This window comes from Argentina anserina, chromosome 5 (assembly GCF_933775445.1).
Source record: "Argentina anserina chromosome 5, drPotAnse1.1, whole genome shotgun sequence".
NCBI lineage: Eukaryota > Viridiplantae > Streptophyta > Magnoliopsida > Rosales > Rosaceae > Argentina > Argentina anserina.
This window is the reverse complement of record NC_065876.1, coordinates 18,392,441-18,496,516: the sequence shown is the minus strand read 5'-3', so window position 1 is coordinate 18,496,516 and position 104,076 is coordinate 18,392,441. Positions and strand designations below refer to the sequence as shown.

The 104,076-nt window shown below is 37.4% G+C and overlaps 4 protein-coding genes, 1 long non-coding RNA gene, 4 other non-coding genes and 2 pseudogenes across 12 annotated transcripts; 8 read left to right on the top strand and 3 right to left on the bottom strand.

Annotated features, from left to right (window-relative positions):
* The first annotated feature begins 3,650 nt into the window (after positions 1-3,650).
* Positions 3,651-4,869, top strand: LOC126795666 (uncharacterized). The gene is made up of 2 exons (XM_050522459.1): positions 3,651-3,849; positions 3,953-4,869. The coding sequence occupies exons 1-2, from the start codon at positions 3,651-3,653 to the stop codon at positions 4,867-4,869; spliced, it is 1,116 nt and encodes a 371-aa protein (XP_050378416.1).
* A 31,749-nt stretch (positions 4,870-36,618) lies between these two features.
* Positions 36,619-40,725, bottom strand: LOC126796254 (stromal 70 kDa heat shock-related protein, chloroplastic-like). Its single transcript, XM_050523036.1, has 8 exons — positions 39,969-40,725; positions 39,628-39,880; positions 39,445-39,524; positions 38,652-38,794; positions 38,433-38,531; positions 38,070-38,259; positions 37,499-37,897; positions 36,619-37,343 (listed from the first exon to the last, which is right to left on the bottom strand). Exons 1-8 carry the CDS (start codon positions 40,473-40,475, stop codon positions 36,927-36,929), a joined length of 2,088 nt encoding a protein of 695 aa, XP_050378993.1. The 5' UTR covers positions 40,476-40,725; the 3' UTR covers positions 36,619-36,926.
* Positions 40,726-47,579: 6,854 nt separating this feature from the next.
* LOC126796579 (small nucleolar RNA snoR69Y) lies at positions 47,580-47,673 on the top strand. Its single transcript, XR_007672418.1, has one exon. It is a non-coding gene; the product is annotated as a small nucleolar RNA snoR69Y (small nucleolar RNA).
* Positions 47,674-47,761: 88 nt separating this feature from the next.
* Positions 47,762-47,855, top strand: LOC126796522 (small nucleolar RNA snoR69Y). Its single transcript, XR_007672368.1, has one exon. It is a non-coding gene; the product is annotated as a small nucleolar RNA snoR69Y (small nucleolar RNA).
* An 88-nt stretch (positions 47,856-47,943) lies between these two features.
* LOC126796521 (small nucleolar RNA snoR69Y) lies at positions 47,944-48,037 on the top strand. Its single transcript, XR_007672366.1, has one exon. It is a non-coding gene; the product is annotated as a small nucleolar RNA snoR69Y (small nucleolar RNA).
* An 88-nt stretch (positions 48,038-48,125) lies between these two features.
* LOC126796520 (small nucleolar RNA snoR69Y) lies at positions 48,126-48,219 on the top strand. Its single transcript, XR_007672365.1, has one exon. It is a non-coding gene; the product is annotated as a small nucleolar RNA snoR69Y (small nucleolar RNA).
* A 2,967-nt stretch (positions 48,220-51,186) lies between these two features.
* Positions 51,187-70,914, top strand: LOC126795665 (phosphatidate phosphatase PAH1-like; annotated as a pseudogene).
* Positions 58,536-63,271, top strand: LOC126794156 (uncharacterized). Its single transcript, XR_007672125.1, has 12 exons — positions 58,536-58,623; positions 58,748-58,879; positions 59,096-59,170; positions 59,333-60,115; positions 60,213-60,290; positions 60,669-60,896; positions 60,988-61,075; positions 61,598-61,676; positions 62,084-62,121; positions 62,428-62,841; positions 62,930-62,999; positions 63,258-63,271. It is a non-coding gene; the product is annotated as an uncharacterized LOC126794156 (long non-coding RNA).
* Positions 70,915-80,716: 9,802 nt separating the features above from the next.
* Positions 80,717-82,295, bottom strand: LOC126795664 (GDSL esterase/lipase At1g71250-like). The gene is made up of 4 exons (XM_050522457.1): positions 81,983-82,295; positions 81,709-81,836; positions 81,095-81,593; positions 80,717-80,937 (listed from the first exon to the last, which is right to left on the bottom strand). The coding sequence occupies exons 1-4, from the start codon at positions 82,293-82,295 to the stop codon at positions 80,717-80,719; spliced, it is 1,161 nt and encodes a 386-aa protein (XP_050378414.1).
* Positions 82,296-88,092: 5,797 nt separating this feature from the next.
* On the top strand, positions 88,093-91,834 carry LOC126795662 (uncharacterized; annotated as a pseudogene).
* Positions 91,835-92,156: 322 nt separating this feature from the next.
* LOC126793270 (shaggy-related protein kinase kappa) lies at positions 92,157-96,963 on the bottom strand. Of its 4 annotated transcripts, none has more exons than XM_050519736.1 (14): positions 96,672-96,963; positions 96,341-96,575; positions 96,118-96,210; positions 95,927-95,986; positions 95,559-95,831; positions 95,312-95,386; positions 95,047-95,103; positions 94,799-94,939; positions 94,669-94,719; positions 93,723-93,818; positions 93,485-93,568; positions 93,293-93,395; positions 92,554-92,650; positions 92,157-92,186 (listed from the first exon to the last, which is right to left on the bottom strand). In XM_050519736.1, exons 2-13 carry the CDS (start codon positions 96,476-96,478, stop codon positions 92,562-92,564), a joined length of 1,260 nt encoding a protein of 419 aa, XP_050375693.1. In that variant the 5' UTR covers positions 96,479-96,575; positions 96,672-96,963; the 3' UTR covers positions 92,157-92,186; positions 92,554-92,561. The 4 variants fall into 4 exon arrangements, with proteins under 4 accessions (XP_050375693.1, XP_050375692.1, XP_050375690.1 ...); XM_050519735.1 differs by lacking the exon at positions 92,157-92,186 and adding an exon at positions 92,329-92,447; XM_050519733.1 differs by lacking the exon at positions 92,157-92,186 and having other exon boundaries at positions 92,329-92,650; positions 96,672-96,962.
* Between the last annotated feature and the right edge of the window lie 7,113 nt (positions 96,964-104,076).

Genomic DNA, 104,076 nt, shown 5'->3' with positions numbered 1-104,076 from the left:
TGCTTTCCAGTAACTCTAGGCATCTGATGGCTTAGGTTTCAGATCCGATTTGGATGATGCCGATGTCGGCGATAGGGTTCATTCTCATGCGAAATAAGAACATGACCTCCTCGTGCGGGTGGTGAAAGGCAGTGAAATTCTACACTGTGACTCGTATAATTTCACCACAACTACTATTATGCTAAAGACAAAACTAACGCCGTTCCCAAACATCTGTTGGGCTCTTGGGGCGAAGGCTCTTTGCAGAACGCACCTTAAAACTCACCTTAATAGTGCTACTAATCCTCTGTATGATATTGACTTTCAATAGAATACTGAGTTATTGACCCTCAGTATGGTACTGAGTTATAGAGGGTTTACGCACTAGGTTAGCACTTCTAGACCCATCTCTCCTATTTCACTCAAACTTGCGAAACGTTTACTAATAAACCAACATCTTTTCAATTTTCACTTAAAAAAATGAGTTCAAATCAAATTACCTTAATCAATCTCAGGTCCATAGTCATAACACATCACTCACCCTTTCTTCGCCACCATGGACGCTGTAAACTTCATGGGTTTTCTGTCTTCATAGTCAGATTCAAAAAAGTTGATATGCGATTATGACCATTGCTTTTACTTAGACATAACTCCAGCCATCAAGTGCCACCGTCGCATCATGAACTTGTCAGGTCTAGCAGCATCCATGAATTTGCAAAGAGAAAGGGATAGAGAGATGCACATGACGTTGAGAGTGTGGCATATTTTATAATTTTATAGATTTTTAATTGTCATTTATGTCGGTGCATTTTATTAAGATTTGACCACACCATACAACCAAATACAAGAACCAAATTGAAAAGAAAATTTAGCATAATTTTCAGCTACTATCTTAGCATCCCTATAAACAAGAACAAAAGAAGAGGGATGAAGTGTGAATAATTAAATTTTATCTTAGCATCAATCTCAACACTTTGCACTTCCTTGACCACTTTTAAGAAATCAAACTTGAGAACCAAAATAATAAGACTAAACTCTGAAACCAACTGAACGACTACATGTTTTATGAACATACCCCAATATCTCCTTAGCAACCATATTCGGTGAGGTGACCTGATCAATTAGGAACAAACCCTTCTCACCACCCAAGCCTCCCAACTCCACCTTTATGAAATAAAGAATCAAAAGCATGGTAATTCACAATGTGAAAAACTGCTAGTATAGTTCTTCAACCTATGTTGTTAAAAAAACACTGAAATTTTTAATTCAGTTCTAATTAATCTCCAAACGATTTTGGTTCAATCATCTAAATTAACTACTCTAGCAAAGTTATGCACAATACCATTTGAAAATCATTTATTGGGTGACAATGAGCGCTCAAGTCACTACACTACACCAACATACATAGAAGACTTCACAACAACTTCACTCCTCCTTTTGTTGTAATCTCATTGTTAAATAGGTAACTATTTGTCCTTCTAATTGGATTATTTTTTTTCAGTTATTTCTCCATTTTAAAGAAAATAGAGTAATGCGGGTTATAATGTAGATGATGATTGTAATTAGGAGTTTAGGTTTCATATTGCACCCCATATTTGTATTCGAAAGCTTCATTCAAGTCTGACGGACAACCACACAAATTCATATATTAAAGTAGGTACCCCTACTTTCCTATCTTGGAATCTTGTCATTGCCACTTCAGTTGTGCTTATTTTTCTATATCAGCCTTTAGAGAAATCGAATTTAGTTATCTAACTCATTAGCATAGCCACACTAGGGCAATAAAGGTAGTTCCTCATCAACTTTGAAACTCAAGATGTGATTGGTTAGAAAACTAGCTAATTGAGATAAAGGACTTCAACCATTCATCCATATTCTCCTCACTAGCTCATTATTTTTCTTTGAGCATTATAAATGTTGTTTTTTCAAGAATTTCACAATTTCAACTGCGCTTTGTCTCCCTTGTTCGTTTTATCACATATTCCTGATTACTGATATTTTTTATTATATTAATTTTTATATTCATATATTTAGTTTATTAAATATATGTATGCCTAGTTCCCTAAATGATCCCTTATGTTATTATTTTGCTTATCAACAACAAGCTAGTCAGACTTTCAAATTTAAAAAAATTAGTACTATTAAGGCTTTATTCGAGAAATATCATAAACTCTTGTGGCAACACTTTGGAAGGATTGCTAGTGCCAATTGGTTAACGACGCTTTTGTGAAATTAGGGTTTACTCGGGTTAGACTGTGTGAGCCTTGTTTCAAGTTACGCTTTTATGATAACTTAAGAAAAAAAATTATATGGTTGGACTCGATTTTTATGGCCAAGAAGGGATTCTAGTCTGATTCGGGAAGGGCATGTATTCATCTACTTGGTTGGATCATTTTAAAAGCTTCCAAATGGTTGAGGCATGCTTATATTAAAAATCTATAAAGTGTCTGAGAAGGTGAATGTTATTCTGACTGTTGAGTACCTACGTATAGCTAGCTAGGTGTTTAGTAGTTGAGGGAGTAATTCTTTCTGTCGGTCTTTAGGGGTGTTGTATTTCTAGTACAGTTCGCTTAGCAAGCAATCTATTTTGACTTCTTGATTCGAAAAATAAACTTATCATGACATGAAGTTCATATTTTCTTAGTATTATTACTTAAATTTGATCCTCTTATCTTACAATTTCTGGCTACGTCACTAAATATGATAGAATTAATTTGCAATGTGGTGCACCATTTTTTCACAGAAGAAAAATATTACCATCAAATTAAAAAATTTGTTTGAAGTACAGCAAAGTAATGATACGTGATACATTAGTAATGTAGGTACATCAACATAAACTAGGAACATCCTCTAGGACTTTAACAGTAACAGAACCATGCGAAATAACTAAGTTTAGAAAAACTTAGCCATCTCAATGTCAATAAACCACAAACATGAAATCCAAAGTAACCCGAGAAATGTGTGACCACGAACCCATAGGAACCAAAACCCAATTAGCTAGGACCAACCGCCCAAGTCCAAATACAAACCCAAATATGATTGGGCCTCCAAAAGAGAGCCCATCCTATGCAGCCGACTCGATCACAAGAGCAGAGAGAACTCTCATTCTTTACTTCTAAATTTTGAAACTCAAAGTAATCATAAAAAAACAAATTATTTCAAAACCAAACTAAATGAACTAATGTGCAATTTGTTTGCACGGAATTAAAATTAATGAAAGAGAGAGATTTAGGGAAATCCATTGAAAAAACAAACTTCTATTCAAACACAACTAAACTAAACTTTGGCTCTAAACTTTTTGCTATTTTGGATTCTTTCCTCACTAATAAAAAAAGAAACAAATTTACAAGTGACTCTAATATCAATTCTCTCCTTCTCCTTCTCACTTCTTCAACTGCACCTCCTCATCCATTGATACAAGTATATAAGCCTCATCCAAGAACATACCTTCTTTTTGTTTGGCTAAATAGAGAAACGATAACCTAAGTTTAATGTAATTTGAATTACAATCAAAATCATAGTTTATGTTTTTTTTTGAGTTCATTGGTAATTGGAATTGCAGGAATTTACAAATGGGAGGTAATTTTGGAGCCCAAGAAGAAGAAGAGAGGAAGGAATTTGTATATATGTAGATTAATAGTTAATGCTGTTTGACGTTAATGAGATGAAAAATGGCATGTGAAGTTGGTGACGGGGGTGGGCGAGACAATGCATCAATTGGTTTGGAATCACCGAAGAAGAATAGGGATAGGATCAAGTTGTTGTGCAGCTATGGAGGGAAAATCCTACCGAGACCTTCCGATGGCATTTTAAAGTACATCGGCGGCGAGACTCGTGTCATTGCCTTGTCCCATGATGCAACATTTTCAGGTATGTAATTCATGCATGCATGCTTAATTTGTTTCTCTCTATATATAAAGAAAATGAAATGTACAATAATTTATGATGACGATGATGATTGATGAAATTGCAGAGTTGATGAAGAAAGTAAATGCAATAGTTGAAGGGGACATGGTGTTGAAGTACCAGTTAGTCCCAGAAGATTTGGATGCCTTAGTCTCTGTTCGAAGCGATGAAGATGTAAAGCACATGTTCGATGAATACAATAGACAAGAAAATCAGGGCATGACTCCAAGACTAAGAACTTTCTTGTTTCCATCAAAGCCAATCATGATAGAAAGCAACAATAATAGTAATAATCCCTTGGAGTTAGAGCAACGCTACATTGATGCCATCAATGGCATAGTTCGTTCATCGAAACAAGCTACACCCACAATCATAGGCAGCTCTCACTTGGCAAGCATCAGCAGCATTGGGAATTGTAGTAGCCCCATAGCCAGCTACAGCCCCCTCGCTAGCTTTTCCTCTGCTTGTTCATCGCCCAAGTCAGAATCGCCTGAACATCATTATATGGTGGTACAAGAAGCTAACCAAATATTACAGGCCAGTCGATTTTCACTTCCTCCTGTTATGCATAAGGTGCATAGCTCTCCAAGCATTTGTAGTAATCTTAATCTACAACAATACCAAAACCAAAACTTTGCTCACCGTCACCACCAGGTGGGAGGATACCAGTACCAGCAACACCAAATTGGTCATTACCAATTGTCTAGAAGCCTATCAAGAAACTCACACCCCCACAACCACAGTAGAGGTAGTGGTCTAGGCACTCCCACCCCGCCCCTTATGTCTCCGGGGGGAAGATCCGAGTCCGGGAGCGTAAGGAGCTTAATGGGTCAAAACCAGTCTCATCATAATTCGACATGCACTAGTCCAAGATACCAATACCAAAGACCAAATGCAGGAGGAGGAGGAAGTTATGGTTATTCTGATGATTCTTATACATGTAGCAGGGTCGATAGGGCTGAGAGTCTTCCAACAAGTCCATGATTGTATGTTAGCTAGCTAGGGACTCGATTTCAGATATCTTCATTTAGCACCTCTAATTTATCAACTGAATGAATATCACCAATCTTCTCTTTTCAGTTTCTACTAATTACGAGTCATATGTGTTGATACCGCCGACTGATGAATTTTGATCTTTGATAGTTGACAAGAAATAGGCAACAAGAAACATAATCATGTGTGATTTGTTTCCCAAGGGATACCATCTGAAATTAACATCATGTCTGGCATGGGCAGTCTAGCTAAGGCAAATTAACCCGTTAAATTAGAAACAATGACAAATGTAACCAAAACATCAACTTGATAAAATTAATGGATATTTAGTATCAAGAAACTAGTATCAAAATATTGTGACTTTAATCTCTTATAATTATCCACCACAACAAAGTTACTATCTTTTTGTAACACCCTAACCCAGATTAAAAGAAACTCACCTGGATTTATGATGCTATAAAGATGGTACTTGAAAAAAAGACCCGACCCACTGCATCCTCAACGATTTGGATTTGTTTACCTATGTAAATTTCCAGAGATGAGGTTGTGTAGAGGTAAGATAGGGAGATTACAGAGATAGGCACAGCTTTCTCGGTTTGTCTAAAACAAGAAGAGGAGGAGTGTGATGACTCTCGGCGGTGCAAATGGTGATGGAGGTTTTCTAAAAAGAGGAGTGATCAGTGAGTCGGTGGAAAAGTGAACAGGAAGGTTCTACCTTTCTCTCCTTCGATTCTTCATCCCTGAAGCTCATATGATCGAACCAAAAGCATGGAAGAAACTGAATGTTGCCAGTGCCACTATCGCTGCGAACACAGAATGAGTCTCGACTACAAAGTCGGTTTGGGTCTGCTCCCTTTTTCCCTTCTGTTATGAACTGTCGTATTTGGGTAAGGGACTTTGAGGTTTCAAGGAATTTGTAAGTGAAGGGATTTAGAAGTGAAGAGTTTTGAAGGTGATGAGATTTTAAAATGAAAGGATTTGGGGAATGGATTATAGAAATAACTTGTTTGGATGATAAAAGAGATTTAATCATGGAATTTGTAAACATGATTATTTTTTAACTAGTAATTATTTTCTTTTAACCAATAAATTATAAAGCATGAAAAAGTGTCTCACAAAATAATTCTAAAAATGCAACAATTGAAGTCTCCGATTTTGATTGCATCGTATTTACATTCATAATATTAAATGTCAAATGTTCTAAGAAAGATTGATAACATATCAAACACAACAACAAAAACATATAAATTCAAAAAAAATATGGCTTGACTTCAATAAAAATTCGTTTTTCTTCTCAATTGTAATCTTCTTTAATATTTGAAACTTTTTGAGATTGTTCGCAAACACTATCCATTTCCGGATTCCATTGCAAGTATTTGCCTCCATCATCTTCTTTTTTCATACAATTTTGCGTCTTATCCTTTTCTTTTCTAGCTTCCATTCTAAGAATACTGTTGAAAACAAAATGAAGAGATTATGTAAAATTCATAGTCCAAAATAAAATTGTTCTAGTAAAATTCCAAAATAAATTCATAGAACCTCCACTATTAATTAGCTTAACCTCAAAGACAAAATATGAGGCATCAACAAGAAACACCAAACTACTACAGTACCTTTATAAGGTCAAAATATGATCTCTGACCGTATATTACTATTTAATGTACATCCAGGTACTGTGATTACAGTATCAGAATGGTGAGCATAAACAAAGAACCTATCATGCCAAAAATGACTCTTTAGATTTGATGGACTTTCTCTAAATTGAGAAAGAAAAGGACTAATAACGCCCAAAATGATTTGTATATAACCTCCCTCAATGGCTAAATACCATCTCATCCAATTTTGGCTTCCGCTTAGGAAGCTGAGCTGTTACTGCTAAGAAAGCATATGTAGCTAACTAGCTATAAACCCAGAAAATAGATGCCATTAACATATGAACTTTACCAACATACGTGTGTCCTAAGGTGAAATTTACGAACATATCTCATTTATCTTCAATTTTAGAACTAGATTACAAATGAATTATAGTGTTTTTGTCGTGTTATTAAGCCATGATCACGTTTGAAGAAGTTTGTACAAAATCACATTTATATAAGCTCTTCCCTCCAGTCTCTGCCTTGCCAAAGTGAGCAGAGCTCAACATACAACAAGCTTATAACAAAACAACACATCTAATGCTCACATAAGTGGAAGTGTAACCATGATAGGTCAATAGCAATATACCCTATTCATATATCTCTAAGTGTTTATAAGATCATCCCAAATAGACATTTATCAATTTGTGTGTGTAACATTAGTGAAGGTGAGCATTTGGAAAAGAAAACAAAAACAACATGAACCATAATCTGATGTGAACTAATCCAATTTGAATCCTGAATTTAACGCTTAAGCTTGCTGAATCAATTTGTTTCGTAATCAAACACTAAAGAATATGATACCTGGTAATAAGCTAAGAAGAAAAGAATACAAAATCAAAAATTTAGGCCATTGGGCAAGAATACTTTCTTTCAAGGTTGACACACTTGTAGCAGCAGGAAAGCTTTTGGGGCCAATATCTTATCCATCACTCAACCGAAACTTGATCTCCAATTGGTCCTGCACTCTAGCCATCTTCTTCAAAATGATTCAAGATTTCTCCTTCGCCTTCTTCCAACCCCTCAATTTATTGGGGGCTTTTCCACAAGCAATCAATCAATCAATACACTAAATTCAAATTCAACGCGTTTCAAAGATTTCCAGGAATCCAAATAAGGAAACAACATAATACCAAAAAGCATAAGGAAATCAACAACACAGTCCACACCAAAACTCATGCACAAGCTAAATCATTAACAACTACAATTTAGCAGTAATTCAATCCATGAATTTAAAGAATCAAAATAAAGGCGACGACTTTCTCAACCAAAGCACAGAAGAAAACCCGACTCTGAAAGAACAAAAAACTCTTAGTGGGTCATCTCAAACGGTGTGACTCATCAGCATCCATGAAATCAGCAACCTTTTTCAAATGGGTGTGACCAGAATCCAAAACCTAAAACCCAGATTCGTATCCCATTACAAAACCCAGAACAAGTCTCAAGAACCTACAAAAAAGATCGCCCGAATTGGAGATCTCAACATGCCAAATTAAACGATAAAACCCTAGATTACAAAGAGAAACACAAGCCCATGAGTGTGGAACAAACCTAAGAATGAGCGATGCCAAGAGTAGAGAGAGCGAGAAATCGAGAGGCGAAATGGAATTTCAGAATTCCACCTTTCGAGGCAGAACTCGAAGAAGGACGTTTTCTACCTCAAAATCCCTTCTAATATTCCTTATTAAAGTCTTGGGTATTCAAAGTCCATCCCGGTTCTTTTTGCCAAACAAGGGATTTCTTCTAGTGGAATTTGAAATCCCTTCAAAATGTCATCTCCCTCTTCTAAGTCTCTTATCCAAACACAACCTAAGAGTTGTGGAATCTCTCTCTCTCTCTCTCTACTTCTCTTCTATAAATGAGTTCGATGGATAAGGGAGATTTTCCAACGAGGACTATCTAGTTGAGGACATTCTAATCAATTATTAATTAGACCTATTTTTCAGTCATTTTCATCACAACCGTTTAGATAGTAGATATATAAATGTAGATTAGATATATAAATTTTCAGCAAATTTAGTGATTGTTTAAGTTTCAACGTAGATCAAATGAGTGAACAAACCAAAATTGTTAAATATGAACCGTTTAAGTTCATAATGAGTAAATCACATTTAAAAATGTCTTAGCGATTGTAAATTTTAATGAAATTTTACAGGGATGGTCTATTCATATATATCTAAAAACTAAATGGTTCAGATATGAATACGAGATTGAAAAATAGGTGAATCAAATTGGTCTTCAATGAGTTCTCAATAAGATGGTCCTTATTAGAAAAGGCCCCCGATGGATAAATCTCAAGGAAGATAGGTGAAGTGTGATAAGGTTTCATCGTCTGTCCCTATCCCCCTTAAGCTTTTCTTATATATATATATATATATATATATATATATATAAATATATATATATATATAAGAAATAATATCAATGTTATATATTACTATAGGCACATTTCCTTAATTACAACAGTTGGTTAATTTGTAATAGATGCACCCAATTATAATGTTATCCATTACACCACATTCACGTTTCTAATATAAACCAATTTCAATTTCAATTTCATGATGTGTGTCCACTACACATATAATTAATTGCTTCATGACCTTCAATTTCACAAATATTATATACCTTTTTCTTTCTAGTATGCAAGTTCTAATATCTCGGGTGACTGAGATAAACATCCCATATATTCTCCATAAAGGAAAAGAATAAACATTGAAGCAACCCTAAATTCTGAACCATAAAATTTAGGATGCTAACACTCTAAAATCATCTCAATGTAGTTGAAATTACAGTACAACTGTTGAATATCAATTATGAGTTCAAATAATTAACTCAGTTTACAAACTATAATTTACATTGTCATAGCATGTACAAATGTAAATAAACACAACTTGCAAATTCTCTCAATCCTCACAAAAAAGAAAAAGAAAATGGCAACAAGCAGTAGACTGCTATCACGCTGCTCAATCCTTCAAATGCTGCTATGTAAGACCTGCAGCGTTATCTCCTGTACCATTAATTGGTACACCGAATTGCAAACACAACCCGGTTAGCTTTGCAGCTGGTATGAGTAAACTTTAAATAAAAATACTCAACAGATAAATAACAACAATTTATCTCTACGTATCCTGCAACAATAGCTATAAATCATAATAACAACAACCCATAACAATGCAATCAACTCAACCTCATGTCAGTACCCACAACCATCACAATGATATCACCTGCCACTTAAACACCGCAACAAACACACAAACGCAAACAATACCACCAACATTCTCATAAGTGATATATGACAAACAATTGAGCCATTCACAAGTTCTACACTTTGCCCCATGAATGATGCCCACACAAGAAACATATTCATGAGTTATGCACCTTGACCCATGAATAGATGACACACACTAGAAACTAATCATGAGTTCTGCACTTTACCACATCAATAGTTGACACTACTACTGCCACTTTGGCCACCACGAAAACAAGCAACTCCACACTCTCCACAAACTCACCACTCAACACACAACTCACAACCCACAATGCTCACGCACACCAAAAATTGAAGGAAGAAAACATATAGTGAATCCTGCATGAAAGCATAGTTCAGGAATTCACACATAAAGAAGAAAAACACAAAAGAAAGATTAGTAATTCCCGTATAAAAGCGTAGTTCAGAAATCACTTAAACACACATAGATATATAATGTATAATCCCTACATAAATTTTAGTTTCAGGGAATTACACGTAAAAAGAAGCACAAAGTAAAGTTTAGTGATTATTGCATAAAAGCTTAGTTCAGAAAATCACTAAAACACACATACAAGACTATAAAATGGGAAACCACAAACATCAAATACACTATAACTCAATGTTTAACATAGCCTCTAACCATTAACCATTGAAACCATTTTAATTAAATCTTGTTTTACTTACCCATGAACCGTAGTCGATCAAGTCCATATATTTTAAAAACAAAACATATATGAAGAACGATTTTATTAGTTAATGATCCTAGGACTATGTTATCTCACCCAATACTTCACATCCATAACCATACCAACTCACCCATACCAAACCAACTCACTCACACTTTTCCTTTGCCAACATGGCTGCCAATAAGGCAAAACAATTTGGATTCACCGCACACCACTCTACACACCACAACTCAATTAATTAATACTCAACAATATTGCCAGAAGGTACATTGATAGGAGCACAAAGTGTGACGTTCTTAATGTATATATGCCCTATTCTTATGCTTTGTTACTTCTTATTTAGTTGTTTTAGGTTCATATTTGTCATATGTAAGTTTTAAGTAGAGCTATGCCGAATTTAGATGATTTGATGATGAAATTGTGCTAAGTGTTAGAAATCCTTATTGAGCTAGGATTCCTTACTTGACTAGGACTCTACTTTCATATTTTTCACTCTTTCCTATTCCTTAATCGACGATTTCTTTTCAGGAAAGACAAATCATACGTGGAAAGAAAGAAGAGTTACCGAGATGCATTCCTAGTTGAACAAGGAAATCATATTCGAGTTGAAGAAGGAGATGAGGAGGCCGGCCTAGCTACTCCTAGTTGGACCAAGATTGTTGCCGTGCAGCCCTTATGTGATCTCCCTATTGGACTTGGTTTCCTACATCAAGTTGGAGATGGAGTACATAAATCAAATCCATAACAAAGAGGATTTCAGCTTCCCAATTGGATTCTACTTCCTTATGGGACGACAAGAAGGCTTCCTAGACTCCTATATATAGAGGCTCGGCCTCCCCATTCAGATCATCAACCTTACACACAAACACAAGCCTAGCTCTGCCGAATTCATCCTTCACCCTTCCAAGAAATCCTAAAACCGATTCCATCATTCCCCACCAATCAATAGCCTTCAAACACGCTTGTGAAGAAGGTTTCATCCATAGAAGTCTCGGCTATACTTGTGGATTGCTTGATTTATAAAGTGTAACCATGATTCAATCTTTGTTTCAATTCGGTTTTGGTTTTGTTCTTGTTCTTGGATGAGCATGCGATTTGTGTAGAGTAAACTTGTTTCGATTTTGTCTATGAGATAGTTACTTGTTTCAAATTATATAAAGATGCGATTTTAGGTTTTTAGTTCTATGATTTTAGTTTCTGCCGTGCCTTTGTAGCATGATATTTAGGTTGTTGGATTTATGACTTATGCCATGAACATGTTTATCTTTTCTATGTGATTTTCGAAATTGCATGATTGGGGGTTAAGTAAGTGACATGCTTAATGAATTCAATATGCGTGGCTTCGAAGTTGTATGGTAGGATAAGTATGTTAGATTTCGATTAAGACCGCTTGGAATGAATCGAATGTGTTAAGTGTCTATGTGTTTAGGTTACTGCTTAGAACCCTAATTGCATGATCCAACCTTAGTTATTCATGATAGTGTCTCGGCATGACTCTTAAAGGAGGACTAGAACTTGTTTTCGTTAGCTTTATATGATTTGTTTTGGTGATTGTTTATGTGTTGGTTGGTTGATCACATGTATATATTAGTCTAGGTTTTATTTACTGTTTTTATGATTCAATCCGAAACCTATATCAACTTCTTATATCTTTATGAATTCGTGTTAATTGATGTGATCCTAAGCCCTGGCTGGATCCCCGGTTTGTGAACGATACCCTTTTGCTTTATACTACTTACGATGCTTACATGGTTAAATATTGATGTCGAGTAATCGAGCAATCATCAAATGGCGCCGTTGCCGGGGATCCATAAGAGATGGATCCCTAACTTTTAATGCGAATTCATTGTGTATATTGTACATTTGTATATACTTATCTTGTTTCGTTGTACATATAGTAATGTATCTTAGGTTGTTGTTTTGGTGCTTGAGTGAATGATTGTTGTAGGTTGTAAATCAAACGGAATAGGTAAAGTCCCTTTTGTTAATATTAGCCTTAACCCTTCATGCTAGCTCTCGAGTTTGCATGAGGTTGAGGGCGGCTTTTATTAACACTTGGAGATTTTTCTAACACCCAAGTTTATTTCTAGCTGAGTAAGGGGCACGCTCTTTCATTACTCTGGTGCATGGGACTAAAATTGGATCTCAGAGAACTATTGACTAACATACATCTCGGTGATGGAGTCGATAGAGGGCTTGCCCTCCGTAGTTCAACAAATGAGTCCTACCATGTTCACTATCTCTGAATTAGCTATCCGGCCTTCTGAAACAACGATTCAAACTTGTGTCTAGACATCAATACTTAGGCCGCACGTCTACCTTGGTTTACAACTTAGAATCAATCGATCATTTAATTGTTTGAATGACTTAGGAATGTAGAAGTATGTAATTGATTGAAAGACTTTTGTGAAAATATTTTTTGAAACCAAACCTTGTATGTTTCTTGTATGATTTTTCAACGAAACCTTGTATCTTTCTTGTATGATTTTTGTATTCTTTTATGCAACGAAGAGTGAGAGAGTTCGACTCTCTCATGCCACCACAAAGAAGGCCGTGGCTTCCAATGACAAGGACGCCGTGTCCTTGTCCCAAATTGATCATGCCATGCATGATAAGGTAAGTTCTCTAACTCATGTGGATTTGTTTCAACTCATGTTCTTGCTTGTGTAGATTCCCCAATAGGTTGAAGCTACCACCGATTCTTAATGGATCCATGGAGTAAAGAAAGTGATGACAAGATCAATTCCTAGTTGGATTAGGAGAGGAGTGGCCATGACACTCCTAGTCGAGCAAGGAAGGTGTGCGTGTGTCATCAAGAAGGAGATTCCCATCCGGATTGGGATTTCCAAAGTAGAGGGAGAGATGGATTCCTAGGTGAGTTAAGAGAAGGAAGTTGCTGTGAGAAGAAGTCATAGTGGAAGTAGGAAAAGCCCATGTCGTGTGCCATGATTGAACAAGTCCCATTCGGACTTGGATACCAAGTAGGAATGGGGGAAGTTTTCCATGTGCTTGTAGGTTTCTTTCTACCTCATGGAAAAGGATTGAGACTGCTCTATATATAGAGAGCACGGGTTAAACAACATTATTCATTTTTTTTCCAACCATTCACAAGTTCATAAGAAGGAGAGGAAGACTACCACATTCGGTTCACTCAATTCACAAGAAGATTTTCAAGTGTGCAATGGAGGTGTTTGCGTTTCGTGAAGAGAACATGTTTTCCGAGAGGGACAGCCCTGCTTTTCATCCTAGGTGCATTGTGTTGCCGGCTCTTAAGCATAATCATACTCGTATGGAGGTCACATACAAAATTCTGAAGACCATGCCGCTCTTTAGAGGGTTTGAGATTGAGAAGGCCGATGTCCATATATTTCTTTTTGAGTCGAAGGTGCAACAAGTTATTCAGTCCATGGAACGACTGAATAAAGCAAGAGAATGGTTGCACTCTATTCCTGAAAATTCCATCCGATCATGGGATGAGCTTAAAGAAACATTCCTCAAGGAGTTTTTGCTCACGGCAAGAAGAGCAAGGATGAGAGAAATGATTCAAGCATGCAAACAAGAAGATGATGAGCCTTACCACAAGTACTTAAAGAGATTTCAAGAAGTAGTAGCACCGTTAGACCATGACATGAACCAACATGCGTTGACTAGTACTTTCTACCAAGGTCTGCTAAGGGATTATCAAGAGTATATTGATTCGTTTTCACCAAGAGGCTTCATGAACCTTGAGGTAGGAGATAAGATCATGCATATTGGAGTACTTGGAGAAAGAAGGGATATTTTGGTTTCGACGTCATGCTCTAGGGTGAGTGGTACTTCTCGGTTCAAGGGAGTGGAGTTGGATGGAAGGAAAGCTAGGAAGTATGGGAACTCTAGAGACCATTTGAAGCCTCTGGTTGGCATGAAAAGGAAAGGTAGACCGGCTAGAGTTAAGACTACGCCTACAAGAGCAGAGCACCACCGAGACAAGATGATCAATGAAATGCAACAATCGATTTTGGAATTGGCAAAATCGCATAGGGAGCTAAAGGATCTTGTGGAGGAGATTCGTGCTAGCTCTAAGGAAGAGAGCAAAGAACTTACAATTGAAGAGGGGGAGTCTTACAGCCGTGTCAATGAGGAAGAGGAAGAAGAAGATCCGAGTTTGAAAGAAGAAGTTGATTCGAGCTATAAGAGTAGTGATTCGGACTCGAGTGAAGATGAGGAGGATAATGGCGAGATCATATCTTCAGATGATGAGGAGAATGAACATGTCATATTATTTTAGTGGATGAAGATGAAGAAGTCTAGGCTATAGACTCTAAACTTAAGCCAATGAATGAGCCATCAATGAGTGTTTACATTTTCTTATCCCTTATCTCTTTTTAATTTTCGTTACTTATCATATTGTACATTGAGGGCAATGTAAGTTTTAAGTGTGGGGTGGGGTATACATCATTCGTTGAATTCTAATGTTTGATGCTTATGTGTTTCAATTTTGTTGTTTTGATTTTGTTTTGATTTTCGAGTTTTAGTGTCATTTTTTGGTTTTGATTTTCGAATTTTAAGTTGTTTAGTTAAGTTGTTTTGTTTTGAGTCCTAGGTATGCCTTTAACTGTCTAGGATGCGTTGATCTTTGAATTTATGGTTGATAGATGAGCATGATATTGGAATGAACTTATTGTTATTTGATGGTTAATCGATATGTAGATTTTGTACGAACATGTAGTAGATGATGATTTTGAAACTTAGGTACAGAATGAGCATGTTCCTTACTTGTTTGAATTCATGGAACCTAAGTGAGATTTGAGCCATATATATGTGCCTTTCTTTGGAGAGTTTATTCTATCGTTTCTTGGCTTTATAACCTCATTACATCTATTTTGATCAATTCATATGCCATAGAATTGCAATGAACTAGAGAATGCTAGAACTTTGTGAAACTTTCGAAGCTTTATGTCATAATATACTCTGATTTTGAAAAGGATTGTTGGATCTTTTTAGGATTTCCACCACTTAAACCAAAAAGCCGTATATCCTTATTTGAGCCCTGCTTGGGACACCTTAGTGTTAACCCCTTTGAGCCTACGTTAACCCTTTTCTTTCATTACCAATATGTTATATCCTTGCTTAGTATAGTTATATCTCGACCTTGTCTTTGAGGCTTGGTAGAGCCGATTCTTGGTGTTAATATGGAGTGATGATTTGACTCAAGTGTGGGGTTATGCAATTGAATGTATGTTATGCCGTGAAAAGAGTATGAAAAGAAAGAAAACTGTATAGAATGCCGTGAGAAAAGAAAAGAAAAGATTCATGATGCACGGTTAAGAAAAGAAAAAGTTGAATGCAAAATGAAAAGATCTCGGCATACATGTTTTTGGTGAATTTGGAGTTGTGATGTATTTGTTGAAGGCTCAATAATTTTATACTGTAGCCTTTGTTCATTTTCACAATGTTTAAAGTGAAGAATGGGTCCAACATGATGAAATTTGGCCCTTGTTTTATGGAGTATGGCGACATAAGGTGGATGTTTTGCTCTGCTAAGTCTTGAGGATGACCTTTGTGATTCCTTTTACCTTGAAAATATGGCCATGCCGAGCCTAAGCCTACCCTTTTCTAAAGATCCGCATGATTCTTAAAATGAGTAGCTCTTGATTTGTGGAGTTTGTTTCACGAGTAAGCATATGGTTTAGGTTCATTTGTGCATATGATTGGTATCTTTCATGAGGTTTTCGATTTCACTATATGTTCATAACTCTTGTGTGAAAAGGTTTTAAGCATATGCCATGTTCTTGAGAGAAAAGATTTAGAGTGCATATCCTATGTGAGTCGAATTTGAACTTGTTTTGAACATGTCGAGCTTAATTTCACCTTTGTTTCTGCCATGTCTTACTTGTTAAATGGAATCTCATGTTTATTAACCATTGAATTCATCTTATCTATTTCGATTGAGTGTTATTCTTGATGCTATGAGTTTGAAGATATCTGAGACAAAATGTTGAAGGCATTAGAATGTTGTGTCGTTAGTTTTAGTTGCTTTGTTTTCGTTTTATGTTTTGATTTTCCTTTTTAGTGTTTGCTAAGGGACTAGCAAAGTCTAAGTGTGGGGTTGTTGATAGGAGCACAAAGTGTGACGTTCTTAATGTATATATGCCCTATTCTTATGCTTTGTTACTTCTTATTTAGTTGTTTTAGGTTCATATTTGTCATATGTATGTTTTAAGTAGAGCTATGCCAAATTTAGATGATTTGATGATGAAATTGTGCTAAGTGTTAGAAATCCTTATTGAGCTAGGATTCCTTACTCGACTAGGACTCTACTTTCATATTTTTCATTCTTTCATATTCCTTAATCGACGATTTCTTTTCAGGAAACAAAAATCATATGTGGAAAGAAAGAAGAGTTGCCGAGATGCATTCCTAGTTGAACAAGGAATCATATTCGAGTTGAAGAAGGAGATGAGGAGGACGGCCTAGCTACTCCTAGTTGGACCAAGATTGTTGCCGTGCAGCCCTTAAGTGATCTCCCTATTGGACTTGGTTTCCTACATCAAGTTGGATATGGAGTACATAAATCAAATCCATAACAAAGAGGATTTCAGCTTCCCAATTGGATTCTACTTCCTTATGGGACGGCAAGAAGGCTTCCTAGACTCCTATATATAGAGGCTCGGCCTCCCCATTCAGATCATCAACCTTACACACAAACACAAGCCTAGCTCTGCCGAATTCATCCTTCACCCTTCCAAGAAATCCTAAAACCGATTCCATCATTTCCCACTAATTAATAGCCTTCAAACACGCTTGTGAAGAAGGTTTCATCCATAGAAGTCTCGGCTATACTTGTGGATTGCTTGATTTATAAAGTGTAACCATGATTCAATCTTTGTTTCAATTCGGTTTTGGTTTTGTTCTTGTTCTTGGATGAGCATGCGATTTGTGTAAACTTGTTTCGATTTTGTCTATGAGATAGTTACTTGTTTCAAATTATATAAAGATGCGATTTTAGGTTTTTAGTTCTATGATTTTAGTTTCTGCCGTGCCTTTGTAGCATGATATTTAGGTTGTTGGATTTATGACTTATGCCATGAACATGTTTATCTTTTCTATGTGATTTTCGAAATTGCATGATTGGGGGTTAAGTAAGTGACATGCTTAATGAATTCAATATGCGTGGCTTCGAAGTTGTATGGTAGGATAAGTATGTTAGATTTCGATTAAGACCGCTTGGAATGAATCGAATGTGTTAATTGTCTATGTGTTTAGGTTACTGCTTAGAACCCTAATTGCATTATCCAACCTTAGTTATTCATGATAGTGTCTCGGCATGACTCTTAAAGGAGGACTAAAACTTATTTTCGTTAGCTTTATATGATTTGTTTTGGTGATTGTTTATGTGTTGGTTGGTTGATCACATGTATATATTAGTCTAGGTTTTATTTACTCTTTTTATGATTCAATCCGAAACCTATATCAACTTCTTATATCTTTATGAATTCGTGTTAATTGATGTGATCCTAAGCCCTGGTTGGATCCTCGGTTTGTGAACGATACCCTCTTGCTTTATACTACTTACGATGCTTACATGGTTAAATATTGATGTCGAGTAATCGAGCAATCATCATACATTTTATTCCATTCCAGTCAAATAACACAAACAACCACTAAAACATACAAACAAACACAACTCCCAACAATAACACCGAGAGGTACATTTTCTTCCCCCTCGGTCAAACAAACACAAACAAACATTTCGACTATACAGTTATCCTCCACAACCTTCATTTTACTGAGAGGTACATTTTATTCCCTCTCAATCTCGTCAGCCACACAATATAATCCAACAAAAATGTACAATATCTCAAAACGATAAATAAGCATAACGTAACCATAAATATCATCAATGATAATATATATACATATCCTTTTACCAATTAGATATACATATATATATATATACCAAATTATAATCACAACCTCCAATAAACAACGACAAACATTTAAAATGAAATACGTCTAGTTACCGCCAATGGTATCTATCTTAAACGTGAGGTTTACTCAACTTATTGCTTGCTTTCACTTCTAACTCAACAAGTCGAAAACTTGCTTCCAACTCAAACACCTAAGTTGAACAAAGCTCCACTTAGTAAAATGGAACCAAAACAAACCATAAACAAACAAACACCCAAAACACCCTCCGAACCAAGACTTAACCAAAATAGTGACTTAACCACTTCTAAACACACACCCAAAATCAACCTCTCTTACACTTCAAAACTTACTACGGACACCCTCCTAACACACCAAGGCCGTGCTTCCGGCCTCTTCTACCACCATTACCCTTCGGAACCACAAGAACAACCCTCACCTAAAACAACAAAATCACATCTCACCACCAAACAACACAAAACAAACTATCCTCCAAGTCTCCTAATCTCATTTTCACTACCTAGAACACAAACAAAAAAATTGCACTGCCACATCCACTCACCTCCACCAACTAACCTAATTTCCCTATAAAACCAAGCACTCTCACTCTCCCTACACAACTAGCTTGCACAACATGATTCAAGTTCCAAATTGACCACCACTAACCCAACAACACCCACACATGTGTACACACACACAGTCGGTTAAACATCACCTTCTACCCCAAACTCCTCAAAATTCAATCCTCAACCTCACCCAATAACTTAACTGTGAGACAAAAACAAACACAACAACACTAGCTGCCGACCACCACCACAAGTCACCTTTCACTCCACCAAAACCCACACTCACGGCCTGACACCCAAAAATAACCCCAAAATATGAAACTCACTGCCTCCCTCTCTCAACTTGCAAATTAAAAGAAAGGACGGAGTTCCTTACCCCCAAGGCCATCGGAAATGGGCGGAGAGTTGTCGGAGTGCAACTGCAACTCCTCTGCCACTGTAGCAAATGCAAGGTATTTGGGTTTGAGCTCACCCTGAGCTCTAAGCTAGTGCAACTGTTCCCAAGGAAGCAATGTCCGCCCCTTGATGCTAAAACCGAACCTAGGAATCGACGGCGGCCCGAAACCCAGGTGGCAGTGGAAGATGCAGAAGCTGCAGCTCGTCGTGCGGCTTCCAGGCAACGGAGAGAGGTGTGCTACCACCCTAGGCTTGTAGACGACGACGGTGCGACTCCAAAAAGACCAGCAGCGAAGGCAGGGGCGGCGAGAGGAGGGAGATCAGAGGTGATTTTAGGAGAATATGAACAGTACCTCGACAGATATGGAATTTCTGATTTTATGAAATTGGATTTCCAAAATTGCCCTTTATACTATTTCCAAAATCAGAAACGAAACTTTCGTTGCTAAAACTTTCACATACGACATCTGATTTATGTGTGTCACATGTCTACGAACTCGTATCGACGATCTCTACAAATTTTGTGACGAAAGTTTCCTGAAACGAGTGACGGATTAAAAGTCAACTCTTGAGTCAATCAAATTTAATCGAATAACAACTTATTGGTTCCCGAAACCAATTTCTACTTCGAATAAAGGCTAATTGGATGGTGTAGAATAAAATTATAACCAAAATGTCATTTCATTAATGTTTAAGGAATTACAAGAAATGACAATAGAAATTCGGGCTATTACAAACACACCATATATTATTTAGACACCTAAAACCGGCAGGTAAATATCATTTGAAAATACATGTGGTGATGAATGGTATCAAATGGTGCAATTTGTTCGTTTTTATATTTTGGTTCATATGGAAATAGAGGAATAAGCAGTTTTTATTCTTCCTTCTTCATGCCTCTCTGTTTTGACAAAATTATTTGGGATTATGCTATAGAATGGAAAACAACAAAGTCTAAAGCTAGTGCTGCCACAATGTTTAGTTACTCTTTACTCTCTTAGAAGAAGCCTTATGTTGGTTATTGCAAATTAAATATTGATGGAACCATGTCTTCTTCTTCAGGCAAAATTGGAGCTCGTGGTGTGATTAGAGATCATAATGGTTCATGGATTGTTGGTTTTCAGTGTAATTTGGGTAATGGTTCTATGCTTGATGCTGAGGCATATTGGCCTCATATTGGCTTCCAATCATTAGATTTCCAAGTTGGAAATCGAGTCTGATTCAGCTATTGTTGTTTAACTGTTCCAAAGCTCAAACCTTGCCCTCCACCCCCTTGGTTCTTTGTTGATGGGATGCAGAAGACTCATGGATAAAATAGATGATACCAGGCTGGTGCATATTTTTAGAGAATTGAATATGACTGCTGATGTTCTAGCCAAAGCCAACATTGATCATGATTTGGGTACTACATACTTTGATGATCCTCCTGAGCATGCTGCTCAATGTGTCTTTGATGATTTATGTGTTGCTACTAGAGCTAGAAGAGTTAGCTATTCTTACGAGTCTTAGTTTTTTTTTTGTTTTTTCTTCGTGGGTCTTTTTTGACCCCGTATTTAACAAAAAAAAACTTTTGAAAATACCAAACACTGTAGGCAGTGTAGCTCTTTAAATTCTGTGAGCAACATCATTTTGAAGTGTACAAATAACTAAATGAAAGTGTACACAGTGACACTACTGTAGAAATAGTTTGGACAGTACCAGGAGCAATGAATATGCGAAACAAATTCTTTTAGGAAGGAGAAAAAAAGGTCAGGACAAAAATTAAAAACAAAAATGGTAGGTAAACAAATGCATTCAAAGAGATCACTATAGTTCCCCATAAAATTTGTCATACTAAAAGTACATATAATGTTTTTTACTTAAGATCTGATCTGGTCTACTTTTTTACAATTGGTGGTCACCAATGTTTTAAAAAAATCGCCTCAAGGCTCACCTGAAGCTTAAAAAGTTTAAGACTACTTACATAATGCTTCTGTTTTTCGGTTTGGGCACTGTGGCTTAAAAACTTACGTCTTTTACGCCTTATACTACGTAATTCAGACATTTTACTATGCCTTAGAAAAGAATCTTTTTAGGTATATTTTTATTTTTATTTCTATAATGTGTTTAATTTGATGAAAATTATCTAAAATGTTTGGATTATGAATTTCATTATATCTAAATGCAATAAATTGATAAGTTCTTATGTATATTTGTTCTTTTTATGTGTATGTAATACCCCGAATATTCGGGTTTAAATTTTTATAATTATTTTAGATTATTAAACTTGGAATTTGAGTAAAAATCTAATTTTTCGTTTTCTCGTCGACGTCAGGTGAAACGAAACCGAGCTCGGAAATTTAAATTGAAAAACTTTATATTTTATGTAACTCGAGAGTTGACTTTTATTCCGTCGCTCATCTATGGAAACTTTCTGCACGAAAATAGTAGAGCTGGTCGATACGAGTTCGTGGACACGCGGCGCACCTTAATCAGACGTCGTATGTGGAAGTTATTATCAATGGAAGTTGGGTTCCGAATTCGGAAATGTATAAAAGGAAATTTTGGGAAAAACCTAATTTCCCCAAAAGGAAACCCCCCCAGCATCTCTCTTTCTCTCTCCCTCCCCGCCGATCTCTCGCCTCCGGCCACTGTGGCCTTCACCGCCGGTTCCAAGACCACCGCACGATCGACTTCTGCAAATTCCACCGCCGATTCAGGCTTCATCGCCGGTGAGTTTCGAGCCACAAATCCTTGAATTCGAACTCTTAGATGGGTTTAGCACTAATTTGGGGCTCAAGATCGGAGGTTTTAACGTTGGAGACAAGCTTGGAGCTACCGAAGCTTTCCAGCGACTTTCCGACCAATTTCCGGCGATCTGGGTTGCAACTCAGGTACGATTGTGTCTCCCTCCTTGTGATCTACATTTTTGTTGTTGGATGTGTGTGGATTTGAGGAAGCTTGGACGGACAAGTTAGTGGTGCGCGTGGTGCCGCTTAGAGCGGCGCGTGGGGGAAAGTGGGGTGGCGGAGAGACGGTGTTAGGCCGTGGGAGTAAGCAGGTGAGAAGATGGGTGAAATTGGTGGGCAGGCACGCTCAGGCGCGGTTGTTGGAGTGGCACGCCCACTGTGGGCGGCGTGTGAGCAGTAATTTTGTGAACAGTGTTTTGACGGTAATAAATCGTCGCCTGTGATTTTACGTATTGTTTTTCTAAGCACTTTATCATGCTATTAGGTGACCGACGAAACGAGTGAGGGAAACATTTTCGGTGTCATGGAAGTTGCACGCAGGAAATAAGGTAAGTAAACCTCACAATGATCATCATCATCGAAGTAGTGTTATAATTATATTTAGTTTGAGTTGTTAACATAGTCATTACATCACTAGCTTATAAAAATTGTTCTAAAAATATGTTTTGGTTTAAATTAGGTGAACTTGATCATCCAAGGTTCATGGGTAAGTAAAATGCTATTTTAATAAATGATTTTAAAAGGTTTTAGTGATTATGGACTATGTTGAATGTGAGTAAATGTAAATTATGACAAGTCTACTATTGGTGGTGACTCATATATACGATTTCGTAAAAAGAGTGAACTGTGACATCTATATAATATAGTGGGTTGTGTATGTGTAAAAAAATGGTAAATACGATACATATATATGGGTTGCTATATTATATAATGTTATTAGTTTTATTTTCAAATGAGAGTATATTGTGGTGACTATATTTATATTGTCGTGCAAGAGTCGTTAGGTTGTGATACAATAAACATGTGTTGATTGTTATATTGTACGTGGTTTTAACATTGAGTTTTGTTAAAACGTTTTCTGGTATTCGGACGTTGTTGGCAATAATTGGAATCAAGCCTTGGCCTGGTGTCAGTTACGATCAGTTAGAGCTCTAGTCTGTATGCCGGTGTACTGCATGAGGGGTAACAAATGGGTTGCTTGAGTCTCATGAGTACCCATGTTTTGAGTGATATTGGGTAACATATGGGTTGCCCAGTGTCTGTTGATGTATTGCATGAGGGGTAACATATGAGTACCTTGGTCTCATGAGTACCCGTGTTTTTAAATGATATTGGGTAAACAGATGAGTTGCTCAATGTCTCATGAGTACACATAATTTCAAATAATAATGGAGAACCAGAGGGGTCGTCCAGTGTCTCATGAGTACGCTTATCTTTACATGTTAACATTTATTTTCTCTTGTATGCGATGTATGTTATACTGTTGGTTTACTCATACGAGCTGAAAAGCTTACCGGATTTGTGTTTACAATTCTTGTGCACATATTCAATGGTGTAGGGGATAGTTCTGCAGGTGTGGATTAGCAGATTTGGAGGACTTACTCTGAAGATTTCCGAAGTTTATTTCTTTTATTTGTGGTGAAGATTGAGTGAATTTTACATTTCCTTAGTCATAATACTTGAGGTATAAACTGGTTATGTGTTATTCAAGTCGACTGAGTCGTACTATGAACTCAGTTTCGATATATTGTTACTATAAGATGATTTCAATATATTTGAGATTGTTTTAGAGTTTTCATGGCTTCGAATTCGAATTTTATCATTCGAAATGTCGGGGTTGTGACTGTGTATAATTATATATTTTCACATTTAACTACTAATTTTTTATAACATAAGCTCAAGGCTCTGAAGAAAACGTCTTGGGTACGCCCTCATTTTTTAAAACATTGGTGGTCACCCAAGTTCTTAAGAGCTACTTATGAACTCAAGTCTTTCGCTTATCGTGGACTGGGAATGTACCTAAAAACAACAATGCCAAAGAGTTGCATAAAAAATGCGAGTGTCAGGCTTTACTCATTCAACATATATGCTCATATTCAGATGTCATAATTATCACTTTTTCATACATACAAAAATCTCAGGCATCCACATGTCAATTAGTACCTCATAAACTGTCCAAACTCTACCAATCAAATTTACAACACAACCTTAACCATAGTCCTCCATTTTGATTAAAATCAAAAACAAAAGCATCATCAACCCAGAAATATGCAGCATAACAGAAAACATTTCCAATACTAAACAGAAGAATCATTCGTCAACCAAATTATGCACACATTAAGTGACCGGACAGATATGAACAACTTTTCCTCCATCTTACAACTTCAAGCTACTTCAATCCTAGCAGCCCCTCATTAGAAGTACTGAGGATGGTATGAAGCCTAGATTCATTGTTACCATTGTTATGAAAAGCAAAACACAAATTTATTATTTAACGACAAATAGAGCTTATTCATTTCAAAAAAGAAGAATCACAATGCTTTCTTTTCAACTACCAAATGTAGCCACAGAGCACGATAGATTTCCTCAAAATAAAAATCTATTTCAAAAAAAAAGTACTAATGCAGTCTGCTTACCTTTGATAATACATGTACACTTACAGCTATATCCAAGAGTATATATCTCAAAAACATCATATGTTTTCCAGAAGCAAAAAAGGCAGTGTCCGGGAACAAATAAGGTTGAAATCACAAATATATAATGAAACCAATTGGAGTAAATCAGATATTCACATATATCGAAAAGGAAAATGAATTCTTAGATATGCCTAAATATCATCTATGAATATGCCAAGAACTCTATCGACTATTTCATAAAAGACATATGGTAGGTAAATGGAACTTCAAGGTGTTTTTTTATGTCAAGAATTTATTTATTTATTTTTATTTCAAGGTTTAAAGAACACTTTCTGTCATTTGAGATCTTATATACACATCTTTCTACATGATATATGCATAATGAGACAGTTCCATGAACCGTGAAGTAAGTTAATGAAGGGAGTTATAAGTTAGCAGCCATTTCAATAAGTCAGTATCTTGAGAATGTGCACATGTTGGCACTAAAACCACTAATGTTTCCCTGAATAGACTTCACCTAACTCAGTCCTTAATCCTGAGCCACAACTACATCAATTGCACATATATTCAAGTTTTTCGTATATCCTATCAGGTTTGGACTCTACTGGACCTTAAATATATTATGCGAAAGTAATTCAGTACACAGCCCGTGTTTATACACAGGGCATCTGGACTGTTCCAGTTGCCACATGGCAAAACAATAGATGGTCGGTTTACTTCTTTTTTTAACACCAAATCGACGGAGCTAGGGTCTGGTGAATTATTGAAATCCATGTGGCGCAATGATGATCACCCATTGAATTCAAATTTAAACAAATGTGACCCCAGCCGTTGCCTCTCACTGTTAACTATTTAGTCGATAGATTGGCCATGGCTAGCCATGTTCTGTCTTTTCATCAATTGTATTGTTTTGAAATCGACCCCTTTAATATTCGGGTGCTCATGGCACCGAAATCGGTGTACTTGAGCTCGGTCCTCGGTGGCACAAGGAGCTTCTCGACTGGGATTTTGAATTGGGTAAGGAAATCTTCGAGTACAGTTGCGATGTGGGATTTTGGTAGCGGATGGGCTCTAAGATTGAGAGGGGTGGATTTGGCCATTTGGGGGATGTGAAGAAGATGGGGTATAGCCGATAACCAATAAAACATTTACAATAATGAACAAAAGAGTCATTAGTTAACATCAACTAACCGATAACCGATCATGAACTGTAATCAATTCAAAAAAAACAAACCCTAATAGTGTTAGTTATATTAAAATTTACACAACACGAGGACAGAAGTAGATCATGGTTCTTCCATTTTACAGAGTCACTTCAATCCTAGCAGCCCCTCGTTGTAAGTATTAAGGATTTCAAAGGTACTAATAGAGAAAAAAATCTGAAAAAAATTAAGTTAATCACCGAGTAAACTATTTAAATTCTGATACGTTGTGAAGTTGGCTTCTCTATTGTGCAAGAAATATTGGAAACAACATACCACATCCAAGCAAGATAAACTCTACAGCATTGAATCAATCACTGTGGTGGCCTGTAGGGCATGCAAAGATAAAAAGCAGGGATGCACGCAGAGCTGTAGCCCCTGCTAAGTGTCGGTGTCGTTTCCTCTTCTCGGTGACGTTCTCCGTTAATCAGCTTGTGGTCGTTTTCTCTCCTCAGTGTCATTGGGTCTCATTTGCTGCATTAAATGCCGAGATTGATTATGCAGATCTTCTCTCCTCAATTCATGTTCGTTGGTCTCTCAAATTGCCTCTCCTCCCATTTTTTCTAGTTGTTTAAAGTTGTTTAGTTCTAGTGGTAGACTTTTTCTAGTAGCTATCTTATAGTAGGTAATGATGTAGTAAGCTTTTTTCTTTTTCTTGTCTATTTAGCTCTCTTGAGTTGTATTTGTTCAGATCTGAGAATACATTTGGAAATCATCCATCTTCATCTTCTTCATTCTCTCCATTCCATTACATTTTATAATTCAACATGGCATCAGAGCAGGCTTCCAATTAATTGGATCTACTTATGCTCTCCATTTTTGCTTCACCTTTGCGTAAATTTCTTGATGTTTCAGTCTAGCATATCATGACTAGAGGTGACACTAAGGGGGATTCTTCAGGTTCTGCATGTAATAACCCGAATTTTCATTTCTAATATCATGTAATTTCTCAGAAATTATTTTAATGGTGATTAGAGTAGATTCTTATTCTATTCTTTTAATTAATCGTTGTCCGAAGTGGAGTTGTTTTTTTAGAGCCAAAAGTTTGGAAAACGATGAAGTGGTCAAGGCCTAGGAGTTGACTTTTGACTCAACGCTATTTTCTTAAAACTTTCTTAACGACAGTTGTAGAACTCGTCGATACGAGTTTGGAGACATGCGATACGCCCAAATCGGAGTTTGTACGAAAAAGTTACGAATTAAAAAATAGTATAAATAGAGGATTTAAAGGGAGAAAATCAGAAAAATCTGAAGTTTCATATATTCGGGTACTGTTCACGCGATTTTTCCCCTCTTGGTTGCCAAAATTTTCTCCGGGCATATCTCCGTCCTCCGATGATGGAATTGAGTGAGACTAGTGGCGTTGGAACCGTCTCTTCATCCTCTACCTATCTGGGTTAGTTTTTGGGAGAGATTCGAGCTGTCTAAAGCCCAGAAATGAAGAAATGCTCTTATCTCGTTTTGAAGGAGTGAGGAAAACTCCCTTCTCTGGCAACTAATCAAAGTGATTCTTCTTGTGTTTTGAAGCTTGTAGGATGTATATCAACCTTCTAAAACAGTTTTATCTATTGTGAAATACAAAAGGAGAATCGACGATTTCAATTTCTAGGGTTCGTGAATAGTGCTGATTTATGTTCTTCGTAAATTGGACTATTGAGGCTTAGACTTGAACTTTGTTGTGAACTAGAAAGTTGTTAGAAATGTCATTTAAATTGTGATGGCAAATTTTGGTGATCATTGGTAGTCACGGAAAAGTGGCAGTGCTGCCACTGTCTGCGACTTGTGGTGGCGCGTCTAATTATTTTAGTAGTAATTGTTTACTCCATTGCGATGTATTCATCGATACGAGAATTTGACTATGTCATTTACACATGTTAGATTAATTCTTGAGTATGTTAGGATGTTGGTTCTCCGGTGACCTTGGTAGGTCAATGAGGGAGGTTGCCGCTTCGGCGATCTTTGGGTTTTGGGGCTAAGAGAGGAGTGTTAGGTTCAAGTTGTGTGTTATTGTTTTGGTTATTAACTAATTTATAAATGTTTCACTTAGGCTTTTGAGTTGGAAACTTGGTATTGTTGTGGTGATATTAAAGGTTTTGTAGGAGCAAAAAAAGGTGAGTAAAACTCATGTGTGCGCTAGTTACCCTTGACGGTAACTAGATATATTTACTTATGTTTGTGTTTTGTTAATATTGTATGATTAGTATATAAATGTATATATATTTGGTGAGTTATATACGTATATCTAAATGGTATTAGGATATGCATATATTTATCACTAAGTATATATTGCTCTTATGAATGTGAAATATATTGTGTATATTTAGTTGGTTTATATTGATTGTGGAGGATGTGACCGAGGAGGAATAAAATGTAGCTCTCGGTAAATTGGAGGTTTGTAGACAGATTAACTGCATTGTTGAACTGTATACATGTTGTGTGGCCAGAAGGAAAGAAAATGTACCTTCCGACATTATTGTGATTGTTGATAATTGTGTTGTAGTTGGGAGGGAAGCAAATGTACCTTCCGGTATGATTCATGTTGTTTGGCCTTGTGTGGTGTTGTTTTTCCTTTATGGCGGTCTTTTGCCAAAAGACTTTGTGTTCGTTGTTCTGCCTTTGTGGCGGCTAGATTAGCGAAAGAAAAGTAATATATGTTGTTTTGCCTTAGTGGTGGCCCAAGTGGCAAAATTGATTTAAATGTTCGGCCTTAGTAGCGTAGACAGTTTCAAAAGCATACCTTAGCCGGATGTGGGGATGACTAGGTATAGCTCTAGTCTTTATTGCCAGTTTTCTTATGGGTGTGATTCGAGAGTCGCCTTAACCCAAAAATGTCTTGCATGTGTTGCGTTGTTGTTGTGAGTGGTGTTATTCTATATGTGTTGCGTTGTTGTTGTGAGTGGTGTTGTTCTGCATGTGTTGCATGGTTATGGTAGTTTATGCATGCATTGTGAGTTGTTTTGATTGTCGAGACATTTGTTGCGTTGATGTTGTTAGGTACTTATATTAAGTTTACTCATATCAGTTGTGAAGCTAACTAGGTTTGTGTTTACAACCATGATGTACCATTATTAGTGCATGGGGTAGTACAGCAGGTACTACGCAGTAGTTGAGATAGAGGGTTTGAGCACCGTGACAGGAGAGTGATGTTTTTGCTTTCTGTTCATTTTTCCTATTTTTTGTGATGCTTGTGAGATATGAAAACAATACATCTTTACATTCGTGTAATTATGTTTATGTTTACTGTTTGTAATCCAAGTGGTTTGATAAACTTGGTAAAGATATTCAGCTGCTGTAACATAATTTCATTTATTGAAGTTATATCAGAGTGTTAGCATCCTTAAATTTAAAATTGTACTGTTCAGAATTTAGGGATGTTACACTGCATCATCTACAGCTGAAGTAAATGATACCAACACCAACCTTCGACTTACTCTTTCTCTTCTTAATGAATTCAACTACCTATCTTGGTCTAGAGAAATCGGGCATGCTCTTGGAGGAAAAAGGCTGCTTAGTTTCATTGATGACTCAGTCAACATCCCCTCCACCTCAATTAAGGAGTATGATGCATGGTTTGCTCAGGATCAGCTGCTGATGACTTGGATATTAAATTTCATGGAACCAAAGATGCGTGAGATTTTTGGTTATGTTGAGTCTTCACTCCAACTGTTGAAAGAAGTCCAAGACCTATATGGTGACTTAAACAATGTCGCACGTATCTTTGAGCTCAAGAGAGATGACTGAGCTGCAGCAAGGTAGCTCTTCTTTTGTTCAATGTCTTGGAAGGTTGAAAACTATGTGGAATGAGCTAGATCAATATCGTCCAATTACTACTTATAGAAAAATTTTGATGAAGAGAGCTAAAAAGGATTACATTTTCTTGTTACTTGCTAATCTAAGTTCTGAATTTGATGTGAAAAGCCATCTTCTCATGACATCTGAGCTTCCCTCTCAGCAAATAGTTTGTACTACTATAAAGAGAGAGGAAACAAGAAGGAAAGTGATGAGGGCTAATGTATCGGTAGTAGAGCAGAACAATGAAGCAAGGGCATTTGCTAGCTCAAGCTTAAATCCAAAAGTTAGACCTTCTAAGGGAAGAAGCCCAGATCTCAAATGTACTCACTGTGTCTCTATTGGCAGATCTGGCATTAGTCATGAGAAGAAAACATGTTGGATTTTGCACCCTTAGTTGAAGCCAAAGTTTACTAATGTTTCCAAAAGTCAGAAGGGAAAGATAAAGATTAATACCACTGCTAGAGCTAATGTGGCTGAAGAAAATGGTTTAGAAGCAATGATGAATTTTATTGCTAATCCAATCACTCTCATCAATGAATTTGCTGCTTTCTTACAACAAAAGCAAGGTGGAACTTGTGATGGAGATGTCACTACTATGCGAGGCAAGTTTGCAGGATTGATAGGAGCACGTTGTGCGACATTCTTAACATGTTTTTAACTCCATTTGTACTTTGCTTAGCCCTTATTGTTGTATTATCGAGTCATTGAGTCATAATATGCGTCTTTGGCGGTATTGGATGTACTTTTGTGCTTAAACTAGTTGAAAACACAAAGATGGTCTAGAGTCCAAGTTTGAGTAGAAATCCTTGTAGGACTAGGAAACCTTTTGGACTAGAAGTCTTCATCTTTCGACGTTTCTGTTGCATTGACGATATATTGAGAATCCTACTTGTATTAGGAATTCTTCTTAGACCAAGAAACGTATCATTTAGGGAGTCTTACTTGAACTGAAACTCTTATTCTAAAACTTTCTTAAATGAACTTTCATATTCTAGCAACTTACTCGTTCTAGTAAGTTTCCTTTTTATGAAATAGAAACTTTCATAATCTAGCTAAGCTCATCTATTACATGTGTGTCTTTTTAAGACAACAATTGTCTAGATTAGGACAAGACTATCAAACGAATTATCTTCTTCTTATTATTTTCTTTTCTTATTTTCAGAATTGAAGAGATAATTCAAGAGATAAAAGAGGAGTCATATGCCATGTATAGAAAAGGATCAGTTGAAGAGATAAACCACGGCTTGAGAGAAACAAGGGATGTCGTGCACAACAAAGAGGTAAGGCACGACAAGGCTAAGAAGAAATAAAGACTAGATGTCGTCCATGTACATTGAGAAAAAGAACGAGTCCTATGCCGAGCTTCCATTCAAAAATTAAAGGAGAGGATTTCTATTTTGTGAAGAGATAAATGGTGAATATAGGAGGAGATCAGCCGTGCACAAGGGAGACTCACACGACAACAAAGAGAGAAAAAGAAGGAAGACCAAGCCATGTGAAACTCTAGAGATAAGTATAAAGAGTTGACGTGCCATTCAAAGAAGAGATCAGCCTAGGAGATAAGAGAACAATCATGTACACCTAGAGAGAAAGAAGGAGACAAGGGTTGAACAAGTAAGAAGAAAGGATAAGCCGTGTGATCCAATTGAAGAGAGAAAATCTCAGCTGTGCCTTTATGGATGATCCAGCCCAAGCGGTGCAGCACTCATCTCCCTCCTTCCTCTATATATACACAGCATTCACAATAGAAAATGGATCACTTCTCCTTTGCATTCAAGAGCCGAACCTCTGCCAACATACCACCATAAACTTCCCTCATAAATCATATGAGCCGTCCCGCTTAATACAATCACCATCTTCACCGTTCATTGAAGCTGTACCTCTAAAGTTCCTACAACGTGTGATTCTCGCAACTCATCTCTATGGCTTTGCTTGTTTGTCTTATTCTACAATACTTTGTCTATGAAGATTGTAGTTTGTTGTTTATGTAGAAGTATTGGTTTTGTATTTGTTTTAGAATTTTCAGATTGTATTTGATATGTTTTTGAGACCATGCCAAATCTATGTTCTTATAATTATTGAAGTTTGTATTTTCTATCCTTGTGTTCTACTCTTCTTTTACATGTTTTTAGATAATTTTCAGATATGTGCATACGAATTTAGTGCTTGGATGCAGTCCCTATGATTGTGTTTGAGTGCTATATTCATCATCCATATTGACACAAATTGAATCATGCCCTAAATAGGTTCGGTTTGTGTTGATTAAAGTGAGAAATTCTGGAAATTTACATGTAACCCCATGGTGAGTGACGCCATCATGAAATATGTCTCCAACAAAGATTTGGTGCTTAAATTTAATCTTGTGTGATTTCTATCCTAAGTGTTGTTAAACTTGATTGCATGCAATTTAGGTGAGGCCCTAAGTCAACCTAAACGTCAATTGAAATATTGCATGATTAGATGATCCCCTAAGGCTCTAATTGTATTGGTGTCTATAAGTATGTAATCAGATGAATTAGAATGCATGATAGGATCAAACTTGTAATTATGTGGTGCATTGGTAAGTTTGGTTTAGTTTGTTAAAGATAAGTCGATCATGTAAATAGTAGTTTAGGTTTTATTTTAGTAGTTAATAATCAATCTTTAAACCCCCCCCCATGGGGTTATATGTAAATCTCCACAATTTCCCACTTTAATCAACACAAACCGAACCTACTTAGGGCATGATTCGATTTGTGTCAATATGGATGATGAAGATAGTACTCAACCACAATCTTAGGGACTGCATTCAAGCACTAAATTCGTGTGGACATATCTGAAAATTATCTAAAAGCACGTAAAAGAAGAGTATAACACAACGATAGAAATAGAATTCAATAATTATAACAAAATAGATTCGGCATAGTCTCAAAAACATATCAAATACAATCTGAAAATTCTAAAACAAATACAAAACTAATACTTCCACAAAAATAACAAACTACAATCTTCATAGACAAAGAATTGTAGGATAACACAAATAAACGAAGTCATGGAGATGAGTTGCGAGAATCACACGTTGTAGGAACCTTAGAGGTACGGCTGCAATAGGTGAACTCGGTGGAAATGGTGATGGTTTTGGGGTGGACGGCTGGACTGATTTGTGAGGGGAGCTTATGGTGGTATTTTGACAGAGTTTTGGCTCTTGAATGCTAAGGAGAAGTGACCATTTTTCTGTCCATAAATAAGCCTCTATATAGAGGAAAAACCCTAAGGAGGCAGGCCACAAAGTTGAAACCAAATTGGTTTACGTTTCCTAGATTTTCTCAATTCGGCTGATCTGACATTCGTGCATTGTTTTCATCATAACTCTCACTAGAAAATAGGTATTGAGGTTATTCCAATTGCATTAGAAACTAGACTTCCGTAGCTTTCTATTCATATATCACACGCTATCTGACTCATCGTGATCTATCTTGGGGAGTCCGTCAAAGGTGGATGACGTGCACTGGAAAATTCCTAATTCTGATAAGGATTAGACTTTAATTGCATATCTTATTCCTCCTTTAATTCTAATTTTTTTTGCACGAATTTCCTCCTTTATCTTCTCATTTATCTCATAGTAATTCAGCTACATTAATCCCTCCTTAAATTCCTCATAGATTATCTCTTCAATTAAATCTGAAAATAAGAAAAGAAAACAATAAAAGACAAGATAATGTACAAAATAAACTTGTCATAATCTAGACAAATGTTGTCTTAAAAAAACATACATGTAATATATAAGCTCATTTAAATTAGGAAAGTTTCAATTCCACAACAGGGAACTTGCTCGAACAAGTAAGTTACTAGAATATGAAAGTTCAATTAGGAAAGTTACGGAATAAGAGTTTTAGTTCAAGTAGAACTTTCCAAATAGGTAAGTTTCCTAGTCCAAAAAGGACTCCTAATGCAAATAGGATTCTCAACTTATCACAAATGTTACGAAAACGCCAAAATATGAAGACTCATAATCCAACTCGGTTTCCTAGTTTTCCACAAGGAATCCTACTCTAAATAGGACTCTTGACAATTTTTGCGTTTTCAACCTGTTTTAGCACAAAAATGCAACCAATGCCACCATAGACTCCTAACTCGACTCAATGACTAGATATTACAACAATAAGGGCTAAGCAAAGTATAAATAGGGGTAAAAACATGTTAAGAACGTCACATAAAAGTAATCCTATCATATTGTCACTGCTTATGTTAGGTCTTGTGATTGGTTGGCAGATGTTTTTACCAAGCTTTTACCTTCAGTTCAATTTGAGAGATTGTTGGTCAAGCTTGGCTCTCGTTTTTCTCTCACCTATGCTTGAGGGGGAGTATTGAAGTGAAGGTGTGTGGAGTTGTGTAGGGCTCAGTGTGGTGACCTACAGGGCAGGCAATGAAAGAAAGCAGGGTTGCATGCTCTCTCTGCGTGCAGCCCCTACTAAGTGTGGGTGTCGTTTCCTCTTCTTGGTATCGTTCTCAGTTAATCAGCTTGTGGTCGTTTTCTCTCCTTGGTGTCGTTGGGTCTCATCTGCTGCATTAAATGCTGGGATTGATTCTGCAAATCTTCTCTCCTCAATTCATGTTTGCTTGTCTCTCAAATTGCCTCTCCTCCCGTTTTTTCTGGTTGTTTAAAGTGATTTAGTTCTAGTGCTAGACTTTTTCCAGTAGCTATCTTATAGTAGGTAATGTAGTTAGCTTTTTTCTTTTTCTTGGTTGTTTAGCTCTCTTGAGTTGTATTTGTTCAGATCTAAGAATACATTTGGAAATCATCCATCTTCATCTTCTTCATTCTCTTTGTTCCATTACATTTCATAATTCAACAATTAGCATGTCAAGGGGTCTGTTACTAACAATCTAAATATAGAAGAGCCTAAAAAATTGTAAAGTGAGTTCAGCCTATCTATAATTAGAAAAGATTTGAACAAATCAAAGTCATGCATATAAATCATCATCTAGCCTTATGTATAAATCAACCGATTGCAATTTGCTCCAAAAACCCCTTTGTAACCTGAATGACTGAATGAGCATGAAAAAAATCAAAGCAAGTTCAACACTTTCATCATAAACCGAAAATAAAACACAGCAAGTGACAACCACTTCATATCTACCTCATCACAACGAACATGAGTACACATGTAAGATGAAACGGAAAACAAACGCAAAGAAGAGCTTGTAATTATCAAGCTAACAAGAGTGGAGCATATTTATGACTAATCTCTTGTTTAGTAAGGTTGGCCACAGTTGGTTGTTTTCCTCATGAGAGAAAGGATTGATCGAATGGACATCATAAAATCAATAACATGGTAGCATTGTCTCATTTCCAATTATAATAAAAGGAAGTGCACCACACACACACACATCATATCTTAGTACTTTGATAGTTAGCTGTGTAATTTATGAAACAACAGAAACATAACAATTAAAAGTGCATTAAGTTCATTAACTTAATGGTTAGGCCTTCAAGATCTCTTAACTTTAGTTGTTTGAATGAGGTCCACTACCTAAAGCAACCAATGAGAATAAACAAAAAATAAAATAAAATAAAAAACAATAATAAACTAATAATCAAAACCTAGAACCACCTTCATCTATAAACCATAGCCCAAGATGGCAAATTCAATTTTCAAGGATTTCTGCACTTGATATAATAGCTCTCTCTTTCTCTCTCTCTCTCTCTCTCTCTCTCTCTCTCTCTCTCTCTCTCTCTCTCTCTCTCTCTCTCTCTCTCTCTCTCTCTCTCTCTCTCTCTCTCTCTAGCGAACTTGGAGAATGAGACTGAAGCTTTACCTGTGTAAAAACCTGATCGGAGAGGAAGCGGCGATTTGGGAGAGGAAAAGTTACACCGAAATAGAAATGACAAATTCTAATTTTATGAGAGAAGAAATTGAGTGACGGCCAAGGGAGCAGAAGAGAGAGAGAGAGAGAGAGAGAGAGAGAGAGAGAGAGAGAGAGAGAGAACTAAAGAGGGAGGGCGGGGATGCATTCATATACAGACCAAGGGCAACGATGTCATAATGACAAAAAAATAGGGACGAAACCGTAAGTTCGCTATGGCATGTTGTGACTGAGATTGGTCTGTTGTATTGTTAATTTAGTTATGGTAATCATCTATTAATAAAGTCATAAGAGAAGTCAAAGAAGTGAACTACCAGAGTTTATTAATCACAACTATATGTAGGTATTCTCATGAGGGATAAAATTGTAACTTGATAAAAAAAAACCCAAAGAAAAGAAAACTTTTTATGGAATGAGTGTTTTCAGACAAGGGCAAAGAGACAAAAGAAGTTGCTGACTTGCTGCCCCACAATCTCCACAATTGAGGGGAATTGCCTACCATGATCTCATAAACAAAACGACAAAGAATGATTTTTTGTGCTGAATTCATCATATATAAGTCTACTATTGTTAGTCAACAATGAAACTGGAACTAGGCTAGTATCACTAATATGCCACCTTTTTTTGTTACAACCATTAGGGTTACGATCAATATGAAAATAATATCATGTGTTTGCATGTGGTGCCTCATATGCTTTGGGTTTATGATACATTGATACAACATATGTTTTGCGGTTTGTAATCCTTCTAGACAGTATGCCCAAGTGGTGTAACGTACAGGACTATGCAGAATATCATATTGAATATGATCTTTCAAACAAAGACTCGTACTTTATAACTTGAACCAAAAGTTTAAGCCTGCTCATTAGGAACTTTTTTTTCCCAATACATTGGCATTTTTTTGATTCTACAGAGATGTGACACTATGCAGACATAAATATGAGGTCTTGTTTGGGGTCACATAAGGATTATAAGCCAAAAGATTCGAACACTATCTCCGAGCCCTAGTAAGACTTGCCCTTCAATAAGCTGTCACCTTTTTCAAAAGTTAATTTGATACATATCCCGCTCGTTCTTATTTTGATTAGTGTCTTGACTGTGTTGTAACTCGTACGGTAGAATACTCTCTTAGACAAATTGTGTTTCGTACATGCGGCAGTGATGTACCAAAAACCTATGAAATGAGGCAAAATATGTAACACTCAACATCCCATCATTTCATGGTACTAACTAAATTTCAAGTGAAGTAACTAATAATCCTTCTATCTTCTAGCAACATCCACTCTCTTTCAAACAAAAATGAATCAACCACAACTACCCCATCTATATCCTGTCCACACCTACCACATTTGGCAAGCAGGAAAAGCAAATACGAAAACCACTAGCTGCCTAGCAAATATGCTCAGTTGGTGTCGGTGAAATCTGCATCAATAACATCCCCTTCCGTTCCGTTGCCTGATGATGATGATGATGATGATGAAGCCCCAGCTTCGGCACCTGGTGGTGTTGGCTCTGCACCAGCACCAGGGGCGCCAGGCTGGTTATATAGCGACTGTCCAAGCTGCATGACTTCCTGGTTGAGGGCAGCCATGGTATCCTTTATAGCTTGGGTTGAGCCACCAGAGATAGCTTCCTTGAGTTCTCCCAGTTTTGCCTCAACCTTTTCTTTAACTGGGGCTGGAACCTTGTCACCCAGTTCCTTCAGCTGCTTCTCAGTCTGGTAGACGACAGAATCTGCCTGGTTCCTTGTGTCAATGGCATCTCTCTTCTCCTTGTCCTCCTTAGCAAACTTCTCTGCTTCGTTAACCATTCTCTGTACCTGTAAGTTTCAAGACAATCTCCTTAAATCCAACAGTAAGATCATTATAAACAAAAAAAAAACACAAAGTTTGACACGCCAAGAGTTATGCTCCAAATTGAACTTGACAGAGCCAACCATTTTTGAACTATCTAGTTAGCTTATCATTGACACACCTCATCATTGGGCAACGTACTCGCACCGGTAATGGTGATATCCTGCTGTTTGCCGGTGCCCTTGTCAACAGCAGCAACCGAGAGAATCCCATTGGCATCAATGTCAAACTTCACTTCAATTTGAGGAACACCACGTGGTGCAGGCGGGATACCATCCAAACGGAAGCTGCCAAGAGATTTGTTATCTCTAACAAATTCTCTCTCCCCTTGAAGAACATTAATTTCCACACTCGTCTGGCCATCTGCAGCAGTTGAGAACACCTCCGACTTCGAGGTAGGTAGAGTGGTATTTCTCGGAATGATCTTTGTCATGACGCCACCAAGGGTCTCCAAACCCAGTGATAGTGGTGTCACATCCAACAATACAATGTCGCTCACATCTCCAGCTAATACACCAGCCTAGAGTCCAGTAAAATAACGTAGCACCGGTAAGGTAACCATAGTAGCAAATGAAAAGTTATGGCACGGATAAAACATACATTTGTTAAGCACTTAAACAAGTCGCTAAGATGGAAATTCTATTAGCACACGATTATAATGTTAGCAACTGTAAAGAGATATAATGACCCACCTGAACTGCAGCCCCGAGGGCAACAACTTCATCAGGATTAACCGTAACATTTGGTTCCTTTCCCGTTATCTTCCTCACAAGCTCCTGAACTGCTGGTATACGTGTGGAACCACCAACAAGTATTACCTCATCTAGGTCTTTAAAGGAGAGTTTTGCATCCCTCAGTGAATTTTCAACTGGTGTTTTCAGTCTGCAATACATAGAAGTTCAGATAAAATGTCGCACTTGAAAGGAAAGGAGGCACTGGAAAAACCTACTGCCATCAGTATCATCAAGTAGGAATAGCATGAACTAGGAACAGAGAGTGGCAATGACAAATTGCAGAGAGCAATAGTTTTATTACAAGTTCCAAACAGTTCTTACCTGTCAAGGAGATCAGAGCACAATTCCTCAAACTTGGCCCTTGTAAGTGTTGTCTCAATGTGCTTTGGCCCATCTGCAGTTGCAGTAATGAAAGGCAAGCTGAAACATAATAATTATAACCAATGAGTACGATGTCACAGATGAAACACAAACAAAGTATTGAAATTTTTGAAGTAACCAGAGAGATAAATATCAATCTTAAATAGAGCCACAAGATACCTTATGTTTGCCTGCGTTAAAGATGACAACTCCATTTTGGCTTTCTCAGCCGTCTCTGTCAGCCGCTGGAGGGCTTGTTTATCCTTTAATAGATCTATTCCTTCATCTCTTTTGAAGTCCGCAGCAAGCCAATCAACAATCCTCTGGATTTAGCAAAATCCGAATTAGATCAAAAACATCAATTCATCCAATGAGAAAATGAAAAAAACAGACTATAATGCCAAGTTTACCATGAATTGTAGTAACTTAGATGGACATAGGAATGGGATTTCTTTCAACCTAATTTATAGAAAAAGTTGAGCTTCATTTGCTTTGGTATTATCAGATTGCTTTGGTGAGCTAATTGCCCCACAATACTAAAACAGTTTCTATTTGTAGAAATAAGAAAGTATAAGTTTGGTATGTTCGGCATAAGCAAATTGCCTGACAGTAGCAATTACATGCAGCCTAAGCAATTAAGCATGCTTATTTTGTCAAAGAACTTGTAATTCCCAAACCAATAATGTGACGAGGACTCATAAGGACATGAGTTTTGGACTTCCCAGTAACCCTAACCCCCCAAAATAGTTGTTACTTGATTTGTCTAATCATTAGAACATGGCCACTTAAAGATTTCCTTACTCAATACGCAGTCTTATTACATTTGATACATTATATTTTTCTTTTAACTTCTGCTTCAAACCAAAATTGTCCAAAACCACAGCTTTAGGACTGGCAAACAGCAATGGCACGAAAATTCAATAGCAAACGGCCCCAAAAATTAAGTAGAGGGAAAGAACGCGCAACCACTCACCTTATCAAAATCATCACCACCCAAATGCGTATCTCCAGAAGTAGATAGCACTTCAAACACTCCATCACCGACCTCCAGCACTGTAACAGACGGACAAGTAGTTAGCGAAACATACAAAGAATCTAAAAACAATCTAGCAGATCATCATCCCAATTCTTCTAAACAAGGCAACAGATAGAGTACCTGAGACATCAAAAGTACCACCTCCGAGATCAAATACTAAGATAGTTTCATTGTTCTTCCTCTCAAATCCATAGGCCAAGGAAGCAGCGGTGGGTTCATTTATGATCCTCAGAACTTCCAACCCAGCAATCCGGCCGGCATCTTTTGTAGCAGTTCTTTGCGAGTCATTAAAGTAAGCAGGTACAGTGACCACAGCTTTGGAGACTTTATCATTCAAAAACTTAGAAGCGTCGTCAACAAGCTTTCTCAGAACCTAATTCAGAGATAAACATGAACAAGTGACCAAGGTAAAAACGCGACATCGATATTGAAGATAATACAAATTATAACGGTGGATATACCTGAGCGGAGATTTCCTCGGCGGCGAACTGTTTGCCAATAGCAGGACAATCCAGCTTAACATTGCCATTTTCATCCCTAACAACCCTGTACGAGACCTGCTTAGACTCCTCGTCGACCTCAGTCATCTTCCTACCGATAAACCTCTTGACGGAAAAGAACGTATTCTCCGGGTTCACAACGGCCTGCCGTTTAGCAATCTGACCGACGAGCCTGTCGCCGTTCTTTGTATACGCCACCACAGACGGCGTCGTTCTCTGTCCCTCGGCGTTCGTCACTATGGTGGGCTGCCCACCCTCCATAGCGCCCACCGCCGAGTTCGTCGTCCCCAAATCGATACCCACGACTTTCTCGTTTACTATGCGGAGGGCACCGGCGGCCCTCCGCACGGCGCCGCTGGATCTCAGGCTGACGAAGCCTCGCAGCGGCACCGCCTGCCCCAGTCTCTGTCCTAAAAACACCGTCCTCGGAGTTCCCAGGACGTTGATTTGAGCAGAGGAGCACGCCATGGCGGCTCAGATGATTCTATTAGCAACTTGCAAAGTGAAAACCCTAACCGGAGAAGAGGTAAAAGAAAAAGGAGGGAGCAGACTGTCGAGGGCTGGCTGGTTATGAACGCAGAAGAGGAGGAAAGAGTGAGCTGAGAGAAGAAGAGGAGCGAGAGGGAGGGGTGATAAAGGTTTTCGGGGGAGAGAGAGTGAGGGTTAGGTGGCGACACGTGGACAGGGTTCTGGAATGATCTATTGGCTTGGTACAGTTTGATTGACGGGTAAGGCTTTCTGGCCGTCTGATTCTGTCCGGAGTGGAACAATCGAGGTGCTTGCGGAATCATCCAGCGGAAGCTGGGCTTTTCCTTCCGGCCGGTATAGACTCGGGTGTTTATATATTTACTGGGGCATAAAGATGGGTTCGGATACTCTCTCCCGCTATTAATAAGCCCAAGTCACATATATTGTAGCGTGAGTTACTGTATTTTAATGATTATTTTCATTATTCCAGCGTTGCCCTCACTTCTTTGTACAAATTACAACACCCAGCCATGTATCCCTTCTTCTTCGCATTACGCTGAAATTAAATGATCTATGTGTCTGTTCTCTCAACTCTCTCCCACTCATTCTAGATCATTGGCAATTCGGCAGGCAATTCGGCATCATGAACTCCAGTTCATTACCATCGATGGCTGCTTCTCAAACCACCGAACAACTCGACTTCGAATCGGTAACCTTTTCTCCTGTAAATTCTTTAAATTTTGGGCTTATGACAAATTAAGTCTGAGAAATCTCTGGGAGCATTGGTGTTTTTTTAATTTGGTTATTAATATATAGCTTCTTGAGGATGGGTCAGAATATTAACTATAGAATCTTTGTGAATTTAATTAAAAAATTGAGGATTGACTCAATTGAGAGACTGTGCTTGTTGGAGAATTTGATTGAGTCTTTAGGTCAAAGATGGTTAATCAATTGCCCCTGGAGTTCATATAGCATCCGGAGCTGAGGGAAGCTCGATTGGGTCTTAAACAAGAATGTTGTTTGATTTCATCACAAATAGTGAGGGATCATGATAAGAGCACAAAGTGTGACGTTCTTAATATATATATATATATATGTCATATTCTTATGCTTTGGTAGTTTTGATGATGAAAAAATTGTGCTCAGTGTTAAAAATCTTTATTGAGTTAGGATTCCTTAATCGTCGATTTCTTTTCAGGAAAGACAAATCCTATTTGAACAAGGAGTCGTGATGTTGTGATGCATTCCTAGTGAAACAAGGAAGTCATGTCTGAGTTGGATAAAGAGAGAAGAGGTCGGCCTAGCTATTTCCTAGTTGAAGAAGGAGAAATGCCGTGCAGCCTATGTGTTTCCCAATTGGATTTGGTTTCCTACATCAAGTTGGATTTGGAGTACATGAATCAAAGTCCATATCAAAGAAGATTTCAGCTTCTCAATCTGATTTTATCTCCTATTTGGGACGGCATGAAGGCTTTATTGACTCCTATATATAGAGGTATGACCTCATTGTTATTCATCATCAACCTTGTGCACATACTAGTCAAAGCTTTACCGAATTTCATACTCACCCTTCCAAGAAATCCTAAACTCCATTCTACCATTCTTCACCATCAACCTTAGCTTCAAAGTACGCTTGTGAAAAAGTCAATTCCCTTCGAAAGCCACGGCTACACCTTGTAGGATCGCTTGATTGATAAAGTGTAACCATGATTTTCTTTTTGTTTATTTCAGTTTTGGGTTTTCTTGTTCTTGGTTGTGTATGTGTTTTGGTTATTGTAAACTTGTTTCGATTTTTTCTATGAAATAGCTACTTGATTCGATTCATTGGTTTTATGAATTTCGGTTTCTGCCGTGTACTATCTTTGAGTGATTTCGATACCTAAGTGTTATGTATACGCTTGTAGCATGATATTTAGGTTGTTGGATTAAAAACTTATGCTATGAACATGTTTATTTTTTCTATGTGATTTTCAGAATTGCATGATTGTTGGTTAATTAGGTGACATGCTTAATGAATTCAATATGCGTGGTTTTGAAGTTGCATGGTAGGATAAGTATGTTAGATTTCAATGAAGGCCGCTTTGCAAGAGTTGAATGTGTTAAGTGTCTATATGTTTAGGTTATTGCTTAGGACCCTAATTGCATGATCGAACCTTAGTTATTCACTTATTCATGATAGTGTCTCGGCATGACTCTTAAAGGAGGACTAGAATCTGATTTTCGTTAGCTTTATATGATTTGTTTTGGTGATGTATTGTGTGTTGGTTGGTTGATCACATGTATATATTAGTTTATGTTTTATTCATGTTTTTATATCAACCCAAAACTTATCTCAAATCATTTATATCTATGTGAATCTGTTGTTAAATGTTTGTGATTCTATGCCCTAGTTGGATCCCCGGTTTATGAACGATACCCTCCTGCTTTATACTACTAACGATACTTACATGGTTAAATATTGATGTCGAGTAATCGAACTGATCAAACCATCCTGGTAACTAGCTTTCTTGTTATGGTTCTTAATAGGAGCACTTTGTGCTACGTTCTTAATATTTTTTTACCTCCATTTGTACTTTGCTTAGCCCTTATTGTTGTAATATCGAGTCATTGAGTCACAATAGGAGTCTTGGACGGTTATGGATGTGTCTTTGTGCTTAAACGAGTTAAAAACGAAGAATTGGTCTAGAGTCCTAGTTTGAGTAGGAATCCTTATAGGACTAGGAAACCTAGTTGGATTAGGAGTTTTCATCTTTCTACGTTTTGGTCGCATTGGCCATATCTTGAGAGTCCTGTTTGCACTAGGAATCCTTGTTAGACTAGGAAACGTATCATTTGGGAAAGTCCTACTTAAATTCAAACTCTTATTACGAAACTTTCATGAATGAACTTTCTTGTTCTAGTAAGTTTCCTTTTTGCAAATTAGAAACTTTCCTAATCTAGCTGAGTTTATCTATTACATGTGTCTTTTTAAGATAACAATTGTCTAGATTAAGACATTATTTTCGAATGAATTATCTTTTTCTCATTAATTTCGGTTTTTATTTTCAGATAAAAGAGATAATTCATGGTAAAAGAAAGAGGCACGAATTGGAGAATTTCAAGGAGTCTTATTCCATGTTGGAAAAGAATAGAGCACGGCAAGGAGCTTGAAGATGAAGCTACTCACGTTTTCAGCCCATATTTAAGAAGAAAAAGGAGTCCAATGCTGTGCCTTATCCATTCAGCCAAGGAGAAGGAGAATCCAGCCGTGTTATCTACACATGAGAGAAATAAGGAGCCGTGAGCTACAAGAAGTCACACATACACGGATTAGAGGAAGAGAAGGACATGATTCCGTCCAAATTCATTGAGGGAAAGAAGAGAATTCAACTGTGGATTTAAGGATAGAGCCGTGTACATCTATAGATAAACAAGGAAGAGATGCCGTGCCATTCAAATCAGCAAAGGATGAGGAGTCCAGCCGTGTAACCCTAGAGGAAAAGAAGGAGATAAGAGCTGAATTAAACAAAGGAATAAGGATAGTCACACGATGCATCAATTGAAGAGAGATCCTAGCCGTGCATACATGGATCAGCCCACCAAAACCGAGCTGCCCTCCTCTCCTCCTTCCTCTATATATAGCATGGCATTCCTTCACAATTGTCATCACCATTCTCATAAAGCCAAGCCGAATCTCTGCCAAAATATATCCAGAAAATTTAAGCCACAAATTTTCATCCATCACCACCAAACCGTGCTCATCTCCATCCTCTTCCAAATCGGAATCATCTTTGCCAAATTCTAGAAGGTTTCTAATGTGTGATTCATCCATGGCTTGTAATTTTTATTTTGGTTTTCTGAAATTTTCGAATTCATTGAATGCATTATTGGATGTTATTTTCGGTTTTATATGTGAAGAACATATTTTTAGACTTATTTGGTTTTATGTTTTGATTGTATGAACTCTTGATCATGTGTGTATGTTGTGTATAATAGTTAAGGGCAGTAGGATTTTTGAATTAATTTAGGTTTCATTTCAATTAATTCCATGAATTTGTACATCTAAATCAATGCTTGGGGAAGCCAAGACCATGGTTCTCCTAAGGTTGCGATTTAATTCACCAAAGTGTTCTTTGATTGAGTATGCGCTTCGTGTTTCAATTCTTGGTACTTGTATAGGGTTGTGATAGTTCTAGGAATTTGCATACTTAATCAAAATGAGTGACGCCATGCTTGCTTACATGTCTCCAATTCGACTTAATGTGCTTATGTACTACTTTGTTGTTTAACTAGTACGCTTCGTTATGTTGAACTCTTTTTAGCATATGTTTAGGATTGAACGCTTCGTTGATTCTAAATAATTAAGAATTCTTAACGATTAGATGAACCGCTTCGGACTCTAATTAGAATTGGAATTGAAAATGGACTAGGAATAAATCAAAAATTGATGCTGCCTATATGTTGTTTTATGCGTGTCATACATGTTTCATGAGTAGAATTCGTGTTTTGTTTATGTGATGAGTGGTAGATCAATTGTATATAAGTAATTTAGGATTTATTTTAAATAGTAGTTTTAGAATCCAAATCAAATCCCCCAATAACATTATAAGTTTTGAGGCCCTTTTGATTCCCCAGACTGAACGATCCCTGCTTATTCTATACTAACGATGATGTTTTTCAGGGTATTTTATATACGTTCTAACCAACGATCTATCAGTTCTCAATTCCATCCAAGTACCAAATTCGGATTTTCTTGTGTTTTCTTTCAAGTTAAATTAATCCTTGTGTTTGCCATCAAATTACAATAATCATATTCTAATTATGTATAGGAAATTGTTACTCATCAATGTTCAATTCGAAGGGTGGTGTTAGGGAAGTAAGGGAGTAGTATGAGTTGTTAAGGGTGTTGGAAGTGGTGTAGAGAGTGAGTGAAAGCACCAAACATTTGGTTTGGGAGGCCTTAGTAGTTTTGAGATTTTGTTGAGTTGTTTAGCGTTTTGAACTCAATTGTCACTAAGTGAGATTTTGTGTCACTTAGGTACTTGGAGGTCATCGAAGTACATAAGTAAACTCTTTTAGAGTTACAAGTTGAAAAGCGGGAGTGAAAAAGGTGAGTAAACCTCACGTTTGATCTAGTTACCCTTGGCGGTAACTAGACATGTTTACTTACATATTTGTATAATTATCTTGTGGTGTGATTGTTATAAATATTCGTGTAATTACGTTTATGTTTACAATTTGTAATCCAAGTATTTCATTAAACATGGTAATAAAATTCAGCTGGTGTAACGTAATTTCATTTTTTAAAGTTATATCAGAATGTTAGTATCTATAAATTCAAAATTTTATTGGGGATGTTACACAAGTGGACACTAGCCTCATGACACACTCCGTGTGTGCTATATTTAGTTTTTCTTCTTCTAATAGATTTGTAAAAAAACAAAACTAATACATTAGTTGATAGATGTTTCTCCTTATTTACTTTAATATTTTTTTCTAAAATTGCAATCATATCTAAAAACCATTGTCAGATAGATTTTGGAGTTTAATAAATCCTGAGCAATTTAGATAATTTAAAATTTTAATCAGTCAACAACTTAATATATCAACTCTCATTCTTGCGTAGAAGATATTAGTGGTATGAAAGGATCACTCTTGAATAGATTTGGAAACTGAGAAATTTGCCCATGATATTCCTGCGCTGTCAAAAGATAATCATCAGGTTTACTAACCTAGAAAAAAAACTTCAGAATTATTGCTCGTTAATCTCCGAAACATTTATCTGCAAGAGACAATTAATTAATAATACATAGAAGAGTAGCACAGAAGCATGCGAAAATCCCCTTATGTAACCAAAAAAAAAAGCATGCGAAATATAGCGGTGCTTTTGGGAGGGAACCCCTTAAGTCATTAAAAAAAGAAAAAAGAAAAAAGAAAAAAAGAGCCGTTGTGTTGTGCGACGTTGTATAAAAGCGTGGCGTTCTCTCTCTCTCTCTAGTTTCACTTTGGAATTTCAAATTGATTTGGGGCTTCTCTCTCTCTCTCTCTCTCTGAATTGGGAATTCCCGGAGATCGATTTGTCTCCGGGTCACCCGCCGCAAGGTCCTTTTCTTCTTCTTCTTCTTCTTCTTCTTCTGTTCAATTCTTCTGTTTCGTTAACTTGATCAATTCTTCTAGGGTTTTGACTCTGTTTTTGCTTGATTTAATTTCAGATGTTGGGTTCGGAATCGGCAACTTGGAATTCGCCAGAAACGGGAAATCTGATAAGATTCATGTTCCCATTGTGTGATTTAGTTTCTACGTTTTGGGTATTTTGGTTTATTGATTCGGTTTTGTTTTTGTTGTTACAATTTGAATTAGGTTGCTGCTAATCTGTTGTGTTCTTTTGTTATTCCTCCAAATTTTTTATTCCTTTTTTCATACAAAGTGTGTAGAACTAGTCACAGCTTGCGGTATGGTTCTAACTAATTCTCGTTTTCCTTCAGCAATATGATTCATGGGGGGTTTGGGTAAGTCTCTAGTTGACTACTCGTCTGTTAGACATGGGTCATGAATTTCTGATGTTAACGAGTAGAGTTGTAAAGGATATATTGATGCTTCTGCTAGATTGATTAATTAGGATATATGTAGAAATGACATCTAAACCGAGAACAATTAATTTCTTCTTTTGTCTAGTGTTGGGTGTCTAAAACTTTTTATTATTTTGAGGTTTTTCTAGTATAGTTCGTTTTGGATACAAGGTTGAACAGAGTGGTTCCATTAATTATTGAGACATTTAGAAGAGCAAAAGGCCATACAGACATTTTTTGTAAGATGACAATTCCCGTTGTTCAATTGAAGAGGATTAGAGCATTTTAGAGGTCTATAGGGAAAAGGTAGAAAGTAAGTGGATTTTTCTTTTGGGTATTTTTTGTGCTTGAATGATCTGTTAAAATAATGAAAGTTTTCTAAATACATTAGCATTATTGATACTCTGTAATCTATAGTATATATGGAATTCATTTAAACTTAGGGAGAAGATTCAACCTTGATGTAGATGTGTCATAGAAGCCATTGCTATAGTTTTATGTTGGGAGTTTGGGGCTTGGTTGTGAGTCCACTGTATAGTATAGTCATGTTTGTTCTTGTGGTTGCAATGATGGTAATGTGTATCCCAGCTCAATATGAGACCTTTCGTGGTCTTGCAATAGACTTTGTTCACATATATCTGAGCCCAGCGTCTAATCGAAGCAGGAATATTCATCCATGTTTAGGTTTCTTGCCAATGTTTGATTGTTTCTGTTTTGTTACTGCAATAAACTTTGAGTAAATGGAGGAATGATGGTAATGTGTATCCCAGCTCAATATGAGACCTTTCGTGGTCTTGAAATAGACTTTGTTCACATATATCTGAGCCCAGCGTCTAATCGAAGCAGGAATATTCATCCATGTTTAGGTTTTTTGCCAATGTTTGATTGTTTCTGTTTTGTTACTGCAATAAACTTTGAGTAAATGGAGGAATGATGGTAATGTGTATCCCAGCTCAATATGAGACCTTTCGTGGTCTTGAAATAGACTTTGTTCACATATATCTGAGCCCAGCGTCTAATCGAAGCAGGAATATTCATCCATGTTTAGGTTTTTTGCCAATGTTTGATTGTTTCTGTTTTGTTACTGCAATAAACTTTGAGTAAATGGAGGAATGATGGTAATGTGTATCCCAGCTCAATATGAGACCTTTCGTGGTCTTGAAATAGACTTTGTTCACATATATCTGAGCCCAGCGTCTTATCGAAGCAGGAATATTCATCCATGTTTAGGTTTTTTGCCAATGTTTGATTGTTTCTGTTTTGTTACTGCAATAAACTTTGAGTATATGGAGGAAGAGCACACCAAGGTATGGATTTTCTTATAGTTAAATTTTCATTCATGGCTGTGTTGCAAGCAATGGTTGATAAGTAAGTACTCTGACTCTATCCACAGAGGAATTTCTTTCTTAGGTACTTTCTGATTCTTTCTTTCGTATTAAAATTTTTATTAATGATTTTCTTTAGTGTCGAATTAATTTCAGTTAACTAAGCAGGCGGGAGTAGTTAAGCTTTCTGGATTATATTACTGAGATATACCTGCTGCTGTAACAACTGTTGTTGGCTCAATTGGTATGCATATTAGGTTGCCTCAGATTGTGTGTGTCTATTAAATTTCTATATATTGCAAATTAGTCTCTTCAGTGATTGATTACTGCTTTTAGTTAAGACACCAGTGATTAAATAATATAGTCTGTGTGAGGTTATTTTCATATACGGTGTATTTATAATTTTGGTTTGTCATCTAGTAGGGTTGTAGTTCTTTTTCCTATTCAAACAATAGAAGTATCTATCAAGCTGAAATAGGCAGGTAGATGAAATACGTACACTGTGACTTTAGAAAGTGATTTTTTCCTTTTTTCTTTCTTTTTCCTTCTTCTTTTATTGCTACTAATTCATTTTATATTTGTATGTTTTATTAATGAGTACCTGTTGTGTGTTCTTATCTGTAGGTTGGTGCTTTCTGGTTACTTTGTGATAGCAGAGCCTTTTGGTGGGGATTGGTGGCTACCACCTACACAGAAGTGCATGTTCTTGGCAGATTTTGTTAATGTTTCAGCTATGCTTGAAGCTGCAAGGTGAGTTTTGTTAAAATTCTTTTTTTTGGTGACTCTGTTAATGTTCTTTTGGGACTGTGGATTATTTTATTTTTGATTGATAAGTTTTCGAAATTTGGCAGCATGGTATATTTTTATTTCTCTGAATTTTTCTTCTTATGTGTGTGTGTATGGTGTTCTTACCCTAAATATAAGTGTTTTAGATTGCTCTAGATGGAGTTTATTATGCTATCTGACTATAATGTTTTGTGTTTTGGTAGTTGTTAATCTAACATTGATAGATTTGCCCCTGGTATGTGTTGTTTTTGAGTTACGTCCTTGGAAATATAATCAGCTTTGGTAACTTACCTGCCAGAAACTGAAAAGGGGTTTTACTTTTTTAGGGTTGGGAGAATCTAAGGGAGTGAAGCTTCTCTTCTGGTATGTGTTGTTTTCTCCTAATATTTGTGTTTTGTGTTTGTATTGTGAGATTTTGCTGGAATTGGATTTGGTTTTGTTCATGTTTGGATCTGAGTTGATTTGTTGGTGCCTTGGAGTTTTACTCTGTTTTCTACAACTGTTGTTAGAAGTGGGAGTTTGTTTTGGATTGATTTAGTTCGAAAGTGTATTTATGTGGGTGAACTCAACTGGGTTTTGTTTAGGATCAGAATCTTCTGATTGGTGATAACAATGTTGATTCATGATAATTGGCTAAGTTGGATTTGTATAGTTTGTGTTCAATAACTCAATTCTCTTGCTTTCTTCCATCTGCCATGGTATATATGATGATTGGCTTGATTTTACGGTGTATGTGTTTTTGATATGATTGGTAACCTTGTGTGTTTTATTTTCTGTTTTCTGAATACAAGCATTGAACTTTTGCAAGTGTTTTAAAGAGGAGATATAGGTTGAAATCTTGAAGATATTCAGGATGTTCAAGCTATATCCAGCCCGGGATCTAAATGTTTTAAGGTGAAGCATGTTCTACAGATATGTATTTTGGCGGTAATGTGGAAGAAAACTGGAATGTAGGAGGAGGCAGTGGAGAAGACCAGGGAAATAAAAATGAGTAGCTAAAAGTTGAAGAGATAACGGATGATCATGTGGATTCAGGAGAAGGAGATAAAGCAACGAAAGTGACAAGGGAAATTAGTACTGAGAAGAGCACTGGGAATGAAAATGAAGAGTTCAAGGATGATGCAGATGGAAACAAATGAAGAGTGGTTCCATATTCTCTATATCTTTATTTATTGAGACAGTTAGAAGAGAAAAAGGCCAAAATTGTATTCAAACATTTTCCAGTTGTTCAGTTGAAGAGGATGGTCTATAGGGAAAGTGTAGAAAGTAAGTGGATTTTTTTTTGGGTTTTTTTTTTGTGCTTGGATGATCTGTTAAAAATATGAAAGTTTTATAAATACATTAGCTTTGTTGATACTCTGTAATCTATAGTATATATGGAATTCATTTAAACTTAGGAAGAAGATTCAACCTTTACATATGAGGATGATAGCCTTCAACTTTTGTTGATACTCTGTAATCTATAGTATATATGGAGACAACTTATGATTTGCAACCTTTCTGATCTTACTTTCACTAATTCACCCCAAACAGGTACCTTATCAAGAGACTAAGAAGGATGGAAGCTGCAGGTACGCTGTCTCTTGAACAAATGTTTTATGTGTAACTGGCCTAAAATGTTTTTCCTGTAGTTCTTGTGTTCTTTTGGATACCAAAATTAAGTATTTTCGTTTTGGATTTTTGGAATTTGGTTCTGGTGGTACATGCTAGATGAAGTTCAGGTGGAAGGCTATTGTCTTATGTTTTTAAAATTTTCGGGGAATCCTGGACGCAAGAAGAAAGGTGGTAAAGGTTCAGGGGCGGGCTAATCCCAATCAAGCAAACCAAGATCCTCCAGTTCAGATCGCAGAGTCTATTGGGTCTATCTACTGGTAGTTCCATGGATGTTGTGGGTCTGTTTAGTCGATATCTGAGGGGTTTATCAAGCCGGCGATATTGTTGTGAAAAGATAGCTGGATATTAAAGTGGAGAGAGAGAGGGAGAGAGAGAAACGGGAGTGATAGAGGAGAGAGTATGGTCTGCAATTGAAGATAAGAAGGGCGGCGATCTCATATGGCAAGAGACAAGTGAGGTTTGCTTACTTCTGCTAAGTTTCTGATTTGATCTCATGGGACTAACAATTTCTCTTAATTGTAAATTTGCTTCTTTCTCCTCTATTATCTTTTCATATTTTGGTTTCGACTTGGAATCAAATTTAAGAGAAATGATGAAGCAGTTCATCTTTTCTTCTAATTGAATTGTATTTGTGCTTTGCTTTTGGTAGTTCAGAAGACAAATGGTGCTGTCCTTCGGTGAAGTACGATAAAATCATTTACGAAGATCACAAAAGGTGACTTGCCTCAATAAATGGCAAATGTCTCTGTTCTTAATTGAACGATATCTGTGCTTTGCTATTACTGTCTTCCTTTTTTTTCATAAGATTGTAGTCAAATTGTATTCATCATGCAGCAGTATAATCAATAAAATCACAAAGCAAGTGGCTCTGTCCGTGATTGAATTGTATTTGTGCTCCTTTTATTTGTGATCATATTGTATTTGCGTAGTTGTTTGGATTTGTGCCATATGATAAAGTTAAGTACCTTGATTCTAATATTGAGCTAGCTTTCAATTGTGAAGATATCAAGTTGATGATGAATATTTTCAATTGCTAGCTTTATTGTATCAGGTTTGTCTTCGGGAAGGAAGGAAGAGACTCTGCATTTCGGGTTACAGGTATGGCTATTGTTGAATCCTTTTTACTTTTCTTTTTAAAGCTTTGCTAATAAATGACTAAATGATCGAATATATTCATTTGCTTCATATGGTTATTAGTAGTTTAATGATTCATGTTATATATAAGCCTGAGAGATCAAGAGAGAAAGGAAGTAGGTGAGGGAGGTGCGGATATTGAAGGACTGAGAGACCTTGGAAGACCAGATTGATAGATTGAATAATTAGAGTAAGTTTACTTAAAGCTTTATGTTACACTTTACAGGCATTAGTCCAGTTCATTTATCTCAAATATTTTTAGGATATCGGGATGTAATCGACTTCTCATTATTTTCAGTCTTTTATAGATTGGATTTGTGGTCTACTCTTGAGGTAAAATCCCCAAGTCAATGAATTAAGGTACATCTAAAGTATTTTTAATATCTGAAAAATTAAAGGAGGCTGAAAATGACTTGAGTCAATAGTAACTGCAGTAATACATTGATCAGGTCACTAAAAATTTTTTCTGGTAGAGGTGGAATCTAGAGTTTGAGTCACTCATAGTATTCTCAGGCAGATTCTGGCTTCATATGCTAATTTAAATGGAAGAATATCAGTATAAACTTGCAATTTTCACTAAACGATATCATTGAACAGCTAATAGCAGAAGCAATGCATGAGATTCTTGGAGACCAAGATCCTCCAGTTCGGATTGCGGAGAGTTATTGGATTTGGTTATTTGGGGCATCAAACTCCTATATATGAGATTCTTGCTTATCTTTGTTGCTTTTGGTTTACATGCGCAACTTTTTTTTTTTCAATTAGGCCAATTTAGGAGTAGAGTGCCTTCTTTGTAAGGTTCAGATCTGATAACAAAATTAGAAGCTGTCATGCTGAGCTCAAAGTACATCTTGCAAAGCTGTTAATTTTACTTACTTCCTGAAGATTAGATACATCAGTGTCATTATGCATCACTATTGTTATATTCTTTTGTAGATTTTGAATTGCTGTTTTTCTCAATTGATTTTTAATAGTGTAATTGCTTCTTCTTTTTTTCAGAAGGTATAAGTGCAAGCATCCATGACAATTAGCTTATGGGTAATCAGGTTTCCTTAGGTACGCTTTGTCCTCTGAAATTTTACTTTTATTATGTGGATTTTTTTTAATAGAAGTTATGTGGATTTTGAATTCTGAGTTTTGAATCATTTGATATTGTTTTCTTTTTGATCCATTTTTAATTCGATGAGGCAAAAGTATCACGGCACAACAAGAGTGAAGAGGGCACAGAGGCAGGCTCTAAGGAAAGAGTTTGAAGTTCTCCAGATGAAAGAGGGCGGGGGGGGGGGGGGGGGAAGGTGGATGAGTATTTTGCCCGAACACTCTCAATTGTCAACAAGATGAAGGTCCATGGAGGTGAGGACATGAATGAGGTAAAATCCTGAGATCAATGACCTCAAGATTTTATTATGTTGTGTGTTCAATAGAGGAGTCCAATGACTTGGACATGTTGACAATAGATGAACTACAAAGCAGTCTCATGGTTCATGAGCAGAGGTTGAATCGTCATAGCAGAGATATATGAGACGAACAGGCTTTGAAAGTCTCTTATGGGGAACGATTCGAAGGAGGAAACAGAGGCAGGGGATTTGCAGCTCGAGGTTGAGGAAGAGGTAGAATGAGGCAGCCTGTAAATAGAGCTACCGTGGAGTGCTTTAAATGTCACAAACTAGGACGTTTTCAATATGAATGTGGCTTCTGATGCTTCTGATGGCTTTTGTTGAAGAAGAGATGCTTCTGATGGCTTTTGTTGATGCTAACAAAGCAAAAAGAGAGGAGGTGTGGTTTCTGGATTATGGGTGCAATAATCATATGTGTGGCAATAGACAGTGGTTCTCAAATTTCAACAATGCATACATACATTTGCTAAAGCTTGGCTACAACACAAGGATGTGAGTGATGGGCAAAGGCAACATTCGGCTTCAGATTAATGGTACAACTCATGTTATTACTTATGTTTATTATGTGCTGTATTTGAAAATCAATTTATAAAGTGTAGGCCAACTTCAAGAAAGAGGTTTGGCTATACTTATACAACATGGGATGTGTAAGCTTTATCATTTAAGAAGAGGTCTGATCATGCAAACGATGTTCGAGTTCTTATTAGGGCGTTAATGCATATAGATATATGTGTTTATTTGGTTTTGGGAAACTTTGATATGCATTCTACAGTGCTTGAATGATCTATTAAAGGAATGAAAGCTTTATAAAAATACATTGGCTTTGTATCAAATGTTTGTAAAGAATTTAGTGTTTTTTACCTATACAAGAATAGGCTGAAATAGTAGTACAATACATTAGTTTCAAATAGGACCTTCTTTCAACTATTTTGCATAATTGAGTATGTGATGAAAGTAGAAAGGTTGTTCCAAACTGTCTTATAATTCTATCAGAATACTTGCTCAACTTTGCCTTCTTTGTCTATGTTATCTCCTAATACTTTAGTCATATTTTTCATGCCTGACCTGGTGAATTTATCTAATTTTCATGCCGATGGATAGTTTCCTTTGATTAGAACTAACTTAATATTTTTTTTGTTTGGGTTTCACAGACAAGAAGCAAGAGCCATTAAAGGAAAAAATTAAGGAGTGCCGCAAAAATAATAGTGTTTAGTGAGGTAGGTCGTTTCTTTTAGTTACTCCACATAATTGTGTTCAGAGAGGTAGATCGTGTTTTGACTATTTCATTCTGATAACTCGCTTAAATCCAATTCACTGTCTGCTGAGATAAATAGTAAGAAATCATTATTACCTTGTCGATAGGTTTATTTAATATTTTAATTGCTTCAAATATCGACTGTCATGAAGGAGGAGAATCTATAGGGAGTGCTTTCATTTTTGTGGAACGAGTGAGAAGAAAAGAGAATTGGGTCAACAACAAGCTGGCAGATGGGTCTGTATCCTTTTATACCCAGGCTACACACTTAGCTCTTCTGAGGTATCTCTTCCTCTGATTTTTTTATTGGTCAGATTTAATGATAATTTGATCTCCATATATTCTTATTTTCTCAAGATTTGGTTTCATTCATATATTATTTTAAAAAAATCATGTATTAATATCCTATTAGTGTTTGAGAACTGATTCAGAATGAAGAATTATCAGTAAACATCGATTAGCTACTTGAGACTAAAACAATTGAGCTTCAACCAAAAAACTCTTATGAGAGAAAAATAATTCAAAATCAAAATGAAATAATAGCTCTTATAAGTTAGAGTTCCCATCCCTTGTAAAGAACCGCTCAGCGTCACTAAGTCTTTGTCTTTGTTGGATCTCTTCCGTATTGCCGTCGAATGTAACTCTCTAACTAACTTATGTTCTGCTTTTTACATTTTACTGTACAATTATAACATATGGATTCAGGGATAAGGTTGATTTATTTTGCAGTAGTGTTTTTCTCTCTGTTATTTGATTTTAGAACTGTCCATGAGGTTGTTCATTGCCTAATTACTATATAGACTGATCTGCTTGATTTAAATCAACACAGATTGCGGGAATTCATCAATTAGGGAAATTTTAGAACCTTCAACTTTTTCTGATGCTCTATAATTTATAGTATATATAAAGACAACTTATAAATTGTAACCTTTCTGATCCTACGTTTACTCATTGATTATACCAAACATGTACCTTATAAAGAGACAAAGAAGAATGGAAGCCCCATGTATGTTTTCTCTCGAACTGTTTTTTTATGTGTAACTAGCCCTATGTAGCACCGACACTTCAAAGGCTGAAGTGTTGGAGTGTCCGACACTGCCCGACACGCCGACACGCCCCGACACGGTGTCCGACACGCCACGTGGCGTGTCAGAAAATGTTGACTTTTTGACACTGCCCGACACGTTGACCGACATGCCACCTACTGTTTCCGACATGCCACATCAGCATTTTGAAATTTTTTTTTCTTTTTTTAAAAAAACCTAAGCCCTAAGCCTTACCCCTCGATCAGTTCCCACCTCGCGACTTTCTTTCTGTTTTGCTTCAAAGCAGAGGATGACGCAAAAAAAGCCTTATCTGTGATTTTGTGGTGGGAATTGAAGTGGGTCTCTCTGGAATTCAAGAACCCAAGAAAGATTTGGTTGCTGAGAATCTGCTAGATGTGAAGAAAAAGAACATTATATATTAATATATTAAATATATATATCTAAATAGTAACAGAAGAACATTAATATATATATATATATATATATATTTACACATTAATATGTATTAAATTATATATAAATTTCCGTGTCGACGCCGTGTCGGAATCTAGGTTTTTAAGATTTGCCGTGTCGCGGTGTCACGCCGTGTCGGTGTCGCGGTGTCGGTGCTACATAGAACTGGCCTAATGCCCAGTTAAGTGTTTATCCCCAATGCACTAAATTAGTTTATCTTTTGTTTGTGATCTGGACAGTCTTATCCCCCAATCCACTAATTGTCAAGTGTTTCTGTGTAAAAATTGTGTTTCTCCATGGCCTTACTATTGGAACATCTGTAGTCAATAGCAAGTCACGATCTTTTAATAAGGGACTGACAAGGTGGTCGTTGCATGTCTATCCCGATCCTTTGTGGTTTTGCATGTGAGAGACGCATTTAGTGTCACTGTATCCTTTCCTTGTATATTACTTCAGATCAGTAATTAACTAGATTGATCAGTAGTGTCTTACACATGATGACAACTTCTTATATATGGAGATGATTTACCTGTCCTATTGCTTAACTGTCATGGAATATCTGTTGGTGCTGGAGAAGCAGGCCGTCAAGGAAGAGAAATGAAACAAGAGGAGAAATATATGTGGGAAGTAGTTGATGGTGTAAAAGAGAAGTTATTTTCTAACCGTGTTTATTTTCCAGTTTACTCTAGCTGACTGCTTATCTGCAATGAATTTTCCAACTATATGGCGATTTTAAGATGATTCTGAATATGGATATGCTTCTTGTGATCGATTTCCTGGAATCCTGATTATAATGTGATATATATGATAGAAGCATAACTCTGTTCTTATTTGCAATTAGCATTACCCCTGTGGTTTCTGATCATTATTCCAATACAAATCAGTATTGATAGTGTGTCCGCACATTCTGTCAGCAATGCATTGGCAGAAGTTGATAAGACTGAGACTGATGAAGAAAGACATGCAGCCAGAGATGAATGCAGTAAAAGTGAGTCAATAGAACCTGGAACTTCATCTCCCAGTAAAATAACACAAGTTTGTTCAAGCAATAGTAAGTACCCTCCCCTCGTTTCCATTGTCTTCTAACATTTTGGATATCTTTATTTCTGCTTGATTCTAAAATCTTATTTTAGTTTACTTATTATGCATTTTTCAATGGTTGAGATCTCACTGTGTAGGAATGAACTTTGGGCGGGTATGGGTGTGACTGCTGCTGCTGAAGCCTTTGATACCTGTCGTGTTTCTGCAGAGGATTTCAGTTCTTCTGCTACTGCAATTGTAAAAAATGAGAACCCAATCGTCAGATATAAAGGTAGATACTTTTCATGGGAGAAAGTAGCTCCTGTTGTTCTTGGAATGGCTGCATTTGGTCTAGATTTACCTTTAGAGAGCAAGGATGTAATACCTGTAGAACAAGATGACACAGAAAAAACGTCAACTCCTTCTGGACGCAGATGGAGGCTGTGGCCATTCCGAAGGGTCAAAACACTTGAGCACACCAGCAGTAATTGTTCGAATGAGGAGGAATTTGTTGATTCTGAATCCAGTTTGCATAAATCTCACGTTGAAGCAGCTCCCGAATCCCCTCAAAAGCAATTTGTAAGGACAAATATTCCCACCACTGAGTAGATAGCATCACTAAATCTCAAAGAAGGCCAAAATGTGATAACTTTCAGTTTCTCAGAGTTCTAGGAACACAACAAGTTTGTCAATATTTGGTGCTCTTTATATCCGAACAAAATCATGCAAAGTTGGAGATTCCTAACACATAACTGATGCTTATATTTACCAGGTTGATGCACATATATACCATATGGAAAGGGAATGCACATATTGTAATTTTTGATGTTGATGGAACTATTACCAAGTAAGGCTACTGTTTGCGTAATATGTCTTCAATTGTTGATGTTATTATTTTAGCTATGCTGATAGTTGTGATTTTGTTTCCCACCCAGAACCATTGGGTAAAACCATAAGATAACCTGATCCATTGCCAGAATAGTAACCCATTTGACTATTGTATGACAGCTCTTGAAATGTACAAAATCTGTTGGAGGTAAAAGGATTTAAAAGAAAAAAAAAACCATAAAGGATATAATGCTTTGCACTGATGTTAATGCTAATTCAATGCAACTTTAACATTGAAACATTTTTCCAGGTCTGATGTTTTAGGTCAGTTTATGCCATTAGTTGGAAAGGATTGGCCACAACCCAGGCTAGACTTTTTTCTGCAATTAAGGTACATTTCTTGCTCGTGTCTAATCCCTATTATATTAATGTTCTGTTGACTAAAGACCTGAAAATCTCAGTATCCAAACTGAATTTAATGGTACTGCAATGTTCTGGCAACTTTGAGCTATAAACTTGATATTCAATCGAGCTCTCGTGTTTCCTTTGTTGGACCCTTGCAAGTTGCAATTAACAGTTCTGTACATCATCATGAAATGAGCTGGTTTTCTTTCTGTAAATTGATATCTAACAATGAGGCCTGCTTCAACTACAGGAAAATAGTTATCAGCTTTTGTTTTTGAGTGCACGTGCAATTATACAGGCCTACCTAACAAGAAGCTTTTTAAATAATCTAAAACAGGTAAGCTAGAGTACTATAGAGGTTCTTGTTATTCTAATTCATCACTGATGTTTGGTTGCTTTCATATATGGTCAAAGGGCTATATAAGCTCACAGTGTTGAGATTGTTAGATGCATCACTGCAGGTTGATATTCTGTACTTGCATCACTGCAGTGGGCCTGTAACGTTACCCCTGATTCAAATCCACCTCTCCGTTAATTCCCCTGATCTAATGTTCAAGGGTGCGGCTTCCTTAATCCACCAAAGAAATTAAGAAGTAAGATTTTTTTTTCCTTTTCTTCTTCATCCTATACTTTTTGCCTCTGGTTGCCTAACAGAAGCAGTATTTTTAGTGTGTCGGGTATTTCAGTATCTTGAAGGTATTCTTTGTTTCTTTTCTTTTCTCAGTTTTCTTATGGTTATTTGGGGCATCAAACTCCTAAATATGAGATTCTTGCCATCTTGATCTTTGTTGCTTTTGGTTTACATGCAGCTTATTCTCAATTGGGCCAATTTAGGAGGAGAGTGCCTTCTTTGTGAGGGTCAGATCAAACTAGAAGCTGTCATGGTGAGCTGAAAGTACATCTTGCAAAGCCATTAATTTTACTTACGGCCTCAAGATTAGATATGTTAGTGTCATTATGCATCACTATTATTATATTCTTTTGTAGATTTTGAATTGCTGTTGTTCTCAATTTATATTTAATAGTGTAATTGTTTTTTTTTTCAGAAGGTATAAGGGCAAGCATCCAACATAATTAGCTTATGGGTGATTCAGGTTTCCTTAGGTACGTTTCGTCCTCTGAAATTTTACTTTTGTTATGTGAATTTTTTAATAGTAGTTATTTGGATTATGAATTCTGGTTTATGAGTCATTTGATATTGTTTTCTTTTTGTTCCCTTTTGGGCCATTTTATGAATAACATGTTCGATTTCTTATTAGGGCATTAATGCACGTAGATTTATGTGTTTATTTGGTTTTGGGAAACTTTGGTATGCATTCTATAGTGTTGAAGTGTGTTTATATTGTCCTCTTTTAATGTGAATTTCAAATAATCCGAGATTGAAAATGTGTGCCTGGTCTCTGATGTGCTTTTGAGTTGGGTACTTATAGGTTTGCTTTTGTTCCTGATTGGTAAATAAGTCACAGGGAGCACATTTATACTGAGGATAAATGAAAAGGGGGAAAACAATTATGCCTTTCATGAGGAGTGATTTACATTTACTATATATTAATAATATTATACATGCTATAGGTTGGTGGTTGTGTTATTGTTCACAAGGTTTTTTTTGGCGTATGTACCGTTTTGCCATTCGGCCTGATTTGGGTATTAGTTTGACGCGTGTTATTTTTTTTGTTACATGTATTGCTTTCTGTTGCCCACGTCTATTCCTTTCTCTCACTTTCTTATGAAATCCTGTCACTGGTTGGAGTTTTATGATTGCCAATTCTGTTTAATCGATATCTGAGGGGTTCATCAAGCTGGCGAGATTGTTGTGAAAAGATAGCTGGGTATGTTTTCTTACCAATTGATGCTGGGGTATGTTTTCTTACCAGAGGTCGTATTATCTTCATTTTCATCCAACAAATTAGCTGATATTGCTGTTAGGATATCATAACCAACATGTCCAGAGTACAAATATGCCTGAGCTTAATTAGAAGGAAAATGTCCGGAAGACGATTTGAGGTGAGCTATTGCAATGTCTACTTTTTTCAGCAATGCACCATCACTTAAGAGAAATTTCACAGAAGGAACACAAGGTAACTTGAGCTCTGTCCTTAATTGGCCATATTTACCTTTGAAGTTTGTTTCACACCAATAGCATGTAAAGCTTCTGTCTACCTCTCAAATTTCAAACATTCACTTGCTGTTCCATTTTTGAGCAGTGCTCTTTATCAATTGTTAAACCTCATATATTTGGATTTTAGTAATTTGATTTTCTTTCTTGCTTTGAGGTAGTGGGGAAGAATTAAGTTCTTATTAGTTTTTTGCAGTTTCTTCATCTACTTTTCATCAAGGTTATTACCAGTAGGTTGATTCAATTCATTATTATTTTTGATTCAGTGTCTTTGTGGAGTGGAGGTGTTAAATAGTATATGGATTAGAGCTGTGACAAACGAAGATGAATATGGGGCAAGTTTACTGATTCTTAATTATTGTTTTGATCCTTCCATCTTGGGTTATACGATTCAATCTTGGAATACACTGAAGTGGGTTTGTAAATGGCCGCTGAATGCGCATTATTCGGAAAAGAAACGATTTCCTCCACCAATTTTTATCTACTCATCTGATGTATGACTCGATTTCAGCTTGATTCGCATTTTTTTTTGGTTACATAAGGGATCACATTGTCGAGTTTATTTCTGATTTGATGAAATTGTAGGAGGGATTTTATGACTATATGAGAGGAGTCAGTTGTTAAAGTTGAAGTCTTGCCATCGTGATCAGTCTTCCTTCTAAAGGTTCCTCTGGTGAGAATAAAATGACCTCGGCCATGAGAATCTTTTACTCTTTAATTGCTATTGGTGAATTGCTGTTCTCCGAGTTTTTCAGATTTTAGGGGGTTCCTGTATATTCTTTATTGTATTGTTTTCGTTTCATTATTAATTTAGGTATTTATTGAAATTTATTGATCAAGAATTATCAACTGTTTGATTTCATATGCATCAGGGATGAGAAGAAGCTCAGTTAAGAAACCTACAGGCACTTATAATTCACTCTTTAGAAGTTGTAATTGCTTCTGGATGTTGATCTACTTTATTATAATATAGTTATTCTTCATACGATATAGAACTATGGCAGCCCTTTTAACTGACTATAATTTAGTTTGGACCAGTCATTGCATGTCGAGAATGAAGAATCATACAGTAACAGTAGAATTAAATGTCATTCAAAAAACCAAAGTGCTTATTTTGATCAAAGAGCCTGAAATTTTCAAGTCTTATTATCCAGAGAAGCTCTGCTTGATTAGCTCATCATTTATCTTTTTGCAGGAACTTTGGGTGACAAGGAGATATTGGAGAACGGGGTTGCTGAAAGAGATAATTAACATGCTCAGTCTCAATCGACAAGGTAGTCTATGAAAGATTATATTGATACTTCTGCTAAATTGATTTATTAGGATATGTAGAAATGACATCTGAACTGAGGCTTTTAGGATATTGGGTGTCTAAAACCTTTTATTATTTTGAGGCTTCTAGTATAGGTTGTTTTGGATACAAGGTTGAACGGAGTGGTTCTATATTCTCTGTATCAATATTTATTGACACATTTAGAATAGCAAAAGGCCAAAATTGTATTCAGACATTTTCCACTTGTTCAGTGGAAGAGGATTAGTGGTCTATAGGTCTATAGGTTTACTGACACTATCCTACGTTTGCTAATTCACACCAAACAGGTACCTTATCAAGAGACTAAGAAGGATGGAAGTCTATAGGTTTACTGACACTATCCTACGTTTGCTAATTCACACCAAACAGGTACCTTATCAAGAGACTAAGAAGGATGGAAGCTGCAGGTATGCTGTCTTTCGAACAATTTTTTAATGTGTAACTGGTTTAAAATGTTTTTCCTCTAGTTCTTGTGTTCTTCTTTTGGATAACAAAACTAGGTATTTTCATTATGGGTTTCTGGAATTTGGTTTAGGTGGTACATGTAATTTTTGATACTGGTTCTGGTGGTACATGCTAGATGAAAGTTCAGGTGGGAGGCTATTTTCATATGTTTTTAAAATTGTCAGGGAATCTTATGAGTCTTGAAGTGTTTCTGTTTTTTCTTGTTTGGGTCTTTTTTGACCCGTATGTGACAAAAAAAAAACTGTCAGGGAATCCTGGACACAAGAAGAAAGGTGGTAAAGATCTCTCCAGTTCAGATCGCAGAGAGTCTGTTGGAGTCATGGGTCTTCAGCGCTGATCAAGCTATAATGTTACAGCACATTGGGAGATTATGGAGAACTATACTAGTGGCAATTTTGGCAAGGTCTACCTATATGCTGATAGTTTCATGGATTTTGTGGGTAAGGGTGATGTTCGCATCAAACTGTCCAGTAATGTCACATGGATTCTATGTGACGTGAAACACATTCGGGGATATGCATGGAATCAACTTTTTGTGGGTTTGGTGTCTCAAGAAGGCTATGAGATGGCACTCTGTCGTGGCACTTGGAAGATTTCGAAAGGCGACTTTGCTACATGGTCATAAATTCAGTTTCTCTACAAGAGTTTTAGGAACACAACAGGTTTGTCAATATTTGGTGCTCTTTTATATCCGAACAAAATAATGCAAAGTTGAGTTCCTAACACATAACTGATGCTTATATTTACCAGGTTTATGCACATACCTAGGGAAATGGAATGCACGTATTGTAATTTTTGATGCTGATGGAACTATTACCAAGTAAGGCTACTGTTTGCGTAATATGTCTTCAATTGCTGATGATATATTTAGCTATGCTGATAGTTGTGATTTTGTTTTTCACCAAGAACCATAACCTGATCCATTGCCAGAATAGTAATCCATTGAACAATTGTATGACAGCACATGAAATGTACAAATCTGTTGGAGATAAAAGGATTTAAAAGAAAAATAAACCCATAAAGGACTAATTCAATGCAACCTTATCCTTGATACATTTTTCCAGGTCTGATGTTTTAGGTCTGTTTATGCCATTAGTTGGAAAGGATTGGAGATTTTTTTTTCTGCAATTAAGGTACATTTCTTGCTCATGGCTAATCTTGATGATATTAATGTTATGTTGAATAAAGACCTGAAAATCTTAATATCCAAACTGAATTTAATGGGACTGCAATGTTTTGGCAACTTTGAGCGTAAACTTGATTTTCTATTGAGCTCTCTTGTTTCCTTTGTTGGATCCTTGCAAGTTGCAACTTAGAGTTCTGTACATCATCATGAAATGAGCTGGTTTTCTTTCTGTAAATTGATATCTAACAATGAGGCCTGCTTTCAACTACAGGAAAATGGTTATCAGCTTTTGTTTTTGAGTGCACGTGCAATTATACAGGCCTACCTAACAAGAAGCTTTTTAAATAATCTAAAACAGGTAAGCTAGAGTACTATAGAGGTTCTTGTTATACTAATTCATCACTGATGTTTGGTTGCTTTCATATATGGTCAAAGGGCTATATAAGCTCACAGTGTTGAGATTGTTAGATGCATCACCGCAAGTTGATATTCTGTACTTGCAGGATGGAAAAGCTTTACCCAGTGGACCTGTCGTTCTGTCACCTGACCGATTATTTCCTTCATTATTTCCTGAAGATGAGCTTATCTCTTCAACTTGTTGAGAACTACTTCAGCTTGCATACACTAACTCTGAGGGTGCATAAGCGCATTAACGCAGAGGAAACCGATATTGTAAAGGACCAAAATTGGGTGCCGAGTTGGGAAATCAAAGTACTAAAAGTCACATGAAGCTACTGTATCAGAATTGAAGAAGGTAATTACATTCATCATTGATCACAAAAAGGAAGATAGTCATTTTGAAAGCCAGGAATGTATTTTACTACTCAGTTGGACAAAAAAAAATTTATTAGTTGTTTTCTCATTTATTTTGCAGGAAGATCACATTTGAATTGGCTAAGCTGGAGAAACAATGTTGTCCTCTTCTAAGGAAGACTTTGATGCTGGGGTATTTCTTACCAGAGGTCTTATTATCTCCATTTTCATCAAACAAATTATGATATTGCTATGTTATGATATCATAATTGACATGTCCAGAGTACAAATATGCCTGAGCTTAATCAGAAGGAAAATGTCCGGAAGACGATTTGAGTGAGCTATTGAAATGTCTACATTTTTCAACAATGCACCATCACTTTAGAGCAATTTCACAGAAGGAATACAAGGTAACTTGAGCTCTGTCCTTAATTGGCCATCTTTTACTCCACATTACTTATTTTTAAAATGGTCTTGATCGAGCGACAAAATTTGAAGGTTGTATCAAACCAATAGCATCTTAAGCTTCTTTGTAATAACCCGAATTTTTAGAAAACGTAACGTTACCGCAACGTATAGATCGACTTTTATTCCGTCGCTCGGTTGCAAAAACTTCCTTCACGAAAGTCGTAGAGCTCATCGATACGAATTCGTGGACACGTCATGCGTTCGAATCGGACGTCGGATGCAAAAGTTATTAACGTCGGAAGTTCGTTTCCGATTTTGGAAATAGTATAAAAGGAAGGAGAGGAGATTAAAAATCAGAAAATCAGATTTTTTCTAAAAATCTGATCGGGGTACTGTTCACCCGACCCAAAAACCTTCTCCGGCCGATTTCTCCACCATCCGACGTCGCCTCGTGTCGTGCCACCTATCAAACTGACGGGCTCGACGAGCTCCATCTTTTGGGCTACGCCTTGCACTCCGGCGACAACCACACACGGCGTAGAAACCGCCGGAAGTTACTGCTGTGGCGGCGCCGCCTCCTCCGGCCACCATAGCTCGAGATTTTTGGGGGGTTTTGCTTGTCTCAGTCCCAGCAACATTCCCACAAAAGGAATCGAGCCAAATCGAAGTGTAAGTACCCGAATCAAAATTTCAATTTCTAGGGTTTGTGAATAGTGCCGAATTTATGTTTTTTGTTGTTTGGACTGTTTAGGCTCGGATTTAGACCTTGGTGTCAACTAGAAAGTTGTTGGAAATGTTGTTTAGGTTGTGGTGGTGAAATTTGGTGATGATTGGTGGCGGCCGGTGAACAGTAACGCCGAATGAATAGTTACTGTGAATAGTAACTCCGCATGAATAGTGTTCTGTAAACAGTACTGTGAATAACTGTGACTAGTGACCTGTAACAGTAACTGTGAACAGTGCGTGGTAAACAGTACTATGAACAGTGTTTTGGTAAAACAGTTACTGTGAACAGTGGTTTAGTAAAAACAGTGATTAGTGAACATAAACAGTGTTCCGTGAACAATGTTTTATGAACAACATTTAGCTGTGCTGAACTCGTCACCTGATATTTTAAGTATCATTTTCTAAGCATTTATCGTGCTATTAGGTGACTGACGAAACGAGTGAGGAAATTACTTTCAGGGTCGTGGATGTTGCACGCAGGAAAGAATGTGAGTAAAATCTCACTTATTTACGAATCTACCCTTGCGGTGATTCCAAGATTTTTGCAAGAGTTTTTAATATTGAATTACGACACGTATACAATATAGTGGATTACGTATATATCGTATAAATGGTAATAAGTACATATATATATAGTTTACTATATTATATACTGTTATGAATTCATTGGAATTTGTCATTTCGAATGACGAGAATTAAATGTTGAGCATGTGATGTGATTTTTGTACAATATGAGGTGTGATTATTGTACGTGGTTTTAACATGAGTTTGTTAAAATGTTTTGTCTTCGGACGAGTTTTGTCTTCGGACGAGTTTTTGTCTTCGGACGTGTTTATGAAATATGACATGTATACGATATAATGGATTATATATATATATATATTGTATAAATGGTAAATATGTACATATATATATATTTTTTTTTTGCTATATAATATACTGTTATGATTTTATCGTGATTTATATCATTTCGATGACGAGATTTAAATATCGAGCATGTGATTTTGATTTGTACAATATGATGTGAGATTATTGTACGTGATTTTAACATTGAGTTTGTTAAAATGTTGATTTGTCTTCGGACATGATTTTTGGTACAATATGATGTGAGATTATTGTACGTGATTTTAACATTGAGATTGTTAAAATGTTGATTTGTCTTCGGACATGATTTTTGGTACAATATGATGTGAGATTATTGTACGTGATTTTAACATTGAAATTGTTAAAATGTTGATTTGTCTTCGGACATGATTTTTGGTACAATATGATGTGAGATTATTGTACGTGATTTTTAACATTGAGATTGTTAAAATGTTGATTTGTCTTCGGACGTGATTGGTACAATATGATGTGAGATTATTGTACGTGTTTGGCAAGTCGGAACCTAGCCTTTGGCCGGGCGAAAGTTACGATACAGTTAGAGCTCTAGTCTGTCTGCCTTAGTACTGCATGTGAGGTAACTGGTGGTTATCTGCTCATGGGTACTCAGATTGTTTGGATGTTGGGTAGCGGGTGGCTATCTAATATCGGCGGTGTATTACGAGAGGGGTAACAGATGTGTACCAGCGTTCTTGGTACCCGTATTATAAATGCATTTGGGTAACCAGAAGGGTTACTTAATTTCTCATGAGCGCTTCTTTTCATATTTCTTTGGGACAACCAGATGGGCCGTCCATTAACTCATGAGTGCATTTATATTTGTTTGATTTGTGGATTTTCGTATATATATTAATATGCGAGTTATATTTTCATTTTACTCATACGAGCTGTAAAGCTTACCGGGTTTGTGTTTACAATCCCGGTGCACCAATTCGATGGTGTAGTGGATAACTCCGCAGGTGTGGATTAGCGAGAATTGACGGACCGCTCAGAGGACTTGAAGTTATTTATCTCCAGCTTCTGTGAGGATTTTGTGTGACTATCTTGTGAGTTTGTTGTGAGGATTACGCAATTCCATTTGTTATAATATTAAATTATAATTTGGGTTGTAATAATCGGTTTAACTGAGTTGTATTTTGAACTCAGAGATGATCCGCTGTGGCATTTTAAATGATTTCGATTCGTTGAAATTGTTTAGTGTTTAACGACTTCGAAATTTTGAGTTTTTAAGCTTGAAATTTTGGGGTCGTTACATTCTTTCTACCTCTCTCAGAATGGTCTAAATGCATATGTCTTGATTGAAGAGGATTCCTTTGATTTACAAAAAGCGGACGAGGAGTTTGCATGATCGAGCCAGGAGTAGCTATCAGGGATTTCTCACACATAGAGTTCTGGGTTTTTGTTCACAAGGCAGTATGTTTTTTTGATAATAGTGTTGCCAAAACAGTGGGTAGGTTGTGCTTGGTCTAATGATTTGTGCTGTTTCTTATTTTTGATAGTGATCATTTGGACTTGTCTTGATTGAAGGGGATTGCTTTGATCTACAAGAAGTGGACGAGGAGTTCGTATGATCGAGCAAGCACTATCAGGGATTTCTCAAACATTGAGTTCTGGGTTTTGTTGTTCACAAGGCAGTATGTTTTCTTGATTATAGTGTTTCCAGAACAGTGGGTAGGTTGTTCTTGCTCTATTAAGTTTTAAAGATTTCTCAAGCAATTTCCTTTTATGCACCAATTTCTAATTATGCAATACATTTCTGTTGTACAGGCTGTAGTCGAGATAGGTAGTGGATTTGAAAGAACAAAAAAATGACACATTTGAAGATATTGATAGTCTTTGAGAGCTGGACAGGTAATTTCAGAGGAGACATGTCTTTAATTAGTATTGCTTGAAGTTTGGATTCCAAACACTGATCAGAAATTATCTGTTTTAACAGATTAAAAGCAGGTAGTCTTTTGGGCTTTTGAAGTTTGTGGATGTACCAATCACAGACTGATTAATGTGTTCAACTTTGAAAACAGAAAATGCAATAGCTAATATCTGTAATTCAGATTTTGTTAAGTGAACTCATGTTTCCCAACTAATTTGGAGCAAGTGACTTTCATGAATTACGGATTCTTTTAGAGAACATCCACCATGGAAAATAATTTTTTTTCTTGTAAAAATAACCCATCACAATCTTATGGTTTGATATTCAATTTTGTTGTGCAATTTTTCGTCTGAGTTTGGGAGAGGGAAGTCTAAATTGTTTCTCATGTGTCTTTGAGTTCATCTCTGTAAAATCTGCTTATTTATTTCGAAAACACATTCCTCAATCGAAAATTGAAAGCCTGTCTTTTATCTGTGTCATGTTGCCATACTGACTTGCAAAACAAAGGGCGTGTATACTATATTTCATATAGCCACATTAATCTCAGTTTATCACCATTAGGAGTTACGAGTTGAAAATCCTGTATTTTATGTTGTTGTTACTAAATCTCACTTATTAAGGTTAACATTCATAAATGACCTCCTTCCATCATTGTTGTGCATAATATTAATGTTATCTTAGTGTTGATATTTTTATTTCTCGCAAGTTACTGAGACAAAGGTGTCCGTTTGTTGCTTGTGTGACTAATGCATAGGTAATGAGCTCTTTAGCATGAGAAGAAATGCAATTCTGTTCCTGTCTTCCTGATATGTATAGAATATATATAATGTGTGAACATTAAAATTATAAAAGATGCTTCCAGGTTAGGATAGACAGATAGTACTGGTGATTCCACATTTTACCTTCTGTAGTTCAGAGGCTGGATAAATAGCTCAATTTATGCAGCGATCATTGGTAAGAAAAATCTGACGTGTTATATGTTTTTGGTTGCCACAGTACGTAGTAGAGATTTTTATGCATGCAGGTCTTACGTTGATGGTGTTGTTTGTTAGTTATCATGTAGGAAGTTGGTGTGGTTCACAGGCAAAGGCATTTGCGAAGAAGGATAAATGATATGCACCTAGGGTACTTTCCAACTCCTTATTTCCTCTGTTGCTAATTACTTTACCAAAATATTGGTTATTGGACAACCTCAACCTACTTCATACAGATGCTGAACTTTTGCTTTGTCAATTTGATAGCGGATTGTGAACATGTACAGCATTTTAGGAGTGATTTACCAAACTCTCTACACAAAAATAGTCTGCAAAAGTAGTGGTACAGCAGTAAGTTCCCAATGAAACGGCTTTGTTTGTTAAAGGCTTTAGTTTAAGCATATAGAACTCGGTTTTTTGACATTAGTTGGTGTAGCTTTGTTTGTTAAACTGGTTCCCATTTTCATTTAGTTTTAGGCAACCATGATTATATGGGTGATGCAGAAGATTCAACCCCCTGCTACAAAAGATTGTCAGCAGATGGCTTTCAATATATTTACTTCTTAATTTTGTAGATACGATGTTTCTGGAAGACGTCAATATAAATATGCTTCTGTATTTGCAGCTTCGGGGTGCAAGGGTTCAACAACTTTTAGAAACGCAAATAAAGAGATCACTCATATTAGGTATGTCGGTCATGTTGTTACGTGAATATATGGGTTATGTTGTTTTCTTGAGTGATTGACTGTGATAAATACTTGGTCTCCTTCGCTGGTACCGATTGTGTTTGGCTAACAAGAAATAATTATTTTTAAAAAATGTAGGTAGGTATATTCTGTCACTGAAGTTGAGAAGGATGTTAATACTGAGAAGCAGTTGGGATGCAATGAGGCTACTGATGCTAACAAGGAGAATCAAATACAAGAGCCAGAATAGAAACACTGCCTTATTGTGAGTACTCTAATTCACATTTAACACTTATGTCGATTGAGCAACATTACTTTCAATTCTCAATATTAATCAATTCTGGCACTGAAGTTGAGAAGGTGTTAATACTGAGAAGCAGTTGGGATGAAATGAGGCTACTGATGCTAACAAGGAGAATCAAATACAAGAGCCAGAATAGAAACACTGCCTTATTGTGAGTACTCTAATTCACATTTAACACTTATATCGATTGAGCAACATTACTTTCAATTCTCAATATTAATCAATTCAGTTGCTCATTAGTATGTTTTGTAAAATTTCAGGTGCCACACTTGGTGACATGTCAGACAATAGCAATGGAGTTTCTGACCGGAGATTATGAAACAGGTATGGAATAGAATATGTGTATGGAAAATTGCATGTAATCTTTAGAGTTCCATTGTATCACATCTTCTTTTGGTTTGAAAGGAATTATTAAATCATTTAAATTATTTAAGCTATATCGATTTCAAGACTGGTTAGCTAATGAAGTGCATCGCCTAAATTATTCATGGTGGCCAGGATTATTAGACGTCCTTCTTTCTTTCATATGTGGATCTTCCCTCATTTTTGGAACAGATAAAATGTTTGGGTAAATTTGTTGGTTTCTGTTCTGGACTAGATATGAAGCTGAGGGACTCGATTACCATGTGAAAGAGGAGAAGGAGTCTGTTGCGTGCTGAAGGTATCCGGCAATGCCAACTATTTGTCCTACAGCAACATGTGGGATTCTACCTAGGGTTATTACATGTTCCCCATTGGGATTCTACCCTTGCTTTTGTTTTGTGCTTTGCTATTGTTAGCTGGCCTATTTGGATGCAGTGGTAATTGTATGAGATACGTATAGTTTATAATTTCCGGGTTTATGTTTTTGGGGAGGATAAGAACTACATGTGGAGTTGTTTTTTCATCTGTTTAAGTAATTATATAATCAAAGATTGGATTTTAGTTTAGGTTCAAGCCTCAACTTCCCTATTGATAGTTTTGATTACTTCAATATGCAAATCAGGGGCACAGAGCTCAGGAAAAAAAAAAAGCCTCATCACAAAATCTCAATAGTCAAGGTAAAATCTTTTTCAAACTCTATTTGATCTGAATTATAGAAATTAAAAGATTAGAGATCCATAAAGATGAATTTCCGGTAACGGCGTCATTTGATCGGTTCGATTACTCGACATCAATATTAACCATGTAAGTATCGTTAGTAGTATAAAGCAAGAGGGTATCGTTCACAAACCGGGGATCCAACCAGGGCAAAGACTCACAAACATTTAACAACGAATTCATAAGATTTTAAAAGACTTGAGATATGTTTCGGATCAAACAGAAAATAAACGTAAACTAATATATACATATGATCAACCAACCAACACATAAGAAATTACCAAACAAATAACATACGAACAAAGGTAACGAAATCTACTCTCATTTAAGTTCATGCCGTATGGTAAATTATACATCCTAGAATCGGTTATGCAGTTAAGTTCCTCCCAAGGTTCCTAACTCAATGACACTTTAATACATTCGAACTCAGCCCAGCCTCATTCGTAATCTAACATCCTAACCCATCATGTAGCCCCAGTCACATAAAGAAATTAACATATTTCAAAGGCAAAGTCTAATCGGTGAAGATGACAAAGAACAAACAATTAATCAACTACCAAGTATCAAAACTAAACATGAAAATCACAAAGAGATATAAAAGATCTGGGATATAAGTTTTGGACTCAAGACAGAAAATAAAACCTAAACTAAGATATACATGTGATCAACCAATTAACACACAAGTAATTACCAAACAGAAATCATAGAGCAACCAACGAAATCGTATTCTCAACTTATGCATGCCGAGCCTTAAGGGTCAATTAGAGTTCAACATCACAACTCAAGATAGAATTAAATAGCTTAAGGCATCTCTAAGCCAAGCCATGTTCAAGTAATCCTTGCTTAGGGCATCGAAATTACAAAGTTACATGCATTCTCAATCCTACCACTTCATTTATCTATAGGGCATCTTTGAATCGAAACAATCCTTGGTTATCATCTAATGATTACTAACAATTCAAGCATGTCACTTACTAAAGTTAACAAGAACATTAGAAAGTCTTATATGCGAAACTAACTTAGGGCCTTGAATCACATATAGTTTAAGACACAAGAAAGAGAATCATTGAATTATGGCATCATAAACTCACGACATACATAGAAAATCATTGTATAAGAAATCGCAACTACTTCATAAAATTTGATAAATCATTCATTACATAAATCTAAGAACTAACCAGAAACATAAAATCATTACAACAAGAACCAAACAAATTGCAAACATTGTCAATCTTCTTTAGCAGTATCAAAACAAGGCAGCACGACTTCAACTTGAATGGAAATCATAGACGTAGCGCTTTGGATCGAAAGGGATGAAGGGAAGATGGTGTTTACAGCTTGAATGACTTTGAGGATGATGAGTAGTGTTTAGGGTAGAGCTTTGGCTTTTTTTGGTGCATGCATTAATGATGATTCGGATGTAGATTTGTGCCTCTATATATAGGAGAAATAAGGCCCTAACTTTTCCTCACAGCCCTTAGATCAAAAGCAAATCAATGGCTGAGATAATTCTGCCGACCCCACTGGACCTCCGGATAAAGATTCAGTCATATCTCCTTGTAGGAATACGATATTGATGGGATTCTAAATCCTATAGAAAATAGACTCACACATATTTATATCCATATATGAAATGCCTTCTAATTCATTCTGAGCTATCCAGGGGAGTTCGTCGAAGTTGGACTACGAATCTTGACATATTTCTGATTCTTGCATAGATTGGGCTTCTAAGTGCATATATTCTTCTCCTTAATAATTCTGATTAATAAGAACAAAAATGAAAATATCTTCATATAGACCTTGGAAATCCATCTCCAACTTGAATTTAGAATCCAACTCCCAATAGGAATCCATATGTACCGCACGGCCTCTCCTTGTCCTTCTAGGAATCTAATTTTCAGTCTCTCATCTTTACTTGTGCAACTAGGATTACTTTCATTTTCCAACATGGATTTGTCTTTCATATTAAGAATAAGTACGTTAGAAATAAAGAAATAGGAAATGATGAACCTTACTCGAACAAGGAATCATATCTCAACAATGATTTTCAACACTTATCACGATTTCATCATTAATTCACTCATATTCAAGTTAAGCTCTACCGACACACTTATATGAATAAAAGAAACTAAAACATACGAAATAAGAGGTAACAAAGAGTAAGAATATGGTATATATACATTAAGAATGTCACACTTTGTACTCCTATCAACATTTTTATATGAAAACACAACACATGCATGCATAAGTTTTCTTATTTGATTGATATAATTTTGGGGGAAGTATTAAGTCATTTTGTTCATTCAGTAATTTATTTTCGTCCACTCATTCTAACGTTTTAAATATTTTTCCCTTGGACCCTTCATTTTCAAATGCCCAGTTTGTAGGCTTACCGACTCCCCTTAGCAGCAGTGAGGCAGTGAGTCCATCGCCGAGTATTCAGATTGTAGGTTACATGTTTAACCTATAAGTCACTTTATTTAATTTATGTTAATTGCTCTGATTACCATGAGACTTAGAACTGTATGAGATATTGGATGTTAATTTGGGTATGTTGTACAAGAATGTGGAATTAACTTGTATAATTATGGATGAGATGATTGTTGTTGGAGTTTTTAGTTGTATTGTTGCAGGTTAGGTCTATTTTCAAGTGAGACTATATCGAAGTTTTTGGTCCCCACACGACTTAGGGCGGGTCGTGTCACGGAGAGTTGCAAAAGACTTATGGAAAACATGGAGAATGTGAAACTTATGCACATTTTCAGGGAGTGCAATGGTACTGCTGATGCTTTGGCCAAGTGCAGCATCACTCTTTCTCTTGGATTGTTCACGTTTGATGAGCCTTCCCTACATGCTATTTATGCTTTTCTGGATGATCATGCTGTTGTTGCAAGAGCTAGAAGAATTGAGCGCTCCAATGGTTAGTCTCTTTGTTTGTTTTGTTTTGTTTTTTTGGTTACGCAGGGGCACAAAGGCCCAACAGAACAAACTAAGAGAGCAAACTAGAGAACAATCCCAGTTTTTCTAGGTCTAGAGACATTAGCTAAATCATCCATAAAAGTAGAAATGGTATGAACAGGAGGGTCTTCAAAAATCAATAAGCCAGGAGCATGATCAATGCTACATTAAGCAAGAGAATCAGCTGTCATGTTACTTTCCCTGAAGATGTGGTTGATCCTAGTTTCATCCATGGAAGAAATGAAGTGATGACATCCAGCAATGAGAGAACCAAGGGGATGGAGAGATAGATCAGATCTCTTGAGCAAGTTAATTAGAATGGCAGAATCTGATTCAATCTCAAGCTTAGAGATGTGAAGATTATGAGCCAACTTCAAACCATAGTATAAACTCCAAGCTTCAGCCTCAATAATGGCACCAACCCCCAGATTGATTTGAAAACCAGACACCCAATTCCCATCATGATCCCTAATGACACCACCAGCACCTATCTTACCAGACTGACCACTTCTAGTACCATCCACATTAAGTTTAAGGAACTGCTCAGGGGGTCTGATCCAAGAGAACATGTGAACATCACAAGCAGGATAAAATTTAGCTTTAAGAGCAGAAGTCTTCCATTCAAGAGCAGCATCAATAATGATTTTCCCAGGATTGAAAGGAAAACGGAAGCTAGGATCAAAAATCGCCTTATTCCTCCACTTCCAAAGGAACCATGTGTACCAACAAAGAAGTTGCACCATTTAATTCCTTTATGAGTAAGAGACTTGCAATTCAATTGAGCACTAATCCAACCCTGCCAATTTAAACCAAAGGTATTGGAAATAGCAGCAGGTTTTGAAATGCAGCTCCAAACAACCTTTGCTCTTGAACAATCTCTAAAAAGATGCATAAAAGATTCACTATCAGAATTGCAAATGGTGCAGGTGGAAGAGTTAACAAGACCACGTCTAACTCTTTGCTCATTAGTCAACAACTTCTTATGTAAAATCACCCAAAGAAAAGTTTTTTGTTTAGGGGGAATATCAAAACTCCATAAAGCCTTTCAGTGAGGGTCAGCAGGCTCATCAAAATTAAAAATAGAGTTGTAAGTAGATTTAACGGAGAAAATACCATTAGAAGTAGCAGACCATATCTTAACATCATCCCCACACCCCTCAAAACCAGTAGGAGTATTGATCACAAGATTAACAATGTCATCAGGAAGAGCAGCAGAGAGAAGATCAATGTTCCAACCCAAATCATCCCAAAAATCACAAACAGTGGCATTATGATCAACATGAGCATTAGGAATGACATGAGAAATTAAAGCATTAGGAATAAGAAAGGGATCATACTAGAAATTAATTGTTTTACCATCCCCAACTCGCCATTTCTGGCCTTGCCTAAGCATCTGAGCACCATGAACAACTCCTCTCCAAGTACTAGAACAAATCTGAAAGGGCTGGTAATTGTTATCTACAATAGAGTAATGCTTAAGATACTTCTCTTTAAAGATGGTATTCCAAATCCCAGGATCATTTTTGCCAAATTCTCCAACTAGCTTTGGCAAGCATAGCCTGATTCATATCATAAGTTCTTTTAATTCCCAAACCACCAAGAATTTTAGGCTTACACACAGTCTCCCAATTAACCAAATGAATCTTTTTCTTATCTTCAGTATCACCCCAAAGAAAGTCTCTATTTAGTTTATCCAATTTATCACACAAACTAACCGGAAATCTAGCAGTTTGCATGGCACAATTAGGGATAGCAGAAGAGACAGATTGAATGAGAACAAGTCTACCAGCCATACTCAAAGTTTTACTTTTCCAGCTTGATAGTCTGCTCTGAACTTTATCATAAATACCTGCATAAGTGTGTTTATTAACTCTTTCATAGATCAAAGGCATGCCAAGATACTTTCCCAAATCATTAGTTAACGGGGAGCCACATATTCTACTGACACATGTAGCAGTAGAAGAGCAAGTATTGGGGGAGCAGTAAATGAGAGACTTCTCATAACTGACAGCTTGACCGGATAATGCGCAGAAGATATCAAGGCATTTTTTAAGAGCATTAGCTTGAGAAATAGATGCTTCAGCAAAAAGAATGAGGTCATCAGCAAAAAACAGGTGAGAAATTTTAGGACTAGACTGAGAAGCTCTAACAGGTTTCCACAAACCATCATTAACCAAGGTATTGACCAAATGAGAAAGCTTTTCCATGCAAAGCACAAATATGTAAGGAAACAAGGGATCACCTTGTCTAATGCCTCTTTGACCTTGAAGGAGACAAAGCTTATGCAATGCATAATTAATTTGACCAAAGAATGAGGAAATTTAGCATCATAAAGCACCATCTCAATAAAATTCCAACTCAACCTATCATAAGCTTTGGATAAGTCAACTTTCCAAGCAAAGAAACCCTGCTTGCCAAAAGATTTCTTGAACTTAAAAAGAAGTTCTTGAGCAACCATGATATTATCAGAGATATTTCTACCAGGCACATAACTAACTTGGTTAGGGCTGATTAAATTCATCATCAAAGGTCTAATTCTAGCAACAATAATTTTAGAAATGACCTTGTAAATAGTAGTGCAGAGGCTGATAGGTCTAAAATTTACCATATGCTGAGGTTCCTCCACTTTAGGAACTAAGGTAATGATAATGTGATTTAAGCCTTGAGGAATGGAACAATTCTTGAAAGCATCTTGCACAACATGAAAAATATCAGCAGAGCATAAGTTCCAATGATATTGGAAAAAAAAAATAGCTGAGAAACCATCATGACCAGGGGCTTTGAGAGCACCAATGGCTTCAGGACGAGTGATGGGGTGAGAGAGAGCTGCTATGTGTTGTTGATCAATAGCAGGGAACAACCTATCAATTAGAAATCTTGAGTCCTCAGTAGAATGACCAGAGAATAGATTAATGAAAAAGTCAACAACAATCTTCTTCATGTTAGTAGAATCAGTGAACCAAACATCTTGAGCATTAAAAAGACCCTCAATCTTGTTTTTCCTCCTCCTAACCAAAGTAGTTAAGTGAAAGAAATTAGTGTTTCTGTCACCTCCTTGTAACCACTTGTCTCTAGATTTTTGCCTCCAATAAAGATTTTCCTGCTCACAAATGCCTTCATACTCTTTGATCAACTCAGCTTCAAGTTTGAGGAAAGGGTTCTCAAACCTATCACAGGCCTTTTGAATCCCCCCAAGCCTGGCAAGGATATGTCTTTTCCTGTGGAATAGGTGCCCAAAAACATCTTTGTTCCATTTAGAAAGAGCAGCATAAAGGTAAGAGATTTTTCTAGACAGATCTCCAGAAGAAGAATTCCATGAACTAGCAACAAAATCAGCATACATATTGTGGTTCATCCACATAGCTTGAAATCTGAAAGGAACATCATTTTTATTCACAAAATTATTAGAGTAAAGCTGAAGGAGAATGAGACAATGATCAGATCTAGTTTTTGGAAAATGTCTAATGAAAGCTTTAGCAAACAAAGTTCTCCAAGCAGGGCAACAAAAACCTCTATCCAATCTTTCCTTGATCTTGTTGTTACTCCAAGTGTATTTTGAGCCCTGGAAACCCATATCAATCATACCATTTCTATTCACCCAATCTCTAAGGCCAGCAAATCGACCAGAGAGAGGACCAAAATTCTTGTCATCAGCAGAGACCAGCTCATTGAAATCCCCCATAAGAGTGCAAGGGAGATTGACAGAGGTAACTAATTGATCAAGGTAGCTCCATAAACCAGCTCTAACACTATGAGTAGGACTAGCATAAATAACAATGAAAAGCCAAGGTTGTTTACCAGGAATAGAAATTTTCACATAAATGGATTGAGAGTTATCATCAATGTAATCAATCTGAACCTTGTTTCTATCCCAAAGAAGCCAAAGACCACCAGAGAACCCTCTAGCTTCAACTATAATATTATCAGACAAACCCATATCCTTGAAAAGCTTTATTAACTCTAGAAAACTGAACTCTTGGCTCACAAATGGCCAAAATATCAACACAATGCAATTTAATCAGATCTCCAACTGCGGTTTTAAAGTTCTCACTACCAGCTCCCCGAGCATTCCAGAATAAGGCTTTAAACATCATAAAAAGCATAGAAGGAGAGGTCAAAAAGACCAAATTAATCATCAGCCATGCCCTCCAACTCAGTGGAAGGCAAGCCATTAGTATTTTCTAATAAGCTATTTTTAGCAAAAGTCATATCAGCAAAATCGGCAGATTTAGCATTAGTACCTGAAGGGGCAACATCACCTTGAATGGAAGTATCCATAAGAACAAACTCATTAACAAGAAGGGAAGGTTCCTCAGGAAGCTGATTTCCAAAGAGAGCTGCAGTTCCTGTTCCAAAACCAGCAAACTCACAATTATCAAAAGAAAGTTTCTTAGAAATGTGATACTGCTGTTTAGTGGAGGAGGAGCTTTTGTTTCTTTTCTGGTACTTGAGGGAGATTTTAGAGCCACTACAAGTACCAACATTTGAAGCATCCTTCATAGGGGCTCTGTCAAAGATTTTCTTAGATCCCAATTTTGTATCAATAGATTTCAATTTATCAGAATGTTGGACAATTGGATTAGTCTTCATAGGGGAAACAATTTTCTTAGAACCCTCATAATTAGTAGTGGTTACAGCTGATTTTGATTGCTTCTCTTGAAAGTTAGTCCAGAGCTTGACAATGGAAGGGACTGAAAGGTTCGTATCATTGTCGCTAATAGTCTTGGTTTCAACATAAACAGTTGCTTCATCTTCTCACAGGACAGAGAATCTAGATCCCTTAGAGTGATTCTTACCAAAATTGCCAGAATGAGTAGCTTTCTTTTTATTAGTTCATGAGCATCCAGGGCCCCATGTCTTCTTTAATCACAGAAGAAAGATCATGACAATCATCAGCAGCAATCATTGAATCATAATTCATACCAGAATCTAAAACATCCTTACTAGAGACATTAGGAGTAGCAACAACATTAGAGGGACTAGGCATAACAATCTTAGAAGGGCACTTATCTTTGGATGGCCAAAGCAACCACACTCAAAGCAAATCATAGAGATGCCCTCATAAACAACATTATAAGCAATTGACTCAACCTCAACAAAAGCACGCAAATGTTTACTTAAATCAACTTCAATACTCCTATTTTCTCTTCCTTTTCATTAAAATTTCAAAATCAGCTTTTGATTCTAGCCCTTAGATCTATTCAATCTCTTCTAATCCCACCGTTCATTCCCTTATTTAAAAGAGAGAGTATGGTCAGACTTTGGTCAAAGACCAAAACAGAAGCTCTGCGTGTTCTCCCTTTCAGACCCAAAAACCCGACGGTAGGAAGACGGGTCAACCCGATTTTTCTAGGCAGCTCCGCCGATGGCGCGACTCCAAAAGATCCAAATCAGCTTCTCTCAACGTCGCCTACCTCCATGTCAAGCCATGCAGGTGATCGGAGAAGAATTTAGTGAACTGGAAACTTGAGGTTTTCCAACCACCGTTGCTCTTCATCTTCTAAGTTGTTAAACTTTGATTATTCATCAGTTTCAGGTGAGAATCATACTCCATTCATCGAAATCCCAACTTTCTTTCAGTTTCGATTCTAATCTGATTCTTCAGCCTTTAGTTCAATCAATTTCAACTCAACCCAGATTTATTTTCTTCTGCATTTATTCATCGGTGTTATCATCATCGAAATCCTTTTATATAGTCACCAAATCAGGTCAGAATGTTAAGGGAAACAGGAAGAGAAGCTGAGGAGGAACTCGACTGAAGAACTAAAACCATTTTTCGCACACTCCCCACCGTCTTCTTTTTATTCCCTTCTATAAACGAGTTCGATTGATAAATCTCTCAAGGAAGGTCGATGAAGTGTGATAAGGTTCCATCGTCTGTCCTTATCCCCTTAGGGTTTTCTCCATTATCCTCTATATATATTAGAAATAATATCTATACTCATATATTACTATAGACACATTTCCTTAATTACAATAGCTAGTTAATTTGTAATAGGTGCACCCAATTATAATGTCATCCATTACACTACACATAATTATAAATCAATCTCAATTTCATGATGTGTCTAAGCCGTCCACTACACATAATTAATTACTTCATGACCTTCAATTCCATAATATTATATACATTTGATATCTCCTTTTATAATATGCGAATTATTACATGAAGGAACCTCGATAAGGATATTAAGAGCTAATTCACACCAAGACTGAAACATTCAAAGAAGGGTTCATACAACCTGTTACCAGACATTCATATCATTACCAACAAAAGGACGTTAGAATTCAATGAGCACCATCTGAATATCAATATGACAAAAGGACGATGCTTGTCTATTAGAATACGAAAATAGTATAGGAACAATTCCAATAATCAAAGACCCCAAATTGAATCAAGGCAATATAGATAAGAAATTACTTTCCCTACCTCTTAGTTTCCAGCAGCTAGACATGCCAATCGACTGCTACAGAGGACAATCCAATTCCAATGCTAACACTGACCAAAACTATCAGCAATCAATTCACCTAATTGAGAGGGAGTGGTGTCGCGAGTTATATCTTATAATTAGTGTTGTAAATATTGTTGTAATTAGTTTCGTAATAGGACTTGGTGTGTGTCTTGTATATATACTCCAGTTATAGAGAGCATAGAATATATCAGAATTTCCCAATCTCTTTGATTCTTGGTTCTGTTTCACTTGCATTTGATATATATAGAATTTAATATGCTAGCTTGATCAGATTTTTTTTTTTTTAAATCGATCAGATTATATGAGAGACAGTTGTTGGACATTGATAGGGTAACTATAAGAGGTTGGCCCATTAAAAGCCCGCCAAGCAAGGACTGCGTTTGCAGCTTCAGTTGGGTGGAAAGCATCCCAAAACATATATTGATTTCTATTTGAGCATGGAACTGCAAATGGTAGGCATGTTATCTGCCCTTGGTTCCTCCCAATTCCACAGCAAGCCCTATCAATCACACTCAAACCTGCACGCATAAGCCAATGCCAATCATATTTAAATCAACAATTTGTAACCATAACATGCTATATATCTACTTATCTAACGCTAATTTATGGTTCAAATCGTGTGTGTGTGTGTGTGTGTGTATCAGAATAGGCCGGAGTGTTCAATATTTTACTTACCATAGGGTGCAGGATTATTCAGAATGTCACCAAAAGCACCATAAGCATTGCCGTACACAAAGATTGCACCAGGATGGTTGCTGTTAAGTTGGGTAACGAGCGATCTGAGCCCTTGATTGAAGCTTCCAATGATCTGATTGACATTGTCAACACATCTTCCTGGCGGAGCCTTACCAGATGCTCTTTGGTTAGGAATGCAACCCAAGGGGCCAATTCCTACCAGCACAAACTTCCTCAATCCAAGACTATGCAAAGCCAGAATCTCTGTGGCATAGCGATTAAGGAGGAGGTTAGCAAAGGCTGGAGGAGTGTAAGTGTAACTGGAGGAATAGAGGCAGGGCATTAGATAGTTGTTGAGGTAATCATTGCTCCCAAACACCAAAATAGCAATCGACTTAGCCAGGTACTGGGTCAGGTTAGTTCCTCCCATCATTGTTCTCAACTGATTCAAGGTGCTCTCGAAATTCAACACTTGCTGGCTTAGGGCATACCGATCTCCCTTGAATTAACACACGTGCATGCACGTTCATCATAAATTTTAAGGAACTAAAAAAAATAACATTCATATTTTAGACAAGCCAGTTAAGCTAGTAGCTTGTACGTGATCGACTTACGTATTGTCGACCTGTCTCATCGAGTATGCCAGCAGCTGCTGAAGCATAATTGACTCCCCTGAGTATGTTGCTCCCTTTTGCATTAGGATCTGCGAAGGCTGGAGCATAAGGAAGATCCAGCAAATTTCCTGCAGAGTACATAGCAAATAATTGATTAATTGATCGAAGAAAACATGCATGCAGGTATATGCGTAATAAATAATTAACTAGCTAGATTATACAGACTAATGAGACTATACAGGGATATAGCTAGCTAGACACGAGGCGCGCGCACCAAGCATATCAACGGAAGTTCTTCCATTGGTGAATCTGCCGGAGGGGCCTCCCCGGAAATCGATGCCATAAGGAAAATAATTGGATTTAGCGAAGGAACTTAAAAAGTTGTTGTTGCCAACATCAATGAGCGAGTCCCCGAATGCAAACATTGCCGGAACCGGCACTGCTGCTGACTTCCCAAATCCCACGCCAGCCACCATACTACCACTAATTAAGATCATCGTGAACACCACGCCGATGGTATAATTGGCTAACCGCAGCCGTTCATTACAAATCGCTATCATCTTCTTACCACCCATGCAGGCATCCATCGATCTATAGATAGCTGGATCTTCACAACCAAATAATGGCCCAACAGATATAGCTCTCAATGAGAAATATACATGAAAGGATGAGGAATTCAGGAAAGTGGTGGTGTTTGTTCATATCCAAATCTATCGGTTATGGTAAGAAAAAGCCTTTCAATCTTGCTTTTGTACGCCTTTTCTTCTAAATTTGCTCTATTCAATCGATCTCTCTTCTAGCTAGGGATGTAGCTAGCTTGCTTCATTGCATGTTGTCATGAGCTCATCTTATCACATGTATTGCACGTAGTTATCGTTTGTTACGTAGGATTCATGTGGACCAAATGCATATATTGTTTCTCCCTCCTTACGTTTTCTACTCATTTGCAACCCGAAGGATGCGTCTCGTGTCTCAAATTTTCCAGTTAGTCTCAAGATCTGACTCTGATTCTGGATTTCTAATAAAAATCAGGAAAAAGAAAAACTGAAGAAGAACATGAACAAGGCTAATCAACTATAGTTGCATAACGAAGTTCATGATAAATCCTAGGTTTTGATAATGTGTCATAGTTGAACTTATGACCGCAACGTACAGTTGAATAATGAATAAGTGACGTAAAGTCACAAAAAAGACGGAAAATTCTATATATACAACCTTTTTTTGGCAAAATATATATACAGCCTTGGAATTGATATTCTTGGAATCAAATAAAATCAATGTCTCTACTGAAGAATGGTATTATTGAAAAAAATAAGTAAATCTCAACAGGTATTGCTATAGAATGTGAAATATGTTTGTTCTTTTAACAGACTAAACATCGTAATTACTTGACATTTTAGGGTTCGATTGGCCCAAAAACCAATTGCATGTACGATTTGATTTAGGCATAAGGAAAACCTGCTAAGCCTCTTATACTCCACTAATACATATCCTGGTCTATCTTTGTTGCCCATAACTCTCCACGAGCAACTCCACTATTTTTCTCGGTTTCACTCTCCATATTTATTTGGCTTCTGGGTTTTCAGCTTTGGCAGAGAATTTGTGGAGAGAGAAACAGATATGGGCCCTCTGTCCCCATTGTTTGACAAGCATCACCGTGCTACATCACTGCCACCATCGGACTCACCAGCTTCTGACAGGTCGGCCGTGATCTCCGCGTCGTCCTCCGACGCCGGAAAACAGCGCAGGCTGCCGGCACAGCCATGCCCGGATTTCCCCTGGACACCCACCAGATTCCAGAATTTCCACTCTATATATGGCAAATTCAGATCTATAATCAGTTTTTTGAGTTAATCTAGGTTTGCAAAAGTTGCAAAGACGAGATCTCTCCAAAAAACAATTGCATATGGGTTTGATCCAACCTTGGCGGTGCCGCACCGGCTTAAATTCGCCCCCAACATCTATTCAATACACCCAACTACAACAAAAAACCACTAGGTTCTTTACCAATTTGCAAAACAGCAGAAAAAGCAAATCTGGGATCTCCGACACCAATTAGCGGTTTGAATCAGCCAGCAAATCTGTGATCTTCGACACCATCCAGCGGTTTGAATCAGCCTTATCAAGGTTCTTGTCTCCTCACAACGCCCAAAATCCAGCAAAAAACTACTGGGTTCTTTGAACCTGCAAAAATTGACACAGAGAGAGACCGTGTTTTGGTTTAATCTAGCTTGGCCAAAATCTCCGTGGGACCGGAGCCTTTCCCAGCTATTCAGCGCCGGCCTAATTCACACGGCGTTTATTCAATGTTGTACAACATCGAATTTACAGCGAGTCAAGCTACTGACGGCATTTATTCAATGCTCTACAATATTCGTTCTCACCTGGGTTGAACTCTCCAATTTGCACGATCTCCTCTCCGTGAGCTCTACGATTCACGGAAACCTTTAAGAAAGAACAAATCTGGGTTTCTTCCAATTGAAAACAAAAACAAAAACAAAAATAGACAGAGAACGACAATCTTGCCCATCTCAACCTCGATGGCACCAATTTCACAGGGGCAGTCTCGTCTGTCAGTTGCATCCCCAAACTCACACCTTTGGATCTAGAAAACAAAGGAAAAGTGGCGAATGAGGGAAATGAACTATGAAACATGCCCGGCCAAAAATCGTTCTCCCGGGCCGAAAACACCACCCGACCGACCCTCGAACTGGCCCCGTGATCCGGATGGCTGCGCCGCCCTCTTCCCGGCCCTGAGATTTCTTCAATCCGACTCTTTCTCCCTGCCGGCCAAGGTGTTCTTGGCTTGACGCGCCCGCGCGACCCCTCTCCCGGTTAAAAGCCCGGGGCCCGGCCGGTCCTGTCTCTCTACCCAGCTCGACGCCCCCGGCTCGGAGCCAGTCCCAGAGATCTCATCCGGCTGCTCCGCCCGAATGCACTCCCCCCGCCTCGTCTGCCCTCTGCCCCGACCCAGCGTCTCTCCAACCCGGATACTCACTCGCCCGGAGCTCAGCACCCGGCTCACTTCGACCGGCAGCTCCTCCTCCCGGCCCGAACAAACTTCCGGAGCCACTCTCCCCCGGCCCGGAACCCACATTCCCGTCCTCTCTTTCGGGAGTTCTCTAATATTTGAAAAGTATTAAAAATGGCCGGTCAACAACAGTCAACACTCGACGAGACTCATCTCACGTCGCGTCCCACTCTTTTGAATCGGGACGGAACAAGGGTTTTTAAGAATGCATTCCACTCGGGATTAATCCCGGATGGGACGGGACGGGACGGGACAAATCCCACTTACCTATGAAGTTAAATAAAAACCTATATTTTTACTTTTTCATTAACAAAGTAACATTCAATAATGAATATTTTAACAAAAAAATGCATATTATGTTCAAAATATTATAATTTACCATTATTATTTGAGTTGATATAATTTTGGAGTTATTAAGAACATAAATTAGTTTCATTTTAATACAAATATATAAGAATTTTTAAGTTTTCATTAAAGGTGGGACGGGACGGGATGAATCGAGATAGAAATTATTTGTCTCACGTCCCATCCCACTATTATGAAACGGGACGAGATCGGGACGGGACGAACGTTTTTAGACCTCTGTCCCGTCCCGTCCCTGTGAATTTCGGGACGGGATCGGAATTTCCGTTTTTTATGTCCACCCCTAATGGCACCACTATTTGATTATCTATTATTTATTCACCGGGCTTCTGATTCTCAGATATCTAGCTCAACACTTATATATTTCCCTGGTGAGATGCGACTACCACTGGGAAGCTTTCTTATATGGGCATGCTATCTTGCCCGGATTCTTATGTATTTCCTTGGTGAGGTACAACTGCCACCGGGACGTTTTCTTACATGGGCAACGAGCTTTGTCGACGCTCCATTCTTTATGTATATTATCTACGGCATCTTCATGCCTCTCCGGTACACGTCCCCTTACACTTGACTCTTCATTACATTATCTAAATGGCTATACCTAAAAGGCTACACCCGATGTCTACTTTACATAACAACATTTCAAGCAAAATTATATAACCGCCTTTTGCTCATATTTCTACATATGCTTGCTTGACTCACTCACTTTTGATGGTCACTCTCTCCACGGGATCTAACTCCCACATATTTGCCAATGGTTCTAATGCCACGATTTTCGCCAACGGGGGTCATGGGTCATTCGCCAGATCAAAGATGCTCAAACTGCTCTAGCCGCCTTCGGACCTAACATTGGGATCCTAGGTCACTCTCTAGGTCCATGGATGCTCCTTGAGGTTAGTTAACCCACGTGCCTAACTGAGCTTGTTAGTTAACCCTTGTCTAACATTGAGATCCTAGTCCACTCTCCAAGTCCTAGCTAGGCACACTCCAGGTCAGGAGGCGCTCGCATTTGGTTAACCCATGCGTCCGATGCGGGGGTCCTCGACCGGCTCTAGCGGTTAGTACCTAACACATACAACCGGGGCCATAGATCCATGGATGTTTCAAGCGGTCAGTACCTAACCCGCAGTCAGTACCTAACTCGAAATCCTAGGTCACTTCAGAACCATGGACGCTTAGGATTCTAGTTAACCCTTGAGCCTAGTTCTGAGGTCCTAGGTCGCTCGCCAGACCCATGGATGCCCCAACCGTTGGGCCGCCTCCGGGCCTAGCGGTCCACTCCCCGACACGACCCCGACTGCACTCACCATGACTGCACCGGCCCCGGTCGTATCTTGCCCCAGCTACACCGGCCCTGGTCGTGCGCACTCGCCCCGGTCATGTCGTCCCCCGGCCTCACCAACCTGATCGTGTCTTTCCCTTGTCGCACCCGCTCGGTCGTGCCTCTCCCTGGTCGTGTCTTGCCCCGGCTATACCGGTCGCACTCGCCCCGGCCGCACCAACCCCTTCTCTACCGCCTCGGCCACATATCGCCTTGGCCTAATTCGGGCGCGCACTTAGACAGTCCCCAACCCGGCTCCTTCAATTCCGGACACCGGGGGACTTGTACCTCCGCTTCGCCATGACCCGAATACTGGGGACTGAATGTTTCACCTGCCACATGATCACATGCGTTACACACATACTTGCCTTGCCCCGGTTGCACCGGCCCGGCTTAACTTCAAAGGAACTATGTCTGGTTTGATCTCATACATGGGTACGTAGGCACTCTAGCACCTAAAGAGAACCGTATGTCGCCAGCATCGCCGTCTGATCCCTCGGATCATGGCCATCTATGGCACACATCGCCATATGGTCCCCCGGACCACGCCGCACATATTGAATGCATCGCCATATGATCCCCCGGATCACTTATCGCCATATGTTGGCATGTTGTATACGCTGCCACATGCTCCTCCGAATTATAACATTCGCCTGTCTTGATTTCGGTTCTCTCGGAACCGTACTTATTTCCTCGTTTGGTCTCTCCGGGGCGTGACATCTTTCCACATGTCCGTCCCTGCCACACGGAGACTGGGAGACTTATACATTATGCATCATATGCACGCTCATTATATATCATATGCATGCTCATCGTGCACCACGTGCATGCTCATCGTGCACCACGTGCATGCTCATCGTGCACCACGTGCATGCTCATCGTGCACCACGTGCATGCTCATCGTGCACCACGTGCATGCTCATTGTGCACCACTTGCATCCTCATCATGCATCCTCATCATATGTCCCACATGCCATACTCATATCATTGTGCATGTTTCCTAACGCCCCGTCTGCCCCTCTCTTGTATGGGGACTTAGGGGACTGGGGACTGGTAGTGTAGCCGCTGGTGCTCCAGCACTTGTTCGAGCTCACACTCCCAATGTTTTATTTGATAAATTCCCCACCCAAGAAAGTCTCTTGACCGGGAATTTGGGGACTTGTTAACGCTACGCCCTTTAATGGGCTAAACATCGTAATTGCTCGCCGCTTTAGGGTCCGATTGGCCAAAAAGCCCATTGCAGATATTATTAGCCCACGAGGGCATTTTGGTAAATTCACTGGTTACACCCTAATTATCTCTATAAATACGCCTCTCCTCTCCACATCGAGGGAAGCCTCCTAAGCCTCTTATACTCCACTAACACATATCCTAGTCTATGTTTGTTGAATTAGGCATCGAAGCATTGAAGGCCGGCCAACCCAGTCTTCACCCCATAACGTCGTGTGCCTGTGGTTTATAAGTAATCGGAGAGCTTGATCGGTTGATCAGAGTTATCCATGCCATAAATTCCGACGTAACAATGTCGACAACTGTCAGTCAGCAAATCTTTCAGTTACGTAGCTAATAGTCCAAACCATTTTTTCTTCATCATTCAATTCTTTTTGCACTACGCTATCTATATATCCCAGAAAGTTCAACACAAAGTCACAAACCAAACTCTTCAAACATGGCTGTTGATATTCTGGTCATTCCTTTTTTCAGTCATGGCCATCTCTTCCCTTTAATGGAGCTCTGCAAACACTTGTCCTCTAGAAACTTCAAAGCCGTCTTGATCTTCTCTTCCAAATTCTCCTCCAGCATACCTGCATCCCTCTGTCAGTACCCACTTTTCGAAATAATTGAAATATCAGAAAGACCGCCGCAGGAGCCAAGTTCTCAGCCGTGTCACTGCCACCATGAACACCACAGCTAGATAGCGCTCGGGCTCGAGTAACTCCTCTCGACCTCGAAGCATGATCCGGAATCAGTCCGACCCATTTATACTATTGTTGACAAGAAGATGAGATGGACTTTCGAGATTTTCAACAAATATGAAATTTCGGCAGTCAGTTTCTTCAGTTCTTGTGCTTGCTCTGTCGCCATGGAGTATGCCACGTGGAAGGATAGGCCGCTAGATGTCAAAGATGGTGAGACTCATTTACTACCTGGCTTGCACGAAGAAATGGCTATTACGGTTTTGTATATTAAGCAACTGAAGGTACACGGATTAGCCTCCATGAGGTGATGAAGAGACTAGTTAAGGGGCATCATTGATGTCCTTTCCTAGTTGGACTAGGAAAACTGATGGCAATGATTATTACGGTTTGATTTCCACTAGAAAAAGAATTCCACCAATTTGATTATATGGGTAGATTGATATTTATTTGGGTATATATAAATTGTTATAGAAAAAGGCTTTAGATTAAAAGATGTATTCTATATTTATATGGATTTTTCCTTTTCTATATAAAGTTGTATTAGGAAGGAGTTTGGTTTTAATTCCTATTGGTACTAGGGTTAAGGAGTTATTTTTTCTGTCAGGTTTATATATAGGCAGTAGGTTGGTTGTTCAAGGGAAATGACGTAGCTATACATGGGCTACGGTGAGCTGTAGCTCATCTCAAATTATTAAAACTTGTCTTTCTAGCTTAATTTTAGCGTTGAAATTTAAATTTTAAATATTAGGCTACCTCAAATTTCTATATATAGTTCATAAATAATAGTAAATTTTTTTCTAGCCCAATCCATTATGAAATATTGGCTCCGCCCTTGTTCAAGGGTGTATAGACAGATATAGTATAGGTGAAACAAACGAGAAGAACATTCACCACAAAGTTGAGCTTAGTGGTAGGAGATCATAGTGACTTCATTGAAGACCTTAGTGGCAACATTGACAACCTCAATAAAGTCGACCTACATGTGATTACAACGATCTTAGTGAGGTTGTATCGACACTTGAAGCAACAATCTTAGTGAGATTGTTTCATACTTGATTGTGACTATCTAGTAAGAAGTATTTTACTTTTGAGAACAATATTATTATTGATTAAGGTGTAATCATTGTAATATCGTTTATTCAATAGAAAAGTAAAATTCTTCTACATATTCCGATGTTATTACTCGTTATTTTTCTATCTTGTATTTTCATTTGGGACCTAAGCAGGTGCTGGAGGTGTCCGGTAGATCTAGCTCAAGATGGAACGTCAAGTATTGAATCAACCTCATATGCTTAAAAGTATGGATTTCGCTCAATGGATGCTTCAGATGAGATTATTTATATGTGATATTGATTTTCATGCATGGAGGAGTGTTGAACGTAAAACCTCCAATGAAAGAAGTTGATCCAAAAGCTACTGAATGAAAATCTACTGTTTAATTAAAGGATAAAGATGAGTGGACTGAAAAGGAGATTAAGGCTAGTGATGGAAATCACAAGGTTCTGAATGCTTTTTACGCATCAATGAGCAGAGATGAGAGAAAAAAAAGTTCCCAATTGCGTTACGGCAAAACAGGTTTGGGATAAATTAAGTGTTTTAAATGAAGGTAATGATATTGTAAAAGAACAAACATTACAACAATATTACTCTGAAATTGATGCTTTAAAATGAGAAATGATGAATCTATTGATGAATTTTACAGTCGTTTTACTGATCTTTCTTGTTTGTGTGAAAGCATAGGAAGACCTTTACAGGAATCTGACATTGTTAGAAAAATATTACGGTCTCTTCCAAAGTCATACAGGATGAAAAAGACAATGATTTATGAGCAATATAATCTCAACACTTATTTGGTGGACTTGTTGATTGGAAATTTCAATGCTTGGGAGATGGAGCTCGATGAGGACGAAAGACTAAAATGTAAGAATTCTAAAAATATTGTGTTAAGTGTTACACAACCCTCTAATTCAAATTTAGAGGAGTCTGAAAAAAAAATAATCAAAACAATCAAAATTGTAGGAGGAATTTTAATAGAAATAATAGGCGTTTTGAGAAACGTAATGATAATTCCTTACAAAAGAAGTATGGGTATGGAAGTAGTAGTAATAGTAATAAGAAGTGTTATACTTGTGGTGGCATTGGTCATATTGTTCCTGATTGTGGAAACAAGAAATCTGATTCAGGTAATAAGGCTTACAAGACCTCTTGGAGTGATGATGATGATAGTTTCTCAAAAAGGGACAACGTTTGCTCTTGTATCTTCTTTCTCTCTAGATTATACAGGTTCTGAAATTGAGGATGAAGATGATCAAGAAGACAATGAGATGTTAGAATATCAAGCAAGAGTTGTAAAAGCTGCGGAGAAAATTTCAGAAAAGAACACTTTGTTAAATCAACAAGTGGAGAAGTTGGAAGGTGAAAACTTGAAATGGGAAAAGGAAAAACTGAATCTGGAAGAGAAGAATTACAATGGTGATCATGTCCTTGAAAGAAAACGGCTTCTACCTAAATTGCAAATACTTCATGATGAGGTAATTCAAAAGGATAATTTAATTGATTTATTAAATTATAAACTTGGTAAGTTGCATATTTTGCTTGATAGTACAAAGGTTGGAAAATTTCAGAATAACTCAAAATATCTATCTGACATTCTGAGTTCAGGAAATAGCTACAAGGATCGAACTAGATTTGGATATATTGATGTCTAGTTCAAATAATAATTATAATGTTTTTACCAATTTTGTGGGGAGTGTGCCGGAGATATATTGGAAATCAATCGGAATGCTCATTAACGACCACAAAGTCCGAATCAATAAAAAATTCGAACATCACGGAAGATGAAGTGAATGAGTGGCTATATACGAAACCAATTGGATCGGTGATATATATCTCCTTTGGGACGGTGGTGGGTCCCACCAAACCATAGCGGAGGCGTTGGAAGCATCAACCCGGCAGTTTATATGGGTAGTCCGAGCGAATGCGAGCCTCTCGTCCGGTCATCTGGTGCTACTACAACCCGATTCGAGACCCGTAGATGCCTATTTTCCGCGTGGGCTTGAAGCTTGTGTAGGAAACAGAGGCATGATTGTACAGAGATGGGCACCAGTCGCACCACAACTCTTGATTTTGAGTCATCTGTTGACAGGGGGTTTCCTTTCGCATTGTGGGTGGAATTCAACCGTGGAAGCAATCGGTCGTGGAGTTCCATTTTTGGCGTGGCCAATTAGAGGAGACCAACACTCAAACGCTAAATTGGTAACGAGTTATCTTAGAGCCGGGTACTTGATTTCCGAAGATTTATTGCAAATGATGAAACAAGAGGATATAACAAGAGGAATTCAGAAGCTAATGAGTGATGAAGAGATGAACCAACGAGCGGTGAAGCTTTGCACTAAGTTTGAGCATGGCTTTGCAACAAGTTCAGTTACAGCTTTAGATGCCTTTAAGGACTTCATTAGACATGAATTTGGCAAACCAACTTCAGCTCATTGACCTCGTTCTTGCAATCTTGTATGGTAACATCCGTAATACTCCTACATGCCTTTTTTCTTATTCCGTGCATTGTAATCAATCTCTGCATTTGTTTTAGTGTTTACTATGGTGCTAAGATGGTCTATCATGCGTACGGATAAACATGTAGGCCATGTTTGGCAACCAAGATAAGATTGATACAGGATAGTAAGTGGATTAGGATTAGGATAAGATTTCATTTATTTAAATCCATTCATATGTTTCGTATGATCTGAGTAGGATAAGTAGAAGTTGATCGATCTGGGTTCATATCCTCAATTATAATCAAAACCTTAATTATCCCTCAAGAGACACCATGCAAAGACAACTTCACCTGGCATTATCAAGATTCAAAAGGCTTCCAATTTAACTAACGTCTCTTTACGCTGTGATTTTACTTGTAATACGATCTTTAATAAAAACAAATGCAATAATAATACCAAAGTTCTTATCTTACTCGACTATCTCGCAGTACGTGCACACTAAACACATGGTAACGAACATATATTGAGGAAGTATACAAACCCACCTCCATCCGCATGCAAACTAAAAGCCTCATATTTTCCAAATTGTTTGAGTAACTCCTTTCTTAGCACTGGCTCACAATCAACCAAGATAGCCAAATATAGAAGAAGAATATTACATTTCAATGATATTGGAGTGGGAATTGTGGGGTGGTAAAGCCAAGTAAATACACTCACATAAGTTGCTAGGTATGCAATGCCATAAATAAGTTCTGCTTACGGGAATGGTCTGGAATAAGTCGATTGACAATATCAGGTGCAATTCCTTGAAGCTCTATCAAAAAGGTTCATCATATAAGAGGTGCATTAGGAAAGAGACAAGCAATATATATAATTAATGGATAAGACGGCAGTGTTAGCTGAAGAGGAAAATTGTTGTTTTAGTTTCAGCTGTCCTGTTTATAGCATCCACTAGGTGGAAAAATGTGTCGGTTAGTGACATAATAAGTTGCCACTGTGATAGAAGTTGCACACAGCCAATCCCAAATACATTTGAACTCCCTATTATCTAAGGGAAGCCTGGTGTGACTCAATGCTTAAAGATGTCTAATTACATACACCGAGCACCAACATATTAAAGAAAATCGACTTTGCAAACTATACCTAAACTTAACAACGATATTTTCTCAAGATAAATTGTTACTTCGCATAGATATAGTCATGAGGTTAGTTAATTCGAGAGATCAGCCCTGATACAAAGATCAGAAAGTAGATGAGTATCATTTATGTGCCGGTATTATGACGTTTACATGGGCAAGGCTAGTTTTCTGCTGCTCCCAAATATAGCAATTATGTCTAACTATCAAAACAGTACGAAAACATGAAACAATGTTTATACACTAAAAATCACCAGTTTCTAGTCATCACAAGTACCAAAAAGACATGTTTACTGCAATAAAAGCTAATTTAAACTCACCTTGGGTTTTGAAATTAAACAGAGGAGGGAGAGGGCGGCCATTAGGAAGGCGGGTATTTGGGTCTCTCAATTCATCAAAGAAAGGGTGAATGCATGCTTCTAACTGCAAAACCAAAACATTAAAGTAACCAGTCTGAATGCTAATACCTATTTACCTACCAATGAAAACAAAACAGAGAAAGTGTTACTTACAGCAGTGCATCGCAAATTGGGCGAATACTGGAAAAACCTACAAACAAGATCCACTGCTTCTGGGGGTAAGCGCTTTTGGAATACCTATATCATGACATGAATGCCATGGTGAATCACCGTTAGTAATAGAATTCTTTTGACAGTGGTTACAGCTTTAACAATATAGTCCACATAATTTAAATGTGTGAAATTCAGCAATAAAAAGAGACATGAGACCATAGTAGCCAAAAAGACACACCTTATGCCATGGATGAGGTTTTATCTGTGGGAACTTAAATTCAGTGTAGTTTGGATTCATGCACTTTATCTCCTCCCTCGTTGGAGTTCCCAAAACCTGCAAGAAACACACGGGGATTTGTATTGAAGAATACGTCATTTTCTTTTTAAACAAGAACCCCTTCCTGTAATAACTTAAGAAACAAAATAATGCCACAACATTTTTTTTACTTTTTTTTTTCAGTTGTTTTTATAAAAGTTACGAAAATAACTGATGCATTTGATTTTCTTTTTGAATCTGAATTATATAGTTCCCGATGAATTTAGCATCTAAATTTTCTAATCAAAAAGGGTAGAAAAGGGGAAAACCCCCGAATAAAATTATGATCCTCAGCACGACAAAATAGTTATGATGCTGGGTAGAAAATTGATCAATTTTTTAATCTAGGCACTCATTTGATGGAACTTTTTGCATTCTAAAATTGCAATACATGTTAGGGCTCTTTTGGTTCACAGAATGTAACACTCAGGAAAGTTATTCATTTACTAGTCCCACATTCCCACTAGAGTGACGTAACATCGGAAAGCAATCAAAACAATATTGCTATCTACAATTTGCCATAGGAGCATTATAGTAATATAACATTGTAATAGATACTCAGCATGAGTAAATAACGATGGGAAATGACAAACAGAAATAAATCCCTAATGTAGTTACTGATTTTAGTGAAAGAATGAATCATTTCCCACCCTATCTAAAGGAAGCATTAAGGAGTTCAAAATACTGAAATTCTGAAACATATGTATTAATTTTAACCCCCTAGTGACCAAAAACCCAGCGACACCAACAGCTCGAATGCTTAAGGTTTGATCTCATTAAATCAAAACTGTGCAATATATCATAAATAATTCCACTTCCGTGCGTTGCAGACCTCCATTAGACATATATATAGATATAAGATATATACCTTAATGATCTCAACCAGTTGGTCAACTCCACTTTCACCAGGAAACAAGGGCTGCAGGAGAAGTTGGCTTAAAATCTAAATATCAAGAAGTACAAAAAAGAAGTGACAAAAGATGTTATAATATAATTACCTGTCCAAGGAGCAACTCAGCCATCACACAACCTGTAGACCATATATCAATAGCACTTGTGTACTCAGTGGCACCAAATATCAGTTCTGGAGCGCGATAGTATCTTGAGCAGATATAAGATACATTTGGTTCTCCCTTTACCTAATAAAGATAACACATGATCAAGTTGTCACCCAGCTTTCATTACAGTTTTTTTTTTCTTCCCCCAAATGGCCGAATTAAGAAAGCTTCATCATAAACAGACTTACCAAGACTTTTGCACTCCCAAAATCACAAAGTTTCAGCTGATGTGTGTGTGGGTTTACCTGAATATGAACAGGCAGAATTTGAGCATGACCAATAAGAGATCAATGAGAGAACAACTATAGGGAAAGGAAGGTCATCAGATGCCAACTTTGTCCACCTATGTAAAAGTTATTTTTGAACTTATCCGTTCTGATAGTGAATTGATATCAGACAGGACAGCTAGAGAGTCATATAATAGCAAATATCGATATGGCAAAATAACCTTACAAGTAAGTTTTGAGGCTTGATGTCACGGTGACAGATGCCAATGCCATTATGTATATAAGCAAGTGCTCGACAGATCTGTACCAAAATGAAGTAGGGCTATAAACAGGAATAAATAATGAAACAGAGGAACAATACAACTTATGAGCATGGAACTAAGTATACTTAACGGCCATAGGTATTATGCTCATCTATGGAGGCAAGATTCGTACAATAGAAATGTTGATAATTGGATTAAGTAATCTTGTACCTGGTAGGTATAAAGTTTAACATATATTAAAGGCATCCGCTGGTTGATCCTGCTAAAGTTCCTTGCGATACGGTACACAGTTTCAGGAACAAATTCAAGAACGAGATTCAAGTAAACCTCTTCTTTGTCTGTAGTTGAATAGAAGCAATGTTTCAGGGAAACAATGTTTGGATGATCCAACATTTGCATAATCTGTAACTCGCGGTTCTTGTAACGCTTGTCTTGGAGAACCTTCTTGATAGCAACAATCTCTCCAGTTTCTCTACATTTCGCCTGCTCACAGAATTTCAAGACTTTTCAAACACCGTAATTCATTAGAAGATCAAATGAAAAATAGATTGAACGGAGGCAAACAATTGTCTACCGACCTGGAAGACAACCCCAAACGAGCCAGTTCCAACCACATGTTCAGAAATATAACTCACTGTCTGTCAATTCAAACAAGAGAAAAAAAAAAAAAGAAACAAGGCACATCATAAAAAGACGCAAGAAACCATCATTTCCAAGTCACAACGATATAACCAGATCAAAATCGCATACAAAACGACTTCCTTCCAACCTGTCTAGCCTGGCCGCCTCGACCACCAACAGTCGTGCGTATCACATGACCTGTTTCAGCACCCGCACCATCAATCACATCAGGCTCACTATCCTACAACAGAAGAAGCAGAAAAATCCGTGAACCCTCGCTCCTCCGCAAAAAATCAAAGTAAACACTAGTCAATCTCAGTCAGGTCATACTGTCTTATCAACAATCGACAAAGAGCCAGACCACTACTTACTCTATCCTCATCATTATGCTGATCAGATTTTTCCTTCAATCGCATCTCAAGCATCTCTCTTCCAAGCCAGTCGACTGAACTAGACGACGAAGAACTCTTGAAGCCATTCACAGACCTGGAACTGCCAGCAGATGCCATGGCAATGTCCTGATGACTTGTACTACTGCTCGTAATCGCCCTACTCTCTACTTGTAACTCCCATTCCCAATCATCACCAACTTATCTCCCTAATAAACTACGATCAATTTCAAACCGCAGAAATCAACACATATTTTCCCAAAAACAAAATTTAAAAAAAATAAACTGAGCTCAGATCGGCAACAAAACTTACTCTCCCGACTCTCTAAATCGTAAGCACAAACTTATCCTCCGAATTCAATTCAAATTTGGAGTATCAAAGTTTGAGAGAAGCTGTGGATGGATCTTGGAGCGAACTGACCTGCAAGTATTCGAGAGAGGCTTTCCTCGCGCATTACTTGGATTTCGGAGAAGCCAGGAGAGATTTTGAAGTGGGAATGGAAGGCGAGGAAAGCTCGATCGGGGACTACTGTAGATGATGATGATGAGATTGAACTTGGAAATTGAATTATACTGGTACGAGCTTTTTATTCTTTCTTTCTTTTTTTCTTTTTATCACACTGATCACATTTCACTGGTAGCTTTTGCTTCCTTCTTTTTCATTTGTTTTTATTTTTAAAACGCCTACATTCTTTTACTTCAAACGGTTCAACCTCCCCAGGTCCTCTTTACTCCTCTTTTTCTTTTTTTCTTCTTTTTTGTTCAACGAAAGTCGCTCGGTTCTTTTTCACTAAAAAATCCAAAAAAATTATAAAATAAAAAACTCGGTTCACATTCCATATTATTATAAAAAAATATAAGGGTGCTACTAAATGTAGTTGGTAAATTTCTAATTATACTCAATATATTTATTTATTTATTTATTTACAAACAAATCTAATTAAATTAATCAAGTTTCTAAAGTGTTTTTATTTTTTTACTCGATAAACACATCATGAAACTCCAAACTCAAAGGTATTGTGGCTGGTATAGCAACAAATTGGATTTGATGATTATAGTCTTCGTTCGATTGGAAGAACAAATAGGAAGTGAACCCTTTATTCCATTAGAAAATGGCATTCCTTACTTTTGATCATCGTCCTATTTCATGATCTAATTATTTGTCAATAAGTGTTTTCTTTGAGACAACAAACAATATTCCAACTGCATCAATTCCTTATTCCTCCCTTCTTATTATCATATGTATCCCACAAATTGAATTTATACGGAGATGAGAGGTGCAAGTGAAGTCAAGATCTTGTCTCGAAAAGAAAAACACTAAAGTCGATCGAGAACAAGACCTTAACGCTGGAAAGTTTTCGACATTGTTCCATTTGCTGGCTTCAAGATAAAGGGCAGTTTGGACAACTTATTGGTTTAGTTATATATATTCTTAATTTATTAAATTTTCCTGGTATAGTTAAAACTTTGTTGAGAACATTTAGTAGCACCATTTGGGTCATGATAGTATTTTAAAAAAGGAAGGAAAGTTGCAAGATAATAAACGACACAAACAACAAAGTTGAGGACAATTTAAGTTAAGAGAAATTAGCAGTAGCAGTCTCTCAAAGAAAAAGATCTAAACAAGTAAATATGGCGGAGGGCTAACGACATCAAAGATAAGAATTTGCACTAGGGAGGCAGGAGAATTGGAGATCCATTTGTTCGAACACACACTACGAGAAACAAAATGTTCTACCCAGTCAGTAGCAGCAGCATTTGCAGTTCTACTGGCCCATAACCAGTTTACATAATTGAAAGATGTAATATTCTTGAGCGAATCTAAGAAACAATCTAAGACGTAGTTTCATTTGATATACTAATATAACCATTTTAGAATCAAAAAGTTATAAGTTAGACTCACCAAAAACTAGAAGTATGTAGCACCTGAGTTATTTACAGATAAAAAAAGTCAATCTATAAATTTTTTTTCTCCACTTCCTATTAATTATAGATATTTAATATTCGTCCATGAGTTTGTCTCTCAAATTTTTATAATTTTAAACCATTTTTATGGAAAACGCTATGATAGTCTATTGTAATATGCATGGGTACTTTGCTGCACCTTCTAAGGGAATTGTTTAAGGCACAATTCTTATCAAACCCTTATAGACCTATGGCTCTGGACGCAAAAATGAGAACGGTAAGGTATCTTGATACATGTTATGTGTATGTTATCATTTACACAAATGACGAAGAATTTAAAGACATCAGATCCATTGTCCAGTTAGTAAAGTCAGCATACTCTCACAAGGGAAGGTTCATACCTACATAACTTACCAGGTTTCAATTGTAGAAATATGTCACCAAGTTTATTGAGTCTTTTGTAGCGTCCCGTTTTTGGGAGTGTCTCTCGTGGACGTCGCTGGTTATAAGAGCTTCATGCATATGTGGGACTGCTCCAAGATCAGAAATGTGGGAGATATATGGCTGCTCCTTCCTAGGGGTTCAGGCAGGCCAACCCGGTTGAGTTTGGGGAGCTTGTCGCTAGTCGAGGACTTAACATCAAAGAAAGGAGTTGGCCGCCCTACACACTGGTCATGGTCTGGAGCCGATCCCCTGATGAACCCAAGACAGGGCAAAACCAGGGCATTACCTCGTTGGATAAGGCTGGCTTCATGGGGATTGAGCGCCGCATGGACCAAGTATGGTAGCCGAATGGCTAGGTCTTTGAAAAGTGGTATCAGAGCCGCCTCAACATCGCTGTCATTATGTCGCCAAGCGCTCACACATGTCGCTGTGTCCCCAGGGTACAGGAGGCTCTGCGTGAGGGTCGAGTATGAAGGGTCGCCTCCAGGGGGAGGATCGGACGAGGACCCATGGCAAAGTCCAGGACGAGAGATCCGGCACGAAGCATTGTTGGGCGATCTTTGGGAACTCCTTTCGTCGCTCAGGTATCGTGGGCGTACAAGGGTTACGCGGGCCGCAACTGGGGATGCCGTGTACGAGGACGTACACCAAGTTTGGTGGGGGAGGATGTCACGTCCCGTTTTCGGGAGTGTCTCTCGTGGACATCCATGGTTATAAGAACTTCATGCATATGTGGGATTGCTCCATGATCAGAAGTGTGGGAGATATATGGCTGCTCCATCCTAGGGGTTCAGGCAGGCCAACCCGGTTGAGTTTGGGGAGCTTGTCGCTAGTCGGGGACTTAACGTCGAACAAGGGAGTTGGCCGCCCTACACACTGGTCGGGGTCTGGAGCCGATCCCCTGATGAACCCAAGGCAGGGCGAAACCAGTGCATTGCCCTGTTAGATAAGGCTGGCTCCATGGGGATGGAGCGCCGCATGGACCAAGTGTGGTAGCCGAATGGCTAGGTCCATGACACTTTGGTCACTAATTTCAGTTACGTGGGGAATTGCTGGAAAATGGTGATCATCACCATCTATTTTAACCAATTTAATTAGAGAAATTTAAGTGGATACCTTAAGATTCATAAATCATAAATATGATCAAATTTGAATTCTCTGGTATGAGGGCTACAAAATCATGTATTCATATTCTTAAATTAGTATGAAGCGAATGAAAATTGTCATGCAAAACATGACTAGCTATTTCAATAATGAAATATGTAACGACTAAACAACTTTGAATATGTAACTTCAAAATCAATGAGATTAAATTATGTAACAACAAGTTCAATGTGTAATAGTTGTAACGTATGAAATGTGAATATGTAACTTCAAAACCATTGAGGAGATGGTCATATGTATGAAATAAAATTCAAATCTAAATTCATTATGTAACGACTATAACTAATGAAATGAAATTCATTTTTGAATTAAATGGCAATATAAGTAGTAGTTTGATTTCTCCTTCTACTAAAAGCGACCTCTTTATTTGTTCAAAATACAATATGAGTATAAGTTGAAGCACTAAAGACATAAAATTTTTCTTTATCTTGAATTCTCTCTCCCAGTGTGTTTCTTCTGGTAATAGATATAAGGTTAGTTTGTATGTGTTTTTTAGCGATGCAGCCACAAGAATTCAAAATGTCGTTGTATCCTAGAATGTCAACTAGTCCTTATGCACCAATATATGCGATGACTGCAATGTTTGATATACACGACTCAACTTCAACAAATTCATCTTATTCACCCATTTTTCAACATACATTGGTAACGTTTGATGTTCTTTATATATATATATATATATATATATATATATATATATATATATATTATCCAAGAGGAATTCATTCCATAAAGAAGATTTACGATGGGTTTGGGATAATAATCCAACAAAGAGGGATTAGTCCACTAGATTTCAGTGGTGAAATCTGTGATGACAGACTGTAGCAGCTAAGGAGGTGCCGACTAAAAACATAGAAAAAGAGAAGAAGACACTAATTTCGATCTACCCAACATGTGAGCTACTTGGTTAGCCGAGCGGCGAACACAATGAAAACTACAAACTTGAAAAAAGGAAGCAAAACAAAAAAATGAGCATCATCAAGAATATGACCTTCACTGCTGAGATCATGCAAATGTTGCTGAATTGAAGAGATGATGTTGAGAGCATCTCCCCCTACAACCAAATGATGAAATCCAAATGAAGAGCCAAACTCAAACCATGAACCAACCCCAAAGCTTCAACTGCTCACAGAGAGAAATTACCAGGAACAGGAGAAACCGAAGCTACCAGAAGGTTTCCACCAAAATCTCTAAAGATTACTCCAAGCCCAGCGAAAGATGACTTAGAATCAAGAGCTCCATCAAAGTTGAGTTCAACAAACCCATAGGGAGGACGAGACCAAGAAGGAGTAAAAGGAGCAGGTTAGGTAAAGCACTAGGGAGCCGCTTGGAGGATAGATATTCTGATTCAAAATCAACAGAAGCTTTGACCAGATCAACTAGATTTATATGCACCAGGAAATATATGCAGGTTTTGATTACGCCATAACCACCAGGAAATATATGCAAACTTATGGAAATCATCACCAATTGAAACTGAGTTAGCATGAGAAAAGAGAGAGGTAAAGGAAGGCTCTGACCATACTTTAAGAACTGGAGAATAGGGACATAGCTTTCATGACTTCCTAGCAAACTTGTGATTCCAAAGGGAATGGATGACAGAATCAGAGGGATCTTCGTAACGCCAACAAGAGGGATCAACTGCAATTTTACGAGACACCAAAGACTTTGCAACTGGAAGAAAGCCATGCAATGCTTGCCACAAGAAACGTTTGTTTTTTTGTGGGATGTGAAGATTCCATAACTGAGTCCAAATGTTAGGAGTAGAAGGAGATGAAGAGCTTTGACCGGTATTTGATGATTGATCAACAAGCTGCCGTGAGATCCAATACCCTGATTTGACCGTGTACTCTCCATCAAAGGTGTAATGCCAAATTAGCTTGTCAACATTAGAATTTCTGCCTAATGGTAAGCTGAGAATAGATTGAGCCTCTTGATGCTGAAAATACTGATGAATAAGAAGAACATTCCATACCCCAGAAGGAGTAATCAAATAATCCATAGTTTACCTTGAAGCATCGGACGCTGAGAGTATGGACGAAAAGTAGAAGGACACGGAAGCCAACGGTCAAGAGCAATGTTCACAGAACTACCATTGCCTATCCGCCATCCAGTGCCTGATTCCAACAACTTACGACCCCCAAGAAAGCCTTGCCAAATAGCAAAAGGAGAATTTCCCCACACCGAAGTAAGAAAGGTAGAGTGAGGAAAATACTTAGCTCGTAACATATCACTAACTAGACAGCGAGAGCCCAAAAGATACGCGAAATAGATTTGGAACACACTCATTGAATAAGTAGGAATTGCATGAGCAATCGCTTGGATTAGAACAAGTTTACCTGCTTTTGAAAGAAACTTCCCCTGCCAACCCTGTAAATGAATATCCAATTGAGAAACCATGTTGCGAAAAAATTCTGATTTATTTCGGTCAATTTGGGTTGGTAAGCTAAGATACTTTTCATTGAAGTCTGCCACTGGGACATTGAGATAAGAATGCAAATGAGATTCGAGCTGGGAATCCACATTCTGACCAAACGAGAGTGCTGAGAATAGTGTTGAATTTGTAACAGAAAAATGAAGAAACAAGAAGAAGAAGTTGAGATGAATTTTCTATGATATATATTTTATATGTAAAGCAAAGCTACAATTATTGATAATATATATATACACACGAGAAGGTTTTGGACCAGTTGGAACAAAACCAATCCTAAAAACTAAAGGAGAAAAATTAGCAATCTTTACAATTAATGCCTAGAATTACTCCAAGACAAGAGCACACATATGTGAACTAAGCAGCACATAGATGATGAGTGTTATTATCAGCAACTTAGCAGGCTTAGAATACTTGATTCCTAAATCAGCAAGCAATGTCTTCAGCCATAACAACTCACAAGCAGTGGAGGCCATGGATCTATACTCAGCTTCTACACTTGACCTAGCTACAACAGATTGCTTTTTACTCTTCCAAGTAACCAAGTTGCCACCCACATATGTACATAAACTAGTAGTAAATTTTCTATCGATTGAATTTTCAGCCCAATCAGAATTACAATAACCTTCCAAAATGATGTGATTATGTTTGTGCGTGAGAATTTCTCTAGTAACAGTACCTTTGAGATATCTCAAAATTCTCTTATTCAACTGAAGATGATGATGAGTGTTTGGAGCATGCATAAATTGGCTAACTAGAGTCACAACATAAGTAATGTCAGGTATAGTTATTGTAAGATAAATCAACTTACCAACTAGCCTTTGATAAACAGAGATGTCACTGAGAGCATCATTAGTAGCTTTAATGTCCAAATTGCTTGATAAGGAGGTTTTTGCAATGCTGCTATGCTGCATGTTTGCTTCTTCTAATAAATCAGTGATATATTTTCTTTGATTTAAAAATAGACATTTGGAAGAATGGTCCATCTCAATTCCAAGAAAATATCTCAATTGTCCCAAATCTTTGATGTTAAATGTAGCATGAAGGGAGGACTTGAGATTTTGAATTGCCTCTTCATTGTCACCTGTGATAATAAGATCATCAACATACCCAAGTACAATAAGCCTTCCAATCTTACCATTTCTCACAAACATCGAGGAATATCCATGACTTCTTTGAAAACCAAAATAAATGAGCACAAAGCTAAGTTTGGAATACCAAGCTCTTGGGAATTGTTTTAAACCATAAATTGCCTTACGTAACTTGCAGACCATTCCAAGCTCATTTTCTTGAGCATGGCCAAGAGGAAACTTCATGTACACATCTTCTTCTAGCTCTCCATGTAAAAAAGCATTCTTGACATCCATCTGAAACAAACTCCAACTATAGTTCACTACCACTGATAATAACACTCTAACAGTGTTTATTTTAGCAACAGGAGCAAATGTCTCCTTGTAATCAACCCCAAATGTTTGAGTAAACCCTCTAGCCATTAACCAAGCTTTGTATCTCTCAATATCTCCAATTGATTTTATAAATCCAGCGTGTTCTACCACCTTATGCCCTGTAGGTAGTTGCACCACACTCCAAGTTTTGTTTTCATTTAATGCTTGAAGTTCATCTGCCATAGCTTTTCTCCATACTTCTGACTTGCTAGCTTCATCAAAATTCATTGGCTCATAAGTTTCACAAAACTTGTTGAGAAAAACATTGTGAGATGGAGAGACATTGTTCAACACAGCAATATTCCCAATAGGGTGTTTGGGAGTATAAG

Coding starts and splice junctions, on each gene's coding strand:
- LOC126795666 (XM_050522459.1), top strand. CDS start 3,651: ATGGCATGTGAAGTTGGTGACGGGGGTGGGCGAGACAATGCATCAATT. Junction 3,850..3,952: donor CCATGATGCAACATTTTCAG/GTATGTAATTCA, acceptor ATGAAATTGCAG/AGTTGATGAAGAAAGTAAAT.
- LOC126796254 (XM_050523036.1), bottom strand. CDS start 40,475: ATGGCGTGCTCCTCTGCTCAAATCAACGTCCTGGGAACTCCGAGGACG. Junction 39,881..39,968: donor CCGAGGAAATCTCCGCTCAG/GTATATCCACCG, acceptor TCTCTGAATTAG/GTTCTGAGAAAGCTTGTTGA. Junction 39,525..39,627: donor TGGTACTTTTGATGTCTCAG/GTACTCTATCTG, acceptor CGTCTGTTACAG/TGCTGGAGGTCGGTGATGGA.
- LOC126795664 (XM_050522457.1), bottom strand. CDS start 82,295: ATGGATGCCTGCATGGGTGGTAAGAAGATGATAGCGATTTGTAATGAA. Junction 81,594..81,708: donor ATGAGACAGGTCGACAATAC/GTAAGTCGATCA, acceptor TGTTAATTCAAG/GGAGATCGGTATGCCCTAAG. Junction 80,938..81,094: donor GAATAATCCTGCACCCTATG/GTAAGTAAAATA, acceptor TTATGCGTGCAG/GTTTGAGTGTGATTGATAGG.
- LOC126793270 (XM_050519736.1), bottom strand. CDS start 96,478: ATGGCATCTGCTGGCAGTTCCAGGTCTGTGAATGGCTTCAAGAGTTCT. Junction 95,104..95,311: donor TCAAGCCTCAAAACTTACTT/GTAAGGTTATTT, acceptor GTTCATATTCAG/GTAAACCCACACACACATCA. Junction 93,396..93,484: donor CCAATTTGCGATGCACTGCT/GTAAGTAACACT, acceptor TTGGTTTTGCAG/TTAGAAGCATGCATTCACCC.